This window comes from Nannobrachium achirus (assembly GCF_963921795.1).
Source record: "Nannobrachium achirus genome assembly, chromosome: 11".
Classification (NCBI taxonomy): Eukaryota; Metazoa; Chordata; class Actinopteri; order Myctophiformes; family Myctophidae; genus Nannobrachium; species Nannobrachium achirus.
In genome coordinates this window covers 20,546,532-20,689,445 of record NC_137820.1, presented here as the reverse complement: position 1 = coordinate 20,689,445, position 142,914 = coordinate 20,546,532, and the positions used below count along the sequence as shown (strand labels likewise).

Genomic DNA, 142,914 nt, shown 5'->3' with positions numbered 1-142,914 from the left:
GAGGTGGGGAAGCGCAGCGACGCAGTATTGAAGTCTAAAACACAATGAAATTGTTAATCAAAATGATTTGTGTGACAATGAATCGTCAATTTAAATTTGTAATCGGGACAGCTCTATTGCCTGTAGTACCGGCTGGAAGCTCCGCCATGCCTGCCGCACGCTGCAGGGAGAACACCAGTTAAGAACATACACAAATCCTTTGTCATTGTGCGGTGACGCCTTGAAATAGAACAGTGGCGTAAAAGAACACCGGGCAGGATGTGAACATGCCCTGGCGTGTACCATTCACAGCCAGTGTGTTATATACCAGTATACTAGTCCTTGCCCTTTCGAACATACCGGTATGTGCTCCGATTTATGTGCCGTTTGGGTTATGGGGTGTGCACAGTGTATGAGGGATTGACTGAGTCTCAGAAGTAATGTTGGAGAACCCAGGCGTATCAGTAATGTCAGTCATCTCCAAATTTGGGCATTGTTTCAGCATGCGGCTCTTACCATGGCGGGAACGCAGGCGCAGTACAGGCGGCGGTATCAGTGATGTCAGTTATCTCCAAATGTGGGCACTGTTTAGTATCAGTGATGTCTGCATGCGTGTACGTATATCAAACAGACATCAGACAGACAGACATTCGGTTGTTTATTTGTAGGATCTGCCAAAAACAGCCAATCTACAAGCTCACAGAGCGTCCGTCGTGTTGCGACCAAAGAGATTTGGTGTAGAGGGGAAAAAAAAGAGTACAGTGTAACTCAGGTTTTTGCTAAGTATAGAGGGTTTAAGTGGTGAACTTTACAGTGGTTATTGTAACACAGTCTACTGTAAATGGAACACACCCACAATTAATGTTATTACCTTCAGCTGTGTTTATGTCTGCTGTGAGATGGGTCTCTATATCTCTTAAAACTGACCCCCATCTCCCCACCCCACCGGTCTATCACCTGTCTCACTGTCACTGTCATGTGTCTGCGAGGGCAGTCCAGCGGCTAATGTACCTACCAAGGTGACCTCGAGGGCGCTGGCGGCCCGGGCTGTTTGTCAGCAGGGAAGACGAGGCGCGTGTCACCGCTGACCTTTAGCGAGGGAGTGTGCGCTAAGAGTGAGACCGAGAGCACTCCGATGCTGCCTTCCCCCATGACAAATAGTGTAGGTCAATGTCCCCCTTGCTCCCCACTCTTTATCCACCTCAGCATGGCAATAAATAAGATGCCCAGCATCATCTGAACACAGAGGCCAAGGGACAGCGTTTCAGAGTGCTCTGGAGAGGGCAGAATGGGAGAGAGGGAATTGATGGAGTGAGAGAGAGAACGAGAATAGACAAAGGGCAGAGCCTGACACTAGTCAGCATCATACTAGTGTCACACAGCCAGGCGACTGGAGATCTGGAGATCTCCTATCGATCTGGTGATATCTAAATTCAATGAACTGTTAACAAACCTACTACGCCTACGGCTTTGGAAACCAGTCCTTTTCCAATAATGTAATAACGGCTCATATTGTTGAAAAGTGTTAAATCATATCAGTATCAATATCATGTCAGTATCAGTATAATGTCAGTATTATGGTCAGTACTCAGTATCATGGTCAGTATCTTGGTACAGTTGTAAGATACTGTACATGACTCGAGTGACCGAGACTGTGAGTCAGCTGGCCGCACACTAGCCGATAATCGGGCTATTTAATTACCCTCCCGACAATCGGGCTGCCACCGACTGAAACGGGCCCGACAATCGGGCATGAACGTCGTCTAGCGTGAGGTCTCACAGATCCACTCGGAGCCCAGCCGAGTGGCTCGGAGGACGATCGGGGGTAGCCCGACTCTTTTCAAACATGTTTGATATTTTCCTGGATCTGTACTGGTCTGGAAGACTGGAAGGGCAGCAGGGGACTGAGAGAAAATAGGTACAGCAGCCGCTGATAGATGCAAGTCTCTGAGCATAGGCCTACATCTGACTGAGTGACAGATCCATCTCTTTTTTTTTCTCTCCACCTCTCCCTCTGCCTCTCACTCACTCACACACACACACACACACACACACACGCGCCCGCACACAGACACACTTTTCATAGCGTCCGTCCGTCCATCAGGTTGTATCATGAATGAATGGGATTTAAATTAAAACTCAACGGCAGCGCATATCAAACAAACAGAAGAAAGACCGCGACCAGCACACATCCCTTGCAAGTAGGTGGGACGTTCGCGAACGAATCGAGTATTTTGAACGGCTCTTTGAAATGAACGATGGGATCCGGTTCGCAGTAGGGAGCCGTTCCTTTCTAATGAACAGTGGTGGGAAAATAGCCTACTGCAATCAATGTGGAAATACTCTGCCACAAGTAGAGGTTTTTGGAATGTTAATATACTTGAGTAAAAGTACAAACGTATTGGTATCATTCAACATTTAATTAATGTAGCCTACAGAGTACCAATAGTAGAAAGTAGGCAGAATGTCCTGTTTCACAGATTTTCCAATGAATAAAATGTAGAAAAATCTTTTGAAAATAGCCGATCTACAAGCTCACAATGCAACAAATGGCAGGTATGTAGGCCTACCTATAATGGCAGAAATAAATGTATATAGGGTTTAAGTTATTTGTAATTATATCAAAATCTACAAAGTAACTAATGAGCCAGTCTTTTGAACGGCTCTTTGAAAGGAACGGATCCCAGAGATCCGGTTCACTTCAAAGAACCATAAATCCCATCTCTAGGAGTCAAAGAAGTACACGCCCATCCTGATCTACAAGCTTACAACGTGGCACGGGACAGACACAGTTTGGTCTTGGAGATCTTGTTCTGGGTGCGCTACACAGTCATACGACTAATCATAAATCAGGCACCATGAGAAGGACGGAGCGGCACTTTAGCGCAGGAGAGGGGATGTCAGAGCTGGATGTACATGAAACGTGTCAAAGTGAACTCATATCGTCAAAATAGGACACAACTTCCATATTGAAGCTTTTTTTTCCGTTGCGTGAGGCGGTGTTGTGTGTTGAGTCAGTGGATAAACGTCATGTGTTTGTATGTGCGTGTGCGTGCGTGCGTGTTGCAAAGCACAGCTCTCAGAACAGCCCCGTGGCATCTTGTATTCATTATATTATGTATTATTGCTGTGTTCGAGCCCGACTCAATCGGGATAGAATCCTGTAGCGTGCGGAGCGCCCGACTGTTCAAAACGGCTAGTCTGAGCCCGTTTAGATTATCTGGTAAAATAATCTGAAAAAATTATCCTGTAGTGTTTAATTCTACCCGATTCAGTCGGGCCCGATTATCGGCTAGTGTATGGCCAGCTTAAGACTGAGAAGTTTCTACATAACCAAGTAAAAGCGGCACTATGTCACTTTTTTGATGAATAAAATGTACATTTGTTCTGTTTGGTAGAGTATGTTAATACTTTAGTCTCCCTGCTCTTCTATTGAGACATTTAGATCATGCCAAAGGTCATGTCTCAATTAGATACAGGATCTGACACAAATTTAGAAAATCCGGGGTAGAAGAGGAAAGTTATAGTGCAGCTTTAAGTATACATCATTATTTTCTCTTAAGGGGTAGCAGGTAAATAGGAGGGTAAGCACACTGTAATTGTACCATTTCCTCCATCTTTTAAGCAACAGTTTCCCTTCTTGCAGGTTACTAAATGCAGTATTAGCCAGGTGCAAAACATCTGTCCACTTAACATGGCTACCGTGTTGAGTAGTTGACAGATGATGATCATTTTGCTGGGGACCCCCTGGAACCCCACTTTGAGAAGCAGTGCTCTAGATCAGTAGTTCTCAAACTTTTTTGTACCACCTTTATACTGATTAACTTAATGTGCAACATTGTTTTCTCTCTCAACAGTAAGCAAACAAACCATCATAAAGTTTAATTGCATAGAAGGTATATGCACATTTCTAAAGTGACAATTTAAGGAATTTATAATACCTCTAAAATGACAAATTAAACATTGGCCAAATTGTCAAATATTAGAGTCAGAAATTGAGAAAATAGCCGATCTACATTGAGCATGTAGATCTGCTATTTTCACGATAGAACCGTGTTATACAAAATGCAATGCCTCATGTCTTAGTGCTCGTCAGGGTGGGGGGGTCCCCAGTTAAAATATGATTACTTTGGGGGTGGCGGCCTGAAAAGGTTGAGGACCACTGCTTTAGATGAATGTGCAGTGAGCAGCTGATAGCATCCGCCTGGCTGCCTTCACGGAGACACTGGTGGGACTGATGGGAGCAGACGTAGCGATGAAGACCTGCAGTGCTGTGCTGCGCTCCTCGGGGAACAACATGACTTGAAAAGCCAATGCTGAATCATTAATCATTAATGTCTCACTTACCATGACAATACAAACATATTGAATAGTGTATGTTATGCAGCCTTCAGAGGACGGGATATCTATAGTGGAGAGGACATGCATAATTAAATAACCACTCTGTATTTGATTCTGATTTCAGATGTTGTGCTAGGGCTCTTGGATTACATATCATGCACAGTGAAACTAATGGAGTTAAACAGCAGCAGCACCACTTAGGATTTTACCCTGTTACCAAACATTGCATCTCTATACACCAGGGGTCTTCAACAGGGGGTCCGGGACCCCCAGGGGGTCCTCAGAGTTACTACAGGGGGCCCTCCAAATCTTTGAGTGATAGATTCTTTTTTCTCCTTTTTTTAATATGTTCCTACTTGAACCCTAGCGTCCATATTCTGGGAACTTTAGCCAAAAATAGCAGATCTACAATCTCACAACGCCTTGCGCTGCGAGGCGTTGTGAGCTTGTAGATCTACTATTTTAGGCAAAGAGGTTTGGTGTAGAGGGGAAAAAGAGCAGACTAAGTACAGAGTGAAAGGTCAAGTTTAGTAAGTAATGACGGTTCATGTGGTTAAATATCTGAAAACACACATTAACATGAATCCAAAATACACTGTTGATTGTGCTGTCAAACGATGAAACTATATGGAATCTATGGGTTGCGGGGGTCCCTGCTTTATCTCTCTCTCAACTAAGGGGTCCTTGGCCTGAAACCGTTGAAGACCCCTGCTATACACACACAGTGAAATCCTCAGTGTTCATTCATTTATCCATTTGTAACTCTGAGAGATCACAGTTCCATTTGGTTACATTTGTACACTCTCAGAGTTAAATAAACACTCAAGATTGCAGCGTTCCACACTTGAACTCGTGGTAGGGCATTCACGAATAGTGATTTTTAGTATTCTAATTATTCGACCTCAAAGTATTCGAATAGTCGAATATTCGACAGGACTGGCCAAACTGTCAAATATTAAGTAAGCAAGAGGCGAACATTGTGAAAATAGCCGATCTACATGCTCACAACGCCTCGCGTTGCGAGGCGTTGTGAACATGTAGATCTGCTATTTTCACAATATTTATCTGCGGAACCGAGTCACATTAAATGTAATACCTACAATCCCAAGTGCTTGTCAGGGTGGGGGTCCCCTGTTCAAATATGTTTATTTTGGGGGTCACGGCCTAAAAAGGTTTGAGAACCCCTGGTATAGAGCATTAACAAATGCATCCACCAGGGGCATTGACAAGTCATTCTTATGACTTCCTATCTAGCCAAGCTTTATAAACTATATATTTTTTAAAGAGAAAACAATTAAAAAAAATACAAATAAGCGAATATTCGACTTCGGTGAACAACGTTGAATAGTGACTTTGATATTCGAATATTCGAATATTTGGTGAATGCCCTAACTCGTGGTGTCTCTCCTTGTCTTCTGTTTTGCCCACTGTGCAGGCTGGAGAAGTCCAGCCAGGTCCGCACTGTGTCCAGCAGCAACCTGTTCTTCAAGGGCAGCCGATTCCGCTACAGGTAAGTGGCGTACGGTACAGGGGCGCCCGCTGGCCTACTGGTCCAGGCGCATACCACATAGACATTGCCACATAGGTATTGATGCCTGATTCCCAACCGGACGACCTTTGCCGCATGTCACTCCCCGTCTCTCTACCCATTTCCTGTCAGTCTACTGTCCTATCCAATAAAGGCATAAAAGCCCAAAAAACAAATCTTTAAAAGTGGCGTACAGTACAGTAACAGTTACAGTTACAGTACAGCACAGCTCTGGTTCTCAAAGTGGGATCTGTCGGGGACCAAACATTGGCTCAGGACCCATTTGTGGGGGTTGCGTACCCATATATATATTTCTTTTCAACATTAATAATGGGTGTGTTCCATTCATGTTAATAAATTAATAATAAAAAAAAAAAAACTTTTAGATCGGCTATTTTCACTAGTTTGAGTTCCGGAGAGACATTATTCTTCTGGGCCTTTGGGAACCCCTGCAGTTATAGCACAGCACAGCATGGTACAGGGGGTGGAGGTTGCAGCTTTAGGGGGACAGGTGGTCCCAGAGGACAAGGCCTCCTGGCCCTCTGTGCCTTGCACCAGGACATACAGTTACAGTACAAACACCTCAGTGTTCATTTCACTTTGAGAATGAAAGACATACACCATAACGTCGTTGTCGGGTGAAAACCCTGTATATCCAAAACCGTTTGTTTTGTATTTATCATTTTTAAAATGATTTAAACTAGTGAAAATAGCCGATCTACACGCAGTGTGCTTGTAGATCTGCTGTTTTCACTACTTTTGTGCGACGGCCTTGTCTGATGAAGCAGGGCTTTACTTCACGGAAAAACGTACAAATTTGAAACTTGGAGATATGAGGTCTTGGCCCGACAGTGACGATAATCTCCATTTATTACATTTAGTGAATTAACATTCAGGACTTTGCTGTGTTCCTTTACGGTTCCACGTGGGTCCAGTTTGACACTCTCAAAGTTAAATGCATTTGCGTATGAAGGATCACAAGAGTGAGCGCAAGGTTTGAAAAGTCACATTGAGCTATTCCATTCATCAATCTACCGGTCTGCCACGAGAGGGTGCCCCCGTATGCTGCAGATACATTTCAGTCGATTCATATTTTAAGTTAGGACAGAAAGTTTGAAAGGAGGACTTACACTTTGATGTAATATTTTCAAATGTACAATGTAGCCATTATGCATATCCAGAGCAACTTACAAAGTGCAAGATGTGGGTAGACTAACATAACAAAATGCGTGCGTGTTTATTAGTGTTGAACTGATCCCAGGTGTTGTCTTTGTGGTTTTATAACAGTGGACGAGTGGCGAAAGAGGTGATGGAACAGAGTGCTAAAATCAAACGAGAACCCCCAGAAATACACAGGTACAGTTGGAAGCAGAATGACACACAGCAATAACATATTAATTTAACTCAGATTGTAAAAAATTGCCTAAAGGGGCAATTATGGATCCATTTGACTGTGAATAGGATTTTACTTTGTAGGATCATTTTCTGATTATTTTTAAAACTATATAATGTAATTATTTATCTCTTGCCTTTTATGACTTCATTGATACTGATTCTTACTGTTTTGATATTTACTCTTTGTTAGGGCAGGCCGATATGACCTTTGCCTCGATTATGATTAATGAACACATTTGTTTTAATTGTGAAAATAATGTAAAGATTATCACTATTTGTGGTACAACACCATTGTACAACAAAGTATAGTGCTGGGCTTAAGTGGTTAATCAGAGTTTTTTCTCTTTTTTTTCTTGTGTGGATTTGATGATAAGAAAATAATATATATATATACAGTATATACTATACACACACACACACACACACACACACACACACACACACACACACACACACACACACACACACACACACACACACTGTAAAAAAGGGAGAGACCTTCCATAAAAAGGGACTACACTCTCCAGGGAATGGCAGGTGCTCATAGCAGGTGCTATGCTCATACAGTAGCACCTGACGAAGCTCATGGTGAAATGCGTCTGGCTAATAAATAAACTTTATGCAGTAAGTTGTCCATCTCTATTCCCTGGAGTGTGCAGTCCCTTCTTATGGAAGCTCTCTCCCTTTTTTACAGTTTATATGCCTGCTGACACTAGACTTGCACCTCCTACTGTTTTTATTTTATTTGCAGGAGTCCCCTTTCTTTAATATATATATATACAGTATATTATTTGTTGTGTATGTGTGTGTGTGTGTGTATATACAGTATATGTATATATATAAAATGTGGTTATAAAATCAGTTATTTGTTATAAATATCACTTTTGATGTATTCTCGATATTCTCTTTGTTGTCTATGTGTGGGTTTGTGTATCTCCCCAGGGCTGGTCTTGTACCCAGCAGAAGTTGTCCGTCCATTACCCATGGTCCACGCCTCAGCAGTGTACCACGAACCCGCCGGAGAGCCGTCCACATATCCATCATGGAGGGTAAGGCCTGAACGTTAGCCCGCTCTGTCAGCAGTCTGTCTGTCACTTTATTGCCCTTGGTCCACATATTCCCTTGGTGTGGGTCAAATCACCCCTGTTAATTCATTAAGACCTTAGGCCGATTCTACAAACGCCTTTTAAGTTAGTCGTTCTCACACTTTCAAGATTTTTCAGAATTGTCAAAAAATAGCAGATGTACAAGCTCCCAGCGTGACACGAAGTGACGTGCTGTGAGCTTGTAAATCTGCTATTTTTAAAAGTACACAGACGCTTCCCCAGTATTTGTCTCTCCCCCAAAAAACATCCCTAAAGGAGATTTGCAGTACCTTTAACTATGCTCTATCAAGATCCAAGAGATGTACTGCACAAGTACTGAGAAAAACATAAGGTTGGGTGATGCTCCATGACACACAATAAAAGTATGACAAAACAGTACACACAATAAAAGCATGACAAAAGCAGTATATACTGTAAAATAAGGTTAAACCCAGAGCAGCAAACAGTACAAGGCAATAATGCACCAGAGGGTGTCTTTCTCATTCAGCAGACTTATAGCCATCTTTGCCCTCATTTAGTATTCCAATTTCTATGAATATTTCAAAGAACAAAGGCGAGCCGAGTGCTTCTGAGAGTTCACTGGGTGATGACTCCAGTCCAGGTGGTGATAAGGTGCTCACAAAGTTGAATCAGGATCATAATGAAGAGGGGTCCCATCGAAACAGGCAAACTTCAAGCCCAATCTAAGCAAGGATTACGTTAACAAGCCTTTAATAGGTTGACAGGGCAGGTGAATATTTATACTGGCCATTGGATCCCCCAGAATTTGTGTAATCCAATGAATGAGCATCCACAGGGAACGTCCGGGCAGAGCACCAAACTCATTGTACCTGCATGCTATCACATTGATTAAAGCATGCAGTGAGTAGTGATTGGTGTTCAACGAGTTGCGTGCCCTGCGTCAAACCTGGATTCAGTGAGTGCAGATCTGAAGACAAGGATTTAGTTGTAAAACAGTAATGCTTTTGAGATATACAAACAGGATGTTCATGGGTAAACTTCAAAAGGATTTTAACCAAACAAAAAACCAAACAATGCCTGCTGGGTGCCTGTATCGTTGTTTATCTACAGTTCTGAGTTTCAAGTGATTTAGAGATTCACTAGTCCTACTGTATGTGGGAGAATTCCTTTCCCCTTCTTCAAATAACACGCATGCACGTACACACACACACACACACACACACACACACACACACACACACACACACACACACACACACACACACACACACACACACACACACACACACACACACACTGTAACGAGAGCCATTTGGCCCAAATCAAGCTTGCTGCGCTGGAGGGACATGTTGCAGGTGTGTGCGTCAGTCAGCCTGCTCTATTTCAGCTCCAGCCAGGGCCCAGAACTGTGTGTGTGTGTTTAGTGCATTTGTGTATACAGTATGTGGAGGGGCGGGGGAGACATTGACAATACGAGGACAGATGAAGGCAGTCGGTAAGCCCACCTGCTGGCTTCCGGCATTGGGTTCAGCACTCAGAACAGGTGGCCTGGCTGCCTCTGCTTGTGAGGCTAACCTTGCAGGCTGACATGTACCCGCAGGGTTCTGGGTGAACTGGAGCGTTAGCCCTGCTGGCCCGCTGCTACCTGTCCTTGTCCACAGCTGAGCCCCTGGCTTCAGTATTCAGTATCAGTATTTAACTGTTCAAACACCTAGGCAACCATAAGTATTCACTCTGTGGTGGCCATAGTGAGTTCGGTGAGAAGGGTTCAGCTTCTGTATGTTCAGGAGAGGTATGCAAAGTGCCCACACCCACTGTGTGCTGACTGGGTGTCTTGCAAGGGTATTAATACTCCGTCTGAAAATAGCCAGGGTCTTCCTCTCCATGTATGTCACTGACCAGGGTGGGGCTCCAGCAAGCCGAGCCAATGCCGGCCGTACCAGCGCTGCCGACAGAAAGTCGTAGTTTGACCTCTCACTTGCCTCCTCGCGAGCCCGTAACTGAGCCAGACCCCCATCGGCCTAAAGCGCAGCGCAGAGCTAGACCACGGCTGGGGCTCCGGGGACAGGGACCATAAGGAACGGGATAAACACGTGCATGCTTTAGAGGGCCGGAGAAGCAGCCGAGACCAAACCGCAGCCATGGTCAAGTGTCTGATCCGCATCACCACCCGGGTGAACGTGCACCTGCGCATGATCAACCACTGCTACCGGGATGTGAAGGTCCGCGTGCTCAGCCTGGGTCCCCGCATGCTGGGCAAGGCCCTGGGTGTCCTGCCCCTCTACCCAGCCCTGACGGGGGCAGAGGACTCTCTGTCCAGCGCCTCCCCTGGGTCATGCACGCCTGCTCCTGGTACTCCCCTGCCATACGCTAAGCCCAGCACACCATCAGGTAAACTAAAATCACCAGGCCAGGTCCAGGGCTGTTTTGTTTTACATGGCGGTGTCACTCATTCTGATGATGTTGTGTTGATCACCATCCCCCATACAACCTTTTAAATGGCATGCTTCATTCTGAGGTAATGGCGAGGTTTTTTTTGTGCTGGCTCTTTTTGTTGCAATGTCAACACTTGTATCTTGTTGACTCAGACTGGGGGTGTATTTCTATAGCTGCTATATCTGTCTCTGAAAATTGAGAGGTCAGATCAGTGACGTTTGATTTCATATTTATAGACGTACAAAGTTTATGGCCTTCTTGTTAAATAATGTCATACTTTTTGGACTTGGACTTTGGAGTCTGTAATTTCAACTCACAAAGGCTTCATAGAGCATGCTTAATATCAAATGGAACTTGTCCGTTCTGCTCAGTATGGCATAGGAAGAAAACACTGATCATACATGAACACAGACACATGTAAAGTACCCTCGTCTTGAGTCTGATTTGACAGAATATTTGGGTCAGCACTGGCTTAGATGCACTCTAATATCCCCCACCTTACTTTCCCTGGGTTTTTATAGTGTCAAGTTTTACGATATGCCTTCTCATCAAAAACTAAATGTTAATCTCTCCCTTTGGATTGAAGGTGTAATACATTTCAGGAATGTGATACAGTCAGCAGAAGCTTAAGGACGATTCACCTACAGTGACGTCCGCACTGTACTGTGGCTCTCACATACTGTACTAATGTTAACCCCACAAAGAGCATGTCAATACCAAAACAAAATAAGACAATGTGGATTGTTGGTCACTTTAAATATCCATAAGCAGTGAATATTGTGATTTTTGAATATCTGAAATTTGATATTCTATTTAGATTTTGTGGCGCAATTCATTATGACCACCCCCTCCTCTCTATTTTAAAATGATTGCACTGTACATCATGCACAGAGATTAAATTAGGAATTGGCCTGCTGATTCTGAAGATGTTTATTGCACCCTGTGAGACTCTTTGAAGTTTGTGGTGCTACATTTGTGGCTATCCTGAGTTCAGACAAGTGCTCATCTGACACCACACGTACCAAAAGGCCCTGACACACCAGTCTGTCTTTCAAGAACTAATGGCAACTACTCAAGCGGCGAGTGATCAGATCGCTTTGCAGAAACTAACACTGACTAAAGACGACTGATCAGATTGCTTTCCGTAGCCTCGTATCCAGTAAAAGTTGTGATGGAACACCGCAAAAACTGTGGCCGATTGTCAGCCACAGACACTCCAAGATGGCCTTTTGGCCGAAGTTGGCTTGGTGTTCCAGGGGCCTTTCATGCACCCTTTTTTTTTTTGATTGAAGAATTTATTAGAAGTTTGCAATAGAAAAAAAGTACAGTTTCATGACAGTACAAATCACTGGTACAAGGTCAACTAAAAGGAGATCCTAGAAAGCCGAGGCTTATTTCCACAGGAACCACACTTTAAGTATCTCATATAACAATATTGACAACATATAACAACACACTTTAAGTATCTCATATCTAATATAACAATATTGAGCAGTTATATCCAGTATCCTGAACTTCCCCAAATACTGTAGTACTACGGTTGAATGGGAAGCTTGAAGGCCATTCTTCCAAAACAGTTGGTGTCAATGTGATCTATGCTGACAGTAGCACCACATTAGCATTCTGCACATTGACAACATCTGCCTGTCTCCTGTCTTTCCCTGGGGGAAAACATGATCACGTTTCTGCTTTCAAGCCGGAGTCTGTTTGTCTGCTGCCAGTAACAGAGCTCTTCTGGATGTATAGCAGGAGATACAGTACCTACATTTCTACTGTAAACACACCACACCAACAGACAGTGTAATGCATCTTTTAGAGGCCAACTGCTGTGCCTGTAAATACCAGACCTTCAACTAAAGACCTTCCAATTTCCAGGTGGCCTCTCTCTACCACTCACTATCGATTTAATTTTTATATACAGTATGTCTCTGCTACCCCCCTCCCCAAACACATGGCACTCGCACGCACGCACACACACACAGCTTTTTTTGTTTGATCCTTTTGACAGATAATTATGTACCATTTATGTTCATGTGTATGCATTTGTGTCAATAAAGATGTAATGGCTTCCCACTAATCAATCAACGTAAGATACCTACTACAGTATACAAGTATAACACCACCAGACTAACATATAGATTAACAGCGTAGAAAGAGCTTATAAACAATACACTAATAATATTTTAAAGCCATTTCAAAGCATCTGTAGGACTGTTTCCAACACTGTACTATACTGTATGTAATCATTCTCTCATCCCACCCACCTTTCCCTTTCCTCTTACCTCTCTCCATCCCGGGGGTCGCCACCAAGGACTGGAATCGCTGCGTGATAGCGCCCACTCTACGCCGGTGCGCTCTGTGTCTCACGGAGATTGCTTCATGCCACGCTCGCGGAGCCAGATGGCGGACAGCGGCGAGGCGGTCATCTCCGACGAAAACTACAGCCCCTCCGACAGCGTCCTGCCTACACCCGTCGCCGAGCACAGCATGGAGCTGGCTGTGTCGCGCCAGGTCAACGGCACACCTTGCAGCATCGAGGAGGAGAAGGAATCGGAGGCCGGCACTCCCTCGGCCGCCACCGGCGACATGGACGGCATAGCGGCCATGGGGGGTGAATCGGCACTCAGTGAGGTGGAACAGGTGAACAAGTTTGTCTTAAGTGTCCTCCGTCTGCTCCTCGTCACCATTGGACTCCTCTTTGTCTTGCTCCTCCTCCTCATCGTCCTCACCGAATCAGACATTGACGTGTCATTTTTACGTGACATCCGCCAGACCCCCGAGTTTGAGCAGTTCCATTTCGAATACTTTTGTCCCCTCAGGCGGTGGTTTGCCTGCAAGCTCCGCTGGGCGGGCAGTTTGCTTATTAAGGAGTCAGAGTGAGAGTCGTACGACCCCGTTCAGGGGGGTTCTCGACAAGACAATTAGGACTCCGGAGTGATGGAGGGCAGCTGTGTCCCAACCATGAACCCTGCTTCTCTCATCAGCACCAAGACACCTTGGACCACTCCTGGTAACAACAGGTTCAGGAGCTCTGCTTTTTTCCTCCCCGCCTTTTTTTGAGTTAAACTCCCAGACCCCCTGCCCTACACTCCCTTTTCGTTCGTGTCGATTTGTTTTCTACAAAGCCAGAAGACATTTTTATTTTTTATTTTCAGGTCATTTCAGGTATTTTATTTTTTCAAATAAGAGAAACGAAAAAATATAAAACTGAAATCAAAGAACTGAAGTATTTTAAGCAGTTCCTTTTGAGGAACGGGTTGTTTTGTTGCAACGAATGAACGTTGCCTTCATTTGTTATTTATTTATTTTTGAACATGTATTTGCGTAAAACAAAGGAATGTGATGAATGGTGATGAATCTGGAAAGTTGTTCGTTAAAATGAAGACGGAAGTCAGGTATGTTGGGCATGATGAAGTTGTAAATGGTATGTGAAGCAACATAGGCATATATCTATCTGTTGAGGTGAACTCTCTCCCCATCAGAATTTAACTAGGCAGTCAACTAAAGCAGATTTGAACACCTAAAACCCATAACGATCGTTTCGGGCAACGCAAAAGTTTAGGGTAGATTACTGTCAGTGAGCACAGAATTACCAAATGCCTTTTTGAGGAAAATGTTGACGACTGAAGACAATTTTGGATTTTGTGGATTGTTTTTAAATTATGTCAATTATGATTTAGTATAAATACAATGGTATACAATGTAGCTGTGAAGTTGAAAATTAGCTTTTCTAAAGTTTTTCTAAAGGATACAGTTAAATAAATCAGCAATGATCACGTGATGTGACTCAATAGTGTCAGATATGGTTAGAGAAGTTCTCATGATCATTAAAACCCACTGGCACCAATAGATAATAGTCCACAGTAGATGTGCAATGCTCATATGGATTTAATAGTTTGGTGGTTTTGAATGTGTTCATTTGTTCAGTTATTCTGTTATTAAATCAAACTAAATTTGATTTACTTTTTTAATTAAGTTTGAATTTAATGAAACTGAACTATTTCTTTGTATGAAGAATTCATGATTTATTTTTTTGTCACATCAAACTTGCTCCTAGTTGTATGTATCATAATACAATTATTATCAGATTAAGAGTAATGAGGTACTTTTTGTACAAATTAGTTTGTTTCCTAATATATATTGACAGGTTTTCCATGTATATTTTAACAGAACTGAAATGTTATTTTGTTATTGAAGATTAAATTATACCTTTTTTAGCGCCGTGTTTCAAGTGAGGTCAAAAGCATTTATGGAGTTATGGAAGGGGGGGGGGGGCTGAAAAGAATAAAAGGAAAAGGGAAAGAACAAGCAGAAAACAAAACAAGGCTTTTATCCACTCTACACTGACCACACCTCTCACTCCACCAGCAACAAAGCAGCTGTCACTGTATGGACTTTAGACAATAGACATCATGACAGCTTCAAAATACTCGTCTGGAGATTCAGTTACTGTACCACAAATACAAAATACATTTTTTTTTGCATTTTCACTATTCAAAAGCTGACCATATCACATACTTCTTCTTCTTTAGATTGAAAGGCCTCTGTAAAGATTTCTATGCCTCTTCTATGGCTCTAGGGAGCAATAATTGTGTCATGGCTGCTGGATTCTGGGTGAAATGTGTGTTTTGTACTGTGTGACTACCTCCTGTACCGAGTGCAGGTGCAAGTGAGTGTCTGCATGTAGGAAATCGAGATGATGTTAATGTAAGTTGAGACAGAAGAGTATCTCTTCTGTTTCTGCAAAAGTGGAGTGAAATAAAATGAAAGGGAGAAATTGAAAGAGAAATGAAGTGAAAAGAAAGAGAAGAAAAATGAGTCGTATCAGGGTGATCAGTTTTGGAATGTCCTGGTAGGGATACCAGGAGCACTTGATGACATGTCACTCAATAGGGCTGTACAGGGTTGCCTGATTTGGCCTGCTATTTAACACCTAAACACCCCCTCCCCCACCACCCACAAATACAGCTGCCCTACTGGACACCAGCGCGAGCTACCTTACTACCATGTAACCAGAGCATGTCAGTCCTGGCTTTGACCACAGAACAGTATGCACGTTGGTGTTGTGGCTGGGTCCACTCCCACAGCTTCTCCTCCTTTACTAGTCTTGGTTATCTGTGGTGGAGGGAGCAGTACTCATACTTATGGCACAATGGTCAAGGGAAAACCACATTGTAGGCATGGCATGGGAAACTAGAATGTTAAATGCCAAGTATGAATTTTTTATTTTATTTTTTCTAATCAGCAGATGAAAGGTGAAATGCCATTTCCCCTAAGTTAAGTGAGAAGCGTTGACAAAAAGGCTCTCATTTGGAAGATGTATTTTATTTTTTACTTCATAGGCCTATTTATTACCTCTCTACTGATGTATACAGTAATAGAAAGGTCACCAAGTCCAGCCAGGCAGTTGTCAGCAGGCCATCGTCAAAGGTTGGTCTAGAGTGTTTTTCATACTGCACATCTATCAGCATTATGTAGCTGCAGTCGTCTATCTGAACATGCAACAAATAAGGCAGCGTTATTCAATGAGCAATAATCAGTGAAACTGTAAGAGCAAATAGAAATGAGTACAAATTTGTATATGAATGGACAATGTTTCATGAATTTTCTTTTTTAATTCAACAAAACCAACAACTTAGCAAATGTGTTTGGCATGCTATCTACAATGATAATGTGAGGAAAGTTACATATACATTCAGTACCAACATTTTCTATAATCCATGTATTTGTACTTGTTTGGATGGTCGCTTTCTGCTTCAATAGAACTGATAGATTGTTCCCCATGCCTGGATCCTATTTTTGCAACTTGCTAAAGAGGCAAATATAAAGGAATGGAGAAAGAAAGACAAAGCTTCCTCACCAACTATACTTTGGTCTACATCACCCTTTAATTTCACAGGCAACAAGGGAAACACTGTTTGCCTGACAGCTTTGACCTCCTGTGAAGATGTGTCAATGTTACCTGGTTTCTGAAATTGTTTCAATTGTATATCGGACAGCAGAAAACCTCTGGCTATAATATAGCACTTGTCTTAATTTGTCTGTACAGGTATGTTGCTTGTGCAAATCTGTCTATGTACTTACATTGCAGGTGTTGATGTCATGTTTACATTATTATTATATATTTTTTTGTCTTATGGGATTTGGCTATAGAATTATAGCTAGCTGTGTGGGCTTTTGCTGGGAGGTTGTGAATGCCAGCCATTGTTTACAATTCAGAAACAGCTGGTCAGTGGCCAGAAGATGGCAACAAATTAGGGTGTTCATAGGAAGGCAAAACATGGCTCTGACTCAACTGTCTGTTGTTGTGATTGATATGCTGTTACATTTAAGTAATCATCAGAACAATAATTTATGTATAAAAAGATCCCGCCTCAAATCATTATACATTTCAAAATGTACATTAACCCATTTAGAACGGGTACACATTTTGTGTATCATTATTTTATGCTTTAACTATTGAAAAATAGCAGATATACAAGCTCACAGCGTGGCACCGAGTGCCGCGCTGCAAGCTTGTAGATCTGTTATTTCTGAAAAAACGTGAAAATTAGAGTTTTGATCCGATTCTATAAGTGTCTTTTGAATCCTAAGATTTTTTGAAAAACCTATGTTTCTATATCAACAATCTGGCTGGCCATCGCCAAAGAAAAGGTCCTATTCACTTAACTGGAGCTCAGTTAGTCTGTTCTTGAGAGCCTACTATGTCAGTGGTTCTCAAACCTTTTCATGTGAAGGACCCCCAAAATGATATATATTTGGCCACGGAGCCCCATCTCAAAATATCTAGTTCCAGGGACCACCCAGAAGCAAAATTTGAGTTACAAACGTTCACTTTGAAAATAGATATATTCAAACATTTGCAGAATTTTGCACACATTTTCACGACTTTTTCAAAAATAGCAGATCTACAAGCTTGCAGTGAGCTTGTATATCTGCTATTTTTCACTGGTTAAAGCATTCAATAATTCTAGGCCTAAACCAGGACATGAATCCAATAGACTGCATCTCTGTAACACCATAAGAATTTCCCCTCCCAAGGATGGTTTATGATACTCATGTGATGGAAAGGAACAACCCGATAAAATGGTAGACTGGATACAAGATGAGATTTGAATACATTATTAGAATCATTAGGAATGGTGGGAGTAATTCATATAAAGCATAGAGGTGCTAGTTAACTTGAGGGGTTGATTAAATCAGTCATCACAAGACCAACACTATGAAATGCTTCTGCCCCTTCAGCCAGATCACCAGTAAACAGACAGACCTTCCCACAGCCATGCATATACATGCAAATACATGTTATGCATATCAGTGTCTGTGGGTTTCTTATGTACTCTGCATCTTTCTACCTTGGGCTTGGAAGTTGCTGTTTATTTACGTAATATAAATATATATATAAATAAGTATATATAAAAATCCATGTGCCAAATCCAGTTCTTGTTCAGTCTGACCCATTCCAAACCCACCGTTTGTTCTGTAGAAAACCTCCTGTACAAGTCAGTATAAAATATTGTTTCTCTCCGATAGTCCCTTGTAACTGGTGCCATTAAAAACTATTCAAACTTGAAATAAACATTGAATAAAAATTGGACATGGCTTCCTGTGGTAGTGTTCAACATAAAGCATTTTGTGCTGTATAATCACAATCACATACTACAATACTGTCATCTAGTGGGAAACACTTGTCATTGCATGATTTAACATAACTATTATACATTAAATTCATTTTAATCATTGCTACTTGTTCATATTATATATATATATATATATATATATATATATATATATATATATATATATATATATATATATAATATGAACAAGTAGCAATGATTAAAATCAGAATGTAATAACTGTGTCATTACACACACACACACACACACACACACACACACACACACACACGCTTTACACAATTTATTTTACACTAAATCTTTTATATTAGTATGTAATATATAAATATGTGTGTTTTTTTATTTTATTTTTATTTCATATTTTTATTTATTTCACATTTAATGATAATTATTTAAAAGGAAGATATAAGACAAAGATTGATTGATTGATTGATTGATTGATTGAAGACTTTATTAGAAGTTTGCATAGGAAAAGGTACAGTTTCATGACGGTACAGTTCACTGGTACAAGGTCTACTAAAAGGAGATCCTAGAAAAGACTACGCTTATTTCCACAGGAAACCATTAAAGTATCTCATATAACATTGAAAGACAGTCGAATAGAACACAGTACTATGCAGTAGATATGTAAATAAAATAAAATGAAAGAACCAAAAAAAGAAAACAGTATAAGTCTAAACAAACAGTAAGGGGCAGGGGAGCGTTGCGACGGTCGCATGGCATGAGCCGACTCAGCGCTTTACCGACTGTGTGCCGTTATGGACAGAATAGTCCCCCGAATTTCGTCACCTCCGCGCGGTCCAGGGGAACACAACGGAGCGCTCCCTACTGCCGATACCGGGATGCTGTTTTGATACACGCGATCCCTTTAAGGCGTGCGTGGGCGTGGCTTCTGCTGACACATCAGAGCCTATCCGCGCCACGGATTGGCTACTTTCACATGACACGTCAGCTCAACACGTTTAAAAACGGTTCCCAGCGAGTTTTCAACGCACACCTCTCTACTCTCAGAAAACGAACATAACAGATCAGGAGGAGCGAGCTTAAAACAGAACCAGACAAGTTGAGCCAACGAACGGACATCTGCTACAAGTACAACAGTCAGTTACAGTTGTCTTCTTCTCAGATAATCATTCAAAGCATCGACAAGACGACGACAACAACCATGACTTTGTCAGAGAGCTCAAAACAACCGTCAGTTGCCGCCGAGGAGGAACTTCTCACCACCATGATGCCTGCTGGAAACGGAGCCGTTGCAGGAGGAGGGCCTGTCGTGAACGACGGCGGCGGAAACGTCTTGGAAAGTGACACGAGAGATCTGATCAGCACTTTCCTCATGGACTTTGCAGGCGTGGAGGTGTCATCATCCTCTCCAAGCAGCAGGAGACGTCAAAGCGACGCTCATGCAACGATGAAGCGAGTTGTGGAGAAGGCCGTTGAAAAACACCGGTACCTGTTAAACGGCATGATCCGCAAACTGAAGTTGGACGAGCGAGGAGATGACCTGAGCTGCGTGGGTGCAGTGGCAGCAGAGACCTTCAGTGATGGCATCACAAACTGGGGTCGCGTGGCCAGCCTGGTGGCCTTGGGGGCAGTCGTGTGCCTGCAGCTGAAGGAGGAGGAGGACAGGGAACGGCGCGTTGGACTGGTAGCCCAGGAGATCTCCACGTATCTCCTGTCCCATCAACGGGAGTGGTTGGTCAAGAACAATTCGTGGGATGGTTTCGTGGAGTTCTTCAGGGTGTCGGACCCAGAGTCCACAGTGAGGAGCACGCTGCTGATGGCAGTGGCTGGGGTCGTCACTGGCGTTGGGTTGGTCCTAGCCCTGTTCAGGTGAGTGTGTTGGACTCGAGAGACTGTAGTGTTTCACCCAGACCAAATATGCAGTGTTTCTCAAACCTTCACATTCCAAGGTCTTCCCTAACTCTTGACAGTGTACAAATGGAACCAAATGAACCCGTTAGGGTTCATTTGGTTCCATTTGTATGCTGTTAGAGTTGCCGACTTTTATGGGTCAATTTAGACCCCCTCCTAAAGAAACCCACAGAGTTCCTAGATTCCACTTTGAGAACTGAAATAATGGAACATTTGAGAACATAAATAAGATGTACTGTATATTGTGTTTATGTAGAGTTCTAACGATTTCAAGATTTTTCTGAAGTGTTTTGAAAAATAGAGGTTTTCCTGGTTTGAATGTGTTAAGAGTTTGAATATTTAATTGTCTTTGTGTACAATCATTTCCCCTTAACTCTTTTGGACATTTTCATTAAGGATTAGGTTTGTGCAGTTTGCACCATCCACCTGAACTCATGTATATACTGTATATAATGAAGCTACAAATATATATTTAATTTTTCTAATAATGCACAATGTCTACTCTATGCATTTCTGGTTGTATTTTCTAATAAATCTATGACAAATGCACATTGTCTGCACTATTTCTTAGGTTCCTTACTGTATGTTAATTCCACACAGGCATTAACCCAGACCTGAGGGTCAGATTCTAAAAATGTCTTCTAAATCTGTTTTCTGAAAACTTTCAGAGGTGCATATATTCAGGGGTTTGCACACAGAAATGGCTTGAGTTAAATCTAATTTTCAATGTTATGATAGACCCCCCCAAAAGGGACAGAAATGACAACAGAAATCCAACAACCCTTTTACAGAAGGAAGACTACATGATAAACACATATATGGCAGAAGGCTGTATGTGGGTGGGTGACGTGACGTAACGTTTTCGCTGTCCTCGGTGTCAAACATGTATAAATAAAAAATATATTTGTCAAAAACCTTCTGAATATTGTGCAGGACATTAAGCTTTATGTGAATTTACTCAAGATTAAAACATTTCATTCCTCATTTCTTCAGAATCTTCAACCAAACATGGCAAAACTCATATGGTGTGACTGTCCTGACCTTGTTTCTCAAAGTGGGAACTTGAATAAAACTAAGAAAAAGAATTGCTAAAAATCATTTGAAAATGAATTTAGGCTAAAAAAAAATTCTATTTTGAGCCTATATCTTTTCAAAGTCAAAGCATAATGTTTTCAGTCATTTCTGATCAAAAACATTTTGTCCCCCAACCCAAAATCATTTGGTGTGACACTAGTTTGGAAAAATTAAACAGGCAATTATTTGGACACCTATTGGCTAGAGAGGTCCTTCTTCTGTAAGGCTATTCAGCACTCCCAGCACAACTGCAAGACAGGTGTCTGAGGTGAGTTATGATTTTAACATTTTCATGAAATGCCATCTTGTTGAAACGTTGACAAACTCACCATTCTGGATGTCTTTTGGTGTGACACCTTTTCTTTAAAAAAAGCTTAAGTTATTTGAAGTTTTGGTCATATTTCCATGTAGATCTAGGCTGCTTTGTTATAGCTAGCATGCTGTTAGCATGCTAATGTGTACATAGTAGCCTCAAGGTAAACCTAAATGGAGAAAACAGTAATATGGTGTGACACTTAATCATATGGTGTGACATGTCTGCTTGTCACACCATATGACTTAACTGTCACACCATATGATTTATACTGTATTTAACTACAGATATAACAACAAATAACAAAGTTCCATGTTTCTTTTGTACATTTAAACATTTGTTTTAAACATTTTTACATAAAATGTAATTTAGCTTCATTCAGTGATACTTCAAATTCATCAGACAGAGCAGAAACCCCTTCACAGAAACCTTAACATATTGTTTCAATCTAAACAATATTTTCTCTTTGTCTTAAACTATACATTGCATTTTCTTTTGTCAGCTGGAAAATGACAAGTGCTGAGAGAACGAGAAAGTACAGGGAGAAACTAAACAATGACCCAGCAAGGAGAGAGGAGCCAAAGGGGCGAGACTGCATTTTCTACGAAGAGCAGGAGGTTGTCTGTGGCATAGCAGAACCGCAACAAGGCAGCCGGTTTGCTACCCTCACCAAATACGACTGGCTGATGTACAATACAGTCTAAATGTATAATCTAATCTGATCTAATACTTTTGTACTTTCACTCACTGGACTGGACAGTGGACAGTGTTAAGGTAGGACCCGAGACAAAACTAGCGAAAATAGCTGATCTACAAGCTCTCAACACGTTGTGCTGCGAGAGCTTGTAGATCAGCTATTTTCGGAGTTGCGCAACCCAGCACTCTTTAGCTAGTGGAGATGTGGTGTAATGTCATGATTCCTAATTACATTTGTTCAACACAAAATGCTGTGTTCAAGTTCAGGAGACTTCGGAAAAAAGCAATTTACCTGAATGCTGAGTTCTGTTTCCACTAATTGGTGTTAATAAAATGTTGCCTTCAATGCCTTGGCTCCAAGTGTGGCTATGCGCCTTATTGTCCCTTTAGGATCCTTCTGCCGTGGGCCGGCAGAAGACTTAGGTGTGCGTAGCATTCCTGTGCACATCCTCATCATCCATCTACTACTACAATTCTTTCTTATCCCATGTTAAAGCCCTACAATAATATCCTGTTCAGAAATATTAAGGCCATGTTATCCTGGGTAATTGTTTAATCAATCAGTAGTTCAGTTCAGTACTCACTAATAGGTAGGTTAAAACACAGTTTGCTTTGACACATGAAGATATGATCATACGGTGTGACACTAAATCATTTGGTGTGACATTCCAAATAGTGAGAAATCATACCTTTATTAATGATTAAACCAAAAAAATGTTTATGGATTACATAGAGAATATTATCAGGAAGAGTCACAAATATTTGTGTAATTTTAGAGAAAGTTTTGACAGAATACATTTAAAATATGTTGTAAGATCATGAACATGGGCCTCACACAGAGTGTCGATTATGAAAAAAATATACAGATATAATTAATTTTCAAAAAACTATAGTGGATCACTGGTTAGTTATGATAAAGGAGAGGAGAATTTCTGCCCCCAGTTTCCATGAATCTTTTTACTATTTTTACTATTTACACATTTTTCTTCTCTTTGTTGTTGAAAGGAAAGTGTTAGAATTATACTTTAGTCGTTATTTTTGTCTCGGATCTGTTGAAATAGCGAGGGAAAGAAAATGCTCTGGGGGCAGAGTTCTCCTCTGCCTACAAAATGATGTCACGGCTTAAAAGCCCCTACTCTGTAGTAATACAGAACATAGACACATTTCAAACATATTTGAATTAAATGAAAGAATTTAGTGGATGGGGAGGTATTTCACACGTGTTTCCTAAACCCACCAGGCTTGAGTTAAGAGCTGCCTCGCCGAAACGCCCCTCTCAATAATCTTAAGTATGAAAGTGCATATGAACGTTAGACTTAGTGCTCTTAGTGCAAAGCAATACTGTACCTATGCCCTACCGATCCATTACAATAATACACGCAGCATAATACGCCCAAAGCCATATCCAAACTATAACAATTTAACTGATAATTAGTAAGAGTTTTTATTTTGAGCACAGTAGTGACAAATTAATAGCTTTCTCAGTACGTTTTTCTCTTTAGCAAAGTTACAAAGTTTTACCTTTTTTAAGCACAGTATAAAGTAAGTTTCAAGTTTTTTTTTTTAGTTTTTTTTTAGCACAATTTATTTTGAGCACTGTAGTGACAAATTAATAGCTGTGCATTGTGCAAATGCAGGCTTTTCTCAGTAGCCTACAAGTTTTATATTGTCTTCATGCCTTTACTAGGTCTGACCCAACTTTATCCACCCTCCATGTGTCCGGCAAGGATTTCAGCCACTCCTGGAAGTCCTCGCGTTTCCGTGAGGCGGGTCTTAACTCAATCCTGGTGGGTTTAGGAAACGCGTATTTCACAGAGGGTAGAGGGATGGTCATCATGGTGGAACAGTCAGTGAGCAGGTTCTGTAGGAGGAGAAAACACCCAATCAAAGATCTTCCATACACACATGGAATACAGGTAATGGGTAACTGGGAAATAGAAAGCATACTATAGAATCCTTTAAACCTTGGGTCTTCAACGGGGTAACCCTAGGGGGTCCTCAGTTACTACAGGGGGTCCTCCAAATCGTTGAGTGATAGAAGGTTTTTCCACCCTATTTTATATTAACCACTTGAACCCTGTCCATATTCTGAGAACTTTAGCCAAAAATAGCCGATCTACGTCACAAGTTGATGTCATAAATGTAATTTGTGATCTATCCCTATGGAATTTTAGCCTAGTAAACGACCAACTTCCGTAATCCAGAAACAAATGAAATGGTTTCCGGAAGAGGGCGGGTACGAGGCTAATGGAATTTATGGCATGATGTGCAAATAAAAACAAACGTAATACTTCCTATGGTTAATATGAGCATCAAATTAATATTTCAAATTTGTTTGTGTTTTGTTTTTTTGCACATGCATGCCATAAAAATGACACATGACATTTATCATCATCAACTTGCGACAGCCATTTCCCCAATTGAGTGAAAGATTAGCTATTTCTAGAAGAAATAAAATATTTAAGGTGTTTTTAATTTTACATTGTAGTTATAGAGGACAATTATAATTTATTAAGGCATACAGTATTTGTCATATTAGCCAGGGATCCTTTTAATAAACAGTAGCAAATACAATACTTATGTTAATGTTGAAGTAAAACTGCTAGGGCAAGGCTACAATGCCTAGTGTGTGCCACGGTGCTACAAAATCTCTGCTCTGCAAATAATATATTAACAGTATCAATCACATCTGACACTGTCTGCTACTCTCTGTGCAAAACCAACACATTTTGAAAAGAACAGATAAGTGCCTATATTCTCAAATGTAAAGATAAAAGATGTATTTGGGTTTAATTCCGTTTAGTCTTAGACTTTTTAATAACACACATTTAGTCTTAGTCTTCTGAAATAGTTTTAGTCTAGTCTAGTCTAGTCTTAGTCGACTAAAGTAATTTTAAAAATTAACACTGCACCGAAGACAAACCTGGCGTCGGCTCCCAGAGGGTAGGAAACGCTGCCTGGGTTCTCTACCAGATCCTCCACGAACAATTGGTTCTGCTACATCCACTCTGGGTGAGGGGAGCCGGTTGTCTGAAAGCCATGTTGCGTGGTGAGAAAAAGCCAACCAAAACGTGGAGCTAGGGCTAGAAAGGGGGCCATCCCCCCATTACGACATGCTGCCATTCAGACATCCCCCCATTCCGACACTAACCCTATACCTAACCCTAACCTAACATCTATGGAAGTGTTGCCACTCAGGAATGGAGAGTGGCCCCTGCTAGAAAGCTAACCTAAGCGAAGCTAAGTCTCATTAGCAGCAAAGCGGGGACTGCCCATAAGTCCTACATCTCATTAGCCCTACATTGGTTAGGGTTAGCATTCACCAGTGTCGGACTAATGGGATGTCGGACCAATGCCATGGCACCCAGAAAAGCTGGGCTAAAATAAAAACAAAAGTAATTATAGTCCACGCCGTAGCAACAAGGAGGAGAAAAGCAGGGGAGAGGAGGGGAAGGTTGTTTTAGCTGAAAGGAGGAATGGCACCTATGCTATTTCCAGTGGTTGAAACAGTACTCAGATCTGTTACATAAGTAAAAGTATTAATACTGCAATATTGAAATATATTAGGAACAGTTAGGACACGGTCACACCGCACTTTTATTCTACCCATGAGGGCGGATTCTGCCAATGCATTTCAAGGGGAATGAAGTGTGTGTGTGTGTGTGTGTGTGTGTGTGTGTGTGTGTGTGTGTGTGTGTGTGTGTGTGTTTTTTCTTATTTTTTTCAGAAATCTATGAATGGCAGCAAACTGCTCCATTCCCATGGAAATACATTGGCAGAATCCACCCTCATAGGTAGAATAAGAGTGCAATGTGACTGTGCCTGTTAGGTAAATTTGAGACCTGTTATTGTATGAGTGTCATATATGACTATTTATGACAGTTGACCCTAAAAACCCATGTCAAAAGGTTTGTCCTTGTTGCAACTTATCCACTATCCAAACTTATCCAATATCCAAAAAAACTAACCTAGCCCAAACCTCCCCTCCCCTGCCCATACTTACTTACTTACTGTTTAGACTCTTTTTTTTGTTCTCTCATTTTTCTTTTCTTTACATATCTACTGCATAGTACTGTGTTCTATTCATCTGTCATTCAATGTTATATGAGATACTTAAATGGTTTCCTGTGGAAATAAGCTTAGTCTTTTCATGGATCTCCTTTTAGTAGACCTTGTACCAGTGAACTGTACCGTCATGCAACTGTACCTTTTCCTATGCAAACTTCTAATAAAGTCTTCAATCAATCAATCACTAGGTTTTTACCCTGGCTGACACCAAAATCTCTGTTTACTAAAAGTCATCGTAAAACAGTCTGATAAAGAGAATATTCTTGGTGAGCCAAGGCATGTCTTGTCTCCACTCTTCTACAACAACACGCCATGCCAGCTCACCAGCCGACCTGGCTACTTGTACCTGACAATCAAGTTTATTTATTTATGGTTAAATAGCAGATCTACAAGCTCACAATGCGTCACATCACGACACATTGTGAGCTCGTAGATCGCCTATTTTCAAATGGCCGAAATGTATATTGGGCTGAAGTGGTTAGTGAGTTTTTTAATAATAATAATCCAAATCTACAAAGTAACTAGAGGTTAAAAACGCAACCCCGGTTCTGTTACCTTTGTGACTAACCTACTCACTATTAAACAACCTCACATACAATCCCAGCTGAGCAAATTCCTTCATTGGTTGACTAGTAGTAAGTAGACTAGAGCCTCCCCTTCAGGGAGCTATATAAGAATCCCCGGCTATGACGCACTACTTCCTCTTACACGTCCTTTTCTTCTCGAGGCAAAAAAGAAGGGTGTATGTTGTCGAAGAACTGGGGATACGTTTGTAACCTCTAGTTCTGTGCACTTTTGCTCCTAATCTACGACTCATGCATGCTATACATGTAAGACAGAGGCTTGCGGATGAGGCCCCTAGGCACGTGGCGCGTGGCACCGTAGACAAACCTGGCGTCGGCTCCCGCAGGGTAGAAAACGCTGCCTGGGTTGTCTGCCAGATCCTCCTCATCCGAGGAGTCTCGCCCTGGCGAGTCGGCGGCGGAGGTGGCTGTCACTCCAACGGCGGCAGATGGGACAGCTATCGGGCCGCTCAGGGAAGTGGACGGCTGCCTGCGCGTGCTGCAGGCCGAGGCAGGAGATGCACAACATGTGCTGGTCGCTCCCGGATATCCATCCGTGACAGGTCTGGACCCCGCAGGGCCTCTCTAGGAGATCAGTGCCACTACGTCCACTCTGGGTGAGGGGAGCCGGGTGTCTGGAAGCCATGTTGCATGGTGAGAGAAAGCTAACCAAAGTGGAGCTAGGGCTAAAAAGCTACCTCAAAATTGTACATAGGTACAGTACTTGAGTAAATTAACTTAGATAGTTTACATCTCGGAAAGGAAGTAATGGCACCTATGCTATTTCACAGAAGAGCCTCTGGGTTTTTAATATTATTATAATTTTTTTGCTTTTTATTTTCTAAGAGCCTCTGGTCATAGAAAGCTAATTTATGAAGTATGACACAAACAGATGACCGTTACCCCTTAGAGCCAGTGCTCTTGTGGTCGAAACCCTTTGTTTTCTTGGCAATCTTTGTGTAGTAGGGATCTTTTTTCCGCTTCTGCCCTTGTCCGGTCTGATTGCCGAAGTAAGTGGTGGTTGTGACGTACATGGCACACTCCACCTAGTGTGGGACAACAGCCATGGAGTATTACTTGACAGATAGTACATAACGACTGCTGAAAGAGTGTGGCTTGGCAAAACATATTTTAGCAAATGTTGTCCAGCGATAAGTATAAATTAACCTTGAACCTTATGTATCAATGAACAACGAGGAGTACCTGCATGCGTCCTGAGAAAACGTTCATGGCCTGGGGTCCGGCTGAGATGTAAGCCACAAGCCTGCCTTGTTGGTTGATGTACAGGTCCTCCATGAGAATGTTGTCCAGAACCAGTTTCTTGAAGAGACGGTCAGCGTTGTGCTTGGAGTACGCTGCTCCGACACCAAACAACCCAGTCTGGACCATTGCTGTTTTAGACCCTGTCAGAGAGAAGACCAAAACTAAATTAGCATGTTAAACGGCACATTTTTCAATAGCCCTGCCGTTGGCATGCATTATAGTAGTAGTACTATAAGTGTATCACCGACGAAGATGTCCACAAGCATGTCTAGAGTCAGTCGGGTCTGCTGAGCAGTCTTGACAACTCCAACTTTCTCACAGTTATCCTGGACGAACTTCACAATCTTCTTTGCGTCCTCAGTCACATTTCTCATCTTGTATTTCTGTAAACACACAGGGATCATTCCAACTCCCACATAGGTTAAAATTGAAATGCTCTTGAAAGACTTTTGCATCTGCGATGGTGCTACTGATTTAGAGTGGACTCTTACGTTAGGTCTGGCACAGTTGTCACAGATGGCATCTGGATGGTCCTTGCAGTAATTAGGGTTGAATCTGAGCTCACCAAAGTAAGCGAGCAGCTGTATCCTCCGGCACTCCATCACATTCTCACAGAATTGCACCATGTGGTTCAGGTTACTGTAATGAGTTGATTTGGTATTTATGTCACCTTTTTTGTCCTCTGTGGATAAACAGAGGATATATTGTCAGTACAGACAAAAGTATATAATTTCACACAGCGAAGGTTTGGTGATGCATATTACAGGGAGGCAGTGTGGAAAATATAATGCCAAAATAATAGACTACAAGGACACTTTACAGTTAAAAACCTATCCAAAAAAGTTTTGCATGCCAAAAACTTGGAGCCACGTACTGATGATATACTGCTTAATACGGATAGCGTCGGAGTAGGCATAGAACAGAATGCAGTGAGAGATCAGTCCATCTCTGCCTGCTCTCCCCGACTCCTGGTAGTAGCCCTCCACCGACTTGGGGAGAGTGGCATGGATCACATAGCGGACGTCAGGCTTGTCAATGCCCATGCCGAAGGCTATGGTTGCACAAATGACCTGTAAGAAAAGGATCAGCACATTGAGTTGAATGTGATGTGACTGTGTGTGTGCATGTCAAGGTGAAATTTCCAACAAAACATTTGTAAGAAACTTGAAAACAATTCAAAGCTTTAATGATGCTGTAACATCAAAGAGAGGTCATTTCACCTGACAGCCATCCTGATTGATCCACTTGGTCTGCACGTATTCTCTGACTCTGTCACTCAAACCAGCATGATAGGACAGAGCCAATATCCCTGCCCCCTGTAGACTCTTGGCCATCGTATCACAATCATTACGGGACAGGCAGTACACTATGCCGGAGTCACCTATAATGTTCAGAGGGGAGATTGCATAAATAATTGTAATTTGACTGAGTACCCTCCCCATGCTGGCTTTCCACCCGTGAACATGGCATACTGTGTTGACTGGAGGGCCATTCCAGAGGCTCTACGGAGGTGGTGGCATGAAGTTGCGGAATCTTTATCATTTTTACAGCAGCAACTGCTAGTTTAAAATGTTGTTATCATAGTTCGCATTCTCACTGCAGTCAGCTCTCTCCGGGGGACAGACAGTAGAGTACAGTAGGGGCGTGACGTCATCAATATCACCATAGCCTGATTTCGCTTTTTTTTGTGTGTCATAACAGCTTTAAAGCCCTTGACCTCCCAACCGATATGAATACAGAATATTGGCTGTTGTGTGCAAATGGACATAGTCATGCTATAGTGAGACCTGCACGTGGATAGTGCTTCTTGATCCAGCCGATGCAGTCCTCATCTACCTTCTCAGGTGTCTTAGGCAGGACAGAATACCTGAGGTTAGTTCGGTCGAAACTCATGGTAAATCTGCAAACAAAATGAAGAGGTATATCAATTATTGTTTGATTTTTCATGATCATTAAACCACTGGTGTGGGGTGGGCAGGTTACATACAGCTGTGGTTGAGGCATCTGCAGCTGGTGGAGGATGTCTTTCTGGACACGCGGAGTGGCCGTGGCTGTTAGGGCCATGATGGGAACTGCAGGGAACTTCTTACGCAGCTCATGCAGCTTCATGTAGTCCGGGCGGAAGTCGTGGCCCCACTGAATGAATCAAAACACGACAGATCTGTATTCACAATTGCTTTCTGACAGAAGTTAACGGTGAGCAAACACCTTCATGCATGGGAACACACCTGGCTGACACAATGGGCCTCATCGATAACAAATCGGGACAAAAGGCCTCGATCAAACAGGTTCTGCAGTGCAGAGAGCAGCCTGTTACTTGCACTCACCTTGGGGAAAGAAAAAAACAACAACTTCAGGACCGGGTCTATTTCTAAAATAGCTTTAAAATGCAATATTTAAATTGACAGCAAGCAGAATTATATTCAAATTATGTTTTTGGTATATACAAGTTTGGGAACTCATCAGTAACAATATCTCTCACCTTCTCAGGAGTGACATAGAGCAGTTTAATGATGGGGTCTTTGTTGGACATCTGCATGTAAATATTTGCAGCCTCACTGTCACTCTTGTCACTAGTCAGACTTGTGGCTGGGATCTAATAGGTGCAGGGCAGGGCATCAGAAAAAGAAGAAAGAAAAAAAAAGAAATACATGTAAGTACGTCACACATGTCATTACAACTGTCTTACTGATGTGACAGGGAGCGGTAGGGACAATGCTTACATTCAGAGTGGTGAGTTTCTGGACCTGATCTTTAATGAGTGATTTGAGTGGAGAGATCACCACAGTGACTCCTGGTGACACACAGGCAGGTAGCTGGTAGCACAGGCTTTTCCCCCCACCTGATGAAGAGCAGAATGATGGAGAACTTCAGACTTCAGTAGATGTTTTGCAGAAAGTAAACAAAAAGTGTAGCACCAATCAGCGTATGTGTGATAGGGATGAAAGGAAGGTGTTGTTATTTTTCATTTTTTGTATTATTTCTTTAAATGCAATGATGTTTTCTTTTTGTTTCTTTTATTTAAACACATTGTATTTCCGTTATGGTATTTATGTTGTAATAATATTCCTTTCCCCTTAATCATGTTCTCTTTTTCTGAATGGACTGCGGGACTTTAAGTGAATGGAGGTTCTGGATAGGGTAACTAGCGGCCATGTTGCAGCCTATGCAGTGTGGGGTTGACGTCACGGCTGGCCAATTGAGTGGCAGCTGGGCGCGACGCAGGACTATGAATGGGACGGCGCGTCTCAGTCAGGGGGAAGCAGGGGAACGGAGCAGACGTGTTGTGAGAGAGCAGAGACACCGGGGGTTCTGAGGAACCACGTACGCAATATAGAGACTCATGGGACTGAGTAAAGTAGCTATGCTACGCTAAGTGAGAACCATTGTGCGAACCTTATAGTTTACAGCGACGGAGAGACTGGCGAGCCGGTGAGAGGAACGAACCGGTGCCTGGCCTGCTGTGAGAGAGACGGAGAGAGACGGTCCGTGCTGGCCTGCTGTGAGAGAGACGGTCCTGTGTGTCGCACGCCTACATCACTCACCGGCAAGCGTCTGCTTGCCGGGTGTGTAAGTACCTGTCTATCGCGACACACAAAGTTAAAGCACCGCACTCTAGGACAACCATTATGCACTTGTGAACAGATGAGCTGGCGGCCTCCTCTTGTGTGTTTCAGAATCTGCCGTGGAATTGAGACGTAGGATGTATGCTGTTGAACCCCCTCTCTGCTAAGCTGTGTGGCTATATTGGGCTCCCCGGTGCCCCCCCCCCCCTTGCTATACTTATTCGTTCGGACAGACGAACACTAGTGAAGTGCTCCACGATACGCACCTTGCACTTTACTAGTAGAATTGAAGATGATATTTTAACGATTAATAAATGCTTTGAATTGTTTTATTAGTTAATGGCGCCTTTTAGAATTTAGGTTTTCTTTTGTGTTTTATTGTTTTTGTGGCGGTTAGAGGCCTCTGTCAAGGTTAATTTATAATAAAATATTGTAACTTTGTACCCCCCTGAAAACGTTGTGGTGTCAGTCTCTCCAGGGTGTTCGTACCCACTTATTGCTCTCCCAGCCTGGTATTACTACGAACCTGTGTCTTAGCCTAGTGGTGTGTAAACCTTTAATGGTTTGTTGGTTAAAGTCCAACTGGCGTTGTCCGGCAACAAAGGTCCCCTTTTTACATTTGGGTTTATATAAGAACAATCATACAACAGTGATATATTCCTTTAATGATAAATGGTTAATAGTATTGCATTATTATAATACAGTTATTTCTGAACGTAACAGTAAGACTGGCCCACCTTACATATGCACTCAGGGCCCTGTGATTGACAGACACTGATTGGCTCTTCCACTTTTTGGTTTTTGACTGGACTAATCTAGCCTAGTAAACGACCAACTTCCGTTATCCAGGAGGATGGTTTCCGGAAGAGGGCGGGTACGAGGCTAGGACTAATCTGCATACGTCATGATAATGTGAAGATTTTCCTGGTTTAAGTCATCATCTGGCTACAATGAAAACAAAGCCTATCCTTAGATAGATAGATAGATACCTTTATTATCCCAAAGGGTGCGTTCGGAAATGCGCACCGGACTGCGCGGGCGTTTATCGTGGGCTTGCCCAGGCCTTGGCATAAATATAACGATTGCATTCACCACGGCTTCGTAACTCGCGCGGCCCTGGCCCGCTCTTCGCGGGCACTCGCGCCTGCGGCGCTCGGGCGCGAAGAGCAGGACCAAGGTCCGCTGGCCTTCGCGCCACTTGCAATGTCGTGGACAATAATTGTGACATCTAACCATAAAACGAGCGCTCTACCACACCCGGTGCGCATTTACGAACGCACCCTTTGATACACTCTGACTGAATCACCAGCAGAAAACACTCTCTCGTATTCCACTATCGTGGTTAAAATGGAGTTTGAGGTTACAATGGGTTTGTATAGGAAGGGGACGTGTCTGATTAAATGATTATCAAATATCTAAATAGTGAATAAAGCAAAGTTCTCAAAAACTGTCTGGGGTGTTCCCAAAAGCCTGATTAGACCATAAAATGACCAACATTCTTTTTAAGTGAAATATCCCTAAGGGTAAAGGGATAATCCCTTTACTGTAAATGTACACTGTAAATTGTATATATCTACTGTATATATTTTTGCACTGTTAATTAGTCTACTTTTTCTTTTTTTTGACAATCTACTGCATAGTACTGTGTTCTATCTGTCTGTCATTGAATGATATATGAGATTTAAATGGTTTCCTGTGCAAATAAGCAGAAACGCTTATAGGATCTCCTTTTAGTTGACCTTGTACCAGTGAACTGTACCGTCATGAAACTGTACCTTTTCCTATGCAAACAGCAAACTTCTAATAAAGTCTTCAATCAATCAATCAACCAACCAACCTGTGGGCATCAGGATGAATGTATCCTCTCCCAACATAGCAGCATTGATGGATTCTATCTGATTGAATCTAAATTGATGGAGACCGAAGCGCGTGTGAAAGATCTTCATCATCTCTGGTGAGTGGGGAAAGTTGAACCCTCTGAAGCGATCGTGGGCCCACTGGGCCGGGTTATGGAAAGTGGGTTCTGTAATGTGGGACACAGAAATTAGACTACGGCTAAGAATAGGCTACTACACATACATACAAATACAATTATACAAGTACACAAATAAAAGCTAAATGTGTCATTGAAAGGAGAGTAGGAGACTTTACCACTTACCACCAGGGGAGTTGATCTTTGCTGGCTTGGCTGAGGATGCAGGTGTTGTAGGTCTCGCTGTTTTTCTCTCCCACGTGGATTTGTTGACGGCTCCTTCTCTGACAGTTTTAGCCACATGCTTGGACATGGTGGAGCTTGGGGTTGGGGGGTTCATCAAAGCAGACTGGAATTTCTGATTAATCAAAATTAACCAAGGTAATCAAAAATACGCTGGTTCTCTGTTTGGTGCCGATTTGGTGACTGCAATGGTTTCAGATCAGAGAACAGCCGCTGGCCTTACAAGCACGGGGTCACGGGGTGTGCATGGCATGCTGGGAAGTGGGAAGGTGATGACGGGGGGGAGGAAACCTGGAGGAAACCTTATTTTATACTCTATGGAGGAAACCAACTATTAAAGTAGGCTACAGTCCATTGAGCGACCTCACCCAGTCAACAAATATAGGCTATTTATTTTAAGTGGTCAAGAATAGTAAAAGCACAGTAAATATATTAAATGTCCAAATGTACACTACACACCAGGCATTGAGGCCTCTTCAGTTCCCCAGTAAACAGACAGACCTTCCCGCTGCCATGTATGCTTATCAGTGTCTGCGGGTTTCTAATGTTGGCCTCCTAGGCCCTAGGCTACTCTACACCTTTGACTTGGAAATTGCTGTTAGTTTATTTACTGTATGTATGTATGGATGGAGCCAAATCCAGTTCTTGTTCAGTCTGACCCATTCCAAACCCACGTTTGTTCTATAGAACACCTCCTGTACAAGTCAGTATAACATTATTGTTTCTCTCCAATAGTCCCTTGTAACTGGTGCCATTAAAAACTATTCAAACTTGAAATTAACATTGAATAAATATTGGACATGGCTTCCTGTGGTTCAACATAAAGCATTTTGTGCATTATAATCACATACTGCAATACTGTCACCTAGTGAAAAACACTTGTCATTGCATGATTTATTTTCATTGCTAGTTGCTCAGCACCTTAAGAACTGTGTTATACATACATCAAACCTTACACCACCTTTGAGAAAAACCTATAATAAACTGTTGTTTACACTATAGGCTATAATGCTATATATACGCGTGTGTGTGTGTATAGGTATACACACACACACACACACACACACACACATAATGTATGTGTATATGGGTCAGTGACGTGACGCCCCAAAAAACATGTTTTTTAAAAAACTTTAAATAGCAGGCATAAAAATTATTTACTTTTGTTCTACTCACTCTCAACTTTATGGAAACACATTTTGTTTTTAGATATTTTATTGGAATCAGACTTTATTGAGCAGTTTGTTGTACTTGTGCCTAAAACCGTCATCTGGTGTGACATGACAATAATTGTTCATAAAATGAAAATGGAGTACACCTTTCTTAAAGTTACTCACTTTATCAAAGTCCTTTATCATAACTAACCTGTGATCCACTATAGTTTTGTGAAAATTAATTGAATCTGTATATTTTTTTCATAATCAACACTCTGTGTGAGGCCCATGTTGTCGATCTTTCAACATATTTTAATTTTATTCTGACAAAAACTTTCTTTAAAATTACACAAATATTTGTGACTCTTCCTGATACTATTTTCTATGTAAACCATACACATTTTTTCGGTTTCATCATTAATAAAGGTATGATTTCTCACTATTTGGAATGTCACACCAGATGACTTAGTGTCACACCAGATGACCATATCTTCATGTGTCAAAGCAAACTGTGTTTTAACCTACCTATTAGTGAGTACTGAACTTTACTGATTGATTAAACAATTACCCAGGAAAAACAGCAACAGTAAAATTGCTTTAACATTAAATAACATGGCCTTAATATTTCTGAACAGGATAGTATTGTTGGGCCTTAACATAGGATAACAAAGAATTGTAGTAGTAGATGGATGATGAGGATGTGCACAGGAATGCTGCGCACACCTAAGTCTTCTGCCGGCCCACGGCAGAAGGATCTTAAAGAGACAATAAGGTGCATAGCCACACTGGGAGCCAAGGCAACATTTTATTAACACCAATTATTGGAAACAACTCAGCATTCAGGTGTATTACTTTTTTCCGAAGTCTCCTGAACTTGAACACAGCATTTTGAGTTGAACAAATTTATTTACGAATCATGTCGTTACACCACATCTCCACTAGCTAAAGAGTGCTGGGTTGTGCAACTCCGAAAATAGCTGATCTACAAGCTCTCGCAGCACAATGCGTTGAGAGCTTGTAGATCAGCTATTTTCGCTATGTTTGTCTCGGGTCCTACCTTACCTCATTGTCCAGTCCAGTGAGTGAAAGTACAAAAGTATTAGATTAGATTAGAATAGACATTTAGACTGCATTGTACATCAGCCAGTCACATTTGGTGAGGGTATCTAGACATTTAGACTGTATTGTACATCAGCCAGTCACATTTGGTGAGGGTAGCAAACCGTTTGCCCTGTTGCGGTTCTGCTATGCCACAGACAACTTCCTGCTCTTTGTAGAAAATGCAGTCTCGCCCCTTTGGCCAGACAAAACCATTTTTCATTTTTCCAAGTTGATTCATGCAGTTTATCTCTAGCCCCTCCTTATTAATGGTAACAATCTGCCCCACATATGGCTTTCCCTCATATTTGATTATGACAAACTGTCCTTGTGTGTATTCATCTGAGGAGGTGTCTGAATCCTCAGCTTGGGCCTCTCCAATAGATGCACTTGTGTCCAGCACCTGAGTAGAAGACCTTCAGGAGGAGACATTTAAATGTAATTTATTTGTCAGGTAGATTGTTTTTAGTAGTAAAATGTAATTACTAGCAAGTCCTCAAGTTTGCCAAGTATGTTATACTCACTGAGCTCCGGAAGCTGTTTTGGGCCTGCAGCTGACCTGGGAAGGGGGCAGTTCCGCAGATGGGCCACCACTTAGTTAAGGAAGAAAAGGAATGAATGGATGACATAAGTTACTTTATTGTCATTAAACAGGTACAATTACAGGTATCATAAAATTGGCAAAGAGAATGATTTAGTTATACTTACTCATCACTTGTCTTGTCACCTGGCACCTCAGCCCTGGAGACTTGGTCGAACTGTAATTTCCGTGGGTTGTGACAGGTGCAGATCTGAGGAAACTGGCAGAAACAACTCAGGTCTCTGTAAACTATCTTTCCCGGGAAGATAGAAAGAACCTGGTGCGTAGTGCTGATGCCAGTCACTGGACGCACTGATGGAGGGACCATTTCATCCATGTTGGATATCTTCTCTTCTTCGATCCACATGACAGTGACTTTTTCAGAGGACTTCTGTAAATACTCACACAGATCCCTCGGTGTTTGTAGGTCACTACTGCCTCCGAGGACATACATGTCTGCCTTACGCTTCAGCACCCCTCCCACACCATCAGGTGCGCCCTTTCCATGGGAACGCTCTGAAAAGTTCCAGGTGACCCTCTTGAATCCCCATGTATAAGGAATGCTGCTCATGAGGAAGCAGTTTGTGCGATTCCGGTTACCACCCATTTTCTGTTGTCAAGTGTCTTATATTAACTGCTTATAACGGATAGTTATTATAAAGTGTTACCACAATATAAGGTTTAGGTTTCTGTGAAGGGGTTTCTGCTCTGTCTGATGAATTTGCTCACCGAATGAAGCTAAATTAAATTATGTAAAAATGTTTAAAACGTTGTTTTAAACATGTTAAAATGTTTTAAATGGACAAAAGAAACATGGGACTTGTTATTTATTGTTATGTCTGTAGGAAAATACAGTATATATCATCTGGTGTGACAATCAAGTCATCTGGCGTGACAAGCAGATATGTCAGACCAGATGACGAAGTGTCACACCAGATGACGTTTTCTGCATTTAGGACTACCTTGAGGCTACCAGGTACACATTAGCATGCTAACAACATGCTAGCTATAACAAAACAACCTAGATTTACATGTAATTATGACCAAAGTTTCAAATAACTTTTGCTTTATTAATGAAAAAGGTGTCACACCAGATGACATCCAGAAGTGCCACACTTGTCAAAGTTTCAACAAGATGGCATTTCATGAAAATGTTAAAATCATAACTCACCTCAGACACCTGTCTTGCAGTTGTGCTGGGAGTGCTGAATAGCCTTACAGAAGAAGGACCTCTCTAGCCCAGTAGGTGTCCAAATTATTGCCTGTTTAATTTTTCCAAACTAGTGTCACACCAGATGATTTTGGTTTGGGGGACAAAATCTTTTTGATCAGAAATGACTGAAAACATTATGCTTGGACTTTGAAAAGATATAGGCTCACAAATAGACATTTTTTTTGCCTAAATTCATTTTTAAATGAATTTTAGCAATTCTTTTTCTTAGTTTTATTCAAGTTCCCACTTTGAGAAACAAGGTCGGGACAGTCACACCAGATGACATTTACCATGTTTGGTTGAAGATTCTGAAGAAATGAGGAATGAAATGTTTTAATCTTGAGTAAGTTCACATAAAGCTTAATGTCCTGCACAATATTCAGAAGGTTTTTGACAAATATATTTTTTATTTATACATGTTTGACACCGAGGACAGCGAAAACGCTACGTCACGTCACCCACCCATATATAGGCCGATACAGATCCATCTCAGAAAATTATAATATTGTGTAAAAGTTCATTTTCTTCTGTAATATAATTAATTTGTTTAAACTTTCGTGTTTTAGATTCATTGTGCATGCAGTGAACTATTCAAAAGCAATCTTTTTGTTTTAATTAATTATAATATTGTGTAAAAGTTCATTTTCTTCTGTAATATAATTAATTTGTTTAAACTTTCGTGTTTTAGATTCATTGTGCATGCAGTGAACTATTCAAAAGCAATCTTTTTGTTTTAATTAATTATAATATTGTGTAAAAGTTCATTTTCTTCTGTAATATAATTAATTTGTTTAAACTTTCGTGTTTTAGATTCATTGTGCATGCAGTGAACTATTCAAAAGCATTTTTTTTTTGTTTTAATTTTGATTTGTATGGCATAGAGCTCATGAAAATCCAAATTTCAAAATATTAGAATATTCCACACGACCACTCAAAAGAAGGATTTATAATACAGAAATGTCAAACTTATAAAAGGTTAATTTATGCACTCAGTACCGTACTTGGAATGGAATACTTTTGGACTAATGTCTTCATCGATGGGGCATGGCATGATGATCAGCCTGTGGTACTGCTGAGGTGTTATGGAAGCCCAGGTTTGCTCTGACAGAGGCCTTAAGCTCATCTGTGTGGTTGAGTCTGGTGTCTCATCTTCCTCTTGACAACACAACACAGATTCTCTGTGGGGTTCAGGTCAGGCCAGTTTGCTTGTCAGTTAAGGCCAGTAATACCATGGTCAGTACACCAGTTACTAGTAGTTTTGGCTCTGTGGGCAGGTGTCAAGTGCTTCTGGCTAAAGGAAACCATCTGAATGAAGCTTGTCAACCTACAAAGCACAAAAAGTGCTCTGAAATCCCCGGGTAAATGGTTGTCTTGACTCTGAACTTGATCAAACGGTGTGGGCAAAACCAGCATTGCATTGTATTGCTGGTGTTGGTCCACTTTGAATAGTTCACTGCATGAACAATGAATCTAAAATATATGAAAGTTAAAAAAAATATATATATATATATTACATAAGAAAATTTACTTTGAACACAATATCCAAATTTTCTGAGATGGATCTCTGTGCGCACACACACACACACACACACACACACACACACACACACACACACACACACACACACACACACACACACACACACACACACACACACACACACACATTAAATTACGTTTTTTTGTATATGAAATATAAATATGTGTACACGTACATAAACACTTTAAATTATATTTAAAAAAGATATCACACACATGTACGTTTCAACAAACCTTTATTTATGAATAACAAATAAAATTACAAAAGATTAAGAAAAACTATATATAAGCATTCCATTGCAAAAGTAGATAGATCAAAATAGAAAACGCACTGTTCATATTTAAACAACTACATTTACACGACACATGATAGACAAAAAGGCCTGAGAGTGTGCTCAGAACACTGGTCTGAGGAAGGAGCGCTTGTTGGTTTGTGGGGCAGGGATGCCCATCAGACCTGGTCTCTTGCCTGAGGCCTGGGTTCGACCTCCAGAGCTGGCTGACGATGACCAGGACTTATTGCTGCTGCTTTGTCCTCGGCCGTATCTACAAGGAGGAGAAAAGCAAGGGAGAGGAGGGGAAGGTCCTTTTAGCTGAAAGGAGGTAATGACACCTATGCTATAATTCCCAGTGGTGGAAAAAGTACTCGCATAAGTATTCATATAAAGATCTTTTAGGGCTGAAGTGGTTAGTGAGTTTTGTAATAATAATCGAAATCTACAACGTAACTCATGTTTTAACATAATTGTAGTGGAGTAAAAGTAGAATATTTGCCTCCGAGATGTAGTGGAGTAGAAGTAAAAGTATTTCACAGAAGAGCCTCTGGCCTTTGTTATGTTGCCTCTGGTTATAGAAAGCTAATTTATGAAGTATGACACAAACAGATGACCGTTACCCCTTAGAGCCAGTGCTCTTGCCGGCGAAACCCTTTGTTTTCTTGGCATTCTTCGTGTAGGGAGCTTTTTTCCGCTTCTGTCCTCGTCCGGTCTGGTTGCCGAAGTAAGTGGATTCGGAATCGTCCTCTTGATCATTGACACCATCCATATCTATCCACCCCATAGGAGCAGTGCTGATCTTCTTTTCCTCTGCAGAAAGGGTTCAAAACACACTGTTTTTACAGCTACAGCAGACGTTTGCCCAGGACTCAAACTAGTGAAAATAGCAGATCTCCAAGCTCACAAGGCGTTGCTTCGTGCCGCGCTGTGAGCTTGTAGATTGGCATTTTTTTTTATTATTATTTAGAAAAACCATTGAATTTGGTTTTAATTAATGAAAAATAAAATAAAATAAATGCATTTTTTGGGGATATATTTTTATTTTATTTGAAATGATTATTGTAAACAAAATGTAGGAGACAAAAAACTAAAGGGATGTTTACTAGTGACCCCTAAAAATGGGCCACAGCCCACTGTTTGGGAAACAGTGCACTACAGTATGCAAATCAAAATCTGTCATTTATTGTTCATAGACCCCATTTATAATCAAAACCAGTGAGCCTCAACCATCCTCACCTTGTGGCTGCCACTCAGCATATTTCTGCATGACGTCTATGACCTCTGCACCATACTTCTCCAGTTTGTCTTCTGTCACGCCGTCAATTTGCAGAAGGACTTCACGGTCAGAGGACAGCGAATCTGTTCACAAGAAAAGGAATGATTTCAACTGTCGATGAAGGATGTAGACTAGAGGATAATAATTTGGTCCGCACTCCTTTGCGGTACTTGTCACTGTATATTATACAATGAAATGGTGGTAATTGCATTTAACCCGTCAAGTATCAGGAGCAGTGGGCAGCAGTTAGGGGTTAAAGGTCTTTCTCAGGGACACTTTAAGATTGTTAAACAGGAGAGTATTTTTTGCAGGTCTTTGGTGAATGCTACCCAGGTGAATGTTAAACTGGTCGGACCAACGGTGCTTAATCGAGATTTGCTTTTTTGATACACTAGGACTGAAAGACCTACAGAAAACACTCTCCCGTTAAAACAACACCATCTATGAGTGAGAGCATACTATGTGACATGAGGGCTTGAGAGCTTACCCGCTATCTTTTTCAGGGCAGCAGTAGAGAAGATATTGAAGTAGTGGATGCCGAACACCTTGCCCAGCTGCTTGCACAGGTCAGTCAGCTCCTGTAGACACTTCTGAACCATCTCCTCCCTCTTGGATACATTCTTGTCCCCACCGTGTCTCCTGATTGTGCTGGCGCTCTCTGTATCACAGAACTCCACCTAGTGTGGAACAACAGCCATGGAGTATTACTCCACAGATAGTACATAACAATAGTTGAAAGTGAGTGTGGCTTGGCAAAAAATATTTTAGCAAATGTTGTCCAGCGATAAGTATAAATTAGCCTTAAATCGTATGTATTACTGAACAACGATGAGTACCTGCATGCGTCCTGAGAAAACGTTCATGGCCTGGGGTCCGGCTGAGATGTAAGCCACAGCCCCGCCTTGGTTGGTGATGTACAGGTCCTCCATGAGGATGTTGTCCAGAACCATTTTCTTGAATAAACGGTCAGCGTTGTGCTTGGAGTACGCTGCTCCGACACCAAACAACCCAGTCTGGACCTTTGCTGTTTTAGACCCTGTCAGAGAGAAGACCAAAACTAAATTAGCATGTTAAACGGCACATTTTTAAAAAGCCCTGCCGTTGGCATGCATTTATATTAGTAGTAGTACTATAAGTGTATCACCGACGAAGATGTCCACAAGCATGTTTAGAGTCAGTCGGGTCTGCTGAGCCGTCCTGCCAAATCGCGCTCCAACTTTCTCACAGTTATCCTGGACGAACTTCACAATCTTCTGTGCGACTTCAGTCACATTTCTCATCTTGTATTTCTGTAAACAGACAGGGATCATTCCAACTCCCACATAGGTTAAAGTGTAAATGCTCTTGAAAGACTTTTGCATCTGCGGTGATGCTACTGATTTAGGGAGGGTTCTCTTACGTTAGGTCTGGCACAGTTGTCACAGATGACGTCTGGATGGTCCTTGCAGTAATTAGGGTTGAATCTGAGCTCACCAAAGTAAGCGAGCAGCTGTATCCTCCGGCACTCCATCACATTCTCACAGAATTGCACCATGTGGTTCAGGTTACTGTAATGAGTTGATTTGGAATTGCTGTTACCATCTTTGTCCACTGTGGATAAACAGTGGATATTGAAGAGGATATTATGTCAGTACAGATAACAATATATAATTTCTTAATACGCACAGCAAAGGTTTGGTGTTGTATTTTACAGGGAGGCAGTATTGTGGAAAATATAATGCCAAAATAATACACACTACTGTAGGTCACTTTACAGTTAACAACCTATCCAAACAAATGTTGCATGCCAAAATATTGGAGCCACATACTGCTGAGGATTCTCTTAATACGGATAACGTCGGAGTAGGCATAGAACAGAATGCAGTGAGAGATCAGTCCATCTCTGCCTGCTCTCCCCGACTCCTGGTAGTAGCCCTCCACTGACTTGGGGAGAGTGGCATGGATCACATAGCGGACGTCAGGCTTGTCAATGCCCATGCCGAAGGCTATGGTGGCACAAATGACCTGTAAGAAAAGGATCAGCACATTGAGTTGAATGTGATGTGACTGTGTGTGTGTGTATGTCATGGGGAAATTTCCCACAAAAAACTGTATGAAACTTGAAAACAATTCAAAGCTTTAATGATGCTGTAACATCAAAGAGGTCATTTCACCTGACAGCCATCCTGATTGATCCACTTGGTCTGCACGTATTCTCTGTCTCTGTCACTCAAACCAGCATGATAGGACAGAGCCAATATCCCTGCCCTCTTTAGACTCTCGGCCATCGTATCACAATCATTTCGGGACAGGCAGTACACTATGCCGGAGTCACCTATAATGTGCAGAGGGGAGATTGCATAAATAATTGTAATTTATTTTGATTAACTGTTTTTTAACTGAGAACTTTAAAATGTTCTCCCCAATAGTCCTTGTCCCTGCTGACCCCTACTGTTTGTCTAGAGAATCACATTTTCTGCTCCACTCCTGAAGTTGCCAGCTGTTTCTTTGACTGAGTATTGAGTACCCTCCCCTGCTGGCTTCACACCCGTGAACATGGCATATTGTGTTGACTGGAGGGCCATTCTAGAGGCTCTACGGAGGTGGTGGCAGGTAGTTACCACCTTGACCTCCCGGATGACATGAATAGAATACTGGTCGTTGTGGGCAGAAAATGGACATAGTCTAGTCATGCTATAATGAGACCCGTACGTGGATAGTACTTCTTGATCCAGCCGATGCAGTCCTCATCTACCTTCTTGGGCTTCTTAGGCAGGACAGAATACCTGAGGTTAGTTCGGTTGAAACTCATGGTAAATCTGCAAACAAAATGAAGAGAGGCATATCAATTATTGTTTGATATTTGGTTTTGTGCATCATTAAACCACTAGTGTGGGGTGGAGGGGGAGTTACATACAGCTGTGGTCGAGGCATCTGCAGCTGGTGGAGGATGTCTTTCTGGACACGCGGAGTGGCCGTGGCTGTTAGGGCCATGATGGGAACTGCAGGGAACTTCTTACGCAGCTCATGCAGCTTCTTGTAGTCCGGGCGAAAGTCGTGGCCCCACTGAATGAAAATTAAACACAACAGATTTTTATTGACATTTGCTTTCTGCCAGAAGTTAACAGTGAGCAAACACCTTCATGAGTGGGAACACACCTGGCTGACACAATGGGCCTCATCGATAACAAAGCGGGACAAAAGGCCTCGATCAAACAGGTTCTGCAGCGCAGAGAGCAGCCTGTTACTTGCGCTCACCTTGGGGAAAGAAGAAAACAATTTCAGGACCGGGTCTGGGTTGAGCCACAGCAACTACGATTTCTAAAATAGCTTTAAAATGCAACATTTAAATTGACAATTTCATTCAAATTACGTTTTGGTATTTACAAGTTCGGGAACTCAACGGTAACAATATCTCTCACCTTCTCAGGAGTGACATAGAGCAGTTTAATGATGGGGTCTTTCTTGGACATCTGCATGTAAATATTTGCCGCCTCACTGTCACTCTTGTCACCAGACAGACTTGTGGCTGGGATCTAAAAGGTGCAGGGCATCAGAAAAATAAAATACATGCAAGTATGTCACACGTGTCATTGCACACTGTCTTACTGATACGTGACAGGGAGCGGTAGGGACAATGCTTACATCCAGAGAGGTGAGTTTTTGGACCTGGTCTACAATGAGTGATTTGAGTGGAGAGATCACCACAGTGACTCCTGGTGACACACAGGCAGGTAGCTGGTAGCACAGGCTTTTCCCCCCACCTGATGAAGAGCAGAATGATGGAGAACTTCAGACATCTCACACCTGTTCATATCACAACTGTGAACCGTGAATAGCTTCCAGTATTATTAATGAATCTATCCAGCTATCTTGGTCACTATTCCTGTGACCTTGGCTTACCTGAAAATGGGGATAGGAAACTGAAACAGACATTAATTGAAATACACAGGGGTTTCAGACAGTGCAGCAGGACCTGGACCTACTACTGTGGAAGACTGACATTAGTGCTCCTCCAAGAGAACTTAGCCTTCCACCTTCCACCACTTACTATTTGAATGAATAAAGAACATTATCACTACACAGCAATGGAGGGGCTATCCCTAAAATGGTTTTGTAACTTTACCATCCCCCAAAGTATTCCGAACATTAATAAAGAGGACCCTGTAGTTTGTTTTCCTGTACAGAAATATGACAGACAACCAAACAATGCAGCTGCAGCTAATAACATTCATAATGGGTGTGTTAGATTTAGGTGTAGCCTGGTAAGTGAATTCACATTATCATGAGCGGTCTGGCCCCAAGCACAGTGTGGGAGTTTAACAGAAACCAAAAAGTTGAGACAATCAGCGTCTGCACTCAGGGCCCTGTGATTGACAGGGCCCTGACAATGCACATTGTCAGTTTGACACAACTAAGTCATCATCCGCAGTAACTGCTGCAGTTTTCAGGTTTAATTCATCATCCGGCTACAATAGCTCCTACGTCTTTCCCATATGTACACAACTGTATTACAGTCAAATGTATGTTGTAAATGTACCAACCTGTAGGCATCAGGATGAATGTATCCTCTCCCAACATAGCAGCATTGATGGATTCTATCTGATTGAATCTAAATTGATTGAGACCGAAGCGCTTGTGAAAGATCTTCATCATCTCTGGTGAATGGGGAAAGTTGAACCCTCTGAAGCGATCGTGGGCCGGGTTATGGAAAGTGGGTTCTGTAATGTGGGACACAGAAATTAGACTATGGCTAAGAATACATACAAATACAAGTAAAACAAATAAAGCTAACAAAATGTGTCAATGAAAGGAGACTTTACCAGGGAAGTTGATCTTTGCTGGCTTGGCTGAGGATGCAGGTGTAGCTGTTTTTTTCTCCCATGTGGATTTATTGATGGCTCCTTCTCTGACAGTTTTAGCCACAGGCTTGGACATGGTGGAGCTCTGCGGTTCATCAAAGTAGTCTGGAACTTCTAATTCATCAAAATCATCCAAGTCAAAGTCATCTATGTCAAAATCATCTGGTTCTCTGTTTTGTGCTGATTTCGTGACAGCAGTGGTTTTAGACGTGCCAACAGCTGCTGGCCTTTCAGGCGAAAAGAAAAGACAGTCCTCCTCAGAAAAGTCCTCCTCACGGGATGGGCTTGGAATGCTGGAAGGTGATGGGGGCTTAACTGTTCTCTGCACAGATGTCCACTCCTTGTCCACAGAGTAAACCGACTTGGCAAGACTACTGGGTTTCTTAGCCATGCCAGGGGTTTGGACACCGTTAATAATGCAGTCAGAATCCTCAAACACACTGCTGTTGTAGTCCACGGAGATGACCGAAGATTGCTGGAATGGCATGGTTTTCTTGGAGGACTCCACAGAGAGACACATGGGGGAAGATGCCACTTTGGGAGTGTAAAAAGAAAAGGAAGGCTTTGCTTTCAAGTTTGGCTCCATCACTGTGCTATCTGGCTGCGGCGTCCTGGATGATGTGTCACTGCCAATTGCAAGAATCCTTTTCCTGGGTGTGAAACATGAAATTACAGCCATTGGTAAAACAATATTAACTACATGAACCCTATTGTTACCTTGTCTGGAATCGTTCTAATAGGTGAACATTTGTCAATAATAGCAGATCCTCAGCTAACAGAGGAGATTTAGATTGGGGGGGAAAAGGAGGAAACCAACTACAGTCCCTTGGGGGCCCCGGTCAACAAAGTATATAGTATTTAAGTGGATAAAGTAAGTTTAGTAAAGCACAGTGAAAATATTTAATTTCCAAATGTACACACCTTTGAGCCCTCTTCAGTAAGAGCTCAGCTCCACATGACAGGCCTATCAGTTCGTTGTCAGGAATGCGGTCAACCAGGGCACAAATGGAATCCATGAGAGAGAAGAGTTGTTCATCTGTTTTAAGATAGGAGACTACAGAAAGATGAAGAGCAACTCGGTTAAAGAGATGTTTCCACTTTTTATGTCTCTGTGTGCACTTTGAAACGCTATATTGAATGATGAGCTTAACTTAGCCAAGTTTATCTAAATTCCTGGAGGTTACTGGGATAAAGTAGCATCTCCTCTCAAAAGGTAGGGAAATACACCTTTATCCAAAGATGGGTGGCTCGTCTAAATCTACACATTGTAATTAGTTGCAAAAAGAATAATACAAAATTAAATACAAAATTGATTATATGTGAACGTATACTTTGGAAAACGTAGTTCCGAACTATACTGTAATTCATTTTGTATGAAAAAGTTCGTTAATTACAGTATGAGAATACCCGTTTATGTATATCTGAAAAATATATACATAAACGTGTACATTTTTCATTGCACTAATGGGGATCTGAAAAAAAAAAAAAAAAAAACAATAAACCAGCACTTGCCTCCTTTCTCATTAGCTTTTCGATCAGAGCTTTCAAGTCGTGTGACAGATGCCGGTGTGTTTACCGTCCTGTCTTGGCTTTCAGAATCAACTGATTTCAACCTGTTTGAAACAGAATCAGAGTATTGTCATGTTGACATTTGGCTCCCCGAGTCCCCATGGAATCAATGGGGTAAAGGTCTTTGGTTGCTTCTAGATTATTTCTTGGATCCAGCTTTCAGCTCTGTGAAGTCCACATGGTAATCTACTGAGACTGTATTGACCCTTATCAACTGTACAACAGTTAACTAAAGCAGCATTTGATTTATAACACCTCTAAGTCAGTCCAACAAATACTGTTACTATCACCTTTTTACTCATCTTGACATAAAGATGTTTGGAACAGGATCAGATTCCATTACAATATAGCAGCAAATCTGTGTTCACACACAGATTAGTTAAAATGTTGAATGACTCAAATGTTATTTAGGCTTATATCTGAACGTTCAATTACTTCAATACAATTCATTGTCATAATATATACATCATTTATATAATTTCTATGATTCTAAAACATTATCCTTTGTGCCAGTTTAACAAAAACAAACCTCTCTATAGAAGAAAAGGTCTCATCGGGGATTGGAGATGGGGGAATGAAATCTAAATCATCATCAGCCTCTGACTTGTAATCGTGGTCCATATTTGTTTCATAACTTTCATCGGGTTTACCTACAAGGGAGTAATATAACACCAGAGGTAAGGTGTATTTGCAGCCAACCATAATGTTATGATGTTAAAACACACAAACAAATGTTAAATTATAGATACAGCAGATGGATAGATACCTATACATTGGTCAGCCGTCTTGATCATAGGTACACTCTCCTCTTTGATAGCAGGCTTGGCCATAGGCATACTCTCCTCTTTGACAACAGGCTTGGCCACAGGCATACTCTCCTCTTTGACAGGAGGCTTGGCCATAGGTATACTCTCCTCTTTGACAGGAGGCTTGGTCATAGGTATACTCTCCTCTTCATCATCACTGACACAAGACTTGAGTTTAGCAGGAGGCCGTCGTCTTCGTGTTCTTTTAAGAGGGGAGTCGTCTGGCCCCCACAAATCTGAATCGGAAATTGGGATGTTTCTGCGTGCAGCTGTTGCATCATCCACATTGTGGTCGGGTCCACATGTTTTGATTATAGATTTACTAAATCCAGACTTGTTTGCACTTGCAGTGTTGTTGATCGACCCCGAGGCCAGACTGTCAGGAGAAGCATCTCTGTTAACACTGTCTTTAGAAAATGACGGTGATTCTTTCTTCACAGAAACGTCTGGACTCTGTGAAGCATTTCTGCCCCTGACCGGTGTTTTGATTGGTGTTTCGAAGTCATCATCCCAATCATCCCCTGGGAATCCAAAGGATGCATCCAGATCTGTGAAATTGCTGCCACTGGCATTTGTATGCTGGATTTCAGATGTAGTGGAAGTAGACAGCGGTGGTAGAGAGGGCTTTCTGACTGGAGGACAGTTGAGAGCTGGACTGGTAGAATCCGACTTGCTTTTTGGATTAAAAGTGACGAAGCTGCTGATTTTGGCATGATGACTTTGGGGCTTGTTTGGAAACGTTAAGGGAGATTTTGTTACTGAATTGTTCTGAGGAGTATTGACATTCCTGTTAGCCAAAACATTGGAGTGGTTTACCTTTGTAGAAGATTCAGTCTTCGATGAGACTGATGATGATGTGGACTTCTTTTTAAAGGTAAACGTCCTGTAGAAAGAAGAAGAATCATGAAAACACATGTAGTAATACTAGCTAGATTGTGCCTCTGTGATAATAGTGTGTGTGTGTGTGTGTGTGTGTGTGTGTGTGTGTGTGTGTGTGTGTGTGTGTGTGTGTGTGTGTGTGTAGGGGGGTATGCCTTAAGTGCAATAATTTGCAATTAGACATTGCACACAATGCAGGAGGCAGCAGGATGTTCAGTAATTGAAAACGAGCGCCTCTAAACTCAAACAGAAAAATGATCACCTGCAGGAAATCAATTGACAGAAAGTAGCTCATAACAAGTCTACATGGATTTTTATGAAACAAACTTGACAGGTACAAAGAGGTTAATTCAAGCTTTCCATACAGCTGCGATGTTGGGGATGTTTAAGGTTGTTTAATACAATCAGATCAGGACTATTCTGTTTGGTTGAATGGGCTGTCAATCTAGGTGACAGATAGCATCATAGTATCCGACTTGAAAAAAGAGGAGCATTCAACTGCAACACAAGTAAATGCATGTGAAAATTATAAGTAAGTCAAGTTAAGCAATAGTACTTCCCCCATCAGTGGTGTACAGTAACTAAGTAAATGTACTTAAGTACTGAACTTAAGTACGATTTTGAGGTATTTGTACTTTACTTGAGTATTTCCAGTCTGCAGTACTTTTACTTCTACTCCACTACATCTCAGAGGCAAATATTGTACTTTTACTCCACTGCAATTAGTTGAAAAATGTAGTTACTTACTGTTACTAGTTACTTTGGAAAGCATACATTAACCACTTCCAGCCATGGAAAAATAGCCGTAAATAGCCGTTCTACAAGCTCACAAACGAGCTTGTAGATCAGGGGTGGATTTTTATACATTTGGAAACATTTGAAACGTGATATTGTGCATACTGAGTACTTTTAGTACTTGTATGTGGTATATTTTGACGCCAATACTTCCAAGTCAATTTTAAATCCGGGCTTTTACTTGTGACAAGAGTATACATTGCAGTATTGATACTTTTACTCAAGTAAAACATTTGAGTACTTTTCCCACCACTACTTCCCCCATATCAATGTTACATCAACATTTGGTGAGGCGAGGTTACATCATCAGATGAGGAGGGCAACTCTGTCGTCCAACTCTGTGGAGCAGCACTAGCACAACGCTAGCGTATGGAGCCTGCAGATATAAACATGAATGTTATAACTTAGTGCAACACTTACCCTGGTGTAGGTTTAGCAAAGGACAGCTTGGTCTGAGCAGCATTGTTATGTCTTGCCAGTTGCTCCTGCAAATTGTTTTGTGGAGGGACGGGCATCGTTGCTTAGCCCGGCTAGCCTGGCTTGTAGCCTTATTACAATCACAACAACCTCGGCATAACCTGCTGGTTGCAGCAGCTGACAGAAAATATGCGGGTTTCTTTCTTGCCTGGCAGCTGCCTGGTTGTAGCTAAAACGTCAGCCTTGGCGGGTAATGCTATAAAGAAATGTTACATGTCCACTGTCCTTCAGTCAGAATTCCGTCTTAGCGCCATTAATAACGTAATGTACACACAAACACACAGAGGAGCAGAGCGTTCGTGTTTTGCGCGTAATCGTCTTTAGCAAAAATGATGCTCATTGGCGGAGAAAGAGTAGGCCTGAGAACCGAGGAATGCTGGGAATTGTAGTCTTGTAACCAAAACCATGCAGTGATAGGCCCCACAGCTGATTGTGTGTGTGTGTGTGTGTGTGTGTGTGTGTGTGTGTGTGTGTGTGTGTGTGTGTGTGTGTGTGTGTGTGTGTGTGTGTGTGTGTGTGTGTGTGTGTGTGTGTATACATCCAGTACTGTTCACATGGTGCTCATTCGGCCACATGTTTCACACACACACACACACACACACACACACACACACACACACACACACACACACACACACACACACGCACACGCACACTCCTCTGTGAGAAATGCATCTTGTCAAATTCTTGTATTTGAAAATATAGCCTACTTGGCAATGATTTCAATGCATTTGCAGTATTTCACCAATTTACAACACAATTACGAGAGAAAGAGACAGACAAAGAGATTAATGAATATCATAATTATATTTAGTACATGAAGATTGATCGCGTGGCGATCTACAAAAACACTTGAGACAATATGCCCCTGAGATAGAATAGATTTATTAGCAAGAGGTAATTGGGAAACATACTTTATTTATGATCTATTTGTCCCTTTTTATATAAAATTGGAAAGATTTCTTGACCTGTGGAAACATCGGGGGGATTGAAAGATAATTTTCATACCACTGGGTATTGCTAACAGCAAAATGGTTATTTGTTTATATCATTTGTAAGAGTATGTGTATGTATAAGTGTAGGCTATACAGTATAAGTATATAGTAGTATTCTGTCTGTGAAGGTGTTGCATGCCTGCTACATGAGCTTCAAATGTTTACTGTACATACATAGTAAAAATACAAATATTCACAGAATAAGCACTACGTTACTATATTCCTGCTAACAGAATTGGTTATAGACAGGATTACAGTATAAATGCATTTTCTTTTTCCTCCTATTTCTAAGAAGTAATGGTTTTAAAACCACACTGTTGTAGCATTTTGAGTTTAAGCTTGGATAATACAGTATATTTATACGTTTTCAAAGGATTACACTGCTCCACGTTGAGAAATATGCAGGGTTGCATGTACAAAATGTACAGCACATTTCAGTCAGGTGAGTAAACAACAAAGTACAAAATACTTCCTCGTGATCTTATAAAGAGAGGATCCCTCTCTACTACTACAAAAATAGTGTTTGAATGCTGCAGGCAGAGACCATTCACATACGTTTTATCATACTCTTAAACAGTAATGCATTTAACAGAGTGAGTTACAGTCACGTTCCACAACCACTGGAACAGCAAAAGGGACAGATTGTCTTTTAATTACAGCAGAGCAACAACCTTTTACTCTACAGCAAAATCACTGAACCTTAAAGTACTAACGTTGCTTGTTTTTGTTTTTTTGTTTCTTTTCTCTTTTTTTTTTGATAGTATTATGCTCAGTTTACTTTGAATTGAAATGAGAAGCAAGGGACATTAGGCTTTAACAAAATGAAATCACATAAGGTGTTATAAAAATGTCATGCTCCACGCAAATGTAGCAGCAGAATTCTCTCCTGAGCTCATACCCATCTGACAAGATGTAAACCCTCTTAACCACAGTCTGGTGGAATTATACTTTATACTCTATGATGTTATATTACAATTTATACTCCAGGGTTGGAGAAGTTCTGCTGGTGTGGCCACTTTTTACTGACAGGGTCGTATTGATTTGCAACAAATACATTTGTCAATCAAGTTGGGGCTTAATAAACACTGCTTTAACCACATTGAACCCTAGACTCCCTATTCTGGGGCAAACATTCAACAAAAATAGCAGATCTACAAGCTCACAACAGATCACAACCCGATGCTGCCTGTGAGCTTGTAGCTAAGCTATTTTCAGCAAAGAGATTTAGTAAGGAAATACTAGCGTACCCCGGTCAACTAATTATACAGTATATGGTTTAAGTGGTTAAAGTAGGAGGTGAGCACTAATAATGACAAAAAACAATTTGGGAAACTGGAGTGAGAAACATATCATTGCTGTCGGGCAGAAATCTTCTATCACCATATTTCAACTTGGTGTTTCTTTTTGTAATTTAATGCCCTACTTTGTCATACAAGAGTGTTGCAAGATTAAATAAATAATAACTACACATTGGAACACAGGTAATTTTTCCTGAAGAGTAGGCTATAACTGCTTTGGACATCCGAACTTCCGACCGACTGCAACGATATGCTTTCCTCTAATCATATTGTGGTACTGTCTGTGTCCTTTTACCTGATTTGGTGCAGTTTTAGATTTTCTTCAATGCTACATTAGTTGCAGAACAACTCAATCATCAATAAATTCAAACAAAGAGAATGACTGACAGCACGTGTGCTAATTGAGTATAAAATTTACACAGATGAATCAATGCAAATTGTCATTGGTCACATAGAGTGCACAAGTGTACAAATATAGTGACCTCTGTTATTGTGCATATAATGTCTCCCCTTGAGAGAAATGACAAAATAAAAAGAAATCCCCAAAGTATGTAAGAATTAAGTTGATGTGACCTGAAACATATAAAGTGAAAGAACAAATATTATTTCAAAACAGCTGTACAATGTGTTAGTTTACTCATGTAGCTACTATGTTATGAACAGGGGAAAAAAAGCTGGACCACCATTCTCATCAGTTTGACACTTTGGGCTCAATTCTGAGTGAGGCTTCATACATGCTTTCTTCATCCAGAACAGAGCTCTTATCCAGCAGGTATTGTGCTACCTGAATAGGAGGAAGGAATCATTTAAGCGTGGTAAAGAGCATTTCAACCTGGGCATGTTATTTATAGGCAAAAAAGGTACAAAATGGCAAAAGATCTACAAACTCACAACAACACATCACAATGCAATGTGTTGTGAGCTTGAAGATCTTGAATAAAGTAAGTTATTTATTTACTGTTTAACAACAGGTTAAAGGACCATACAGGTGGTCTGACATGTTTAGCCGACAGTGCCGACGGCTGGTTGCTTAACACTTTTGACCGCTACGGCGATTACGTCATAACAGCCGTAGTCCCACATCACGTCGCCGTAATGTTTTATCTAACCTTGAGTCAATTATTCAGGTACGTTTTATTAGTTTGGAGATGTGGTATGGTATGCTATATGGCCGAAGCATTGAATAGACGATGGCATGTGTTGACTCTGATAAATCTACTTCGTTTTACAAGCAGTGTTGATTTCGTCAACGAAAACTATGACGAAAAATGTTTGTCGACTGTGTTTTTTTCACTGACGAAAACTAAATAAAAACGAAATAAAAACTAAGCTGTGATGACAAAAACTAAGACTAAATATATTGACAATTTCGTCAGCAAAATAAAAACTAGACTAAAACATTAGGGAGGGACTAGTGGAGAAGAGAGTCATTTTATGTTTGGTTGCTCACAGGTGCTGCGTGCTGAAAATAGCCGATCTACAAGCTCAGTCAGTTTAAAATGAGTCATTACGATACCATCAAGGCCTGCCAAAATACATTTCAGTTGACTAAATCAACTGTAGATTTAGTCGCCTAAAATCTTATGATATTTAGTTGACTAAAATTAGACTAAAACTAAAACTTTTCAGGTGACTAAATTATGACTAAAACTAAATTACATTTTATTGAAAAGACTATGACTAAAACGTAATCAAAATTTGCTGTCAAAAACAACACTGTTTACAAGACAAATTTAGCATGGCAAATGGCAAAAAATGTTGGAATAGCGAAGTACCTTTGGCTGATGATCTATCTTGTATGCTGTCTGCTGAAACTGCCGAATTTCTCTGATGATATGGGAAATCTGAAAAGACGGAGAACAAGTAAATCCAACAGAGAATCACAGCACCCAATCTAGTCCTCTCTAGATAACACAATCAGCAAAGCACTGTAGCACATCATACCATTCTCATCTTGGAGAAGTTGACCAAGTTATCTTCTGTGTAGTTTGGCGTCCCCTCCTCAATGAAAGCCAGATCGGTGAGGTACATGCCCAGGTATGGCACACAGGGAGGGTCACAACTAGTGGGAGAAATGTAAACATCATCCAGTTACGCTCCTTATTTGTTTTATTGGTCCGCTGCAAAAGAATATACTTGTGCAAAACAACTCACTTCTTTAAAGCCTCCCTCAGGTTCTTAAATCTTCCCTCTGAGGAGACCAGCTTCTGCAGCTTGTCGATCACTGACTTTGTCTAGAGGATGAGTTGGAAAGGGCATCAGCCACACACACACACACACACACACACACACACACACACACACACACACACACACACACACACACACACACACACACACACACACACACACACACTCACACACACACACACACACACACACACACACACACACACACACACACACACACACACACACAAATGCACAGATAACAGAAAGCACTGGCACTCACAGAATATTCAAATATTCGAATATCAAAGTCACTATTCAACGTTGTTCACCGAAGTCGAATATTCGCTTTTTTTTCTTCTTTTTTTTATTGTTTTCTCTTTGAAAAATATATAGTTTAGAAAGCTTGGCTAGATAGGAAGTCATAAGAATGAGTTGTCAATGCCCCTGGCCGATCTACATGCTCACAACGCCTCACAAAGCGAGGTGTTGTTAGCATGTAGATCGGCTATTTTCACAATGTTCACCTCTTGCTTTATATTTGACAGTTTGGTCAGTTTGGCCAGTCCTGTCGAATATTCGACTATTTGAATACTTTGAGGTCGAATAATTCGAATACTAAAAATGACAGTTCGTGAATGCCCTAGAGAGCACTATAATAACACACAGAGAACATAATGGAGCTATTTAGGGCACCTGCTTGGATACTTTGAGCCAGGTCTTCTTGAGGCGGAAAACAGAACTGCGGTTGAGAGAGGAAGTGATCTCCAACACGGCGTTGTAGTTGTGCAGACATCGGCAGATGTCAGCCACGGCCACCCACTTTTCTATGACGGCCACCCGAGTGACCACATCCTCACAGCGCAGGATCTCAGTGGCGATAAGGTTGCTTATCTGTCCGGAAAAAAAGTGTGACGGCTTACACTGACAGTTTATATCGATTTGACCTTTATAGAAGGTGGAAGGAAAGACTGCGATGGCATACATACGTCGTTGAAGTGTTTTGTCGTTTTCATGATGTACGGAGTCTTTTCATTTTTGTCATTCTTCATCCAGCCCTGTCCAAAGAATTCTCTGACAAGACATTGACAAGGAGTGAACGGTGAATGTGGGTTATTTCTGATCACAAAATAGACAATTGTATTATTGTGTCATGTAGGGCATTCACGAATAGTGATTTTTAGTATTCGAATTATTCAACCTCAAAGTATTCGAATAGTCGAATATTCGACAGGACTGGCCCAACTGTCAAATATTAAGTAAGCAAGAGCCGAACATTGTGAAAATAGCCGATCTACATGCTCACAACGCCTCACAAGCATGTAGATCTGCTATTTTCACAATATTTATCTGTGGAACCGAGTCACATTAAATGTAATAACTACAATTCCAAGTGCTTGTCAGGGTGGGGGTCCCCAGTTCAAATATGTTTATATTTCACGGCCTAAAAAGGTTTGAGAACCCCTGGTATAGAGCATTAACAAATTCATCCACCAGGGGCATTAACAATTCATTCTTATGACTTCCTATCTCGCCAAGATAGGAATAATAAGAAAAAAAGAAAAAGAGAATAGTCGACTTCGGTGAACAACGGCGAATAGTGACTTTGATATTTGGTGAATGCCCTAGTGTCATGTCACTCACTCGTATGGGATGACCTTGAAGACCAGGTGGTCCAGAAGGGTGAGCTGCTCTGCTACCTCCAGGGCAGAGTGGTTCTCAAAGGGCTCAGTCTTTCCTATCTCCGCCTGCAAGAGACCAATAGACACAACTGTCTTTTACACTCTGGTGGAGCAGATCAATGCTTCTCAAAAACTTTAATGTCAAGGACACCCAAATGTATTTGTACTGGAGTATTTCAAAATGTCAGTACTGATACCTCTACTCCACTACATTTCGGAGGCAAATATTGAACCACTAAAATTATTTGAAAACCTTTAATAGTTACTTGTTACTTTGTAGATTTTGATTCTATTCTTACAAAACATATATTACCCACTTCAACCCTCTGCAGGCTCACACAAACTCACAAAACATCTACAATCTCACAATGCCCCCATGTTTCAAGATTATGTGTCAGAGACAGGTCTCCAAAGGATTGTCAAGATTTGTCTAAAATAGCAGATCTACAAGCACAGAACGTGTCGTACTGTATAGTGACATGTTGTGAGTGAGCTTGTAGATCAGCTATTATTGAATAGCCAAATAATTAAATGGAGCTTAAGTGTTTAAACAGTTTCTCATTTAGCTGGGGAACCATTGGAATCCCCTCGAGGTCCCCTGGGGGTCCCTAGATCCCATTTTGTGAGACAATATGACTTTACTTACCAACTGTGTCACCTCTTCAAGGCTAATCTGGTTGTCACCATGATCTTCCTGGGTGAGAGTCCTAGCAGATAGCAAAACAATAGTCAACACCAGAAGTATTATATAATATACTATGCTCATAATCAGATCAGATGCCAGCTAGAGCTCTTACAAAGGCCCTTATAGAGACATGTATGCTACTCACTGTCATCAGACTGATTATTCCTAACTAGTATCTTCTTAGTTATATTTCAATTTACCGTAGTGTGAGACAAATTCCTTGTATGCATGAACATACTGTACTCTTCCAATAAAAATGTTCAGGTGTTTGTGTGTAGGCTACAAATGCAGTTCAATTATTAAAGTATATGTTTCCAGTACCTGATGATATTGGCCGCTGCCTTTCTCTCCTGGGTCAGCAACTCTGGGTCATGCATCACTTCTTCCAAGAAGGCAATAACTTTGGACTTCAGCTCATTGTTACTCTCAAAGTCCTGCACAAAGCACACAGTGTATATACTGTATATACCGTCACAGCTTGACCGTATTTATGTATACATATACGTGTAACGCCTGACACTGTGATTCCCCTGACACATCACTGTGCTGTCCAGCCGCGCTCTCATAGACTCCAATGTTATTCACCGAACTTCCGGTGCTAGTTTTGCCATCGAGAGTGTCATGGCGCATAGCCGTGGTGCCAAAAAACGCATCGGTGTCCTTTCTTGCTGTGACGTTCTTTGCCTGCATTACAAACCATTGTGAACAATGGAGCGATGGTCCCAAAATATGAGTTCTGTTCAACCAATTTATTTTTACCAAATTGACAAATGGGCAGATGACAACATCAACATCCCCAAAAGGATTAAATAGAAGGGTACATCCACAATATTCATGGTAGTTAGGTTGCAGTGTTACTCTGTACAAAGACTTGCTACAGTATCTGTGCAGACTAGTGCTTGCTCTGCCATCATATAGTTAGTATTACTGTATTGTATGATGGTGGAGCAAGCACTGCACAGATAGCAAGTCTTTGTACACAGTAAGGTTGCAACCTAACTTACCTTGAATATCGTTACCATGGATGTAATCAATCCTGTTACTGTAGCCCTTCTATTTAATCATTTTGGGGGTGTTGATGTTGTCATCTGCCCATTTGTCAATTTGGTAAAAAGAAATTGGTTGAATAGAACTCATATTTTGGGACCATCGCTCCATTGTTCACAATGTTTTGTAATGCAGGCAGCCAACCCAGGAAGTCATGTGATCCAAGATGGCCGCGGTGTGAATAAGGTCTATACGCCATGTCATCATGACATACCGGTAAGTGTGACGACGTGATCCGCCAGCCTGCCGACCGGTCCATCCTTTAACAAGCTCATTTTAAGACAATTAAAAAAGAAAGAAAGAAAAAAAAAAAAACGTAAAGCGTAATGGAAAGTATTACCGGAGAGTGTTTGGACACCCAGTGCCTAAGAACATTTAGAACTCTGTTGGTCGCTGCTCTTCTGATGATAAACTCTTTGTCTCCATTTCTCTGGTCTGTTGGGAAACCTGGAGAAAAGGTTTCAGATGAGTTTCAGCACATAACTGCCACCAGTTCATCATCAACAGTTTAATTAATTAAGGCTAAGTGAGAAAATGACAATCTGTCAGTGTTTCTGTAGTGATGTCCTCATTAGACATTTTGTTGTGGGCCTACCTGCGCTGGCAAGGGACATGCGGCGATACTTCTCCTTAGTAGGCGTGCCCTCATTGGCTCCCGCTGTAGCGATGGCAAAGGCAGAGGCTGCAGACAGGGAACTGCGGTTGTTGTCCAGCTCTCTACATGAGGACATCACCATGCCATTGTTGTAGGAGAACAGGGAGAATTCTACAGAGAAGAAGAATGTATAGACACACAGATTTGATTGCAATATTGGTGAGATTAAAGTGTTAAAAAAGTGTAGCTTTGAGCAAATATGTTTATTATTTCTAGAAATAATCATAAGCTCAAAATGAAGCCAATGTCATAACGGTGAAGTTTGGGTTCCTTCTAGTTCAGTATAATTCAGTGATGCACAAAGTATTTTTGCCATTTCCCAATCCTCCAGTAGGGGGTGCCATAGCATTACAGTGCTCCCTCCCTATATAATTTTCTTTACAAGAGGCTTTGATATTCAAGATGGTTGTTGCTAAATATAGCCACCAAATATCAGCATAATGGAGGAATCAACAGCTTTGCTGCAGTCTGCCGTGTTTAAACCCTGAAAGCGCAGAGGCATTTATAAGGAACTGAGACCAACAGTAGGCCTACTATTTGAGATATGACCGTTGTTGCAGTTAATACGTACAATTCCGTGTCCTCTTTAGCTTTCAAATACTATTACATTTTACAGAATCTTAGCCACACTGAAAACAAGCTCAGTGTTGGGGGCGGAAGGGAAATCACGCTGCTGATGTAGTTGCTATGACACAAGTTTCCCTAACACCTACTCATGCCAGGCACTGGCTTTCCCCACATAATCATCCACCAATTTACATTTCATACAGTATGCCTTATGGCAGATACAAGACTTTGTCTTTCATGACAGAGGAATGTGTCTAAGCGATGCTAAAATATCTATTATCTAACAGATGGATGTAAGAGTATTTTAAAAACAGATAACATTTATTTTCTTATGCGGATTCTGTTCCATCAATCAAATTCTCATTGATAAATATTATGACATTGGCCAGGAAATGAAATACAGGTGGTGTGCCAGTGTGGTCTCCAGGTGCTTGTGCACCACACCACCGAGCCATAACGATGCTATACTGTGCTGTCTGGAGCACATTGTAGACTGTAGACTAAGGTACCTGAGGAGTTTTTGCACTTGACGTTTTTAGGGGTGGTTGGTGACTTGACGGGAGAGGTTTCTGGGTCTGCATCATCGCTCTGGTCTTGGTCATTGTCACTCTCTTCTCGCACAGAGAGATCTGGGGGTGTGTGTGGGGGGGGGGGGGGGGGATATCTTAGTAAACACACAATAAACAAGCATTCCAGATAGTCAAAGACACAGAGAGACCTTGCTTGACAGGACATACTGTACCCTGTTTGTTTGTTGTGGACACAGAGGGCTCCTCTGGTTTGTCTGACTTGTCCTCGGCCTCATCTGGGATCTTGCTGGTGATGGTGCTGGACACATAGAGTTTGTTGATGTCCAGGGTGGTCTTGGTGAAAGGGGACATGGAGGAGTACATGCTTGCATAGCCGTTCGAGGAGCAGCTTAGGGCTGCTAAGTCAAGAGCCTTGCCCCCTGTGATGATGGGAATGTTGAGCGAGAGCTTGCGTCGGCGGTTGGGGGACGACGTCTTGGCGATGGCCAGGGGAGGAGGGGAGGAGAACTTTCGGCTGGCCCTAGGAGACTTGGGAGCCTCTCCGAATAGAAGTTTGTTGTTCTGACTGCTGGCAAAAAATAGCTCCAGGGACCTGCACCGAGGGAGGATAAACACATTTGGAATTTAGGACACATAAATAAGAATTCTTAGCCTTTTCATCTGTGTACTTTGCGAACACATTACTGTATGTTTTTAACACACTCCTTAGCAAAAAAAGAGCTTAGCTAAATATACAACGCTCCCTAAATATTCAACACAAGCCACTTCAGACACGGCAACAACAAGGAGTGCCTTCACAGCCGCATCTTGTCTTTTTTTGAAACAGCGCACAGGCTGCAGTGTTGCAGAAAAACCTCTCCCACTCGCTGCCACCCTCCTGGCGACCTCACGGGTTCCCATAAATAGCACAGTGAGTGATAGTGTGCGCGGCCACTGCTGACACAGGCAGCCAAGTGGAGGCGGTTCACAGTGGGATAAGATGCTGCAGGGTGTGGGCATGTGGAGATCTCCCTGATCTAAGTCTGGGGGTGGGGGCTCTCTCTCTCTCTCGCCTGTGGAGGGGCTCTGGTCAGCCCCACGAAACAACGCAACATCCATATTTCACTCTATAGACCCTCTGCTGGATGACAAGGCGGGGAGAGAGGGGGGGGGGGGGGGTGAGTGGTGAACAGGGGCGTTGTTCTCCTGCATGGAGCCACGGAGCAACACAGCAACACACAAACGCACCCACGCACGCACGCACAAACACGCACAAACACACACATGCACACGCACATACGCACGCACGCACGCACGCACGCACGCACACATGCAGCTAGAACACACACTGATTTAACCCCTCTTCAGTTCTTATCACCCTTTGGTAGTAGGCTTGGTTATAGGGCATGGGTCTTCAACAGGGGGTCCGGGACCCCTAGGGTGTCCTCAGAGTTACTACAGGGGGTCCTCCAAATCTTTGATTGATATAAGGTTAATAATATTATTTTCAGCAAAGAGCTTTGGTGTAGAGGGGGAAAAGAGCAGACTAAGTACAGAGTGAAAGGTCAAGTTTAGTAAGTGTTGACGGTTCAAGTGGTAAAATATTTGAAAACACAAATTGACATGAATCCAAAATACACTGACGATTCACGATTGTGCTGTCAAACAATGACACTATACGGAATCTATGAACAGGTTGTGGGGGTCCCTCATCTCTCTCTCAACCAGGGGGTACCTGGCCTGAAAACACTGAAGACCCCTGTTATAGGGTAACCAAGCCTTCAAGTCCAGTAAGAGTATTTGATGCTTATTGTATGATTGAGCCCAACTGCCTCCTTAAAGGGAATCCTACAGTGGCTGCAGGTCCCATTTGCAGCATTGTAGGCCCCGATGGCCAGTGATTCATTCACAGATTGTCGGCCCCAACCTCCATCTACTGTACGCAACCCACTAGGGCTCACCAACACCTGCTGCTAGCATCTCACCAGCCATCTTCCCCACTGACTGTCTCTAATTCCCCAAGAGTAGAGGTAGAGGAGTCTTTTGAACAGCTCTTTGAAATGAACGATGGGATCCGGTTCGCAGTATAAGGAACCGTTCCTTTTTTTGAGGAGGGGGAGTAAATTCTTTACTTGCAGAGTATTTCTACATTGCAGTGTTGAAATCTTAACTTAAAAAAAAGTATCAACACTGCAATGTAGAAATACTCTGCAACAAGTAGAAGTTTGGGAATTAGAATGTACTTTAGTAAAAGTACAAGTGTATTGGTATCAAAAATGTACCAAAATAGTAGAAAGTACTCATTATGCAGAATGTCTCATTTCATAGGTTTTCCAATGAATAAAATGTAGAAAAAATCAAACGCGGCGCATTGTGAGCTTGTAGATCGGCTATTTTCAAATGGCGTAAATGTATATATGGCTGAAATGTATATAGGGTTATATTGATTTGTAATTATAATCAAAATCGACAAAGTAACTAGTAACTAAAATGAGCCAGTCTTTTGAACGGCTCTTTGAGAGGAACGGATCCCAGAGATCCAGCTCACTTCAAAGAGCCCTAAATCCCATCTCTACCCAAGAGACAGCGGGGGCTGTAGCATTTCACTTTGGACACAGGCCGGGATTTGATCAGCCTCGTTCGGGTCGACTGGAGCAGGGACGTACTGGGCAACTGATTCAGCCCGGGAAAAGGAATTGGAGAGGCCCTCATTCCGCGCGGGCATCGGCCGCACACCAGCTTTTTTCACCTTCTGGACGCGCCGTGAGGCCTCAAATACTAACCGATGAACGGTTATTAGGTCTCATTGTTTTTCTGGTATAAAGAGAGTAATGATTTGTATGTAGACCATCCAGGAGTAGTGGGCCGGTATTCAGATGATAGTCAAGCCAGTGGCCAATGTGATGGTTCTGTGGGCTGCTGCTACTCAGCGCTATAGAGAGAGATTACTCTCTATAGCTGCTGCTAGATTGTCCATTTCAGATCATGAGAGACAAGCCAGTGGGCCAATTACATGAGTTATATTTACTTTGTAGGCCGGACATTTTTTTTAAGGCCGGTCTGGACCGGCTGGGAATGGAGCGGCCTTTCGGGAGTTGTCCCGATTTTCCAAATGACCAGCACGTCCCTGGACTGGAGGAGGTTGTCATTCCGAGAGCCGAAACAGACCCATTCCAGGTAACACTTCTGATGAGTCCAAGTTTGCATCAGTAGATGTACTGTACTGTATTTATTTACCACGTCACTCACACATCATGCAAACACAATCACACAAAATATGACTTAACTAGGATTAGGGAAGCATGAAAGAATTATAGAAGCATAACCGTACTGTAGGCCTAAAACTGAAACTGACCAATTCACAATATTACGACGTCAAAGGGCATTAACATCATTCCTACATAATTGTCGCCGGCCTGACTGCAGTCATGGACCAACAATCAAAGCAGATATTTATGAAGCGCCACGTCCAACTCCGTATGAGATAATGCCACTCACCGTGCGGGGATGGCGCTGATGGGCTTCTTGTAAATGGTGATGAGTTTGTCCAACACGACGTCAGCACTGGTGAAGACGCGGTACGAGTGGAGGAAAGTGTTGAGGAAGTCGATGGACAGGAAGCGCAGGTCGGTCAGCCTCTCCAGAAGGCGTTCCACACTGGCATAGCGGATCTGCAGCACCTTGCAGGAGTTCATCATCTTACTGAAGCGGATGTCCACGTCGTCACAGTACAGGCTGGTGTCCGATCTGCTCGTATGACAAGATCAACGTGTTAAAACCACATATACCCTACATCAGGGTTCCCCAATTAGTTTTCCCCAAGGGCTGAATTATGTCTAGGGTACCAAACAACATTGCAGGGGGCGACGGTGGCGTACCCACTACTCCAGCGACAGTTTTCGTCGTTGTCGGGTGAAAATCTTGTATGTCCAAAACCGTTCGTTTTGAATTTATCATATGATTTAAACTAGTGAAAACAGACGATCTACAAGCACACAACGCCTCGCGGTGCGAGGCGTTGTGTGCTTGTAGATCTGCTGTTTTCACTACTTTTGTGCGACGGCCTTGTATGATTTGCGAAAGAATGTACAAATTTGGCGATACGAGATTTCCACCCGACAATGACGATATACTAGCGTTGTTGCTGCTCTTATACCACCATTATTACTGGGGTCGGTGTGGGCCAGACAGTAGCCCCCCGCGGGCCGCAAATGGCCCGGGGGCCGCCTATTGGGGAACCCTGCCCTACATACTTGTTGTACGTACGCCAAATAGTCACCTATTTCTGTCTGGTTGTGGCAGAATATTCGCCTATTATGGCATAACCAGAATCAGAAAAGAGGGAGAAACACACTCATATTTAAAAATGAGGCTTACTTGATCATCTGCGGCACCGTGACTTTAGAGTTATCTTCGAAGGCGTTCATCATCAGTCCATTGCAGCGGATGTTATCCACACACTATAAGGATGATACAGAGACACAGAAACTAACTTTAGGAGGAGTAGGAGTGCTGTATTGTACACACTCACTGCAGAAATCTTAAACACTTAAAGCTGATGCAGCATGATGACTCATATGATGCAAAATGCATCATCATTCATGCTGAAATACTAAAATATCTAAAAACACAGATTGAACACAAAAAATAACTCAGGATTGTGTTGATCGTGTCCCAAACAGCAATAAAATAAGATCTAGTTGTCCCAGAGGTGAACTGACCCTTTAAACCCAATACTTGATCGGATTATCATGCATGGCTCTTTGCTAGGCCCCGCTGTTTCACTCAACACTAAATAATATCGCTGCAGGAAAATAGCTGATCTACAAGCTCACAGCGTTGAGAGCTTGTAAATCGGCTATTTTCACCAAATGTTCACCCAAGAATAGGGATCCTATATGCTTCATGTGGCTAAGCTTAGCCTCATATCAGAGTGCGGGCGATGGTGATGCATGCTGACATGCCTGGCTGATGTCACTGGTCCATGCTGACTTCTCCTGCCTGGAGGAGGGCACAAGGATCACTGTGAATGACGGGCTGTCTTTGGGCTCCACCACTATCTTGAAATCCAGGTGCTCCATGTCTTGGCCCATCTTGTCTGATTTGGCTAAGAGGCAAACACACACACATAAAGTTTGAATTTCTACAAATACAAGCACACAAATCAAATATCAGAATATTCTTTTAAAGCCATACTATGTAACCTTTCCACTAAAACGAATCTTAAAATTGTAAACTATTAAATCGCTAAAGTTTTAGAACCCCAACTCCGTTAATTTCAGCCCCTAAAGCCTTCTGTAAATTTGATTTCTATGATCCTGGCCGGGAACCGGATTTCCCGGCAAAATTACGCAATCTGCATCATCCATATACGTTGTATATACGTTGGCCAATCACAGCGCCGATCATACACTACCGGCCAATCACAGCGCGTCTTGCCGTCTCTTCAGGAAGTAGCTTCCGTCAGCAACAGTGTTTACACTGGTGAAGGAATCTCCCCCAATCCTGGTCTAAAAATTACGGGAGACGGCTCTACGGATTCGTATCGGCGAGGCGGTCGCGGTGGTCGCGCGGCCCCGTTCTGGTGGTCCGCGGCGATTCCGGCGAAAAACGGCAGAAAAAAGCAATACCGCTACTGACCAGTAGTTGAGCAACTTCCATAGTATAGCTTTAACAAAATCTCTTATTTCTCTATCGTATTGTGACAATATAAATAAATAAATAAAATAGCAGATCTACAAGCTCTACATGAGATGTGTAGTTGTGAGATTGTACGGTTGGTCAGCTATTAGTGTTTTGGGCTTTTTACGCTTTTATTGATAGTTAGTGACTCAAAAGACAGACAACAGGGGAGAGAGATGGGGAATGACACGCAGCAAAGGCCATCGGGAATGGGACTAGAACCCGCAACACGCTATCAGGCTATATTGTAGCCTAAACAATGGCTTAAGTCATTAAAATCTGAAAAAAAAAACACTTATGCCATATCACAATATTACAATATACCAAAATCTTTAATAATAATAATTTGTAATTATTCGTAGGAAACAAGGGTAAACTCCCATAAAAACCCATAAAAAAAGGTCCACGACCTACAAATGGGGCCCCGACCCAGTGTTTGAATCCCTTTGCTGCAGTAAGGGATACAATATCAATAAATAACAGCACAGAAATATCATCATACATTATACACCACGTTGCACGTCCTTGCTGCTGTATCAGTATAAATAAAACACTGAGGAACTCACACTCGTCATCTGTTCCCTCGGGGTCCTCCAGAAGAGTGCAGTCTATAAGGGAGACCACTCCATTCTGACAAGAACACATGGGATGCATTTAGTACTCTTAGTGTTTATCCAGCCTCCTGTTATTCACTCTCCTAGTTACCAGTAAATATCACTAGGACAAAAGTGCAGTATGTGTTTAGCTATCTGGAGCAGTGGTTCTCAAACATTTTCATATCAAGGTAACCCAAAAGATATGCATTTTGGCTGATGACACCCGATTGGAAAGAGTTTGTGCCAGGGACCCCAATAAGAGAAGATTCATCAAGATTATTTTGTCAATCTTTTTTTGTTTTTAAAGCAGATCTATGTAAAAAGATCTATGTGCTTATAGATTAGCCTCGTAAACCAGTCTCAACAGAAGATGGGAGGAGTCAGTTTACTAGGCTACTTATAGATCGGGTGTTTTCAAATAGCCAACTGTTCCTCATTATGCTCCCTCAAGGAACCTAGTCAGGAAACCAGGCAAATCTGCCATTGCAAAAATATCATTATAATAATAAGTGCCCTCTGCAGATTTGGTCTGGCACCGCTCAGTTGTGATTGGATTTCACTCCCTCCAAAGTAGTGAGGGACCAATCAGGGCCCAGTATGCAAATATGGGGCGGGGTTATCACCAGAGGCATTTTTTTTAATCCACCCTTTGGTAATTCAGGTTCTACACAGAGATTCCAGACCAATATCTACGTAGTGATAGTAGTCTGGCCATGCCAGGCTGCAAGGAACCATGGGTGTCCCCGGACCCCACTGGTGTACACTTGTGTGTGTGGCAGCTAATGGGCAGCACTCCAAAACAGCGGTACATGCCATAGTTAAATTAGATTTTTCTTTTTTCAATCAAGAAATGTACTTTGAAAGTGTACAGCGTGTGCCTACGGTGTGCATCACGTGCCAGCACGTGCAGCTATACACAGAACCGTGACCTCTCCAACCGTGTTGCGTTTATCACCTGGCAGATAATCCATTCGCTTTCGCTTTAACAATCACTGAGGCTCCAGCATTAGGGGTTTGAAAAGCTTCACGGCAGCTCAAGTGCAAGCTCAAGAGCTCAGGCCCACCTTGGCGAGATGGAGCTTTCCTCCGGAGCTCCGGGTGCAGATGATTAAATGCTTGGAGAAGAGGAAGCATTGCCTTTCTCCTTCTTTCTTAAGGGACAGAGAACCCAGTCGCCCACGGGTGACCTTGCCCTTCTCACTCATTGGCACCTGGATGAGAGATCCTGTGCGTGGAATGGAATGGAATGTTTGTGCGTGTGCGTGTGCGTGTGTGTGTGTGTGTGTGTGTGTGTGTGTGTGTGTGTGTGTGTGTGTGTGTGTGTGTGTGTGTGTGTGTGTTGTTTGTACATACATGTGAAATAGAGAGCAGAGGGGAGGGTCAGTGAAAGATAGTTACATAGCGGGATTGATAGAAAGAGAGAGAGGGAACAGAATGTAATGCATGGTATGAGAGAGAGAGGGGGGGGGATAAATGACCAAGCAGGAGAGGAAGAAAGAGACATATCGTCGTTGTCGGGTGAAAACCTTGCATGTCCAAAACCGTTCATTTTGCATTTATCATTTTAAAAATGATTTCAACTAGTGAAAACAGCCGATCTACAAGCACACAACGCCTCGCACCGCGAGGCGTTGTGTGCTTGTAGATCTGCTGTTTTCACAACTTTTGTGCGACGGCCTTGTATGATGAAGCAGGGCTTTGCTTTGCGAAAGAACGTACACATTTGAAACTTGGAGATACGAGGTTTCCACCCGACAACGACGATATGTTCTGTTGTGACTAAAAGGCTTCCTTCATGTATTCGTTAATGAACGTTGTTATGAATATAAAGATATAATATGATGAACTACAAAGGATAAAAGAACCACCCATTTTTCTTTGGCTTTTTCCTGTCCGTCAATGCCTGTTGGGGATGGGTGACATTTACATTCCCCCGACTCATCAACATACACCTCAGTAGAGTGTAATTACCCTTGGAAATTAAAGACTCTGCCCACTGCTAAGTACTGCTGTTGTCCTTGGGGGCGGACATACCAATATGCTTTTTCAAATATAAAGCATTTTACCACTAGAACGTATGGATCATGCCCTCATGCGGATACATTTAAGGGACAGGAAATCTGCCGCTGCCTGTCGTGAATTGGTATCAGTGAAAGCACAGGGGCGATTACCTTGTCTTACGAACGTCTGGCTGGTGTCAAGGAGAATCTCGCAGCCTTCGACGATCATGCGCTCTATAGCCAGGTTCTTCCTGATGTTCTCCGTCTCGCTCACCTCGTCGTGCATGATTCTACAGGGAGGGGGTCATTTGATTACAATTTACAATTTACAATTTAGGCATTTAGCAGATGCTCTTAATCCAGAGCGATTTACAATAAGCAAGGACGGGATCATAGATAAACCAAGAACAAGAATCATCAGTCTAACAGTTGAGTAACCAAACAAATAATCTGTAGGCCTACATTGAAGCCAGATCAACAATGCCAGCTGGCATCAAGTCAGTCTACATAACATGCTATCTAAATTACATTTTAGCCTTTGCATAAGCCTGCAAGGTCGTCGAGGCTAGGACAAGTGCTACGGTAAGTAAGTGCTATTCTCGTTTGACCACTATGGGATGGCATGATCATCGCAAATGCAGTTGAGATGAGAGACACAAATAAAAGGTGCACATATTGTGTGCAGGAAGTATTAGGTCTTCATTTCATTACGGCGCTTATAGTACGGTATGTGTTGTCGAAATAACCGACCTACATAAGCTCAAAACGCATCGCGGAGCAACGCGTTTTGAGCTCGTAGATTGGCTATTTTCGGCACGCACAACCAACTACGGTATATAGTAACTCAGGCTTGTTTGTTTTCCACAATGAAGTGCTCTTTGGTTTTCACAGTCTTGGACTGGCTGTACAGTACCTGGAGAGCTCTTCCAGCTTAGACTTGGCATAGTCCAGACTGTTTCTCTCTACGTGTTCATGGGGCGTGTGGGCCAGCAGCTCGTGGAGAGTGAGAATGTAACGGGGGATCTGGAGAGACAGAAAAGATGGCAGCACGGGAGTCACACACACATAGAAATACATATGTATAATGCAGATATGAAGACTTGTATTGCGTGCATACTACACGTGTGTGTGTGTGTGTGTGTGTGTGTGTGTGTGTGTGTGTGTGTGTGTGTGTGTGTGTGTGTGTGTGTGTACAGTACACACACACACACACACACACACACACACACACACACACACACACACACACACACACACACACACACACACACACACACACACACACAGACATGGGTACTTATAGTGTATGCTTCAGTGCATTTGCTGCATACTGTACTGTACATGTGCATATACAGTACAAACACACTGGTGAGGAGCATTACAGTATGCACGCACGCACGCACGCACACACACACACACACACACACACACACACACACACACACACACACACACACACACACACACACACACACACACACACACACACACACACACACACACACACACACACACACAGACAGACCGTGGGGAGCGCTATGTACAGTCATCAGCAAAAATGTATCATCAACACAGTATAGAGTAGACCCCAGCAGAGCACAGACTGCAGTGAAAATGCATGCCTTGCCAAAACACAAACAACTGCCTTTAGTGGATATTGTCGCTGTCGGGCAGAAACCTAGTATCTCCAAAATGTCATCCTTTTGTATTTCTTTTTTCTCTGTACATGAATGCCCTATTTTATTCTTCTTTGTATGGTAGTGTCGCACATAAATCTGATCTACCAGCTCATTACGAATAGCGATGAGACAAGCTTTGAGCTTGTAGATGTGCTATTGTCGCCATTTTTGAAAAAAGGTTGAAAAGTGTTGAAGTCTGCCTGTGGGTGTTATAAATATGTAAATAATGAAAAGCATTAAGACAAGCTTGTGACTAAATAATAACTATACTGAATCCATTGGAACACAGTTTTCATTTGTTCCATTTCCTGAAAAGTAGCGGTTTTGGAGTGGACATATCGTCGGGTGAAAACCTTGTATGTCCAAAACCGTTCGTTTTGCATTTATCATTTTAAAAATGATTTAAACTAGTGAAAACAGCCGATCTACAAGCACACAACGCGCCTCGCACCGCGAGGCGTTGTGTGCTTGTAGATCTGCTGTTTTCACTACTTTTGTGCGACGACCTTGTATGATGAAGCAGGGCTTTATTGCGAAAGAACAAACACATTTGAAACTTGGAGATACGAGGTTTCCACCCGACAGCGACGTTATGTTTCCGTCCTTTGCTGGCCGCACAAATGGCTCCAGCTGCAATGGGGGTCAGTGAATTTGTGAGCCAAGTGTTTGGGCTCCAGCGACGACAGCGGCCAGCAGAGCTGGCACTAACGGCAACGGTCCGCCATTCCGAAACACCGCTATTCCGAAGCAGGGTTAGGGTTAGGTTTAGGGTTAGGGTTAGGGTTAGGGGTAGGGTTAGGGGTAGGGTTAGGGTTAGTTAGGGTTAGGGTAAGGGTTAGGGTTAGGGTTAGGGGTAGGGGTAGGGTTAGGGTTAGAAGTCAACGTTCGGAATAGCGGTGTTTCGGAAAGGCGGGGTGTAACCGGCACTAACCTGGAACATGGGGTAGGTGAGGAAGGTCTCCAGAGCTGGCACTAACCTGGAACATGGGGTAGGTGAGGAAGGTCTCCAGGGTCCTTTCCTCGCAGTCAGGCTTGGCCTCATACTGCTTCAGCAGCTTGTCAAAGTCACGGTTCTGCTTGCAGTGAGCCAGGATCTGCAGACTGTACTGGTGGTTCCTCACAAACTCCTGGTAGATGTTCAGCATGGGCAGCAGAATGTCAAACAGGTCCGCTGAGAATGGAGAGAGCCCGAAACATGTGTCCAATGATGAAAATGCTACTATTACTGCTGCTGTTGCTGCTACTACTCCTAATAATAACACACTGTTATCTACAGCAAGTAGGTGGTATACTGTTGTAGCACCAGGGCTGTCTCTCCAGCACTTTAGTAAACAGAAAATACATTATTTCAGGAGCAAACACAGTAAAGATTATAAATGGGTACGCTCTCCTCAATGGCTGAAATTAGCAAACCACGTTAACATTTATTTTCTGTATATTAAAGAGCTGGCAAGACGGGGAGACCCCTGTTACTGATCAATAGCAATGATTACTATTTCTTTTATGCAAAGAATATAACTTACACTATACTGTAAGTCACCACCATTATTTTACCTCTGAGAGTGTAAATTATTAGTTAACCTCTCAGATTTAAAATGAAACACAGTTTCTCTTACAGTGCATCCGGGAAGAAATGCTGCTTACCCAAGACTAATGTTGGCCAGCTGGCTATTCTTGCTTTTAGTCCCTGGTAAAATATCTGATGCAAAAACATGATGGTTTCACTGAAAATAAAAAGAGAAAATGGGCATAAATAAATATTAGTGAATATTCAGAGCCTCAGGCCGCACATGACCTCACGCAAACAGCTCATTACACAATGAACGTAGCCCTGAGATAGTTCACATCATCTCTCATGCACGTCTTACATAATCCACCACACTTATTCATCCATTCACCACTTTCAACCTTGTGAAAGTTTTCAAGGAACTTCAATATTTTTAAAAACAGCTTAAAATAGCCGATCTGCTTAATTGTCTATATATTTCTTGCTACAAAATATACCACAAAACGTATACATTAGGGCTGAAAAGGCCTTAGAACACAGGAATGCCATGGCTTACTGGATTGGATTTTTTCAGTTAAAACCTTTTAATACTGGTTTGAAGGACCATGATAATTGTTTTTTTCTTTCCATAGTTTTAATTTTATTTGAATGGTTTGCATTTCTTTTCCATGTATGAACTTATATTTACTCGCGACCATTGTTGAATTAGTCCGGAGTCGTGCGCCCCCGCCGCCCCATATCTTTTCTGAGCAGGGGTCACGCCTCTCACGCAAAACGGACATGCATTAATGCCAAAATCCCCCCAAGTTCACACCTCGACAACCCTTTAGTGTCACAACAGGGTGTTTTAACAAAGAAACAAGCCTGTATGCATATCAATAGACCTGTATATTAGGTATTGACGTCTCTAGATAAGCGACACCCCAAAAATTGAATCACCAAAGCACCACTGCTCACGACCCACACAAATCCCAATTGGGTCACAGAGTTCATGGAGACGGCCACACCTGTTGAGAAAGATGCTGCTGACGTCGTCGTGTGTGATGGGGGGCTTCTTGGAGCTGGCCGCCATGCGGAGCGGCCTCAGGAAGTTGTTGACCAGGATGTGGAGCTGCTGGACGTACTCGGCCTCAGAGTCCACCATGCTGAACACCACCTGGTTCCTCTTCCGCATGCTCTCGGCGTGCGGCGAGCGGATGTAGTCCTGGATGATGGTCTTCCACTTCCTCCGGCAGATCCAGCCGCGCAGGAAGCTCTGGACCTGAGGGCGTACACACAGGGGCGTCACACCAGATTCTGGGCCCTGGGTACAAGGATTCACTGCGGGGGCCCCCCATGAATGTTAACTATTGAAAAACAGCAGATATACAAGCTCACAGCGCGGCACCGAGTGCCGCGCCGCGAGCTTGTAGATCTGCTATTTTTGAGAAATCGTATAAATGTGTGTGCAAGAAACGTATGTTTCCATGTCAGCGGTGCTCAAACGTTTTCATGTCAAGAACCCCCGAAGATGATATGTACCCCCATCTCAAAATATTTAGTTCCAGGGACCCCCCCCCCAGAAGCAAAATTTGAGTTACAAATGTTCGCTTAAAAAATACATATTCAAAGATTTGCACACATTTTCACATATTTAAAAAAATAGCAGATCTACAAGCTCGCAGCGTGGCACTCGGTGCCGCGCTGTGAGCTTGTAGATCTGCTATTTTTCAATAGCTAAAGTTACTAGGGCCCCTCCACCTTGGGCCCCAGTAACTCAGTCCCACTTTTCCCCCCTTGTGACGCCACTGCGTACACAGGTTTCTAGTGAAGCCGCCACGTTCTTACTATGACTCCTGAATATTCGTTTTGATGTCACTGGTGCTCAGACTTTTTCATGTCAAGGAACCCCAAAATGATATGTCTTTGGCCACGGACGCCCATCTTAAAATATTTAGTTACAATAAATTGAGTTACAAATGTTCGCTTTAATAATACATATATTCAAAGATTTGCTCACATTTTCATGACTTCTCAGAGATAGCAGATCTACAAGCTCGCAGCGTGTCACTCGTGTTTTAAAGCGATCGCTGTGTGGATCGTTGTGAAGACTCTCTGAACCCTGGCAAAGGAAACTCTGGCAGCTAATGAGTTTTATCTATTTATTCTAAGCGTTATTTTCTCCAAAGTCATTAGCCTGGCATCCCTATTTTAGGCATCTCAAAGATTTCAAATAAGTTAAAAAAGTAAAAAAGAAATAATTCTCAACACTTGAAATAGGGCTTACAGTAATTGGTTAACTTACTGTATCTCACTGGAATATGTTTCACTGTTACATGCCTTTATAATACTGGTGTTAAAAGTGGGGTCCAAGGACTACCAGGTCTCCTTGAGGGGTTCCAACTATTTAAACACTTGAACGTTGAGTCATATTAAAAATGCCAGCTATTGCTGACCTACCTAGTTCACAATGCGTCAGATCTGATATTTTCACAAGCATATATTCTCTTACAGGGGTTCCTGGCACGAAATATTTCAGAATTGGGGTCCACTGACAAATACCGGTAGGCCTACATAAACATTTCGAGGCCCTTAAAATGAATGAATTTCTAAGAAGAAACGCACCCGCACACTGCCACTTGCACGTTCCGGAGGCCCTTTAAATGAAAGAGAGCTACCGTTTCACGGTGCATCTACTGTACTTACTTTTTTGATCTTCTTGATTTCTGAGTCGTCATCATCACTGGGGGCTGCTGTAGGGCTGGCATGGATCTTCTCGTTGTCTTTGAGCAACCCAGCAATCTGCCGTGTGTAACACATCCACAGAACGGACCCTGTCATTCACACAGCTCCTCATGTCTCCTTGCCAGCATGTCAGCAAAGTGACTGAGACAAACACCATTTGGGGCCTGTCAACACTGTCACAGCACCGAAATGTGCACAGTAAAATCCTGATTGTTAATTTAACTCTGACAGTGTGAAAATTGACCCGTACGGGTCAATTTTCACACTGTCACAAGTTCAATAACACTCAGGGCTTTGTTGTGTGAGGCTGACAACATTACTACTGTCTGCTTGTTTGATATCTCTGCACCAATGTTTATTCACACTGGTCATAAATGTAATCTCACCATGTGCCATGTAAACACTGGGACAAGAACAGCATGGAACAGGCTTGAACTGTTTGAAGGTAAAGTGTCTCCATTTACTTTGTTTAGAGTACGAGAGTTAATTATCTTTGCGTTTCGCAGGAGAGAGGCGGAATAAAGCCCCGTTCATGCATATTCAGAGCACAATTTCATTTCAAGCATCACATTTGCACATTAAAGTAAAATGACTATTTGATCTGAAGAATACAGCGGGGGAACATCGCTCTATTGGAGGGATTGTTCTGAGAGCAGAGGTAAAGTGGAGCACGACTGCTCCTACAGCACAACAACAATCGTACAGGATGGAATCCTGGATCAGTATGGAATCTCACGCATTCACATATGAGACAAAATATGAAAACAATGAGCAGAACATTTCACCTGTTTCCCCACAGGTTCATTGTGCTGTTGGCATGGACGTGCTGGGCCCCTGATTCAGCCCGGGAAAAAGAGTTGGAGAGGCCCTCATTGCGTGCTATAGAGAGAGATCTCTCTATAGTGCTGCTGCTACTCAAAGATTTGCCATTTCAGATCATGACAAGTGACAAGCCAGTGGGCCAATTACTGTACATGAGTTATATTTTGTCGTTGTCGGGTGGAAACCTTGTATGTCCAAAACCGTTTGTTTTGTAATTATCATTTTAAAAATGATTTAAACTAGTGAAAACAGCCGATCTACAAGCACACAACGCCTCGCACCGCGAGGCGTTGTGTAGATCTGCTGCTTGTAGATCTGCTGTTTTCACTACTTTTGTGCAACGGCCTTATATGATGTAGCAGGGCGTTGCTTTGCGACAAAATGTATACATTTGAAACTTGGATATACAAGGTTTCTGACCGACGGTGACGATTTACTTTGTTTGCCGCCCAGCCCCCAAAATGGAACGAAGGCCGACATTTTATTTTTTATTTTTTCCTAATGGCCGGCCTGGACCGGCCGGGAATGAACCGGCCGTTCGGGAGTTGTCCCGCTTTTCCCAATGGCCAGCACGTCCCTGGCTGTTGGCATGCAGACCAAAGTACTGAGTGCACAGGAAACACTAACCACTTTCTTTCGCCAAATATCTCTGCGGGGCATGAGGCCTTTTGTCTTTTTGGAGGTGGCCCAAAATTGTACATGTTGCACAAAATGTGTACGCTGTACATAACAAGAGTAAAATCCTGGGTGTTAAAGAAGTAGTTCACCCTAAAAAGGACACATTTTCTATCAATGACACACCCCATGAAGCCTTGAATTCAAGGAGATTCCTTAGTTTTTGTCACATTCCGAAGCCAATAGTTTGATGACCGTTTCATTGGTCAGTAGGAGACTAAGTTGGAGACACGTTGCGTCTGACAAGACTAAACATAACAAAGTTTGAGAATCACTGCTGTAGAGAGTAAAATGATCACCATGAAAATTACCTCTGATTTGAGCCTCTCAATCTCTATTTCCCCATCTTCTATCTGTTGTCGAAGTTGCTTAGCGACCGTTTTCTCTGTCTCCACAATCTGAAGTAGATGGAGATACTTCTGCGTGAGACTCTCGTGCTCATTGGCCAAGTTCCTGTAACTGTTGACACACACGCACGCACACACACAAGTACACACGTACACACACGCATGCACGCAAGCACGCACGCACACACACACACACAGACAGACAGACAGACAGACAGACACACACACACACACACACACACACACACACACACACACACACACACACACACACACACACACACACACACACGCATGGTCGCGCACACACACACACACACACACACACACACACACACACACACACACACACACACACACACACACACACACACACACACACACACACACACACACACACACACACACAATAAAGATTGTAGAATTATTGTACAGTATGTTGATACCTCCTGAGAACTGTCCGGAAGATTCTGTCCTCTATAATGGACAGTCTTCTTGCATCTATCTTTTTACTAATTTGAGGAAAAAACAATCCTATAATAAAATTGGCTTAAGGGATGACAGGTCGGTGGGATGACCTCTGACATAACGCTCATGTCAAAATGTCTCAGCTATACCCTTATAAGGAGTTCTCAATGCACCAACACCAAAATATGGAGTGTGTTGCCTAACCTCAATGTGTTGTCATGCATCAGGTGCTAACAAATAGGTTGACTCCATATGGCCACAAAAGGGGGCATGCCCATATATGGGCATATACTGATTACATCTGATCTCCTTATATGGGTTAGGGTTAGGGCATAAAACAGACAAGGACTGACAGATGCAGAGATCCGGAGCCACAGATCCGACCGCTATGCCCATACTGTACATGGTCATGTGCATATGGGACCGACCGGGAATCTCACTGGTTTAAATAACCACCAGTCTGTATACGGTATGTTAAACTCATCATATTTAAAAAATATTTAGTTCGAGCACGACTCCAACTCGTTTCAACAATACATCTTCAATACATCAATACAACTTCTTACCGGGTCTGGAAAGGTAACTTTACTTTCGGCGTTAAGCCGTCAACTTGACACAATGCTGATGACGGCTTGTATTTGTCACATTCCTAAGACAAATAAAATATTTTAGTAAATTTACCCCCATTGATTCCAGATGGGGACCCAAATGCATTTGGGTCCCTATCCGGAATCAATTGAGGTACATTTATTGTAATCAAATTATTGTCTTAGGAATGCAACAAAAAACTAAAAATATTATTGAACTCAAGTCTCCATGGTGTGAATAATCAATAGAAAAAGGTAATCTTGTGAGTGAACAACTCATTTAATGACGAAACAAGTCCGTTGTTGCTGGCTGCACTGCGGCATACCATGCCGACTTAAAGGACAGTTCCGTGAGTGCTGGTGTTCTCTTTGAGAATGTTATTGTAAAGTAAACTCGTCATATTGCCAGCTTACCTGGCATGTGAGATTGCTGCCACCCATTCGTCACAGTCCTTCACATCCTCTGTGCGTAACTCAAGTGCCTTCTGGTTTTCATGAGTGAAACTGACTGTGAAATAGTACTGAAAAACACAAAGAAAAAATGTCACACTTAGCCTGTAGTGTACACAGAAAAACATTGTTAATTAATGTATTTCTAACCCTGTAGTGTACAGTGTGCAGTCAGGGTTTTACTGTTGATTGTATTGGTTATATTCAACAAAAGGCCATCAACATATAAGTGGCCTACGTTTATAATACCTTAATAGTAACCAAGACATGTGTTCCATAAACAGGGTCAAAAGTGCTCTTGACTACACAGTAAAACCCTCAGTGTCAGCCGTTTTGGGCCAATTCATACACTTTATGAGATAAAATAACACTGACGGTTTTTACTGTGTACATGTTTCGCTCCCTCAAAGAGGACATAGAAGTACACAGTAAAATCCCCACTGTCAATGTATCCATTTGTAACTTTGTAAGAGTGTACAAAATGTACTCAGGATTTCACAGAGGACCAGAGGAGGAATCCATCAATTCCTTAGCACCAGCAGTACTGATGGGGCATGCTGAGGGGAGGCCTCCCCTTCCCCGGTTCCTGGGATGCTCTGGTTCCCATGAGGAAATACCATAACAGAGATGAAAGCTGGAGGCATGGCCGAATTACATAACATGTGCAATACCTGTTACCTAGCAACGCCACTGGCGTGAACAGATACTGTAGGCTCTTTTTTTGTTTCTTGCCTCACTCCATTTCAGATGAGTGTGTGTCTGTATTGTGTAATTCCCTACCCCAACTATTTATTTATTATTAGTTTTTTTTTGTAGTTATAGTGGGACTCACCAGGGTCTTACACTAGACTATGTTGTTCCACAGCTTGAGAGCAAAAGCCTCGCCCTGTGTCGTATTTGATGGGATTTTGTGCTGATTGTAAGCCCAAAATACAATTCCATGACAGAAATGACAAACAACAGAACCTCATTCAGTTGTTCTACACTATAATGCCTATAGCGACATTCCATAATAACATGCCATCGTAGTGTCTGTAGCAGGTTCTGGTTTAGTTGGCTAGAACATTATAGTCCTACCGGTACATACAGTACCATATAAATGTTCACAGGAGAATAAGATGGATGAACTAGTGTGTTTTGATAGTTACTGAATTACCCCCAGGATTAATATAGTCTGTCTGTCTGTCTGTCTGTCTGTCTGTCTGTCTGTCTGTCTGTCTGTCTGTCTGTCTGTCTGTCTGTCTGTCGGTCTGTCTGTTACACCTGACCAAATACAGTATAACTCACTTGCAGTAAAAAGGGCCAAGCTGAGGTGAGCAGGGGTGGCTGGAGGTTGGTCAGAGGCAGTCTGGTGATGAGACAATGAGCTACCTGAACCTTCCCCTCTGTTTAGAGGGCAGGGAGGGAGGCTGACGAGCTACGCTAAGCTCTGTGCAGTGCAGTGTGCTCCCAGGAATGAAGACTGTTCATTTACAGTATTGTGCTGTACATTTGTCAGAGAGCTGCTGACTCAACTCGGACACAGCATGCAATCTGCTGCTGCAAATGGTCAGTTTTAGGGGGGAAAAACATTATTAAAGAGGTGGTGCCATAGTTTTGTACTTTTTCTGTTTTTCATGTGTCTAGGAGGTTGAAAGTACATCATTGGACCCCCTGGTGTGGTTTTTATGAGCAATTATGTATTCTCTTGGTATTTGTTTGTTTTCTCTTGGAGGCTGCCACCTTGTGGTCAAAAGTGTCAGTTAAAAAACACAGATACTTTTACATCACAGAATCAACTCCTCCCCTAATTACCATTCACCCAACACTGTGGGGTGTGGCTAACTTCAGCTGGGTCACCACCCACCATGACATCCATGCATACTTAATGAACTGGGGGTGTGGCCACATAAAAACCCAATTTTAACTCTTTCTGTATACTTTTTTGGAAAAAGTCTTCCTCCTAGTATAATCATAATACCTGATAATCATGTTTTAGAGGGGGGGAAATCATGGCACCACCTCTTTAACAAATTCTTCTGATATTTATGTCTTTTGTTCAACCATAACGGTAGCCCACCTGGTTTTTGTGGGATCAGCACAAATCCCACTGAAAGACACACCACCAGGGTTGCTGTGTTTTACTGTACTTCCGTATTTCACAAATTAAGTATTCAATCAATCAATCAAACCAAAGTCAGAGCAACATGGAAGCAACTTTGCTCACAGCACCTACAGTCGGGACTGTTGTCTGTCTTAACATCCATTAACCACCAGGAAGCTACAGCCTCAGTACTGCTCCTATCAATCGTCTTCCCTCTGAACCCTAGCATCTATATTCTGAGAACTTTAGCCAAAAATAGCAGATCTACAAGCTCACAACACCTCGAGAGGCCTTGTGAGCTTGTAGATCGGCTATTTTTGGCAAAGAGCTTTGGTGTATAGGGGAAAAGAGCAGATACATTACAGAGTGAAAGATCAAGTTGAACTATTGACAGTTCAAGTGGTTAAATATCTGAAAACACAATTCGACATGAATCCAACATACACTGATGAAACTATATGGAATCTACGAAAAGGTAGTGGGGGTCCCTGCTTCATCTCTCTTTCTCTAACTAAGGGGTCCTTGGCCTGAAAACGTTGAAGACCCCTGGCTTAGAGGAAGTACCGGTATACATACTTGCAGGAGATGATACTGTCAACTACTGTACAGTAGCTACCCTCCCCCTCGCTACTTTCTACACTACAGGTATCTAGCTTAACCTGGCATCCAGACTTGAGAGCATGTCGCTCATATAATTTACAGTAGCACCCCATCCCTTTTACTTTGATGGCGGCCTGTGGCACTCTCACTGTCATTTTAATCCAGGACATTAAATGAGGGATTAGTGGTTTGGTGAGGCGGTTAAGGCTTCTTATCAGAATTTTAAAGGATAAAATCCACACGGATTCACAGGGCAAAAAACTGCTTCTGCACTGCACTTATGGGTTGACACTTTCAAGCAGGTCGCCCTTCCAGCTCTGAGCACAGTAGAAGTGCAACCATCAACGATGTCACAGCCGGTGCTTTGCCATTGCTGGGTTTAACCACTTTCTACCTGGCATCCCTATTTTGAGCATGTCGTTATTGTCATAAATGTTCAAAAATAGCAGAAATTGCCTATCTACAAGCTCAAAAGGCAGCTTGATGCGATGTGTTGTGTGTGAGCTTGTAGACAATATTAGGGATGGGACGATATGAAAATGTCATATCACGATTATTGTGACCAAAGAAATCGCGATTTACGATATTATCGTGATAATCAAAATATCCCCAAAATCCATTATCCTGAGGCGTAACGTTTGCCAAAAAATAGCTGGCTATTTTTTGGCAAAGAGATTTGGTAGAGAGTGGAAAAAAAAGTACGTATCAAGTATCAAGTACATACAGTATATTATAAGTACGTTTTACCAATAGAGGGTTTAAATGGTAGTGGATATGCAGCTCGGCAAATAAAAGGTGAATTGATCCCGGTGCATGACGGAGGAAGATATCACGATAAATTAAATCTCGGCGATACGATTATCGTGAGTGATTTTTATCACGATAAACGATAAAATCGCTTATCGACCCATCCCTAGATGATATAGGACAGGAGAGACTGGGCAGAGTTCGCACTCGACTTAAAAAACATGCCTGACACAAGTCTGCTCTGAATCAGTGGCAAGAAGCGGCCTTCTCGGGCGAAATATAAATTCACATGGCGGAGGACATATCAAACGAGTAAACATGCATGTTTGGAGGCAGGTTTGTTCCGCTGCCGCCCTACAGGATCTTTTATACACTTGATTATTGCAGCACGATCTGACTTTGCTGTTCTTCGCCACAGGACAAACTGACCATAAACGGCATGCCCCGAACTTGTTATTTTCTTCACAAATATCATGCTCACTATTGTGCAAAGAAATGACAGAATTTCATCATTTCCTTAAAGCTCTGAGGCTCCTTTCATTAAGAGAGATGACATTCGTTTGTGACAACGTGCATTGTGCAAACATACTATACATTGGTCCACTCTGTATCAGTGGACAAGTTGGTGCATTTCAAGTTGTTGTGGACAACAATCTCTTCTGATCGTCAACAATATCAAATTGAGAGCATCCTTCTCACTGTTTCCTCATTCACATAATTCACATAATTCAAGATAATATTTTTGCGTAAAATTAGTTTCTGTCATTGCAAAGACAAGCAAAATGACACTACTGAGTTGTAGGATTTAGTGCATGCTAAAGAAACAAGCTTGGATAATTTACTGTATGCGTTGTGATATCCTGGAGCAACAGTCACTTAGTACAACCCCTTGGCAACTCAACATGTGTTAAAGAAGGATATTCCTTAAGGTCACCTCAGGAGTTATATCCTCATCCTTCGTTTGACTACTGAAGCCATTGACCGAAATGACATGATCAATCATTCGATTGTGTTCCGGCTTGGATCAATGGAATTAACTAAGTATACTTTAAGTTTCTATTTATCAGTATCACAATGAGAACTCATCTCTTCAACGTTTTAAACACAAATCACACCCAGTGTGAAGTGAGCGGTGCCTTTGAGCAGTTAATTTCATTAAGCTATAGCCACAGTGGAAATAGCAAGACACGTCATCTCTGGTTTACTTCCCGTATCTGCGTGAAGTACTAGGTTGACACCTTTTTAAGAGATGGGTTGGAGGTTGGAGTCTATTCATTTCCAATGGAGAGTGAACGTGAACACAGCTTCTGAACCATTCTTTAGCCCCACGGTCACTGAACTAAATATTGGACCCGATCGTTACAAGCCACACAATATATTCCCCACATTTTCATCCTAAAATGGCTTTTTTCAGAGACAAAAATAAGGAGAAAATCTACTTTATTATCGACCTTTCTTTGTCCCAGCAACACATAAACACTCTTGTGCGATCTAGCACCATGTGCGAGATTTTGCCATCAGGCTCCAATTGAGATTGCGTATCTGCGTATATTAAACTTATTTGGCAACATGAATTATTGTGTTGTCCATTAATGTCAAGGCTGTTCAACAGCGCCACTTGGTCACCCAGCGGTATTGCAGCTGTTGCATACTGCCAACAGATATATCTGTCCTACACACTGCATACAGACGTACCGGTACATACTTACACGCACACAGTCAAGCATTGGAGCACTGAGGCATCGCTCAAAAATACCATGACGCTTTTTACATAGTTTTAGTATTAATTAGGGATGCCCAGATCGGGATTGGGAGATCGGGATATCGGGAGATCGGGGCCGATTAAAAGATCGGAATCGGGAGAAAAATATCGGGAAACACCTTGTCTTTATATATTTAAAAAATATATCAGCTGATGAGCTTTATTTTTAATTAGTTTTGATACAATGCTGCACTAAGTGAAAAAAAAAGCTTGGATAGAATGGATACTGTTATTTACATTTAAAAAAAAAAACTTTAAAGTACAACATAAAAGCATTTCTCTTTTCTTTTTCCTTAATGCATTACCAAAAGATCGGATCGGGAAGGATCGGGATCGAATCGGGAGCAAAAATATTTGATCGGGATCGGGAGCAAAAAGACGTGATAGGGGCATCCCTAGTATTAATGTTATATTATCATTAAAATCTTAGCGTTTGGCCGATTATTTGGGGGTAACGATGTGGCCCACAGGTTAGAAATCACTGCTCTAATCTTTGGTCTGCCAAATGTTCAACAGGCGCCTGTCGACCTACACCTAATCATTATTCATGGCTGGCTACTCTTCCATCTTCACATTCATTAGCTATTCATCCTCCTGTCAAAGAAAATCTATTTCTGTCCAGGGAACCATGCATGTTGTTGTAGTTTTCTTGCTCTTTTTAGCCACTTGAACACCAGCATGCCTATTCTGGGGCAATATTCTGCAAACAGAGCAGATCTACAAGCTCCAAACGCGTCGCAAAACACCACGTTTTGCGCTTGCAGATCTGCTATTTTTGGCAAAGAGATTTGGTGTAGACGGAAAAAAGTGATCCGACTAACTCAAGCATGTTTCACTGAAGAATAGAGGGATTTAAGTAGTTAAAGAGCAGGGTGAGGGGTGGAAGCATGCTAATCGTTGCCTGGTGCTGAATATGTTTATTGCTGAGTCACCCATGCACTGAATAACTAGCCTGTCATGGCTAGACTAATACCACTGCATAGATATTAGTACTCTGTCTGTGTGGAATCTGCATTTCCAAGGGTCGAATTAAAAAAATGCCTCTGGTGATAACCCGGGGACTGCCCATAAGTCCGAAGGTTCATTAGTCCGAATTTAGTTATGGTTACTGAGGTTAAGGTTAGGATTAGGGTTAGAGTTAGGCATAGTATTCTTAACAGATTCGGACTAATGAACCTTCGGACCAATGCCATGGCACCGATAACCCCGCCCCATATTTTCATACTGGGTCCTGATTGGAGCCCCACAACTTCAGGGGCAGGGAAATTCAATCACAACCGAGCGGGGCCAGATCAAATTTACAGAGGGGTTTTTTGGAGGGGGGCTGGCGGATTTGTCTGGTTTCCAGGCTACTGAATGACTGTTTAATGGAAAATATACAGCCTATGTTGTATCTACATTTATATATATCTGATTGGACTGAGCTGAGAAGGCACTGACAGGAGCTGTGATAAATCAACTTTGCAGAAAGCACTTGCGGTAATTTGTCTGTTTGTGTTTTGTAGCAGTGACGTAACTCCCGTTACTAGCTGTGTGAAAAAATGTATGGTAATTTTTTTTTCTTTTACATAAATCTATATGATACAGTATCTAATCTATCCTATAATCCTCTATCCCCTGGAGAAATGTAACCCAGATTGAATGTTCAATACTACTACTACTACTACTACTACTACTACTATTACTACTACTACTAATAAGGGTAATAATAATAATAATAATAATAATAATAGGCCTAGTAATAAGTTTGCTTATAAAGAACGTATTAAAGATTTCAAGGCATAAAGACTAAATTGGGGAGAAAAAGGGGGTTAAAAATTATTGTCTAAAAAATATATTTAAAAAGTGACTTACATAAAACAATAAAATAAAATACAATCAACAGAATAACACACATAAAAGCCTAAAAGTAAAACAATGATAACATGTATGAAAAAGATTAGTGCATTGAGGAAAGCATCAAACAATAACTTTTCTAACGTTAAATTATGGAAAAGCCCTTTTGATGAAGCCTGACAGCAAAGACACCCTTAGTATTCAACCTTGACTCTGGAATAACCAGCACTGCACTTGGTTGACCGGAGTCACACAGGGCTCTATACCAGGGGTCTTCAACGTTTTCAGGCCAGGGACCCTTAGTTGAGAGAGAGATGAAGCAGGGACCCCCAGATTCCATATAGTTTCATCGTTTGACGGCACACTCATCAGTGTATTTCGGATTCATGTCAATTTGTGTTTTCAAATATTTAACCTCTTGAACTTACTCTACTCTTTTTCTCCTCTACACCAAACCTCTGCTATTTTTGGCTAAAGTTCTCAGAATATGACGCTAGGGTTCAAGTGGTTAATATAAAAAAGGAGAAGAAAAAAAATACTTCTATCACACAAAGATTTGGGGGACCCCCTGTAGTAACTCTGAGGACCCCCTAGGGGTCCCGGACCCCCTGTTGAAGACCCCTGCTCTATACTATACTACAGATTGTTCTGTTTTCACGCTGCATCAGGGGTCTTCAACAGGGGGGTCATCAGAGTTACTTCAGGGGGTCCTCCAAATCTTTGTGTGATAGAAACTTTTTTCTCCTTTTTTATATTAACCACTTGAACCCTGGCATCCATATTCTGAGAACTTTAGCCAAAAATAGCAGATCTACAAGCTCACAACGCCTCGGCTATTTTCGGCAAAGAGGTTTAGAGGGGAAAAGGAGCAGACTAAGTACAGAGTGAAAGGTCAAGTTGATGAAGTATTGACGGTTCAAGTGGTTAAATATCTGAAAACACACATTGACATGAATCCAAAATACACTGATGATTGTGCTGTCAAACGATGAAACTATATGGAATCTATGAAAAGGTAGGACGCTCGGGTGGCGCAGTGGTAAAGTCCCTGCCCACCACCACGGAAGGTTGTGGGTTTGAATCCCCTGTGGTGCAACCGGCTATATCGGGCGTCTGTGCGAACACAATTGGTCCGTGTTCGGGGGAGGGAAGCCGGACGGGGAGGGTGATACTTGTCATTGCATGTATTCCTACAGGCTGGGGTAGCACCTGTCAGCAGGGAGTGTTGGGTGGGAGGAGTAGGACGAAGGCTCTACGTCCTCCTGGTGGGGGCTCCTCACTGGCAGGTGAGTTAGTAGGATACAACAGCTGTGACACAGAAATGTGTTTGGGGAGGAATCAAGTGGTATAACAACTAAATTGGGCTGAAGAAGGGGTAAAAATAATTGGCTAAAAACCCTCTGGATTCAAATTATTAGAGAACAAGAGAGGAGGTAAAGGAAAGAGGGAAAATCTCTCTCAACTAAGGGGTCCTTGGCCTGAAAACGTTGAAAACCCCTGCACCACATTAAATCTCTTCGCTGAAAATAGATTTACAAGCTCAACAATGCGTTGAAACACATTGTGAGCTATTTTCTGCAAAGGTTTTCCGGATGCTGGGGTTTAAGTGGTTAATAACTCATAACGTAATTAGGGGCCTTAAAAGCAGTCAGTAAAATCTTTAAATGACCTAAAACAGACAGGCACCCAGTGTGCTAATAGGAGTGATGGGTCCAACAGTTAATCAAACAAATCAATTTAATAGATTATACATAATAATCGATAATTGATCATTTCATAAAAAATAATCGATTCACATTCAATCTCTATTTCATTATAGATGAAAGATTTTAAAGCATACGTTATATAAAAAAAGACAAATAGTTAAAATAGCCAATCTAAAAGCTCACAGCGTGTCCAATTGCAAGCTTGTAATGTAGATCTTCTATTTTCACTATTGTAACGAAACAAATAATTCTTTAGCGGTTAATCAATTTGTTGATATACAATCGTGCCTCTCAATTATTTGATTAAGTGAAAAAGTGATCAATGTAATGATGGCTAAGAAAATAATCAATAGTTGCAGCCATATTAAAGGTTGTCTTCTGGTTGTACAGTAGTTAAAAGCCTAAAACCCCAGGGGAGATGTGACACTACTACTCTCCACAGTTACCCCTCCTTCCAACCATCTTTAGGATGTAAATAAGGGTTGCCATGGGAACCGTGGTCTCAAATGCATAATCATTTGCACACAAACTGCAATTGAGAATAAACACAATAGGGCTCATGGCATGTTCCTTAAAGATGATTATGGGACCTCTAATCCAGTGGTTCTCAACCTTTTCAGGCTGCGACTCCCCAAAATAATCATATTTGAACTGGGGACCCCCCCTCCAACCTGACGAGCACTAAGAGTTGAGGCATTACATTTTGTATAACACGGTTCTATTTCTGCCTCTAATATTTGACGATTTGGCCAATGTTTAATTTGTCATTTTAGAGGTATTAAAAGGTCCTTAATTCACTTTAGAAATGTGAATATACCATCTATACACTTAAACGTTATGTTATTTGTTTACTGCTGAGTGAGAAAACAATGTTGCACATTAAGTTAATCATCTGGGGACCCCCCAAAATAATTTGGGGACCCCTCCGGGGGTCCCAACCCACAGGTTGAGAACCACTGCTCTAATCCATCAAAATCTAGGTGGTGATTCCCAACAGGGGAATATAATAACAGATCTATACTTTGTGCATACTAAAGTACTGTTATGTATTCTGTTCCAGTATATGTAGCCAAATGAAGACATAAACCTTCTGAATGCCCAACCACAGACTAATGATGACATGACTAGGCCTGTCACAATTATTACATAATCGCCTAATCACCATTATTTGAGATAATCGCAATTATTTCCCATAATTTATTTTCATAATCATTACCATGTTGAAAACTGCTGATACATTTTCTAACATGAAAAAAGTAGAGATAGCAGATCAACAAGCTCACAGCATGTCACAATGCGACGCACCGTGAGTTTGAAGATCGACTATTTACCCAATAAAAATGTATTTTTGAAAGTAATACTGTCAGTCATTTCTTTGTTAATTGTCATATCTGCCCTGTGCAACTTTTGTATTAAAAGCCAAACAGATATTTGTGGTATGTTCCAAGGTTCAATGCCAAAACCACATTTTTAAATTGTTAATTGCAATTATGTGAGTGGCAACATAATCGTCAAGTAAAATGTAATGATGGTGACAGCCCCAGACACACCAGCTACACATCAATAGTCTAGTTGCTCCTGGGAGATCTCTAGTCAAAGTTGACTGTGGATGTATAATGTTTACATTGCATGACAAAAGTTAAGTTACGCTGTGGTCACTGACCACTTGAACCCTAGTATCTGTATTCTGGAGCGAGTAACATTCAGTGAAAAGAGCTGTTCTACAAGCTCATAACGTGTCGCAACGTAAAGCATTGTCAGCCTGTTAGACTGACTATTTTCGGCAAAGACATGCACAGTGAAATAAGGAGCAAGCCTAATATAGAGCCCTGCATGGGGTAGCGTGGTCAACTAAGTACAGTACATGGGATTTATCCACTTGAACCCCGGCGTCCCTATTCTGGAAAGAACATTCTGTGTGAAGCTGATAAACAAGCTCACAACGCGTTGCAACGCGACATGTTGTGAGCTTGTAGATTGGCTATTTTCGGCAGAGAGACTTGGTGTAGAGCTAAATACAAGCAGACCTAATATAGAACCCTGGGGGTCAATTATTATTATTTGTTTTAATTGTTGCACCAAAGTAAAAGTAAAAGAAAATGTATTGTCGTGGTGGTGAATGCATCACCATTGCAGTGCATTCCTGTGCAGAAGGATAATGATGTAACATCCACACCACAATGACAATCTTACTTAGAATTCTATTTCTATATATCGTCGTTGTCGGGTGGAAACCTTGTATGTCCAAAACCGTTTGTTTTTATCATTAAAAAGAAAATGAACTAAACTAGTGAAAACAGCCGATCTACAAGCACACAACGCCTCGCACTGCGAGGCGTTGTGTGCTTGTAGATCTGCTGTTTTCACTACTTTTGTGTGACGGCCTTGTATGATGAAGCAGGGCTTTGCGAAAAAACATACAAATGTGAAACTTGGAGATACAAGGTTTCTGCCCGACAGTGACAATATGATATCATGGAGGGGTTCTTCTCTTTTATCCCAGACAACATTTGTCCTAATTATGCAGAGGTCAGGTCAACGTAAACAGGTGTGGTGGATGGGTTTGAATAGTAGTGTTGTGGACAATATTCTGAGGATGCCAAAGAATAGCAGATTTACGAGCTCATTGCAGCACGCTGTGAGCTCATGGATCTGCTATTTTTGGCATAGAGATTTGGTGTAGAGGGAATAAAGAAAAAGGGTGCACCAGCGGCCCATTTGACTAAGTATAGAGGGTCTAAGTGGTTAAATATGTTCCTTTTAAATGCACTGGGAGAGTGTAACATTAGCCAGTGTGTTGTATTCTGCTTTGTCAGCACAGGGGCAGCTGTTCACAGGAAGAGCCCACGTTCATGTTGGACTGCAGCCCTGCCCACAAGCTGAAATATGTTGGACTGCAGCCCTGCCCACAAGCTGAAACCAAGAGGTAAACTTCAGTCGCTGGAAATGAAGCCTACTTTCCGGTTCTAGTTGTGAAGCTGCTGTTCCTATTAAAGGCCCAGCAGATGTCGCTATTTCACCTGCTGGTGAAGGTTTTACACTTTACACTGGACCATGTTATTACCTTAGTAAACCTTTTCATAAACACTTATTATGGTCCCATTCAAATTACAATTAATTAAGGCGCCTCAGGGCTACATGCGACCTCGCCCCAAAATTCTTGGCCATCTGGCCAGTGATGTATATCGGACCAGTTACCCATATATAGAGACCCCAGGTACCCATCCATGTACTGTATATGGAGATATGCTGTGAGAGCCCAAACATGCTTACTCAGTTATTCGTTATGTGAAAGTCCTATGATGTCTATGACATCTGACATCATACCCTTTTATGCCCTACATGGAGATCCCTGTCAACCAGCCGTTAGTGTGGTATGTGGCTGATGTGGCCTCCATATATGGGCATTTCCATATGAAGTCCTGTTAGATATGGGCTTAATATTGATAACATCAGGGAACTCCATATATGGGCATACTTATGGGGGAAACTGTATTAGCCTGGCTTGGCCAGACTATATACTAATGCAGCTAACTATATCCCCACCTTGTTTTAACATGGGTGGATTGTTTAGCTGTGCTAGGCTAAAACTGTATGTCCACAACTGAATTATGGAGATACAAGGTTTCTGCCAGACAGCTGTTCTTAAAGTGCTATCACAAATACCACTTTTAATAGACATATATGGCAGCTATCATCTCTTCTATTTATGATTAAAATGTATTATCTGGTAGTATGGATATATCGATGACATCAGGGATCTTCATACAGCTGGGTATAAAAGGAATTCTGGGGAATACCCATATATGGACATTTACATACCGGTAGGTGATGTCACCTGTGATATCACCTGTGATGTCACAGTGATGTGTCAAGGGAACCAACACACACTTCTACACGTCTAGCTGTGACATTTCTCATGGTATGGGGATACAGTTTGAAATGAGTAGCCCACATACAGGCTCACAGCTTTGACTTTGTAATCTCACTTTGACATTGTAACTTTTACAACACTAACTGATATGGGCTTAATTGAGGTAAACAATAAAATATAGATCAATATTTAGGTTACATTAATAGAGCATAAGGTGAAAATAACAATAATATGGTATTCCTTACTCAAACTGTAGCTCTGTAGCCTAGCTAGCAATTGCAGTGTAAATGAAAACTCGACCACCCTGAATGATTTCAGACATCTTGCCAAAGATCTGATCACTGGAACAGTGGCGGTTTATTTAGTGGCGCGTCTGAGCAAATATCCTTTTAGCATGTTTTACTCCAAAAAGGATATAACTTTGTTTTCAGGCCAAGGACCCCTTAGTTGAGAGAGGGTTGAAGCAGGGACCCCCACAACCTGTTCATAGATTCCATATAGAGCATCGCAGTTGAAGCCCCACCCCGTCCTCACTCTGGTGTCGGAAGCGTTTTCCGCATTCATTTCTTCCATAGACGTTTCATAAAGTATTTATTTAAACGTTTTTAAGCCTTGGACAAAGCCACCTCAGCTGGAGAGGGATCATGTCAATATTCACATTTTTTTGAATGCAATGATTAATTAGAAAGGGCAGGGTACAAGACTGTGTACATCATTATTTTTAAAATTGCGGAAACTACACTCCCAGAATGCATTGCGAATGTTGTTGTTGTTTCCTGAAATATAGCCCTTAAATCACGCTCAGTTTAGTTATCCAGGCCAGCATATGGCCTGAAATGTAGTGATTGTCATCTCTGTGGACGCTCTTATCGTCATCCTTAGCATAGTGCATCATAATTTGTAAAAGAAAGACGATCGCTCACAGAGTTCTGCTGATGTGCAATAATCCGCCGGGAAGACAGGGGGCAGTAGCTACTTCCGCGGTAACCGCAAGATATGTGAAAGAAGAAGAAGCTAGACCAATCACAGACGCCGATTTCACCGGATGTACATGTTTAGCAGTATGGGAATTGCAGTTCTTCTCCGTGCGATCTTGATTAAAACGTGTTTTTACTAAAACTAGAGTGATTGCATACATACTCGGGGGTTCTACAGGAGCATATAGAACCATTTTACAACCACCAGCCTAGTGGTAAGTGTACATTGAATTGCTACGACTTCATGGCTGATAATGAAAAACCCTATGGTGAAAATGAATGGAAAATGGACTTCCGACACCTCACTGCGATGCTCTATAGTTTAATTGTTTGATAGCACGATCATCAGTGTATTTTGGATTCATGTTAATGTGTGTTTTCAGATATTTAACCACCATCAATACTTAATAAACTTGACCTTTCACTGTACTTAGTCTGCTCTTTTTCCCTCCAACTTTTTGCTGAACATAGCCGATCTACAATGGCGCGAGGCGTTGTGAGCTTGTAGATCTGCTATTTTTGGCTAAAGTTCTCAGAATATGGACGATAGGGTTCAAGTGGTCACACAAAAAATCACACAAAGATTTGGAGGACCCCCTCTAGTAACTCTGAGGACCCCCTGTTGAAGACCCTTGCTCTAAAAGTTCCGAGATGATGGCCTGACACCACAACCAAAATGTTAGAGCAGACATTAATAATAAGAAGAAGAAATCACATGTAATTAAATACCAAATAATATGATCTTGCTTTCTAATTGGCCAAAACCATCAAATCTGTGTTTGCTGCAGCAAAAACTGAATTGCTATTGGTGGTAGGCTATATAGGCTATACTTCCACTAGGTGTTAATAATGTTGCCTGATCGTTAATAGAATACCATGCGGGGATTATATAACATGTAATACAGCAATGTGGACTGAATCTCATGCTATTCCACTGCGCTGGATTTTAGGTCATCATGCAACAGCACAACAGAAACAATATGCAGAGAATACCAAATATCACATTTTAAATTGCGTGCGTTTTTACATTTGGGGCTTTTATTGCTTATTATATGTGGCTATACTGACTGATCGAGTCATCAATCTCATCAACGTTTAACATAAAACGCTAAAAAAAATAGAGTTGCGGCTGCTGCTGTGTGTGTGTGTGTGTGTGTGTGTGTGTGTGTGTGTGTGTGTGTGTGTGTGTGAGAGAGAGAGAGAGAGAAGAGAGAGAGAGGGGGAGAGAGAGAGAGAGAGAGAGGGAGAGGGAGAGAGAGAGAGAGAGAGAGAGAGAGAGAGAGAGAGAGAGAGAGAGAGAGATGATAGAGAGCTCTCTATTCCTACCTGCTTTTCTAAACCATCCTTGGCTGACAGTGAGGGTTTTGGCGAAGGCGCCCTGTCACACATGCATCCCTCCAACAGGTACAGACCGGAGGGTCTGGAGCTCTGCTCGTTCTCGAAATAAAACAGCATGTTCTGCAACAAAGCGAACCACTTTGAGTGCCATTTCGTGTTGTCCGAGCTCTTTTTGCTCAAGCCTCCTCGCCTCGTAGAGTCCTTCTTGGCCAAAAGCCCCAGGTAGGTGACATGGGCATCGTTGAGTCGCATTCCCTTCTGCATCTTGATGATGGAGGAGACTTTTGACGGCGAAAAACAGACAGACAGGTCGATCACATCCTTTCAACTCGTCCCTGTAATAAAATAAAAACAAAAAAACTAAACTAAAATATCGCCATTGTCGGGCAGAAACCTTGTATCTCCAAGTTACAAATGTGTAGCCTATGAGTTTTTTTTCTTCTTTTTTCTCTTCTCGAAATTAAAGCCCTACTTCATCATACAAGAGTGTTACACAATCATGGTGAAAACAGCATATCTACAAGCACACAACGCCTCGTGATGAGAGGCGTTATATCGGCTATTTTCACTAATTCAAAATGTTTTAATAATAATAATAGGCCCTATATATATTTTAAAAGGAACGGTTTTGGACATACAAGGTTTTCACCCGACAGCGACGATATGTTGACTTTGTGAATGCGGACCTCTTGCAGGCAGCAGCAGCAGCAGCAGGCTGGTCCACTCTGGTCCGACGCATTCACCGTGTTGGCATTAAGTAGAAAAAAGAAGAACAGGGGAAACAAAACGAAAAGCACAAATCCGTCATCATCCTAAATATTTTGACATAAGCGCGTTCCGCAGTCCAGCGCGGCTTCAAAGTCCACGGGAAAAAACGAAGGTGCGGACGAGTAAAGAGGCAAAACACATCGCAGGGAGAAGACGCCAAGTGTCCGTCCGAGGTTTGTCCTTTTTTTCTCACGTGAAATCTCCAGAATCCAGGCGGCTTCCTGCTGAGCTCGGCAGGCTGTGTGTGGAGTCACGTGTTCTGTGCTGGGAATAAGCACATTTCAGGACCTTGGACAGCGACAATACATTTTGAATACAACAAGATACACTCTCAGAGTTACAAATGGATACATTATTATCGAGGATTTTGTGACTCTCCTATTGTATGCTAGTCCAATTCTAACACTCTTAACTAACTGTGAAATATGGATAGTTTATCAGTTTGGAAATTGGAATATTAAGAATTAATTTCTGACATAAAAACACACGGTTATACATATAGGGCCTATTTAGGAGTAGCCTACGAACCTTGCACACGTCTTCAAGCACTTAAGCATGCAGACTACTGAATTAATAAGGCTATTCTTTGATGATGATGATGATGATGATGATGATGATGATGCAATTTTACTCTTACCTGTACCAAGATGTCAAGAGAAACCTTGAATCTTGAACCTAAAAGACAATTGCATAATTTAGGTGTTTGAAGATGACAGATGTCTTCCTCTTGTTAATACAAAAACAAAGTGGCAACCTCTGTTAGTCCATCAAACAGTATAGCTATAAGCAGAAAATGGAAAGTGAATTGTGTTGAAATGCCAACTTTAGCTTATGGTGATCACCTAACCAACTTCACTATAATATGTTTCTGTATTTATATTAAAGAAAAGAAGAAGAAGAAGAAAAATAAATAAACATACTCTATTCTGGTAAAACAAAACATCTACCTTTTGGTTCCAAATGGTTCCAAAGAGAAACATTATATTGTTACACTTTACTGTAGTAAAGCATTGTTGCATTTTGGAATGGTACTGTTCTTTTTCTACAGTATTTTACCAGCTAATTAGTCATTACTGCTGACAGAACAAAATCATCTTACTTTGACTGATGTAGTAGTGGTCAAAGGTCATGCCCCAGGGATCCTATTAGATACACAAGGCCTATTTGAACCAAGCCTGCATTATAATCTTTACCATATTGAGGGCAGCGGTGGCAATGGCGAATATAGAATAAAAGCAATAGCAACTAGCATGTCCTGGCTATAGGAACTATTGCTGTTTAATGTCAATGACTCCTACATTTTAATCCAAAACAGAGTCAGCCCTCAGCACAACAGGGGCCAGTATGGTTGTGAACAGACTGCTGGTTACTTTTAAAGGTAGGCCTACTCAAATGTATACAAATCCTTTGAAAATAGTAGTCTATTGTCAAATGTCAGAAATGTATATAGGGTTGAAGTGGTTCACTGTATGTTTTCTAATAATACTCAAATTCTACACAGTAACTGAAGTTTTCAAATAGTGGAGTCAAAAAAGTACAAAATTTGCCTCTGAGATGTAGTGGAGTAGAAATAAAACTACTGAAAGTTGGAAATACTGAAGTTTACTGTCATAGAAAACTTCGAATAAATACTTCAATCAATCAATCAAATCAAAGTAATAATACCTCACAATTGAACTTAAAGTTATACTATGTAACTTTTTTTATAAAACATACCTTAAAATTGTCCTAACTATTAAATCGCTAAAGTTTTAGAACCCCCACTCTGTTAATTTCAGCCCCAAAAGCCTTTTCTTTATATGTTTTCTACTTAGCCGTGACAGGGGCGGGATCCCGGCAAAATTACGTCATCTGCATCATCCGTATACGTTGTGCATACGTTGGTCAATCACATCGCGGATCATACACACATGATACACTACCGGCCAATCACAGCGTGCTTGCCGTCTCTTCAGGAAGTAGCCTGCCTCAGCAACAGTGTTTACGATGGTGAAGGATTCTTAACCTCTTACTCCCCAAATCCTGGTCAGAAAATTACGTTCTACCCCTCTACGGATTCGTTATTGGTTGCGGTGGTTTGCGGCCCCGCTCCGGTGGTCCGTGGCGACTCCGGGCGAAAAACGGCCGAAAAAAGCAATACCGCTACTGACCACTTGTTGAGCAACTTACACAGTATAGCTTTAAGTAGGCTATCTTATGTAATGTTCAGAACCTGTCAATTATACAGAATTGTTTGAAGCACCACGGCTTCATGCAGGACTATAAACCAGGAATCACAAATCAGTGTCATATAAGATACAGTAAAGATGAGCGTAAATAAAGTTGAGAACAAAAACAATAAGCTGGGACATGTGGGTAAAAAAAAACACCTACCGGTATATATTTTCTTTGGCTTGGTCCCTTCAAAGCAATGGGATACTTTAAAAACAAAAAGTAGAATACATCTCGAGTGAATTATGTATACACACCATAGTAGAAATATCTTTCCTCTATCTCTTTGAGCAGGATATTGTTCTCTACTGCGGATGACAGAATATTCAACAGCATCGCATGGACTCCTTTCTTCACTTGGGCACTTGGCATACCCTGTAATAAGCAGAGTGGCTAAAGAGCCCGTAAACAGGAAGTAGGCCTATAAACAGGAAGTAGGCCTATAAGCAGTATTATGTATTCAAATTGTGTCAGACCACAGAATACTATTAAACCCCTCGGCCAAATAAGAATGATAAAAAACATTGTCACTTCAGAAATGTGCAGATACCCTCTAGATACACTTAAACTGTGTTGGTTTGTTCACTGTTGAGTGAGAATACAATGTTACACATTAAGTTAACCATCTGGGGACCCCCCAAAATAATTTGGGGACGCCCCTGGGGGTCCCGACCCAGAGTTTGAGAACCCCTGTTATAGATAATGAAAGACTGAACAGGCTTGCAGAGCAGCAGAAGTGGCATAATGCTAGCACCAGTGTTACAGTATATGTCCGAGTGGTTATATAGCTGAGCCATAAAAAAAGCTCTAGCACACAACCAATATGCCTCTTTGAGCACCCAATTTGTTTAAAAGGCATACGCTCTAATCTGCTCCTGTCAGTCCTCCGGCTACTTCTCAGAGGTGATTTATTTATTACTTCATCGCCGTTGTTATCTGCTCTCTCTCAGATCCATTCACCCATAAATCCCTCCGGGGCTCTGAGGCTGTTGAGTTCCACGAGCCTCTTCTGCTTCCATTAGCCACTCGCTGGTTAAATATTAACCAAAAGTCACAATTCTCAGTGATTAACAAAACTCTATGGCTATACGATGCATGTTCAGAGAAATGAGTCTTTGTTTGTCACAATCTGACGTCAGTTAGACACATCATCATCACCATTCATCCACAGATTTGCATTGATGTACGTGCAGGAGGTTGATAACACCGTGCTCATTGTTGGCCTGCTGTCTGAAATGTAAATTAATATTAATGTTAAATAAATATGGATTATGGATAAAATCCATAACCAAAATAAGAGACACGAGCCAAAGGACAGTCCATAGATTGCTGTATTTTAAGAGAGCAGACAAGGAAGACAGACAGTGAGCATACCATAGCGGCAGCTTTCTAAATCTCTCTCTCCCAAAATGGAAGTTTAACATGTATATAAAGAGTACAGTTATGACAGTATAAGATCGTGGGACTTATTGATTGGTTCCCAGATCATAACAAGGAAGTAACAGGAAGAAAGTGACACGTAGTGTTGGTAATTTTCCACTACTGACATACAGTATATCATGATTTCGTAGTCAGGGCAACCAAAGTTACTATGACCTGTAATCTATTTAGCCTGAACCTACAGTATCCGACCAAAATGTGGTCTCTATACTGTAAGCTCAGTTCATAATATATATTATATGGTCATATGAGCCTCATACACAAACATAGAATTATGTATCATAATTCTTATCTTATCACTGTCTCTGTGCCAAACCTCAAGCCAAGGTGAAAATACAAGCATGCTCAGCACTGCACTGGCTGCACTCAGCTTCATTCTCGTTCGGGAGCATTGTGAAGTCTCAAAATCATACTTTTATCTCAAACAAACGGACAAATCGGATTCTGCCTATATACAGTATAGAAAATGTAGTCATGTACTTTCACCTAAGTTTCAGTTTCAGTTTTCATGTAGCCGCCACCACTCGACCATGATTGGAGGAAGGCCCCACTCTATCCTGATTGGAGGAAAACCTGTCACCCAACAGTTTTGTTGGAGCAACTTAAACTGCTTTTTTCTCCTCACAGGGGATCAGGCTGAAGTCCAAATATGGACCAAACACTCTATAGTAACTAGTACTAACATAGACCCATTTTGTTATTATTTGAATTAAATGAAATCACTTACCCTACCTTTAATATGGGGGAAATTAAATTACTGTATTCATATTAAACAAAAATGACCCTTGGCATACATTTTCTATATAGCGCTGCAAAACTGTGTCACCGAAATCCATTTGGCAAGACAGGCCCAAAAAAGTCCCAGAACTCTTTTTACCCCCCATGTATGGCAATGCATATTGTTCATGTTCCTTTATGGTTTACAAAGTGTGATTGGGGGCCTGTTTCTCCATACAATGAGAGTGAATGGAATCATTGTCAACAGTTCTTAGCCTCACAGAGCACAGAAACAACAGATAAAAACAATAGACAACCCATGCAAGGTTCTGCCATAGTTCAAAATGGAACAATAAACTAGATTAATAAATCGGGGTAAGACAGGTTCCTCTGCATTCTGTGCTTTGTCCAAAGTTGTTCTCCATCTATACATTATGCTGCTACTGGGACATCTTATACTGTACGCACACATAATATCAGTATCCACGTTTATGTGAATGACACAGATCTCTTGAAGCACTTTAAACCCTATATACATACTTTAGGGAAGATGATGCCATGCACTTCCCCCCAAACACATGGTGATTTGCATGCGTCCTCTGCAGATTCTGTGCATCCTCCGCAGACCCACGGCCAGACAGATACACACATCTGTGGCTTTTCGGCTCGCAGAAACCACTGATCCGATCAAATTGCCACTCGGCCCTGCACACCCACAAGTCAGGTTTGAGGCGGTTCGGTCAGAGCGCCCGAGTTATGCCTTGGACAGTGGACACACACACAGACAGACAGACAGACAGACAGACAGACAGACAGACAGACAGACAGACAGACAGACAGATATACGCACGCACGCGCGCACGCACGCACGCACGCACGCACGCACACACACACACACACACACACACACACACACACACACACACACACACACACACACACACACACACACAGTTTTGATTGATTGATTGAAGAATTTTTTAGAAGTTTGCAATAGAAAAAATAGCAGTCTCATGACAGTACAAATCACTGGTACAAGGTCACCTAAAAGGAGATCCTAGAAAGCCATGGCTTATTTCCACAGGAACCACACTTTAAGTATCTCATATAACATTGAAAGACAGATGGATAGAACATAGTACTTTATGACATCAATTTCATTCATTTCAGTACACACACGCACGCACGCACGCACGCACGCACGCACACACGCACGCACGCACACACACACACACACACACACACACACACACACACACACACACACACACACAGGTAGATTATGAAGGTACAGTATGTATAAGGAAGGAGGTCTCAGTGTAGCAACCTGAATCAGCATTCCCCCAGTAGCAAAATGCTGCTGGTAGATTCAGAGTGAGTGCAGGGGAGTGCCCTGGCTGAACAATGGTTCAGCAGCTCGGCTGGAGATCCCCCCTGTCTCCTCCCACACACTGTCTGTCTTAAAGCCCACACAAATAAAAAGCCATCCCTCCAACTAGGGGTGTGAATTTGTCAATAATGATTGGGATGGCCATGAGTGTGGATTTATCAATAATAATTGACTTCTTCACACTTATGCTTATACAGTATATCGTCACTGTCGGGCAGAAACCTTGTATCTGCACGTTTCAAATTTGTATGTTTTTTTTTCTTCTCGCAAATTAAAGCCATGCTTCGTCATACAAGGCTGTCGCACAAAAGTAGTGAAAACACAAAACAGCAGATCTACAAGCACACAACGCCTCGCACCGCGAGGCGTTGTGTGCTTGTAGATCGGCTGTTTTCACTAATTTGAATCATTTTTAAAATGATAAAAGCAAAGCGAACGGTTTTGGACATACAAGGTTTCCCCATCGACAACGACAATATAATATACCGGTATAATAATCACACCCAATGTGAAGTGAGCGGTGGTCGTGCTTGTATAACGTCTTCAGACTAGGATTTGAGTCTAGGATGTACAGGCTATGCTACACACACACGTTTTGCTATGGCAAAACGCTGAGGAAAAAAGGCTACAGACAAACGCACAGCCACTCTATGGAGCGGTTTACCACCGCTCAAAAAGCTCATCTCAAAAATCAGATCTTGGCCGTCAGTACATTGCTTTAACTGCACATATTGTGAAACTATAGCGCATCGAAAATACTGCTATGAAAAGAATGGATCTGCATAACATTAAGTGAGTGTGTATGTCACCGGATGTTAGAGAAACAGGACGGCCGAGAAACGGAGCACTCGCGGTGCCGCACGGGGCGGAACAAGCGGTCGCCCACAACAACGTCCTCCAGGCGGAGCCCATCGATTGTCCACGACATTGCAAGCGGCGCGAAGGCCAGCGGACCTTGGTCCAGGGCCGCGCGGCCGGCCAGGGCCGCGCGGCCGGCGGAGCGCCGCGCGAGTTACGAAGCCGTGGTGAATGCAATCGTTATATTTATGCCCAGGCCGTAAGGCCTGGGCAAGCCCAAGATAAACGCTCATAGTAAGCTAATGGCTAAGCTAATGGCTAAGCTAATGGCTAAACACCGCCCAGCTAGGCTAGTAAATAAAGAAAGGGAGTCGCAAACGAGTGACGTCAGCGCCTGCACTAGTGAATGGCTGTCTATGGGCTGTCGTCGCCATCTGGTGGTGATTAGTGTGTGGTGAACGAAACAAGCGCTCTTACAATGAACGTCCTGAGTTACCCAAACATACTGTAACATGTATATGTGTAGGGTGGGATGGGGGGAGTGATGGTGGAGGGGTTCTGTAGTGCTGCTTCAGCGTCTCGATCCCTCCCTGTGCTGTCCACCAAGAAGGCTTGAGTCCTAATTACACGATCCACCAGGCTTCTAATTTGCGACACCCTTCTCAAATGACATTTACTAACTAGAAATACTGTTCCTTCGAAACAGTGTGGGCTCGCTTCCAACCCAACAAATAGGATACTTTAAGGTACTGTAAGGTACAGTACCTTACAGTATTGTACTGTACCTTACTATACTGTACTGCACCTTACTGTACTGTACTGTACTGTACTGTACTGTACTGTACTGTACTGTACTGTAACTTACTGTACTTTACTGTACTCTACTGTACTGTACTTAACTGTATTCTACTGTAACTTACTGTACTTTACTGTACTCTACTGTACCTTACTGTACTGTACTCTACTGTACCTTACTGTACTGTACTGTACCTTACTGTACTATACTATACTGTACTCTACTGTACCGTACTGTACCTTACTGTACTGTACTCTACTGTACCTTACTATACTGTACTTTACTGTACTCTACTGTACTTTACTGTACTCCACTGTACCTTACTGTACTTTATTCTACTTTACTGTACTTTATTGTACTTTACTGTACTCTACTGTACCTTACTGTACTGTATTGTACTTTACTGTACCTTACTGTACTGTACTCTACTGTACCTTTCTGTACTGTACCTTTCTGTACCTTACTGTACTTTACTGTACTCTACTGAACCTTACTGTACTTTTACTGTACTCTACTGAACCTTACTGTACTGTACATATTCTATGTGTTCTAGATCTACATTTTTGATTCTGTGTTTGGGAACCAGCAACTGTCAAATGGACTCCAACTGTAGTGGAGTATATTGAGTGCATATACTGTAGGCTAACAATCCCAGATCACATCTGTCCTCCACTATGTCTATAACCAAGGCGTTCTTCTATGTGGCCACTCCAGACTGAGGAGTGGAGCATGGCTTTTATTGTGTTTGTGGATCTGACTTGGAAATGCATTGGTTTTGATATCTCCCTGACAACCAACAACAACCACTAATATGGCTGACTGTCCCTGCGGGCTCTAGGATATATGGCTATGGGATTTACATCCCATCGCCCGGACTTGATTCTTGATCACAGCTGTGTAATCAGTAGAGTGGAGAGGGACATTTATTTATAGTTTTAACTATAACTATAGTTTTATACATCACACAGCTTAGACATTTGGATCAAATCAGAGAGCAGACCTGTGTGAACGCAATGATATAGATAGCATATCTGAAGTGTGAACACTGCAGCCACAGCGCCTTAACATAAACATGGGTCTATTATCCTTCTCTCCACTCTGTAAACCCATTGGAAATGCATTGGGTGCTTAAAGTTAAACATTTTTATTTTTTTATATTTATACTACAAAACATTTCAAAACCAAAAGTACAAGCACACGTGTCCTCAGTAAGCTGAACACATAAAAATTTGAATGGTGTTGAAAGGTGTAAGCGTTTAAGAGATGAAGCGCGCCAAAGTTTTGAGGAGATACACATATAGCTATAAATAAATAATGAAGATAACATACGTGTGCTCGCCTTCCAGGCGAGCCCACAATTACTCCTTCCTTTTTTTTTAGAAACAGCGTTCCGAATTGTATCCAGGCAAAGCCCCCCCCCCCCCCCCCCCCCCATGCCCCATTGTCATGTACTGTAGGAACAAACAAGTTGGCTGTAATGGCAGTCACAGCCTGTTTGATATGATATGTGTAAGCAAACACACACACACACACACACGCACGCACGCACGCACTCATGCACGCACGCACGCACGCACGCACGCACGCACGCACGCACGCACACACACACACACACACACACACACACACACACACACACACACACACACACACACACACACACCAAATCCCTGCAAGGCATGCGCTGTGCAGAGCAATCTGCATTAGGGGAAGAAGTGAAGTAAATAAAAGCAGAATATATGTTGGGGCTGAAATCTGCAATGCTAACAGGGAATCGAGGCAAACAGAGCCCACTCTATAACCCCTTCCTATAAGAATGTTATGGATGCATTGCAATGCTGTCTCCCTGCCTTGTGCAAAGAGTATCACGCATCGGTGATGTACTGTTCACAGATGGTCTATATTTAACATTTTGCTTGCTACATAGCAGACAATCAATGCTTGAATGACACAATACAGGAAATGTACAAAATATGTATTGTTGATAGAAATCTCTGAGTGACACTACTATAGGGGTGACATGGAATCCATACAGTAGGCTTCTAAAGCAGGGGTTTTCAAAGTGGGTGACGGGGAACCCTGGGGTGCCGTGACGGCAGTCCAGGGGTGCCGCGAGATCATTTGATAATATTTGGAATTTATTTGGACAATAAAAACAACTATTTAGGATAATTTTAAACTTACATTTTAAATCTTCAGTCAGTTCTAACCAAAATAGTAATTCTCTCAATGTTTTCCTCGGTAGAATTTGCCATAAATATGAGGTGCCAGTAGTGAAAAGGCACCCCTACATTCATTAAGATAATGTAGGGGTGCCTTGGATGAAAAAAGTATTTGTAGGGGTGCCCTGAGCCAAAAAGGTTTGGGAACCCCTGTTCTAAAGAACTGAATGCATAGTTTCACTTTTACGTACCAATAATACAGCTTGATGGTTTCCATTTCTGATCATTGCCATGATGTTACATTACAGGCCAAGTGAAAACTCTATTTAGGCCTACAACTCCACTGCAGGTAGGCCCATTGAGAGAGTGAACGAATGGTCACTACTAGACTTGAACTGAAACAGAGCTTTATCGTGTGGAGCTGTCGGCCCCCGACATGGGGAGCAGGCGCTGTCCCCATGGCTGCTCCCTCTCAACTCTAGCTGATTCTTCCATGTCAGGGCCTGTTAGCTGAACTGTCACTCACTGCTCAGTAAAGGATGGAGGGGAGGGGGGCACTAGATGCATTCTAGATGCATTCTGTTACTGCTCCACTTTAGCTGTAGACCCACTGGCCATGACACAAAATAACTAACCTTTGTCTCAAGGTCTCGTTTACATATTCAACTTTTCTGGACCAACACTGTGAGCGGTTTTGCTCTTCCACCCCTGTGACTAAAGCAGAAGGACATTGCAGATGTCACGAGTTCAAAACTGGCAATCAACGTCCTTAAAACCACTTAACATCTCTATTCTTAGTGAAACGGACCTGAGTTAGAACTCAGGATCAGCTATTTCTGGCATGCCTATCCCCCCAGAAGAGGCATGCTGGGGGTCATGTGGCACATAATTGTGCCATGCTCATCATTTACAATTACAATTTACAATTTAGGAATTTAGCAGACACTTAATCCAGAGAAATTTACTCTAAGCAGGCAAACAGAATAATACATCAAATACATAGAAATAGTAGGCCTAATCTAGAATCATAGGTAAACCAAGAACTTACATTGAAACTATATACAGTACACACTATTCCAGGTCTACAAATGAATCTGACGTCTCCATCGATCCATCCATCCATCCATCCATCCATCCATCCATCCATCCCTCTTCAACCGCTTATCCGGAATAAGGTCACAGGGGTAACAGTTCCAACGAGTTTCCAGAGTTCCCTATCCTGAGCAACTTCCTCCATTCCCTCCGGGAGTATACCGAGGCGTCTGAGCCTCCCGTCTCAGAAAACTAATTTTGGTTGCTTTTACTTTCGGCCATGACCCACGTTCTTGACCATAGGTGAGAGTAGGAACAAAGATTGCTCGGTAGACAGAGAGCTTTGCCTTCCGGCTCAACTCAACCGCTCCTGCTGCTCCGATTCTCCGGCTGACCTCCTTCTCCGTATTCCCCTTTCTCTCATTCGTGAGTATGAACCTGATATACTTAAACTCCTTCACCTGGGGTAAAGTCTCATTCCCTACTTGGACTGCACTTGCTATCTAAATCACATTTTAGCATAAGCCTGCAAAGTCGTCAAGGCTAGGGCAAGTGCTACGGAAAGATCTACTGGCTATAAGGTGGATTCTGAAGAGGTGAGTCTTCAGAAAGCACATGGATGCACAAACAAACAACGTTGGGGGCTGTTGATGCACAGTACATCGGTAATGTATTGCTTTCAATTCTCCCATCAATCGGACCATGAACTGGCACTCTAAGTCCTTAACCCAACCCAAACTGGGTGGTGCTCGACACGACCAGACAGCATCACCAGGTGGTTTAAACAGCCAGACAGTATTATTACAGAAATACACAAACGTCAACAAACATGCCATTGTAACCCAATTGTGTTACAGTACATGAATCCCTCCCAGTTTATCCAACTAAGCAAAATGCTAAATTTGTCCTGGTACCCAGTAGGATACTACTGTACATACATACTGTATGTAGTGGTTGTTTTTCTAGCAGGGCACCAATGAAACGGCGTGTACTCAGAGAGAACTCTATTTTTGGAGTGGGACATGAATTATAGAGCAAACAGGCCAAACAATGTGCAATGCTTTCCCTTTCCTCACCGACCTGCAGAGTGCAGTGAGCGAGGAGGAAGCAGAGTGAAAACACCAATCTTTATTTAACTTGGGTTCATTTTGCACTAGCTAAATTAACCCTTGGAGGATTCTGCAGTGTGTTTAGTGTGTGTGAATAATGACCCTGACCCGCTCTTGAAGTGCAGGTCGGGCTGTGTGTGGTGGCGGGAGCTCGCCGGCTCTTGGCAGTCGCCCAGGAGGCCATTGCGATTTGCGCTATAGCCGCTGCCTACAGGGTCACCACCTGGCTGCTGCTTCCTCCAATCAGCCTGGGTTTTACACTCTGCTTTACGCCGGTGTAGAGCGACAGATATAGCCGATCTACAGGCTCACAACGAGCCACATCCGTGACACGTTGTGAGCTTGTTTATCTGCTATTTTTGGCGAGCGGCATCAGCTTGGGTTTACACAGAGTGCATCCACAGCAGGTCTGTAATTGAATTTCACACATGCCACAGTCTGCTGAACTGTGCCGTCTGCAAGGTGTGCAAGACTGCATGTTTCAAAAAGGCCTGCACATTATTAGGATGAATCAGAGTACACCCCACACAGACACATATATATTGTATACTGTACAATATATGTGTGCATATATTGTACTGTAGCTATGGAATATACATACATACAGTACATACATACCGTACATACATACATACATACATACATACATACATACATGTACATATATTATACATATACATATACATATACATATACATATATATACATATACATATACATATATATATATATATATATATACATACACACACACACACACACACACACACACACACACACACACACACACACACAGTATGCAACACACACACACACACACACACACACACACACACACACACACACACACACACACACACACACACACACACACACACACACACACACACACACGATTTACACACACACACACACACACACACACACACACACACACACACACACACACACACACACACACACACACACACACACACACACATATATATGCTCTCTCTTCCCCTCCCTTCCTTTCTATCTATCTATCTATCTATCTATCTATCTATCTATCTATCTGTCTATCTGTCTGTCTGTCTGTCTGTCTGTCTGTCTGTCTGTCTGTCTGTCTGTCTGTCTGTCTGTCTGTCTGTCCGTCCGTCCCTTCTCCTTCCTTCCTTCCTTCCTTCCTTCCTTCCTTCCTAACACCGTTTGCATTTTAACAGGCATTCTTTCCTCTTCAGTACACCTCCACTTATGAGGCTCCGAGACAGCATCGCTCTTGTTTCCTTACTGTACTCGTCTGATGTACAATTCCACATTAGAGACAAACAAGCCCCTGGAAGTAGGCCAATTACCAGTGACTGTGAAAAAAGACATTAATGCAATGTGGCAGAGCCCAAGAAGGCCGGGATTGGCAGGGTGTCTTCCTTCAGCTAATATGAACTCAGAGGGGACGCGTAAACAAGTCGCTCCGTTACATAATCAGGCGGGCCTGTCCTCTCCTCAGAGCGGTTTCCATCCTTTCATCCATCTATTTATTGGGTCTGATTCACTAAGCTTGTTTATGCCCACATTTTGTACTTATATACGCTTTTACGCAAATTCCCACATTACGACCCTGATTCAATCTTTTTTTGTCTGTGAACTTAGACGGACATCGGCGGCTCTCGCAGCTGCCCGGAGGTAGACTTAAATGACACCAAAGCTTGCGTTTGTCATTAGAATGCTTGATTCTTCATGATAAAATCAATTACAATAGTGCCAAACCTCAAATACAATAGTAGGCTATGTGCCCAACACTTAAAAAAGAAAAGGAAGAATATGTCAAACAAGGATCAGGATCAGCTATTGTATGCTTGTCTTGTAGCTTGTATGCATGTTATAGACATGATGCAAATTCAACCTATTTTTATTTTATCAGTTACATTTAGAGCTGACTGATTAGGTCTATAAATAATGTATAACGATGAAAATAGACTATCATGCCTTAAAGGGGAATTTCGGACTAGACGTTTTACCACCTTAATTTGTTATGATGTCCATGAATGATCGACACAGGTTTTTTTCATCGAGAGTCCTCGACAGCTCCGACCGCGAGTGGTGGGATTTATTGCAAAATTGCTTATTTGTATCGCTCGACAATTATTATTCTTTGTTACATCTGACTTGCATGGCGGAAATGTCTCAGAAGAGTTTTGTGTCTGTGCTATTGCTGTAACAAGGCAAACTGACAATAGACCCCTCCCACTCAGACCCAACTAGAAATTGACTCTACCACTTAATATAGAAAATAACATCAGATTGCCATAAGAAAAGCACATTCCTACCGGGCAAGATAAAGATAAAGAATATCGTTCTCAATTGAAGTGGATGGGAGTGTCCACACTGGACGCTACCATCCACTCTATTGAGAACTCTACTTTTTTATCCCTTTATCTTTATCTTGTCCGGTGGGAATGACCCTTTAGTATGATGTATGAATCCATATTTGGGTAAGGTTTGAGCCATTCGATTTCCATTATACTTATTGGCTGCTCTTGCAATTGGCCTTTGTACAGTCGGTAATTCTTTTGAGGAGAATAACCTTGGTCTATAACATTTTGGTATAACATATACTGCCATAACATACTGGTCTTGGGCCCACGTGTTGCTGTTATTTATATCATTGGCTAAGGGCTTTGCATTTGTACTGTTGGTAATGCCCATACTATAAACTTGGTATAACATACTGGTCTCGCCTTTCAGCGAGCCCACAATTAATAACTATATAGAGGGGGAGCCAATCAGAGAGGGGAAAGGATGACATCACAATACCAAGGTATACAGTATAGGCTATACAGGGAGATCGTGATGTCTGATTGGCCGAAGGGTTGCATGGGATGATGAGTAAGAATGCCGATAACTATAGTGTGTTGCCCTGGGGGGCAACCACACTAATAAGTAAAATATTTCAAGAATACACAATATATTTTAGAGAAAAAAAGTACACAGGTATAGTTCCTTGGCCTACTGACAGTGTGTGCAAGAGATTTGCAGCTGATCATTCCAGCGGTTTGAGATTTTATCCACGGATAAACAGACAGACAGGACAGAAAACATAATCACCCCCATCCCCTTATCTTGGCCTGGCGGATAATAGTACATTAATATTACATTATTGCGACCGTAGGTCGCAGTTAACTATGGAAACCGGCCCCTGTCCATACGTCTGTGAGTGAGTGAGTAACGCCTCAATGTCTATAACTGCTGACCTGTTGTGAAATCACATTGTTGTGACATCAGCTCATCAAAGATCAAAACCTGGTTATCCATGCATGGAGATGACTGGATCATCCCCTAGATCTCCATATATGGAGCTGACCTCTACATCTGATTCCCAGATGATGCCCTGTTAGGGCAACCTCACTAATAGAATCACTTTTATTCCCATCAATATTAAGCCCATATCTGGGAATGCCCATACAATGGAATCCTTTTATGCCATGATAATTTAGGACATATCTGGTAATGCCCATATATGGACATATTGCGTCAGTTTAACCAGTGTGGTTGCCACGACACAAGTCACACTTGCAAATTAGGGGAACCACACTAATATAATTCACACTTTTATGCCCATCAATATTAAGCCCATATCTGGGAATGCCCATACAATAGAATCCCTTTTATGCCATCAATATTAAGCCCATATCTGGGAATGCCCATATTATATGGACATAATATATTGTGTCAGTTTAACCAGTGCGCATGGTTGCCACAACACAAGTCACACTTGCAAATTAATTATGTCCATGTCCCTTTTATGGCCATACATGGAGATCCCTGTCCTGAGGTCATCAATATTAAGCGCAAATCTGGGAATGTGTGAATTCCGTTCCACACGACCTCGCCCTTTAGGGCGTCTTAATGGTATAATAAAATATTATTGCTATTCAGACATCGCCGGATACGGCAAACTTCTTCAGGTGATCCATGAACACCTGTAGACTGCAGTCATCTGTCAGGATGGGAGCGCCTGATTCCTGGGCCCAGGCATACATGTTGTTGTGGGTTTGAGACGGATTCACCTTGGACAACAGGAAGCGGGCCTGGCTTCCTCCATGCTGCGTGTCTATATACATGGGCATGGGGAAGCGTGTTTGCAGGAGCTCCTGGATGTCGTCAACAGGGGCTTGAAGAAGATGCTTGAAGTTTTCATATTCTGGCATTTGTTGATAGCCTGCCTGACGCCAATGGGATATGGTCTCCCCGTGGTAGATGACTATCTGGAAGAAAGTGTCCATCAGGAGGATCCGGTCTGGCAGAATACTGCTGCTGTCCAACAGGACAGGCTCAGGCGGTCCGTTGAAGGAGTAGGCATAGAGAACAGGTTGCATCATAATGAGAGAATCGGTCAGACCTTGTCTCATAAACTGATGTCTGTAGTATGAAGTCTCATCCGGGCTGTTGTTGAAGACCTGGAGGAAGGGAGACCTACGCAGATGAAACATAAACTGTGGATAGAGAGAGAAGTTCTCAGAGAATCTGAAGGAGTTTGGGTCATCTTTACGATAATCTCCAAATTTCTGACAAAGCCTGATCAGCTGTCTATCGAGCCATTTCATTACGTCTGGGTTTCGTTCTGTATCTGCTTGGTAAACTGCCAGACGGGCCATCAGGATGGCCGCCGCCTCCTGGTCAAATGAGATTGCAATTTTATGCATCTGTGCATCTTCCCAATTCCTGGCAGTAGTAGTAACTCTGATGCGTCTCTGCCCAGAGGAATGTTGATAATGGGTGACAAACTGGACAGCCCCTCGGCCTCCAATAGAAGCATTGTGTTGGTTGACCACTTCAAAGTACAGCGCCAGTGTAGTACTTTGGTCCAGACCACATATTTTCCACTGACAGGTCCCTCCTGTTCCAATCTCAACCTCTGAGACACAGGGGCCTTTAGCGTTGAGGGACACACATGGCCCAATGGCTCCTGAAACCTTGATCTCTTTGGAAGTCTTTATTTCCAGAGTTCCAGAAAAGGCCATCTTAAGATGTTCTCCTTGAACATCTTTGGTAAAAACTCTCTGGAAAGTTTGTTTAAAAAGAGACGTGTTGAAAGAGTTTGCCATGACCATGTACCCTCCAGTATGATTGGAGCAGCATTTCATCTCCAACAAGCCTGTCTGGTCAAGGGCACAGGCATAGATGTCAATGATGTGGCCATTGCTTGATGCTCTGTTAGCCAGTGCCTCGTAATGTTTGGTAGCTTTGTTCACAAACTTGGCACTATCTTTCTTAATGTCATGCCAGGAGCGGATGGGCATCTTCAATTCATCCCCCACGACCATACCGGGGCCCTGGGTGGCCGGGCCCCCGGTAAATATCATGATACGAGCCCCTGTGTTAGGGAACGTACACTCAAGTAGGTCTACAGCAATGGATATGGCGACACCCAGAGAGCGGAGTGGTCTTTTGCCCTGAGGGACGGGCCAGGGGTCTTGCTGTAGCTCCCCCAACAGTTCAATAAGGTTCATATCTACTTTCTGTACCGACTGCAGGAACCTGTTAGAGAGGGGTTGTGGTGGTCCTCTTCCCCGCTCTCTGGTCAGACCCAACATCTCCTGGATCTGTTTGGCATTGAGGTCTTTGGTTCCTCTGAACACGTAGCTCTTAGTGATTCCCTCACAGCAAAGGTCATGGACCTGAACCATTCGACCAAATGTGATGAGTCCCACCAGAGCAGCAGGGGGCAAAAGAGACAAAGACATCTGGAGAGACTCCTTCAGAGCCTGCAGGTCTTCATCGTCCAGGCACGTGTCCACAACATACAGGAAGACCAGGGGTAGCTTGGGACCACGCTGTACAACATATTCTATAGTGGAGAAGTGAGGCAGTAGTTCAGCAGGTTGGTTCACCTCGGAAAAACCAGCATAAGTAGGAGGGAACTGGTTCTTTTGGTAACAGAAGTTACAGGCCCATAACTTTGGGTTGGCTCTGTAGTCAACTCGACACAGCGGATTGAGGACAGCTCTGCAGGTAGCTCTACTGCAGAGAATGGGCTCATAGTGGCTGGGAGGGAGGTCGGGTCGTTCTTTCAGAGGAGTGAAAAGGGCAGCCACTGGTACAACCATCCCAGTTGCTACGCGGCTGGATGGCCAAAAGTTCCAACTGAACCGCACACCATCTAGCTTTTCACTCCGAGCAATGTATTCTGGGAATGTGGACATTTCTACGTGTCTAGGACCACCGGCTGCAGGGTAGAAGTGTAGGACCGGAAAGGCGGGCCGGACTGTGTTGACTGATTTTGACTTCTCTCTGAGATATACTGTCTGGCCTTGTCATCCCAATGATGTCATGGTGAGTCCGCCATGTCCATAATCTTTTACAGTGACGTCACGTGTCACGTATCAATCATCCACCATGTTGTTGTAGGTGCTACTCGGTGCATAGAAACTATCCAAGTTTCCCAAGGGGTTTATTGGGGAAAAGGGGGTGTGTTAATGTGGGTTTCACTTCTTCCGCACAGCTGATTCAAATCAATTAACAAAGATCAAGTAATCACCATGCAGAGATTCAGGTGTCACAGCAGCAACAGCAACCAGTCAGAATGAAACAGCTAAGAATAGTAAATGGTGCATTTGTATAGACTAAAGTATTCTGACGAGTAAACAACCTGTACTCACTCAAACATATTGAGTAGCCATGGTGACCTGCAGTAATATTGACAAGCTGTGAAAGCCTTCTTTAACACTAGAGGTTCGGGCCCTCACATCTAGAGTTCAGGGCCCTCACACCTACAGTATGTTGCACCACCGATCCGATTGATATGCTCCTGAGATCTGTGTATCTGTTAGTCCGTGTCCATATTATGCCCATATACTGTATAGGGTCTGCAATCACAGACCAAACAGAATCAGTAGGCTACTACTGTATGTCAGTGGCTGGCATGGCCATGACTTTCGTCTGGTTTTCAGGCAACTACGGGTTCTATTACTATGACACAGATGAAATGGCCATGCAGGATAGTGACAAACACAGATTCCATATGGGGCAGGGGTTTCCAATCGTGTCCCTGCAGCATTCAATCACTAGTAAATTACATCCAAGGTTGAAAGATGCTGCAAATGTGCGAGGGGTTAGTGAGGTCATATTAAGATCCATACGTTGACCTTTTCCATGTATGGCTGGCTCCTCTCAAAGTATAGCTATCAGTGCATCAGGACTATCAATAGGCACTAATGAGTCTTAATGGTCCGATCTGGGCAGAGGGCCATCCTTTACACCACAGTTTCCCAAAAAGTGGGTCGGGACCCGTCTTTGGGTCGCAGACCAATTTATATGGGTCGCGAGTAAATATCTCCTTTTTTTCCCCGTTTCCTACATAAAGTAAATAAATAATGTCAATGTCATACAGTTTTCAAAAGTATTTGATAATTACATTGAAATAAATACATCTAATAAAGTTCCATACATTTAAAAAAATAAGTAGTGAAAACAGATGATCTACAAGCTCGTAGATCTGCTATTTTTCACTAGTTTGAGTCCCGGGCAAACATCTCATTTCTCTTTTTGGTCTCGAGCTAAAAGGTTTTGGAACCACTGCTTTACACCATAGCCCAGTGCTCACCAGGATCAGGAAGGGTTAAGCACTTTCAACCATTCCTATTTCAGGCATGTTATTATGAAGTTCAGTGGTTAAGCGCAGTTTATGCTTCGTCATACGACGCGGTCGTGTGATTAAGCATAAATTAGCCTTTAACTGCTGATGAGTGCCCTCGGTGAAAAGGCTGTTATCTCAGCTGAAGCAGCACATCAGCAGCCCCCTTCACCGGGCCCCCACTGACCTCATCCCCCAACATCCTCCGGGTCATTGCTCTTTCACTTTTCTGTGTGACATTCAGAGTGATTGTTATAGGGCAGGTCTGATTAGTTTTTCATTTTATTTTTGTCCCTGTTGATCAATACCCATAAATCCACTGTGTGTTGTTGGTCACAAAAAATGAGTTATGATCATGGGCTTGTCTTGCAGGACAGTACAGTGCACAGGGACCCTCTGACTCCAGTTTAATATTGTATGGCCCATAGTAATTAGTTCTGATTTATTGACCTTTTACTGGTAAAGGTTTTGAAATTGGGACTTAAGTAGTTAAGTGTTTCACAGTAGTTAAGTGTTTCACATGCTTACAGTATGTGCATGACAAAGCTGGTGCCCAGAATGATGGGAAAGTATGGCATGCATGCATGACCCACACGGTTATGCAATAACTGTTGTACTGTCAGAGTAGGCTACTCATTGTCAGTGTACCAAGTGTGGTACCCACTACCATACTTATACTCTATACTGTACGTACTATGGTGAAGATGACTACTATGGTGACTAGCCAGTGCTTCTGAGATTCTGTGCATTCATGAAGGACTTCCATATACGGGCATATGGGGCACAGACAGACACGCAGACAGATTTGTGGTTCTGGACAACTGCCGGTCTAACAATTCCCACTTTGCACAACACCCCCCTCCCCAGGTCCTCTGCCCAGCCCACACACATGCACGGTTGCGCACACACGCACGCACGCACGCATGCACACACAGGTTTCATGTGTTTCCTCCATCGTCTTAGCGTCTAGGATCCTTCAGTACTCTTATTTCCGTTGCAACAAATGTACTGTGCATCAGGTCCACTAGGCTCACACAGAGAAAATGAGCCATGAACTGTGAAAATGTCAGCCCTTATTAATAACAAATTCCTTCTCCCTTCAGGATTCTGGAGCATCAACCAACAGTATGCTACAGTATGTGCCTAATGTCTATAAGTTCATGTCCAGGCTTCACACAGTCATTTTTACACTTGCAACCTGGCGTCCCTATTTTGGGCATGTCCTTATAGGCAAAATTGTCCAAGAAAATTCAACGATTTCCAAACAATTTGAAAAATTGCGGTTTATAGCAGATATACAAGCTCACACTGGATTGTGTCACAATGCAACGGCATTTTTTTGCAACACAATCTCGTATGACAAAGTATAAAATAGTTAATGATCAAGGATCTGGAATCTATTTATGCATTTTCTCCCACTGATTGTGGCCTTGAGACTAGAAGTGGAGCGCTGACATTAATAAGCCTCTCTCAGTCTGGCTTGGTTAGACTCAAAGCTACATGGAAAGCCAGGCAGCAGCCTCCCGCGGCGCATAACAACAGCTCCAAATCTGACACAATTGGACTAGTCAATGTGAGGGCGCAATTCTTGCGGAAAAAAATAAAGATTTAAATTGAACCATTTCACATCCTTCCTATAAAAAAAAGATGGTTTCTATTGGTGTTAAATGCTATTAATGTAATTTTCATCCAATTGTTATTCCATACTGTGATTTGGAGATACTCATTAGAAGAAGCAATGCTTTTTTACTGATATAGATTTTCATCCGGGCATTCTTCGATGCCTGACCTTATCCAACCGAGGGCTGATATCAGAGGTTGGATAAGAGCAATGACAATTGCTGGTGGGTGATGAAAAAAAAACATCACAAGGATGCAACTGGGACGTATCATCAGTGATGTAGCCTGGGGTCGACGGGTGTTTCGGGTCTCGCAACATCATACACCCTCGCCCAGGTGACCCAGCCGGGGTTGATCAAGTCCCGACTTACGTCCCAGTAGCTATCCACGATCAGTCCTATTAGGGAAAGACAGGGTCACTCAATGTGCTGCACCGGAACTACTCTGCCGGGATTGGGGGTACTATTCTGGCGCGTGGAAGAACTAGGCTCTATGGGTTGACTCCTGGCCGGGCTCCTCCTACGTCTCACCAGGTCCTCTCCTGCTCTCACCAGGTTCAGAACCTGTGCGTTGCACCAGACCCCAATCCAAACATTCCATTCAGCTGCTGCAGGTGGTTTGGCCGCAAGGGTTGGCTGGTGGTAGTACTGCAAGCTCCACCCTGAAAAGCTGGCGCTGCAGGCTCTGCTTGCGGCTCGAATGGCCCTCCTAAAGGCCTCACCGTGGATTTGTTGGGCTTCTTCCTCGCGGAAGACACAGGCTGGGGCGCTAACCCAACCTGCTCCCGGGTGCCGTCTACATTCTGCTTCTGGCCGTCAACCGACTCTCCGGTGGTCAACAAACTATTCCTGGTTGTCACATAGTCTATTCCTATGAGCCACTATATTTGTCACATAGTCTATTCCTATGAGCCACTATAAATAGAACTAATAATGAAAACAAAAAACATCACGAGGATGCAACTGGGACGTATCATCAAATACCCATTGCCTTATTTATTCACATACATATTCTTGAAGATTGTTTTTGTATAATGACATGCCCAATAGTAACGCCGGGTTGAAAGTTAAAAGAGTAACATAAGGTGAACAAAATGATATATACAGTAGTAGTGCTGCTGGGATTTGCTGTTCCTCAAACAGCTAGGTCACTCGTAGTGGCAGTTCAGCCTGCGGTGGCAAATTATCTGTGCTGAATGGTCACCTACTGTTGTACTGTATAACCCCTAGAGAACATATGTAAGCTACTCAAACTTAACATCCTCTCTGTCCATAAAGGCTGTGTCTGTGGTAAAGACATTTATCGTACTATTTAGGCACAGTACATTTTCCGTTGTGACTGTGGCTCCAACAAGTGTAACTGAAAATCTCATTAAATTAGAGATAAAGCCAGACAATTTGTGTGAGGCTGTGGATATTGCTAGGTCAGATATTTCACTTTTCAGATTGGATTTTTTCCAACAGTGTTGACGCTGTGCAAAACCATGCCGCTTCACTGGAGTTTTGCTGGCAGTGTTGAATGTTTCCATCTGTTTATTTCAGTCTACACTATGCATACTTGGCCGGAGGGCTAATTACATTTTCACACTCCGGAGGTCCTTCATTGTCTTAGAGAGACCTTCTCTGCAATGAAGTCATCCATCGCCTCCTGAGGACACCAAAGTTATGGGTTGCAGTGTTGCAGTTTGACCTTTTATAATAGTTTATGTATATATGAATCAACAACTGGCAACAGACATTGAGCACAATCTTAATTTATACTCCATTGAACGCTGGTGTCGCTTGAAATGGTTTTCAAGCAAGTTGTTAGCTTGAAAATCTGTTATTGTCAATAAGCGACAAGTCATACTACTGAGTCAAAATTAGGCTAGATCAATGAAAGTTTATGTAGATATGCCTGCTGCAAGAACAATACAAAATACAATACACCTATAGTGTCCCTATTCTGGGCATGGCATAACGGGCAAACATGAGGTGAAAATAGCCGATCTACAATCTCACAATGTGGCCCATTGCGACACGTTGTGAGCTTGTAACTTTCTTGGGTTTAAATTGGGCTTATTATAAACCACATTAGGGGATTGTGAATGTGTTTTGGATGTGCTCGGGCTGCCATAGCTGAATGGGTAGAGAGGCTGCCTGGGAAAACGAAGGCATGAAGAAATTAAACATCCACACAATGCTTTCAAGCTCCAAAAACATACTTTTTATTAAGGCGCAACGTTTCGATGTGAGCAGTCTTCAGCTTCAGACCTAAGCGGTCGAAATGTTGCGCCTTAATAAAAAGTACATTTTAGGAGCTTGAAAGCAGTGTGTAGATGTTTTATTTCTTCCTTGATTCTCGCCTTGATGCCTTGATGTCCAGCACCTGGCCTAAATACAGATGTGCACACAATCTCTTCTGTGAACTGGGAAACAGAAGGTCTCAGGTTTGAGCCCCAGCTATATGCCGGAAGCAAGCACCTCAGGTTGCTTGTGTCCCCGGCATTTATGTGAGCAGCAGGCAATCGCAAAGAAGAGGGAACTAGCCTTTACAGACTGTTAGAACATCTGCAGCATCCTGTTACACACCCCGAAGGACCTGAGCCTCCTCAGAAAGAACAATCTACCCTGGCAGTGTTGTCAGTCCACTCCAGTTGCTTGTCTTCTTGCACTCCAGACTCCACCACCTCCCTGCGAATAACACTAGGGATCTCTGCTCGTGCAATGGTCCACAACCATTTCTTTAGTCTTGCTGGCTGTTGAGCCCGGCCATTGCTGTTGAGCCATGGCAGTTCACCTCACTCCACCTCACGAAGACCCCCACCACATCGTCACACTCTCTCGTATTGTCATCTGTGATGCAGCTGAGGTCGGTGTCATGGGAGAACTTCTGCAGGTGACAGGTCCTCGAGTTGAACTGGAGGTCAGAGGTGTAGACAGTAAACAGGAAGGGTGACAGCAGTGCCCTGGGTGGACACACACGCACGCACGCACGCACGCACGCACGCAACATATGTTTGTTACTATACTTGTGAGGAAAACAACATTAAAAGATTTTTTTAATAGATATTTTTTATTTAGTAGCCAATACGTTTTACCCCCAATTTTTGTTGTGAACTCTCTGTGAACTGTGCCCAACAAAGCTGGATGTACCACGGTAGCTTCAAACCCTCAACCTCCGAGGTGTGGTGAGCAGGGACCGCTCGAGTGCCATCTTTTCTTTTTTTTTTATTACCATTTTAACCTCAACCCTGAAGCTGAAAATAGCAGACCTACAGTATAACAGTCCACAAAAGTTCACAAAAAACTCCAACCCTAAACCTAACCTTTAAATATCTAATCCTAACCCTAAACTGAATCTTTTCCTAATTGTAAGGCTATAAAAAATAAATTAAGTGGCCATAAAACAACATTTATCTTCACAAGTCTATAAGTCAAATAGTACTATACTTGTGGGGACATCTGGCCCTCACAAGAATAGTAATACAAGCACGCACGCACGCACGCACGCACGCACGCACGCACGCACGCACGCACGCACGCACGCACGCACGCATGCACACACGCACGCATGCACAGACACACACACACACACGCACGCACGCACAGACACACACACACACACACACACACACACACACACACACACACACACACACACACACACACACACACACACACACACACACACACACACACACACACACTGAGATGGAAACACAGTTGACTTCCGCTGTTGTTACTCACACCTGCAGTAGGATGCAATCTCCATAGCAACTAGACTTGGCAACATTGTGCAGAGCTGATACAGTATTTGGGGTTGTGATCTTTAACATCCCCCTTCTCTCCTTTTTACTGCAGTATTTGTTGGGAAATATATTGCTGTGTTCCCCCAGCTTTGTTATCCTCCTTTGTTTTCATTACAGCACTGTTGAAATCCAGAGGATAGCACTTGAAACATTACTTAAAACGGCAGTGAATGCTGGACCCTGAAGCCAACCCTGCAGAAGTCTCTAGATGGGTGCTACACTAGAATGTTGCGTGCAGTACTCAACATCAACAGGAGTGCACATGTTACCAACAGGAGCCTGTATGAGGGAATACCAAGGGTAAGCGAGAAAATTGCCACCAGAAGAATGAGACTAGCAGGACACTGCCAAAGACACCAGGAGCTTCCAGCCAGCAAATTGGTACTGTGGGAGCCAACACATGGGCACCGGTCGCGAGGACGTCCCACAAAAACATACGTGGACGTACTCAAGGAAGACGTAGGGACACAGAATACCAATGAGCTGGCCAGATGTATGGAGAACCGAGATGACTGGAAACAACGACGGAGGGCTCGTCTGAGGACGACCTAGATAGATAAAACACTGTTTTTCCAAAGTGGTGGTGTGTAAAACAACAAATAAGCACATATATATATAAGGAAAGCCCCAAGCATCTGTATTCAAGGTTCACCTGTGTGCTTTAGTGTGTGTGGGGGGTACAGTAAATCACTTACCGTAAAACACTTACCGGTAGATGTATTACCTTACTTATTGTAAGTCGCTCTGGATTAAGAGCGTCTGCTAAATGCCTAAATTGTAAATTGTATATCTCAAGTCAAAATCAATGTAACAGAAAATGCAAGGGCTTCTGCTGTTTACAATATATTTGTATTTTTTCTGCAACAGTATGCTCCAGCTACATGTTTAAACTTTAATCAATATGGTGCCACAGATATGCCATTTAAAGGGATATTTCACTTTCAAAAAAACTTTTGGTCATCTAATCAGGCTTTTGGGAACACCCAGGACAGTTTTTGAATTTCTTCATTCAGTATTTAGATATTTGATATTCATTTCCCCCCATTTTCCCCCTTCCAGGACCTTCCTATACAAACCCATTGTAACTTCAAACTCCATTTTAACCATGATAGAATCAATGAAAACAACTTTCCTTTTTTCTGGTGACTCCTGACACCCTCCGAATACGTGAGCAGGCCGTGTTTTTTTGATAACTTCTTTCATTTTTTTTAAATAATCTTTTATTGTATTTAATAGTTTTCATTTCCCCAAACAATTTATAGAAATCAATGAAAAATGTTATCGAAAAAGCACGGCCTGCTCACGTATTCGGAGGGTGTTAGGAGTCACCAGAAAAAAGGACAGGTGTTTTAATTGAATCTATCATGGTTAAAATGGAGTTTGAAGTTATAATGGGTTTGTATAGGAAGGTCCTGGAAGGGGGAAAATGGGGGGAAATGAATATCAAATATCTAAATACTGAATGAAGAAATTCAAAAACTGTCCTGGGTGTTCCCAAAAGCCTGATTAGACGATAAAATGACAAAAAGTTATTTTGAAAGTGGAATATCCCTTTAAAACTACAATGCATTACACAGAGGAATATATATATAATATATTATACTAGTAAGACGCCTCAGGGCGACAAGTGACCTCGCCCTAAAGGGCGAGGTCGCACCATGTCTTGGCCGTCTGGCCAGTGATGTATATCGGACCAGTTCCACATATATGGATATGAAGATATGTCCTGTTAGATATGGGCTTAATATTGATGTCATCAGGGATCTCCATATATGGGCATAGAGTGGTTCCCATGACATCACAACATACAATCCCCTTTTATTTTCAAGGTTCAAGGTTGTACTTTATTGTTACTTCTTTTGTACAGGTACATAAGAGTAAAATTTGTTTTTGTTTGGCATCCTTCAGACAATGTATGCCCATAGATAGAGATCCCTGTCTGAACCAGCCACACCACTGTGATGTCACATGTTTATGCCCATATATGGAGATCCCTGCTCTGAGTATCTGACATCACTGTGATGTCACCTGTGATGTCACTGCAGTGATGTGTCAGGGGAGCCACAGTGTGAGACGTTATCCCTGCTCTGAGTATCTGACATCACTGTGACACTGACAGTAAGCTGCGACCTAAATGGTAAATGGTGCATTTATATAGCGCTTTTATCCAAAGCGCTTTACAGAGATTGTGCATTACATTCACCCATTCACGCACACATTCATACACCGGTGGCGGAGGAAACCATGCAAGGCACCAACCAGCTCACCGGGAGCAATGTGGGGTTCAGAGTCTTGCCCAAGGACCCTTCGACATTAACTCAGGGGGAGCCCTTCGAACTGGGAACCCTTCGGGAACCCTTCGTGCTCTAATAACGGTTTCTCTACCCCTGAGCTATGCCGCCCCTACTGTCGCAATCATGTAAACTGTTCCTTGTGATCCCCAGTGGCAAAGTTACTGGTCATTGGTTAAATGGAGCAATGGTTCTTAAAGTGGGGTCCATGCATGAGACCCTTAGGGTTCCTTGGAGGGGGTTCCAAATGGACCCTAACAGGCCTGTAACTCTGAGAGCATTCAAATGGAAAAGTTTGAGAACGACTGGAGTGAAATAGAGGTCGCAATTTTGCAGACTGTTTTCGTGAAGGACTCTGGGGCATGTAGAAAACACATTCAAATAAGCTTCCTTGCACAAAATGTATGAGTGGATTTATTTTGTCTTTACTTTGGCCTTCAAAATTCCAGGGACCCACAAAAGCACAACAAAAACTGCCTTACAGTCTGGCTGCTAATTGGATCTCCTCCAATTAAAATAAAACCTCAACCCCTATTATGTTATAATGCACATCATCTTATTTGCTGTTTCCTCAGGAGTGCAATTTTTCTTTCTTTTATGAGTCACTTTAATCTTGCTTATCTGAACCTACAGTATGCTGATGAATACCACTGAACGCATGTCCATTACATTATACGCTTCCTTCTATTGATTTCCTTCTACTATTGACTACTACTAGAATAGTTTTCCTAAGCTGGATGTGAACTCTTAAAGAAGTTTGAGTTGAAAGTGTGGAATATTGATCAGCTTTCAGTTCCTATAGGCCTACACTTTTACTCAAAGCAAATCACAACACTGCTCATATTGTATGTGTAGGTGGTGTTTATGTCTTGCAATGTAACATCACAAGACCTTTGCATGTGATTTAAAGGGATGTTTCCATATACTGTTAGCTCAATGGTTGTTTCCCTTAAAACAATATGCCAATACCCGATGATCAATGAGAAAAAAGATAGATAAAGTGCAAGTTGTGATATTGTCATTAAGGACAAGGCCGACAAGGCTCCCTGATTATGACTTTAAATGCATATATATATCCATTTATGCAAGCGGAATAAAGAAGTATAGCAGAAATGTGTCTTATGGTGTTAATTAGTAGGCTAATTTATATTATGTTTTATGTTCTATGATGCTAACAATTAATCACAAGGTGTTAATAAACATGTAAAAATCACTGTGGTAGCTTTTTTTAATTGATAAAAGAACTGCAGCCTCATCATGTGCTGATAATAAGCCTAATGACCATGCAGCAATGTCTTGTCCATAGTTGACTGAAGACTGCCATCTAGTGGACAAGGAGAAGGAGAATAATTATTAGTTTTTTAATTGTTTTATTTTTTAAACATATCAATGAACGAATTGATGTGGAAAATATTTTATAGATTTTTTTAATAAATAACTCATTCATTGGTCTGATCATGCAGTGCTGTGGTCCAGACCGGTTCACAAAAATAGTGAATATAGCCAGTCTTCAATCTGGGTGTGAGCCCAAATCAATTATTTGTATTAAATATAGATTGTTTATTTTTATAATCAATTAAATTGATTAGTTTGATTAACTGTTGCACCTAGAGTAATGTGAAATCCAACTACTACTGTATCGGCAAAATATAATGTCAATGCCCTGTCTCTACTACACATGCAGGCACATTGTAATGTAAGCGTATTACTTAGCGTATGTATAATTATGTTTTCTGGCCAATTGCAGATAATCACTTTGAGCTTCTTCCATTCATTTTATTCTTCTGGAACTCCTGTTTATCAAGTGAGTTTATTTTCTTCATTCCTTGTACTGGTTCTAATATGACCATGAATTGTAACATAGGTATTTGCAATTCGACAACTTCTTTTGACCAACTGTACTCTGATCCCCACTGACTGATTCAATATTAAAGAAAATATTTGTTATGGTTATGGCTCAATGCTTTGAAGAGATGTGTTTTACAGTAAGAAACAGCCATTAAAATACATTTTAATCACTATTATCCACTGTACTTTGACTGTAGAAATTCAGAAAAGAGAGAAACACAGGCGACACTGCAGAATAATGCAATACCAACATGATTATCAAAATGTATAGGTCACATATCATGACATGCTGTAATTGATGACAGCTTTTTCCTAGATTCTGGATGCATAGCATTTCCTGTAACAGCAGCTTTGTCGTCATGGACACAGATAATAAAAAAAAAGAGAGAGAAGAAAGGGGAAAAAACATGATCTGTGTCCATAGCAACTGAGATGAGTTTAGTGCTGGCAAAAAATGGTTTAGGCAAAAGTCTTCCAGAGATGGGAGACATGTGTGCTAGATGCTAGTGCCTTGCACGGCCACCCGGATCACGTCCGAGCCAAATTAATCGAATTGTATCTCAGCAATGATTTACAGTAGACAGTTACTGCAGAACATTCACACAAGGCTTCAATGTACAGTAAATGCATTCACATGGATGGCTTTGAAACACTTTGAAACCATGTTCTATGGATGCAAACCATTGGCAATACTGTAAACATCATTGTTGGATTAATACATGAGCCAGAATCATCTTTCCAAGTTGTTTGTGTGTTCAGAGCAAGAAAATAGGTCCTTTCTCCTGAAAACAGAGCAGAGCATGCTCCTGAAGCCTCTAATCCCCTTTAGAAATCTTAGTCAATTACTATAAATAGACTCCATCATGGTGCCCTCTACTGGAAATCATTTGGAACCACTGACTTGCACAGAGCTGCATTCTGGAGTATCAGTCGAGGCTATGAGACTTGTAACAAAGAGCCATTTTCAAATGTAACCAAATGGACCATTTGGTCATGTACACTCTCAGACATGACGGTTTGGTTTGTTTGGTGCTATGATGTCGTTGGTCAACTCATTTACATGTGAAGACATTTCCCCCATGACCCTAGCAGCAAGCTGCAGTCAGCCAATCCCCCAGGCTCCACATATCTCTCTCTCTCGGGGCATCATTAGCGGGAATTACCTGGTTTCCACAGCAAAAGCCTAATGAAGCCTTCCACTCAATTGAGAGCCTCTTGTGTTTGCAGACAGAGTGGAAATCCCTCCCTCTTTCTGAAAACAATCATCTCTCATTATTCAACAATTAGCAAGCCTGCATGCCTAGGAGGCAAAAGAGACCAGGACTATTTCAGACTCACTCTCTTCTTGGGCTATGAATTAGTAGAATTCTGCAGGTCAAGAAGAATATTTGCCCTGAAAAGGGATGATCTAGGGAAAAACCTTAAAGAAAGTCAAAGTACAAACAGTCTTGGTTTTGCATTACAATACCATGTCCATTATAATACCAATACAAACTGTAAATGCATTCTGCTAGTCGTGAAAATGTGTGCAAATCTTTGAATATATGTTTTTTAAGTTTTTACGTTTTTTAAGCGAACATTTGTTACTCAAATTTTGCTTCTGGGGGGTCCCTGGAACTAAATATTTTGAGATGGGGGTCCGTGGCCAAATACATATAATTTTGGGGGTCCTTCAGCACCACTGACATAGAAACATAGGTTTTTCAAAAGACTATTCAAAGAAATATTCAAAGACTCACAATTTTTTGTAGACAATATATTGTATATCTGCTATTTTTCAATAGTTAAATAATGGTAATAACCCCCTCCCCCTATGAAGAACATTCATGGGGGGCCCGCAGTGAATCCTTGTACCCAGGGCCCAGAATTTGGTGCGACACCCCTGGATTCAAGTAAAGACAATGGAACATACCGTAAACAACAAACACATTTCATAAATTGTCATTGTTGTGTAAATTGCACTGTGTGTGCCCGAAGTTCAGGTTTGTCAGCAGGGTAGAAATCAGGGACGTGCTGGGGCCCTGATTCAGCCCTGGAAAAAGAGTTGGAGAGGCCCTCATTGCGCGCTATAGAGAGAGATCTCTCTCTATATAGCGCTGCTGCTACTCAAATATTTGCCATTTCAGATCATGACAAGTGACAAGCCAGTGGGCCAATTACATGAGTTATATTTCGTCGTTGTTGGGTGGAAACCTTGTATGTCCAAAACCGTTTGTTTTGTATTTATCATTTTAAAAATGATTTAAACTAGTGAAAACAGCCGATCTACAAGCACACAACGCCTCGCGGTGCGGGGCGTTGTGTGCTTGTAGATCTGCTGTTTTCACTACTTTTGTGCGACGGCCTTGTATGATGAAGCAGGGCTTTGCTTTGCGAAAAAATCTACAAATTTGAAACTTGGAGATAATGGAACGAAGGCAGACAATTTATTTTTTATTTTTTCCTAATGGCCGGCCTGGACTGGCCGGGAATGAACCGGCCGTTCGGGAGTTTTCCCAATGGCCAGCACGTCCCTGGTAGAAATTCAAGCTCCTGCGTTGCGACGCTGCAGTCAGTCAGCGGAATGTAAAGAATTGCTTTCAGGCATCCAGTGCTACTCTGATAAGGTGTGCAGTGACCCCTGCTCATACAATTTGATCCTTCATCCTGGCTGGCTTGTGGAGGTTGAGAAAGGATTCCTGACAGGAACAGGGACCCCCAATGTTAAACATTTCGAAAAACCAGTCACATTGCTCCACTTCTCAACATTTCAGCTAAAAGGGAGGGCGCATGTGTCTAGAACACTCATGTGTTGTGCATGTATATCTGCCAGGCCGACGGCCAGGGACAGAGATTATGTTTTTGCCTCTGTCTGTATACTGTATGTGTGTCTCACAGACTGCTGGACCAATCAGCGCTAAATGTTTAGTGAAGGCTGCCTGTATAGGCCCAAGGAGTATAACAAACAAGGATAAGATAGACATTGAAAGAATGCGCCCCAGACACACATGGGAGAGAAACTGGTGCTGGAAGTTCAGTGGAATGCATTTAAGTCAATTAGAGGCGAATGGACCAGCTTATGAATAAACACGTTTTTTAATGATTGCAACCTTTGTCAGATAATCGGTTCCAGAAAATAAAAGAAGATATATCACATCATGACCTCTTGTTTTCCGACATGCACACTATAAAATGTGTGTGTACATAGAGCCCCCAACTCCTCATTCCAGTGTGTGTGTGTGTGTGTGTGTGTGTGTGTGTGTGTGTGTGTGTGTGTGTGTGTGTGTGTGTGCGCGCGCGCGCGTGCATGTGCGTGTGCGTGTGAGGACGAAGCAAGGCCTCTGCGTTGCTGATGGTGGGAATGCAGGCCGGCATTAATCCCAGAGGAGAGCGGGGTTTGCTGCAGAGGAGATGCTTTAGCAGATCTCCCCTCATCCGTGTGACTGCTGCTGGCGGCTGGTGTGAGGAAGAAATCCGGAATGGGATCAAAAGCGAGCCAGTCCCTGTTTGTTTTGCGCTGGGACTTTCACACAGATGGAGGAAGGGGAGGAAGTAGGCTGAGAGATAACTGCCGCTAAAACACACAGAGTGAGCCGCCGGCCTCTTCGTCGGACGAATGCCTTGCCCAAGAGAGGCCAGATAGCAGGGGATGAGCAGAACTCGCAAGAGCATGTCTCCGCAGTATCACACTCTACATATTTCTTCAACACTGTCTATGAAGCCCATGTCTATAATACATTACAAACATCTTACAATAAATGCGAGAATTCTCTGCGTGTGTGCGTGTGTATGTATGTATGTATGTATGTATGTAATCCGCGTATCTCGAGAACCATTCGTCCCACCGGCTTCAGATTCGGCACGCGCGTTCCCCGCTGCGGCACGGAGTGCTGTGCCCGGCCTCGATCCGATGCGCGGTTTTCCCGAACCGGCGCGAAACGTTCGGAATCACCGTATGCGGAGATGATTGTTGACATCAGGCTGTTTCGGAGGAAACCGGCGCAAGCGCTGACTCATTGTGACATCATTCCATAAAAGGCTCTGACATCACGTATGACATGAGTCAACAAAAAATGCCATGTATTGAATGTCATCAGTATGACGTGTTCTGATGTCACAGATCTAGCTGTTGACATCTGCGTATTCTGCTTAAAGAAGAAACAAACAAAAAGCGACAGAGATATTCATATATGGGCATAAAAGGACACATACAGACAGATACAGAGATCTCCATATATGGGCATGAAAGGGAAACAGACAGACAGATATAGAGATCTCCATATATGGGCATAAAATGGACGCAGACAGATAGATATCTCCATATATGGGCATAAATGGACAAAGGTAAACATATGGTGAAAACGGGTCGTATGACAACAGGTATAATGGGGGTTGCATTAAATGGTAGGGCATTCACAGAGATCTCCATATATGGGCATTAAACTGGATGCCCGTATGCGGAGCTGATGTCTGACATCAGTTTTCCGGAACCGGCACTGTATCTGCAGAGATCTCCAAATATGGGCATAAATGGACACAGGCAAACAGATGGTCAAAACAGGTCCTATGACAAAAGGTATAATGGGGTTTGCATTAAGGGGTGGGGCATTCATTCCCTAATTACATCTTTCCCGAGTAGGCCGGTCCCCGATTAGACACTCGGCCGCCCGACAGACAGATACAGAGATCTCCATATATGGGCATAAAATGGACGCAGACAGACAGATACAGATATCTCCATATATGGGCATAAATGGACACAGGCAAACAGATGGTCAAAACGGGTCCTATGACAACAGTTATAATGGGGTAGGTTTGCATTAAAGGGCGGGGCATTCATTCCCTATTTACATCGTTCCTGAGTTTTCCTGGTTCCCGACTAGACGCTCGGCCGCCCAAAGGGCGAGCTTCTAGTACTTATAATACGTGACCTTATAACGCTGTATAATTATAGTTAGGCTATATAGGTTAAATAAGTAAAAATTCAAAATTATTTATAAATGAATTTTAATATATTATGAAGCTTTTTATAATGACACATCAAGTGTCATAATACTTCATAGTTGGTCAACAGAAGGACATTCTTGTTTTGCCAGGATATTGAATTATAATTCTCATAGTTGTAATACATCATACACATTTTTATCATAATAACTGTTATAAATGGATTATCACTAAAAGTGGTCTTTGTGTGTTTGAAGAAAAGTGAAAGAAAAACATTTATCTAAGGAAGAACAAAAAAAAAGTTTCTGCTTACACCTCCAGGAATTTCATTACATTGTTACGTTATAGTGACTTATAATAACACAATAATGTATTATAACAGTGATTATGCAATTATTATAACATTATAATAGGCTGCCACACTATGATCCTGGTCAGGGAAAGTCCCGATTGACCACCAGCAATTATAAAATGTTGTATTATGACTTATAATAATTAATACAGTACGTTATAAAGCATTACGAGTATTTATGAGTTCCAATAACTAGCCTATATACAGTGTTAGAATGCATTATAGACATGGGCTTATCTATAAATGCATGGAATCTGTGTGGTGTGGTGTGTGTGTGTGTGTGTGTGTGTGTGTGTGTGTGTGTGCGTGTGCGTGTGTGTGTGTGTGTGTGTGTGTGTGGTGAATAACCCTAGGACCGTCCAACTGATCAAACCTGGCATGTGTATTGCAGAGGATCAGCGGGTGTGTTGTGCCAAAGCGGGAATTCGGTTGGACCAGCAGTTGTCCAGAATGGAAAATCCCCAAATCTCTGTATCTGTCTGTCACAATGTTTGCAACTTAGAGAGTCTGCAATAGGCTACGCAGGGACGGGCTGGCTATTGGGAAAAGCGGGACAACTCCCGAACCGGTTCATTCCTGGCCGGCCATTAGAACAAAAATAATAATAAAAAATGTCAGCCTTCGTTCCATTTTGGGGGCTGGGCGGCCAACAAAGTAAATCGTCACTGTCGGGCAGAAACCTCGTAACTCCAAGTTTCAAATGTGTACATTTTTTCGCAAAGCAAAGCCCTGCTTCATCATACAAGGCCGTTACACAAAAGTAGTGAAAACAGCAGATCTACAATCATTTTTAAAATGATAAATACTGTACAAACAGTTTTGGACGTACAAGGTTTCCACCCGACAACAACGAAATATAACTCATGTAATTGGCCCACAGGCTTGTCACTTGTCATGATCTGAAATGACAAATCTTTGAGTAGCAGCAGCTCTATAGCGCGCAACTCTTTTTTCCGGGCTGAATCAGGGGCCCAGCACGTCCCTGAGGCTACGTCTCCTGAAAGCTGTGAACGGAAACTGTCATTTGTTTTTCATTTCTGTTCATGAATTCTTGGATTTCCATTTTTGCTATTAAAGGATCTTCGGCTAATTTGATTTAGAAAAAGCTGAATGGAATTGGCTAGTTTGTCTGTGTCCCTATATGCCCATGTATGGAAATTTCTGATGTCATCAATATGACATTTGACACGACAGTACTGTGACATCATAGACTGGCCTCCGTGTATGATGATGTGTAGCCTATACATACTCTGACAATGTACTGCCATACTGTACTGTGTTCAAACTGCTAATATCCACAAGTTTCCTGTGTCCCATGAGCCCTTGCGTGAAAGTGGGCATCACTTCCTGTTCCCCTTATAGCTGTTTCATTCTGACTGGTTGCTGTGCTACTGTCACATGCATCTGTGCATGGTGATTACATGGTGCTTGTTCAGTGATTTGAATCAGCTGTGTAGAGGAAGTGAAGCACACATTTTCCCCCAGTAAGTTGTTGGGAAACTTGTAGTTTTGTAGCAAATAGTCCCCAAAGTAGTTTTTGCTAATCCCCCACATGTGTGCTGTGGTGTCTGTCAAAGACTAGCACGTGCCTCCTCTGATTCAGTTGTTGACCACTGCTTTTCAACAGACACAAGGGAGAGTGTAATGTGAGTGTGGTGCTATATCTTCCACAGTTGCCCTCTCCTGCATGGCTTCCCACCCGCGAACACTGTCAATTGTGTTATCACAGCACAATGTCTATGTCTTCAAGTAAAGAATTTGAGCACTTTTTCCACCACTGTCTACAACACTGTACTATGTAATTTTCCTGTTCTACCCTGGATTTGTCTACTGTGTAAGTTTAGCTTACAGTTGAGCTAGTAGAGCCGGGGGATAAATTGAATCTTGAACATGTCAAAATACGTGTTGATACCGTGTCTAGGTGAGACATGACCTTTGACACAATCTTTAATGTCTCAATAGAAGAGCAGGGAGACTAAATCCAACCACCCAAAATTGTACTCTACCATACAGACTGGACATTTTATGAATAAAAAAAAAGCTAAATAGTGCTGCTTTAATGTTATAATTAAAATCTTAGTGTTTCAACAATTATGTGGGGTCCCTAACTGATTATAATGACAAACAAGCATATGAAAATATCCTTTCTGTCTCCATATTTCATCTTTTTCTTCATAAATGTAATAAATCATACATTCAAAGTTTCCGCCCGACAGCGACGACATACAGGTGTGCGTACAAGTTGCTTCTTCTTCGGAGAGCAGAGGAAGCACTGACAGGTACAAATGCTTTGGAATGCACACCTGTGGAAACAGAGCTTTTACAGAGCTTTTAGGCCATTCCTGGGATGCAGCCAATCCCCTTGTACAGCATTGGCCAGCACTCAGTGACGGACAAGCCATAGATCAGTGAGTGCAACGATAATTTGAGCATTCACGTTTGACCAATGAGTGGCCAGATTCCACCGGGACAAAGGAGTGGCTCTGGTGAAACAGAACTTCTCATTGGGGCGTGTCTTCAAAGTTACTTTTCCTCCTGGATGTAAAGAGTGCTAAAAGGATACTAACTTGTATTAACATGACTGATGAAGACCAATGCAAACGCTGTGGCAGCCCTACACTTTTGAAGCACACTGTTGCCAATTGCCAATTGGACATACAAGACCTTTTTTTGGAGAACCTTATAGTGATGAAGACACGAGGACAATGCGAGACATTTAATAATACGTGGCTCTTCCAAAAACCTTTGTCAAGGTCAGATTACTTTCTTTCAAGATGAGTATTGATTCTAACGTTCTATATGTCTAGCACATCTCCTTATCACTTTTCCAGCCCAGCTACCCATCGTGTATTCGTTGGACGGAGAACTGATAAGGGCATGTGTCTGACACTTTTCGCCTGTGATAACTGGACATACTGTAGTAGAATATGATTCCACCTGGATAAAGTTCACCTGTCCTGTCCTGTCCTGTCCTGTCCTGTCCTGTCCTGTCCTGTCCTGTCCTGTCCTGTCCTGTCCTGTCCTGTCCTGTCTTGTCCTGTCCTGTCCTGTAGCAAGATGATGTGCCAATCTATGACTGGATCATTTGAAAATCTGCTTTTGACTTTGACAATTTTAACTTTTCTTTGACCTCAAAAGGTGCTCATCATTTCCAAAAGGAAAATGGGATATGGTCATGTAGTTTGTGTTATGGTATATCCACTGTGCACTGCCGTGTTTTCCATGCACACAGGTAATGCATGTTTTAGGGACTCTGCGATATCCATCAGCAGCAATTCTGTATATTCAATAAATAAACGTTCAAAATATTTCATGTAGATCAGTGTTTCCCACTATTTTCAACTGAAGCCCCAATAGCCTACAGTACATTTGGTATCTCCTTCGGAAGCTGTGATTTATTGTATTTAAAAAACAGGGGGCATATTTATGACAATAATTTTTTTTTACCCTTTAATAGTTTTTGTTTTCCTGCAACATAAATGTAATCATTACAATAATTTTGAAAATCTGTGCATTTCAACATTCATTTGAATCAATCAAAAATAAATCAATAATAAGAAAAAATTCTTTACCCAGAAGAATAAAGAAATAAAATACTTCAACGCTGCAGATACCGTAGTCAACACAAGAGGGTATTGTTACTCTCTTTTTGAGATTCTTGTTGGTGTCAGCTGCAGCTACAGGTAGTGAATATGGTGTTCAAGGGCATATCAACGACTTTCACAGAAGTACAGTTAATTTCATGCTTGAAAAAAAGAAAAAGCAATAAGCCTGGATTCTCCAGATATAACAGCATGGCCATCAATCACCATTCAAGGTCAGTCAATGTTACATTTATACATAGAGCAAGGCTTGGAGTGGATTATTATTAACCTGTGCTTCAAGCATCTGCATGTCAAGAAAAGGACTCTTGAGCATGTACTGTGAATGATTCAGAAGTGTGTATTAACCACAACATGTCCTGGTGTGCAACATACAGTATAGCATGTTTAATATCTCATTCATTAGAATCTGTCACAGTATTTGTCATATTAGTGTAATGTTTAGTGAACTAATTTTGAACATTTTAGAGAACCTGGTATTTCTTTTATCTGCAATTACATAATTATCAAAAGCATTTATGGGACTGAAGGACTATTAAGTGAAGTAGCTCTCATAATACAGAGAACAGAATGCAAAGATGCCTCTATTTATCTTGCAATTGCCAAGAATAATGACTCTTGTTGATACAGGTATTATGCTAAGTTGTGATTAACTTCAGCACACTAAACAGCTGTGACTGGGTCTATAAAACTGTGGCATCATAACCATGCTGCCATACTAGCATCTGATTGATTGATTGATTGAATACTTAATTAGAAGTTTGCATAGGAATGGTACAGGACAGTACAGTGTAGTATTGTAAACCATGCTCTGGATAATGGCAGAGCTGTGTAACTGATGATATAAAAAGTATAATTCCACAGAGTAAAACATAAATTAAAAATACAAGGAATACTGAACTGAATGCTGAAACAAAAAGATTGTAATAAAAAAGCAGACAAATACAACTAATCGTCATGACAGCATCTCTGGCATGCATCGCATTGTGACACATTGTAAGCTTCTCATTGTAGATCTTCTATTTTTGGCTGAAGGTTTGCCCCAGAATAGGGAGGTTCATGTGGTCAACTCCAACATTACTGTAAGGCATCTCTTGTGTTGCATAATGCATGCTCTCTTAAATAAAAGAACAATGTAATACAACAAATAATAATACATTTACAAATGCACATTTAAGTTTGGGTTCATCATTCTATGGAAACTATTTCTTACATTGTGACATAATCTGATAGACATTTCGGAAACCAAAAGATTTGTGCATCTGAAAAGGAGAACATTGTTGTTGACAGTCCCACAGTGTGCAAAGGTCAGAGAGGGTTTATCTGTAGCAGAGATCATTTATCATGGGAAAGAAGTCTCCTTTAACCCATTTACACCTGAGGCCGATTCAAAATCCAAACAGGAACCTTAAGTTGCTATGTATGGGACTGTTAAGTCTGACATCATTTTGTAGGCAGAGGAGAATTTTTGGGCGCCCGTGAATCTTTTTACTATTTTTACTATTTACAAATTTTTCTTCTCTTTGTTGTTGAAAGGAAAGTGGTAGAATTATACTTTAGTCGTTATTCTTGTCTCGGATCTGTTGAAATAGCGAGGGACAGATATTGACAATAAATCTGCTTGGAGGTCTGACTACAAAATTATGTCATGGCTTAAAAGCCCCTAGGCCTAAACCTTGTCCAAAACCGCACCCTTTTTTAATGATTTATTTTTTTGGGAGGCTTTTATGTCTTTATTGATAGGCCAGTAGACTGACAGGAAATGGGGAGAGGGATGGGGAGTGACACGTACTGTAGCAAAGGTCGTCGGGAATTAACGGGACCCGAACACGCGACACACTGTCCGGCTGGCACTGCAGCCCAGGGTGCTCGGATCACCATGCAACCGCACCCTTTTTATTATAATTAAAAAAACATTTGAAAATAGCCGATCTACTTATTGTAGATCAGCTATTTTCACTACTTTAGTGCAACACTCTTGTATGATGAAGCAGGGCATTCATTTATGAAAAAACAAGAAGATACAAGGTTTCTGCCTGACAGCAACAATATACTATACAAGCTCAAATCTAACATGATTGAATGGGTTAAAACCACCAATAAACCAGTTCTGGTTCTGTTTTTTTAAGAAACTATTATTATATAGAAAATCACATACACACCAATAAGGCTGGATAGAACTGCCTGCACATGGCTCTTGATTGAGACTGACAGACAGTTTGATGATGACGGAACAGTATTGTACCCTCCCAGATAGCAGTGGTGGAAAGTAATTAACATTTACATTACTTGAGTACTGTACTTAAGTACACCTTTGAGGTATTTTTTACTTTACTTGAGTGTGTCTATTTTTCCCCGATAATTTATTTTCTACTCCACTACATGTCAGCAGTACATTTTGTACTTTTTACTCCAAAGCAATTATTTGACAGATTTGTTATTAGTTACTTCATCAATTTGGATTATCAATACAAAACATACATTAACCAATTGAACCCTATTTTATACTTTGGCTATTTGAAAATAGCAGAGAGCTCACAATGCTGTATTCGGAAAATAAAATGACAAATGTTGAAAAGGGTTACTTTGTACTTTTACTTTGATTACAGTAAGCATTCTTTTGATGCGAATACCTTTGTACTTTTATTCAAGTAACATTTTTAATACAGGCCTTTGACTTGTAATAGAGCAAGGGTCTTCAACAGCGGGTCCGGGTCCCTTTTTATATTAACCACTTAAATCCTAGCATCCATATTCTGAGAACTTTAGCCAAAAATAGCAGATCTACAAGCTCACAACGCCTCGTAGCGTGAGGCGTTGTGAGCTTGTAGATCGGCTATTTTCAGCAAAGAGCTTTGGTGTAGAGGGGGAAAAGAACTGACTAAGTACAGTGTATATTAAGTAATGACGTTTCAAGTGGTTAAATATTTGAAAACACAAATTGACATGAATCCAAAATACACAGATGATTGTGCTGTCAAACGATGAAACTATATGGAATCTATGAAAAGGTTGTGGGGGTCCCTCCCTGCTTCATCTCTTTCTCAAGTAAGGGGTCCTTGGCCTGAAAACATTGAAGACCTCTGCAATAGAGTATTACATTGTGGGAACTGATACGAAAAAGAAATGTGAATACTCCTTCCACTCTGCTGCCAGATAGTCAATACATCTAAAGCTCTCTCTCTAATTGGAAACAAAGACGAACGCCGTCACCATGACGACACAATGAAAAGGAGGAGGAAAATGAGAACTGGTTGGTTGGTGGGCATTTCTTGAAGAAGAATAGATGCTGCATGTATCAACATAGATTGCATTACTACTGTTATTGTTGCTGTTGTGGTTATTATTAACACTGTTATTGCTTTGTTTTTGGTGTCGTCACCCATTTAGAAATTGTCAATGGATATACGTACAGTAGATACCTTTATTATCCCAAGAGGGAAAATCAGTCAAGCACCAAACAAAGTTCAAACTGATTTCCAGTATTCATTTAACTCAAGGGTCTTCAACAGTCCTCAGAGTTACTACAGGGGGTCCCCCAAATCATTGTGGGATAGAAACCTTTTTCTCCTTTTTTTATATTAAGCATTTGAACCCTTGCATCCATATTCTTAGAACTTTAGCCAAAAATAGCAGATCTACAAGCTCACAACGCCTCGCGCTTATGAGATTAGTACAGAGTGAAAGGTCAAGGTTATTAAGTATTTACGGTTCAAGTGGTTGAATATCTGAAAACACAAATTATGAAACAAAAACACACTGATGACTGTGCTGTCAAACGATTAAACTATGGGGGTCCCTGCTTCATCTCTCTCTCAACTAAGGGGTCCTTGACCTGAAAACATTGAAGACCCCTGATTTAACTCCCAGAGAATACAAATTGGAAACAAATTAAACCTATGAGAGTCTATTTGGTCACCATTTTGAGTCAAATGTATACGTTTTATACATACACATGCAGTAAAATCCTCAAGGCTCATTTAACCCATTCAGGCCGGGAACACATTTTAGTGTATGGGAGGGGCTTACAGTACATGTACAGTATGTAGCAACATTATTTGTTTTTGTAGGCTAATTTCTGATTTAGGCCTAACTATAGGTTAGGCCTAATGAGCGCTGAGGAATTTACTGTGTAATGTGTGTATACCAAATGTGGTATTTTATTTATCCGATGTAGGTACATTATGAGGAGTTTCTATTTGTATCTGTGTCTTCTTTGTTCTGCAAAGTGTCTGAGCTGAGCTGTCTGTGTTTGTGCTGTGCTGTGATTATCACAAAATGGAAAAATCAATACAAATATTATTGAGGGGAAAAAAAACATACAGTACAAGCTGTATGCATTACACTTTGGGACACAAAGGCTCAAGGGGGATTTTTGAAATGTCTTCAATAAAAGTAAGATTAATTTATATATCTCTGCACTGTGGATGTGTGGTGATGGGTGATATATTAATAGCATCTAGTCTAAATGCTGGACATGAGTCATGACAATTTTCAGGTATAGAAAAAAGGACCCATTTTTTAAATTGTATTTATTGTATTATGTATCACAGGCAAAATGAGTCTTGGAGCACACCTTAAAGGGACCCCACCATGAATTTCACTTTTTTTTTTCTTCCCAGTGTCCCTTCCAGCCCCCCAAAAAAACACCATTCATTAACTCTAAGCATTACCTTTCAGTGATTTTCTGAATGGGCGGGTCTGAACGGTACTCTTTTGAAATCGAGCCCTTGTTTATGTCACAAGCCCTTCTTTATGTCACAAAGGGTCTCTTTTCCTATTGGGCCCCCTCGAGAAGGGGGCAGTACTTTTTGGGAGGCTATATTCTATTGAGACTATATATATGAGTTGGAACCATGAGGTAAAGTGGTACTAAAATTGTCTTGAATTTGATTGACTCTACATGGTTCTCATCGTGGTACCATGCTAATCTTCTCTGTATCGTTACGATTTTAGCCCAAAGACAGCCAAGTATACAGCGCCCCGTTGACTCCACATGGTCCTCATCGTGGTAACATGCTAATCTTCTCTGTATCGTTCCAATTTTAGCCCAAAGACAGCCAAGTATACAGCGCCCCGTTGACTCCACATGGTCCTCATCGTGGTAACATGCTAATCTTCTCTGTATCGTTCCAATTTTAGCCCAAAGACAGCGCCCCGTTGCCAACAAAGGGCATGTTGGTATTGCATCTGAAATGGCTTGGAATTAGAGACAGACAGAACATGAAATTTAAATATCCGAGTGGTTGTTTAGGCTAAAACCTGTATAAAACCATATTATGGACCAATATGTATATAAAATATATATTTTTGAAAAGCATGGTGGGGCCCCTTTAAACCGAGAGGGTAACACCTCCCTGTCCTCTCTCTGCCAGCAACAGGCCACCCACAGTGCTTGGAGCACCCCGCCACCATCTGCTCCCCTGTGCTGTGTTCAACAACGCAGGGACGTGCTGGCCATTGGGAAAAGCGGGACAACTCCCGAACGTCCGGTTCATTCCCGGCCGGTCCATGCAGGCCGGCCATTAGAAAAAAATAAATAAATGTCAGCCTTCGTTCCATTTTGGGGGCAGTGCGGCCAACAAAATCGTCACTGTCGGGCAGAAACCTCGTATCTCCAAGTTAAAAATGTATAAATTTTTTCGCAAAGCAAAGCCCTGCTTCATCATACAAGGCCGTTGCACAAAAGTAGTGAAAACAGCAGATCTACAAGCACACAACGCCTCGCGGTGCGAGGCGTTGTGTGCTTGCAGATCGGCTGTTTTCACTAGTTTAAATCATTTTTAAAATGATAAATACAAAACAAACGGTTTTGGACTTACAAGGTTTCCACCCGACAACGACGAAATATATATAAAAAAAAATTAGGGCCTCTCCAACTCTTTTTCCCGGGCTGAATCAGGGGCCCAGCATGTCCCTGCAACAACGTACCCACTCCTTCAAACACTGTGCTACACAAACCGTCCTGCTTCAAAGCCTAATTTATACCGTGTAACATAATCATACATCGGAGTATAAATCGCCCGTACTCCGATTGTGCATAGAAGGACCAACCACTACACAGGGGACACCAGGGACGTGCAGAGAATGTTAGAGAGGCAAGGTCTGAAATTTCTGAAAGGGCCCTTTGGTGAAATTATCGAAAATAGCAGACCTCAGAGAGGTCGGCTGTTGTCGGTGAGTTTTCAGGAAAGTTTAGACAAGGCAATTCTCTTGAATTCTGCCTTCAGGTATGGCATGAAAAGAGGGCAATTGCATTTCTTTTACCATATAGTAAAAACTGCATTCATGGTCTGGAGAGGACACGTTTTACACAACAGACAGATAAAAGGGCAGGCCCCCTTTGATGTATATGTGTGCACGTGCCTGGGGGACACAGGGAGACTCATGGAGCCCAGCAGTCAGTGTAGGACTTTAGGTTGAAGCGTACACCTGTTGCGACTGGTTGCAGGCACGTGCACACATAGACATCAAAGGAGGCTTGAGCCCCTGCCCTTTTACCCCTCTCTAAAAAGTGTCCTCCCCAGACCATGCATGCAGTTTTTACTATGGTGAAAGAAATGCAAATGCCCTCCTTTCCATGCCATACCTGAAGGCAGCATTCAAGAGAATTGCCTTGTCGAAACTCTCCCGAACTTGAATGCAGCATCTCATGTTGAAAGAACTGCCCTCTCTGTGTAGAAATCCATGCCGTTACGCCACATCTCCAGTATTGACTTGAATATGATTAGTTCAGTGTGGTATCAAGCACCGGAAATAGCCGACCTCCAAGCTCACAACGCGGCGCACTGCGACACGTTGTGAGTTTGGAGGTCGGCTATTTTCGATGTTTCCACCAAAAGGCCCTTTTCGAAATTTCAGCCCCTGCCTCTCTAACATTCTCGGCACGCCCCCGACTGTTTGTGTGTGTGGTGTCGTCACATGGCACTGATTAACGTGAGCGCTGACGTCAGCAGGGGAGATCTGACATTGATTACAAGATGATGGCACTGAGACTATTACAATCTGCAGCACCATAAGGGCTGATGGGGACTGGGTGGGCACTTTAGTTGTGCATCTAATGGCAATTAAGTGGAATAAACTGAATGAGATGAATAACGTGACATGTGTTGAATGAATTCAATCTAAGCATTAGAGATAGGCTACCCACGTCAGTTGCATGGGCCATACTCTGTTCTTCAACGATCTGTTTTCTAACCAATTAAGATCTGGCAAGTGGCGTCTATAGTGGTATCCATCTGCTTTGTGACACACTGTATGTGTATTCCCACTATATTTGCCAAGGGATTCTGTCAAGCCCCTCGGGAACAGCATGGGAGCAGTCTGGGAGCATCTTCATGCATCTAATCTTCATTGTTGACATGGAGCCCAGCAATGTGCAGGGGCGTCACGAGGGGTAGGGAAAGTGGGACTGAGTTCATAGGGCCCAAGGTGGAGGGGCTCTAATAACTTTAGCTATTGAAAAATAGCAGATCTACAAGCTCACAGCGCGGCACCGAGTGCCGCGCTGCGAGCTTGTAGATCTGCTATTTTTGGAAAGTCGTGAAAAATATTTATGTATTTTTTTAAGCGAACATTATGTATTTTTTAAGCGAACATTTGTAACTAAAATTTTGCTTCCGGGGGGGGGGTCCCTGGAACTAAATATTTTGAGATGGGGGTCCGTGGCCAAATTCATATCATTTTGGGGGTCCTTCAAGAAAGAGTTTGAGCATCACTGACATGGAAACATGGGTTTCTTGCACACATTTTCACTAATTTTCAAAAATAGCAGATCTACAAGCTCGCAGCGCGGCACTCGGTGCCGCGCTGTGAGCTTGTATATCTGCTATTTTTTCAATAGTTAACATTCATGGGGGGCCCAACAGTGAATCCTTGTACCCAGGGCCCAGAATTTGGTGTGACGCCACCTGGCGATGTGCACATGCTAATAAGAGATGTTGTGCCATACAGACTGATTTATTTGTTTGTTTATTTATTTGATAAAATGTCCTAATTTTTAATGCCTATTGGAATAAGCCATTTGCGATATATCAAGTTGTGAGGAAGACTCTTAAACGTGCGTGTTGAGTGAAGTACCGGTATATGTTTGATGACACTAGGCACACAGACCTAGAACACATCCCATTGTCATTTATATAGGACACCAAATGGAAGTCAAGGGACCAGAAAGTCTCTCTTCTAGGTCCTCCAGGTGAGACACTTCATACAGTAGGTAAACTTCTTTTCTTGATTTCTAACGCTCTGTGATATACATTAATGTACGTAAATTAATAATCATACAGCAACATTGATGGATCCTGTTTGGTTAATATTATTAATATAATATTAATATAGTAGTGTGTACCAATTTGTGTATAACGGTCAAATATCATAATTCTTTGATTGTGCTGTTTGCCACTCTGTGTTCCAAAACAAACCCTAACCCTAACCCTAACCCTACAGCCTTGACACTGTACAAGGGCCTGATATGTAACTGGCAAATCATCTTTAAGTAAACAATCTTTAGCCTTATGGAGTGACGGCAGGAAGCTGTCAACAACAAGATTGAACTGTCAACAACTCTGTTGTGTTCTGACCACTGATAAAGGTCAGGTCAGCCGATGAGGTGACCACGGTCACCTATTACATCATACTGTTAAAGTAACTATATAAAACCATGTCAACTGTCTATTAGCCAGAGAGACGGCACTATGGGTGAATGGCTGTACTGTACAGTACGTTGACCTCTGAACTATTCTTTCAATACAACTAACAGAAAACGGACTTGCACTGGTGTGGTCTCCTTTCTTGTGTCTTCAATCATTATGGGATATTCTTGGACTCTGACTGACTGTGGTTTTATTCTGTGGGTAGAAGCTGAGTCTTCTTGTGAAAGGATAACATTCTAAAGGAATTACAAATATGGGAACCAATCAAAAACCCATCAAACATCCAGAAGATCACTCCCTTCCTCACCAACAGCCATCAGCATGGCTAGACTATTGCAACTCCCTGCTTGCTGGTATACAGGCATGCTCACGCAAACCCTTCTAACTGATCCAGAACGTCCACAGAATGATCTTGCACTTTGTAAATCGCTGTGGATGAGATACTCTGCTAAATGTCTACATTGTGAAAGGCAATCAGTGCGTTTGTTTTGACTTTTTTCACGTGTCTTCTGTTTTGTTTTAAAGTAGGTCAATTTGCATATGGTTATTATGGTTGTATTGTTATTGATGTTTATGCCTCTGCCCTCTGCAGTTGTTAAAGGGACCCCAGGAAGAATAGCTGCTACTTATCTACTAATGGGGATTCAAATAAACCAATAAACAAAACTGGGATTTTCAGCACTGAATACAATACCAGTAAGACGCCCTAAAGGGCAAGGTTACGCCCATGTGCGCGACCTTGTGACCACGCACGCCCATGTGGGCCCGTGCCCGTGCACAGTGGGCCCACAGTGACTGAGCTGGTCGAGTCACAGTGAAGATTCAACACCCTTCTGCTGAGCTGGTCGAGTCATCACTGTGATGTCAAAACAGGTCAGCTATATCCATGTATGGAGTATGTGAGGTCAGATGTAGAGGTATTGACGAGCTCCATATATCCAGGAATATAAAAGAAGACATATCACAGGTATTTTTACAATCATCTAAGCTACTCTTCAATAAATGCACCCACGTTTCAGGACATTGATAATAAAACAAAATACTGAAACAGCCTTGCCTATTCATGTGTTCATTAATGTTTAGCTTATATATTAGGTCAATATAATTATAAAATTGATTAGTCAAACACTATACTGACTTGTATATTTTACACAGAGACTGGACTCTGAACTCTGAAGGCCATTTTGGGGGGTAAAAATCTATCAGATACTTTAAAAAAGCAGAGTGCTAAAAACCACCAAGATCTTTATAGCTTTATAGCTTCAAAAACATAAAAAAACTCAAAAAACATGATTTGAGCGGAGTCCGACACATGTTGCAGCAATCAAGATAAGGCTCACCAAGCTAATTTTGTAGGCCTAACGATCAAATTATACAGTAGACCTAGTAGGCTAAACTGTCTGAGCAGCTCATTTGCTCTGTTTCACATGACCACCCATACATGACTTTTGTCATGTAAAGTAGCCTTTGAAGCAAACAAAGATTTTGTAGATATTTTTTGTTTTGTTTTGTTGCATATAATGCCAAGGCACAACAAATATTGAGAATCTCTGACGTAAAGACATCCTATAGGGCTAATCTGTAGGGTTGCTCTGTTTTTGTACAAAGGCATGTCGAGGATAAATAAAATGCATCATAGATGATAGGCATGATGTGTGATTATTAATGTGGCATAGTAATTGTCTGGTCGATGCATCAGTTGTCAACTGTCAATTTTGAAAAGTTAGAATAACCGTAGGCTATGTTTAAGGCCTCTGAATCGTGCGAGAGATATAATGACAGCTTTGGCAGCGTAAAACAATAATTATCTAACAAAAGATTCCCGATGAGATGTATGATTTTTCTTTTCTGTATAGGGAGAGAATTACCATGACGACTGACTAAAGCCTGATTTATTCTTTATAGCACAACGACCCAGCGACAAGTGTATGCGGAAGTAAAAATTAGGCATTACCATAATTCTTTCCCATTTTGGACCTCACATTTGCCCCGGACAGGGCTGCTTGCTACACAGAGGTTGTATCTGAGCCACGGTTATTCTGCGGTCTTTCTGGTGGTCTCGGTCGCAGCACGGTGGTCATCTCCCCTTGGAGACATGATCAGAGCACTGCCGCTCTCTAATGATGCTTTCCCTGGGCTGACTCACCTCTGACAGACAGTGTTTGATTAGTTTGTACAGGATAAACGTCTACGTTTGCAACCCTCTCCCCCCAAAGCCACATCTCAAGGGTCACTGGCGGCACCTTCCTTTGTTTGGTTTATTTATAAACCCTGGCTCACTGAGTCTCGGTGCACGCCTGGTTGTACAGAGCTGATCACATTGATTGAGCAAGGCCGCCAGGCTATTAGGCCTACTGTACAACTAGCCACAACATTCTGACCCTATTTCTCCCCCCCCAAACCGAGATCCTTACATTAACCGCACATTCATGCAGTACATAAACTACCGGTATGTATGCCACGTGTACACACATCATGGGCAACTTCATTCGGATGGGGGACAATTATTTCAGTGCTTAGCACACCTGTAGTGACTGTAGGCCTACCTCTCAACACCATGGAGGTAATTGAAATAACATGATAAAAGTCTATGTAAGTGCTAAGAACGAGTATAATATTTTAATTGTGGACAAAACAGACACAATTTCCTTGTGAATGTTGAAAATTAGGACATTTTGGTGTTACAGATATTTGTCGGGACTCTGGACACCCAGCTTGAAACCGGTACAATCCCGGATAAACCAGGATGTCTGCTCACCATATACTGTAGACTACTAACAATGGGCCTCATTCATCAATATTCTTAAAAATGTCTTCTTAAAATTCTTCCTAAGTATAAAAAAGAAATGTCTATTCAGATTCATTGCGACCGTTAGGTCGCAAGTTACTATGAAAAGCTCCACCGGCTGTCTGTCCATCCGTCTGTCCATCTGTCCGTCACGTCACACTTTTGCCCATAGTCTTATCTATGCCACCGATGGCCCTATCGATGACAAACTTTGCACACACACCACTTGCGGAGTGCCAGCACATGCATGGACATGCACTTTATACCCGTAACTCCATGAGAGTGTGTCTACCTTGTGTATCGATCAAAAACATCCATTCACTTATACACCTCTTACCAAAGCTTACAAAAGCGTTGGTGCGTATCAATAGTCCACTGTGTGACCTGCTAAGTACTGTAGGTGACTGTCAGATGTTCTGCCAGTCC

At 42.1% G+C, this 142,914-nt stretch overlaps 6 protein-coding genes across 7 annotated transcripts in view; 2 read left to right on the top strand and 4 right to left on the bottom strand.

The window, feature by feature from the left end:
- The window catches only part of frmd5a (FERM domain containing 5a), a gene marked incomplete at both ends in the record, with an annotated part of 98,937 nt that extends 85,311 nt beyond the window's left edge, over positions 1 to 13,626 (top strand). Inside the window, 4 exons of the mRNA XM_080736793.1 lie at positions 5,756 to 5,830; positions 7,136 to 7,204; positions 8,186 to 8,292; positions 13,058 to 13,626. Of these exons, the coding sequence (XP_080592919.1) occupies positions 5,756 to 5,830; positions 7,136 to 7,204; positions 8,186 to 8,292; positions 13,058 to 13,626 (820 nt within the window). The remainder of the gene's footprint in view (positions 1 to 5,755; positions 5,831 to 7,135; positions 7,205 to 8,185; positions 8,293 to 13,057) is intronic.
- Positions 13,627 to 19,551: 5,925 nt separating this feature from the next.
- Positions 19,552 to 20,223, top strand: LOC308294209 (induced myeloid leukemia cell differentiation protein Mcl-1 homolog; the record flags this gene model as incomplete). Its single annotated transcript, XM_080736936.1, has 1 exon — positions 19,552 to 20,223. The coding sequence occupies one exon, from the start codon at positions 19,552 to 19,554 to the stop codon at positions 20,221 to 20,223; it is 672 nt and encodes a 223-aa protein (XP_080593062.1).
- Positions 20,224 to 27,218: 6,995 nt separating this feature from the next.
- On the bottom strand, positions 27,219 to 34,089 carry LOC308294208 (recQ-like DNA helicase BLM; the record flags this gene model as incomplete). The annotated part of the gene is made up of 14 exons (XM_080736935.1): positions 27,219 to 27,474; positions 27,879 to 28,021; positions 28,179 to 28,378; positions 28,483 to 28,621; positions 28,730 to 28,920; positions 29,113 to 29,308; positions 29,459 to 29,619; positions 30,032 to 30,138; positions 30,226 to 30,374; positions 30,467 to 30,565; positions 30,721 to 30,834; positions 30,962 to 31,080; positions 33,642 to 33,827; positions 33,966 to 34,089. The coding sequence occupies 14 exons, from the start codon at positions 34,087 to 34,089 to the stop codon at positions 27,219 to 27,221; spliced, it is 2,184 nt and encodes a 727-aa protein (XP_080593061.1).
- A 5,733-nt stretch (positions 34,090 to 39,822) lies between these two features.
- LOC308294684 (recQ-like DNA helicase BLM) lies at positions 39,823 to 50,773 on the bottom strand. Of its 2 annotated transcripts, XM_080737470.1 has the most exons (22): positions 50,465 to 50,773; positions 49,187 to 49,253; positions 48,331 to 49,096; positions 48,094 to 48,214; positions 47,508 to 47,608; positions 46,917 to 47,049; positions 45,957 to 46,645; positions 45,678 to 45,854; positions 44,779 to 44,897; positions 44,556 to 44,669; positions 44,293 to 44,391; positions 44,051 to 44,199; positions 43,846 to 43,952; positions 43,308 to 43,468; positions 42,963 to 43,158; positions 42,554 to 42,744; positions 42,299 to 42,443; positions 41,991 to 42,190; positions 41,642 to 41,831; positions 41,115 to 41,237; positions 40,499 to 40,688; positions 39,823 to 40,149 (listed from the first exon to the last, which is right to left on the bottom strand). In XM_080737470.1, exons 1-22 carry the CDS (start codon positions 50,557 to 50,559, stop codon positions 39,999 to 40,001), a joined length of 4,284 nt encoding a protein of 1,427 aa, XP_080593596.1. In that variant the 5' UTR covers positions 50,560 to 50,773; the 3' UTR covers positions 39,823 to 39,998. The 2 variants fall into 2 exon arrangements, with proteins under 2 accessions (XP_080593596.1, XP_080593595.1); XM_080737469.1 differs by having other exon boundaries at positions 48,331 to 49,253.
- Positions 50,774 to 53,505: 2,732 nt separating this feature from the next.
- Positions 53,506 to 92,852, bottom strand: rasgrf1 (Ras protein specific guanine nucleotide releasing factor 1; the record flags this gene model as incomplete). Its single annotated transcript, XM_080736106.1, has 27 exons — positions 53,506 to 53,598; positions 54,590 to 54,658; positions 54,759 to 54,876; positions 54,969 to 55,048; positions 55,680 to 55,877; positions 55,973 to 56,057; positions 56,628 to 56,731; positions 57,312 to 57,372; positions 57,672 to 57,784; positions 58,738 to 58,844; positions 58,993 to 59,163; positions 60,129 to 60,248; positions 60,362 to 60,741; positions 63,627 to 63,875; positions 64,506 to 64,588; positions 65,093 to 65,235; positions 66,377 to 66,440; positions 67,471 to 67,631; positions 68,578 to 68,696; positions 69,320 to 69,429; positions 71,063 to 71,256; positions 71,730 to 71,809; positions 72,600 to 72,853; positions 74,278 to 74,373; positions 76,125 to 76,272; positions 77,630 to 77,736; positions 92,577 to 92,852. The coding sequence occupies 27 exons, from the start codon at positions 92,850 to 92,852 to the stop codon at positions 53,506 to 53,508; spliced, it is 3,783 nt and encodes a 1,260-aa protein (XP_080592232.1).
- Positions 92,853 to 108,922: 16,070 nt separating this feature from the next.
- LOC308294207 (protein transport protein Sec23A-like) lies at positions 108,923 to 111,193 on the bottom strand (the record flags this gene model as incomplete). Its single annotated transcript, XM_080736934.1, has 1 exon — positions 108,923 to 111,193. The coding sequence occupies one exon, from the start codon at positions 111,191 to 111,193 to the stop codon at positions 108,923 to 108,925; it is 2,271 nt and encodes a 756-aa protein (XP_080593060.1).
- Between the last annotated feature and the right edge of the window lie 31,721 nt (positions 111,194 to 142,914).

Excerpts from the sequence above, each read along its gene's own strand:
- LOC308294684 (XM_080737469.1), bottom strand. The coding sequence starts at position 50,559 with ATGCCCGTCCCTCCACAAAACAATTTGCAGGAGCAACTGGCAAGACAT. Across the intron at positions 44,898-45,677 it reads ATTCATCCTGATGCCTACAG|GTGGGGGGAAAAGCCTGTGC; the intron begins GTTGGTACATTT and ends GCTCTTCATCAG. Across the intron at positions 43,159-43,307 it reads TCAATCAGGATGGCTGTCAG|GTCATTTGTGCCACCATAGC; the intron begins GTGAAATGACCT and ends CTTTTCTTACAG.